At 42.2% G+C, this 125,407-nt stretch overlaps 4 protein-coding genes and 1 long non-coding RNA gene across 12 annotated transcripts; 3 read left to right on the plus strand and 2 right to left on the minus strand.

Annotated features, from left to right (window-relative positions):
• Nucleotides 1–1,495: 1,495 nt before the first annotated feature.
• Nucleotides 1,496–6,375, minus strand: LOC147303204 (DEP domain-containing mTOR-interacting protein-like). The gene is made up of 5 exons (XM_086281000.1): nucleotides 6,185–6,375; nucleotides 4,098–4,328; nucleotides 3,806–3,876; nucleotides 3,365–3,469; nucleotides 1,496–3,093 (listed from the first exon to the last, which is right to left on the minus strand). The coding sequence occupies exons 1-5, from the start codon at nucleotides 6,201–6,203 to the stop codon at nucleotides 2,965–2,967; spliced, it is 555 nt and encodes a 184-aa protein (XP_086137126.1). The 5' UTR covers nucleotides 6,204–6,375; the 3' UTR covers nucleotides 1,496–2,964.
• A 10,688-nt stretch (nucleotides 6,376–17,063) lies between these two features.
• On the plus strand, nucleotides 17,064–50,605 carry enpp2l (ectonucleotide pyrophosphatase/phosphodiesterase 2-like). The gene is made up of 25 exons (XM_086281354.1): nucleotides 17,064–17,249; nucleotides 18,877–18,982; nucleotides 19,595–19,744; nucleotides 21,481–21,606; nucleotides 21,692–21,752; nucleotides 22,185–22,282; nucleotides 22,481–22,560; nucleotides 22,759–22,878; nucleotides 23,178–23,233; nucleotides 24,248–24,313; nucleotides 24,942–25,014; nucleotides 25,104–25,212; nucleotides 26,209–26,334; nucleotides 26,424–26,455; nucleotides 26,559–26,686; nucleotides 26,976–27,054; nucleotides 27,742–27,829; nucleotides 28,163–28,329; nucleotides 28,458–28,515; nucleotides 28,768–28,907; nucleotides 30,930–31,071; nucleotides 31,712–31,789; nucleotides 34,293–34,425; nucleotides 35,270–35,423; nucleotides 48,403–50,605. Exons 1-25 carry the CDS (start codon nucleotides 17,232–17,234, stop codon nucleotides 48,571–48,573), a joined length of 2,559 nt encoding a protein of 852 aa, XP_086137480.1. The 5' UTR covers nucleotides 17,064–17,231; the 3' UTR covers nucleotides 48,574–50,605.
• An 8,432-nt stretch (nucleotides 50,606–59,037) lies between these two features.
• Nucleotides 59,038–105,140, plus strand: LOC147303206 (venom phosphodiesterase CdcPDE). Of its 2 annotated transcripts, XM_086280279.1 has the most exons (25): nucleotides 59,038–59,172; nucleotides 60,027–60,114; nucleotides 64,662–64,796; nucleotides 65,222–65,347; nucleotides 65,911–65,971; nucleotides 66,430–66,524; nucleotides 66,940–67,019; nucleotides 69,663–69,782; nucleotides 70,365–70,474; nucleotides 72,968–73,033; nucleotides 73,146–73,218; nucleotides 75,244–75,352; nucleotides 75,850–75,972; nucleotides 77,016–77,047; nucleotides 78,420–78,547; nucleotides 78,932–79,001; nucleotides 79,086–79,173; nucleotides 81,145–81,317; nucleotides 83,860–83,905; nucleotides 84,343–84,497; nucleotides 86,343–86,484; nucleotides 92,019–92,096; nucleotides 94,679–94,811; nucleotides 100,160–100,316; nucleotides 101,802–105,139. In XM_086280279.1, the coding sequence occupies exons 1-25, from the start codon at nucleotides 59,128–59,130 to the stop codon at nucleotides 101,973–101,975; spliced, it is 2,607 nt and encodes an 868-aa protein (XP_086136405.1). In that variant the 5' UTR covers nucleotides 59,038–59,127; the 3' UTR covers nucleotides 101,976–105,139. The 2 variants fall into 2 exon arrangements, with proteins under 2 accessions (XP_086136405.1, XP_086136406.1); XM_086280280.1 differs by lacking the exons at nucleotides 59,038–59,172; nucleotides 60,027–60,114; nucleotides 66,940–67,019 and having other exon boundaries at nucleotides 64,663–64,796; nucleotides 101,802–105,140.
• LOC147303207 (uncharacterized) lies at nucleotides 92,640–115,216 on the minus strand. Of its 7 annotated transcripts, none has more exons than XR_015126866.1 (6): nucleotides 114,774–115,213; nucleotides 112,938–113,072; nucleotides 112,743–112,837; nucleotides 112,149–112,249; nucleotides 101,016–101,077; nucleotides 92,640–98,644 (listed from the first exon to the last, which is right to left on the minus strand). It is a non-coding gene; the product is annotated as an uncharacterized LOC147303207 (long non-coding RNA). The 7 variants fall into 7 exon arrangements; XR_015126865.1 differs by adding an exon at nucleotides 102,810–103,234 and having other exon boundaries at nucleotides 92,640–101,077; nucleotides 114,774–115,208; XR_015126863.1 differs by adding an exon at nucleotides 101,786–103,234 and having other exon boundaries at nucleotides 92,640–101,077; nucleotides 114,774–115,198.
• A 542-nt stretch (nucleotides 115,217–115,758) lies between these two features.
• Nucleotides 115,759–119,269, plus strand: tnfrsf11b (tumor necrosis factor receptor superfamily, member 11b). The gene is made up of 5 exons (XM_086280282.1): nucleotides 115,759–115,781; nucleotides 115,966–116,053; nucleotides 116,383–116,776; nucleotides 117,529–117,705; nucleotides 118,138–119,269. Exons 1-5 carry the CDS (start codon nucleotides 115,774–115,776, stop codon nucleotides 118,473–118,475), a joined length of 1,005 nt encoding a protein of 334 aa, XP_086136408.1. The 5' UTR covers nucleotides 115,759–115,773; the 3' UTR covers nucleotides 118,476–119,269.
• Nucleotides 119,270–125,407: the final 6,138 nt, after the last annotated feature.

Here is a 125,407-nt window from a genome sequence, read left to right on the forward strand (position 1 = left end):
CGATTCTTTCATGAGATTTAAAATATTAGATATGATCTTAGCTGTAATGGTGGGGAGCAGTTTTTGAAGATATTGATAACGACTCGAGTAGCTTCTGAGCCTTCGGTGAGACTTGTGCTGGTCTGATGTCCTGTAGTGTTCAAGTGTTTTGTTTTAATATGTCAGCCTGTTTAAGATGCCATCAGTTTATAACCTTGAATGTTTCTGTCATCATCAGATGCTGTGGTTTCTGTAGAAGTCGTTAACTTTGTCCATTGGTCTCTGTGACCTGATTATAATCACTTGCAGTAGTTTATGACAAATTCTATTGCTTTGTTGTTTACTAAGGTTTATTTTCCTTTCTACTGGCTGGTAATAGTTTTTTAATCTCATCCTGATGACACATGTCACTATTTATCTGCTCTGAAGTAGCTTTGCATAATTCACGAGCCCTCGATTCATCCTCTGTATGAAATAAGCTGCTTTAGCTACTTTAAGACAAAGTTCGTCTGAATGATCTTCCTCTCACGAACAAAATCAGAATCAGAATCAGAATCAGAAAGGGGTTTATTGCCAAATGTTGAGCAGGTTTACAACATTAGGAAATTGCTGCGGTGCTTCAGTGCAAACATAGTGTCATAAATAGCACTTAAATAGACATGAAAAAATAAAAGTAGGGATAAGAATTAAAAGTGCTACGTAGAAAGATATGTGCATGAGCTATACATGAGATTTTAAGGTTTTAAAGTGGGCAGGTGCTCCTGTGCTCACAGCCAGAGCTGTGTTACATCATGTTGGCAGGCTTGTGTGTTTGTGTTGAATGTGTTTTCTGAAACTCCCTCAAACTTTTTAAGATAAGATGCCACTCTTGAGACGAGGGCAAGAACCTGAATATGACAATAAGAGATAGATCTGCCATTAGTGAGGCGTGAACACTTGAAGTAAAAGCTGTGGTAGTGATGAGCAGGGCAGCGGAGAGAATGACGCTGAAAAGGTGAAACAAAGCTCTCAAACTCGCCCCTGTCAGCAGCTGCAGGGATAAAGGGTTAAAAGTAAACAGAGGACAGTGAACTTTGCTCCTCGGGGTCGACTGTAACATCACTTCTTCTTGGAACAGCAGTGCACATTCTGCAACTCTGAGATCATTAAAGCCTGTTTTTATGAACTGGCTGTTTTTTTCTAACTTACATTTAACCAAGAAACTCTTGAGATGAACGGTTAATTATTAGTCAGCGTTAACGCGGCGTGTTTGGTGATGGTGAGAGAAACCAGAGCAAACATGCGAGCCATCAGTGGGAGGATGAGATTATCTGTGATGACTTTAAGTTACTGGAAACAGACAGTTAAGCTCAAACCGATCAATATACTTTGGTTTATTTTGCTTCGTATTAATCTGGTTGGTTATACAATTTGTCTGATGTTTTCAGAACATTCTTTGTAACATTTCTGTTACACGTCTTCCAACTAATGAGCTTTAATCACTATAAAGAATACAACAGGAGAGCCTGTCTTTGTCACTGAAGGGTTTTATTTGTATTCAGCATTAAAAAATTAAAGCTTACTTACAGTCACAACGAAACTGAAATGCAAGCAATTAAACATGCACAAATAAAAGAAAGGAACAGTAGTTTGAAGCAAATTACAAAATAATTAAGCAAAGAGGTAACATATACAGTTACACATTAAATACTGATTATTTCTTTTGTCGGAAAATGAAAAAGTGAAACACATTTTAAAAATTCAGTTTCTCAATAAAATCTCCAGCAGCTGGTATTTTAAACAACGATCCTTCAAACTGAAAACAGCGTTAACGACGCAAGAGGAGCCAAAAGAGTCACCGAGTCTCCAGGATCCTCCCGCAGAGAGCAAAGTGCTGCCCGCCGAGAGGCTTTACATATCCCACAAACTCTCTCTCACACAGGCACGTTATAAAAACAGGTATAAAAAGATAAAAGAATAAGAGACACTTTAGAGAGGCTTCAAAACTAAGCAGTGCAGTTACAGCCGCTCCGTCCGTAAGTTTAAATTGATCTACTTCACACTTCTCTACACTCGAAGCTTCTTTACTGGGAATCAGACACGAGCAGATGGAAAGGCAAACACAACGAAGGGCTAAAGAGCAGGAAGAGTTTCCAGGCGTGGGGGTTCAGGTGTGTGTAAACACTCTTGTGATGGACGTAAGTAATGTATTTGTGTGTGGACGAGGAAGTGAGGTGGCGCGTGGGGTTAAAAGTCCAACCCGTCACAGTAAGAAAAGACAACAACTGTTGTCAACATCATGTCACTTTGGGAGTCACTGTGAAAGTCGACGGCGTGCAGGCGTGTCTCAAAACGCCTGAAAATAAACGCGTTCAGCCAACGTTTTCTCCTTTCCACTGTTATTCTTGTTGGACTCATTGAGCCAGAATGCATTTAGCTGATATAATATAAGAGCTGCTACAGTACAAAGCCAGCACATTGTTGCTAGTAACTTGTTGTGATGTCTGAGCAGCACAGCTAGTATTCCACGCACTGCTGGCACCATGTGTGCCGCCTCCTACACACTGCATTCAGCAGCTTTGCCTCATTTTTATTTCCAGTAGTTTAAAGTATCAGGACTGGACTATTCCCTGCAGCATGTGTGCTACACGGGAGAAATAACTGTGGAAAATATCCTGTCCACGGTGCATGTATGAACAAATCCGTCATGGCTGAACATTCATTTCAATAGAAACCTTTCACCACTTTATCCGATCGCACATCGCTGATAAACTCTACTCTCTGGATCGCAGCCTGACTCATTCCTGATGAAGCTACTCAGATTTTGCAAAATCATCTTTCAAATATATAAAAGTGTCCCTTCTGAAAACAACCGCACCCATCATCAGCTCAGCAACAGTTTAAAAACAGAAGACTTCCCGTGTAATTCCTAACAAACGGTTGCATCTTTGCAGTCTTTGTAGGAAAAACTGGAACAGGGCACACGTAGGTCACATAACTCTAATTTCAGTTTTCAGCCTCTTCCATTACTTCCATCACCACAGTTCTGGGCCCAGTAAGGATCAGATAGCTGACTGTCCGGTAGTCCAGATCAAGAACGTTGAGGCCGTTGACTGAAACCACAAACTGGCGAACCTGCAGATCAGGACACGAGACAGGAAGTACAAACTTTTTCAAGTGTCCTCTGCTCAAATCAACATCAGTTCCTTAACAGAGTTGGATTTTGCCAGCCCATCACCGTGTTGTGGTACAAACAACAGTACAGTTCAGCTTCAGTTGGTATCTCTTCAGCACAATATCAGGATATTTGGTGCATAAATTCACAGCAGTAGCTTCTTCCTCTACTTCTAACTGCTTTGGTTGTGACTGGGCTTCCTTCAGTAGCCACGTGGCCTGTCACGCTTACCTTCATCCCTGCGAGAGCAGCTGGACCCTGAGGCTCCACGGCCTGGATGTGGCACGGCCTGTTTCCTCTGACCACAAAGCCCCAGCCCACTGCATCACCGACAATCTGCAGACACGCAGACGACAGTCACACATGTGGGTGTGTGCTATGCAAAAGTCTTTTACACAGAAAGTGAGAAAAAGACATCGTCGTTCTCATCTAGTGTTTTGTTCATGAAGCCTGTGAAGCATTTGTCTTTCCTGACACCTGTTACACTCACTCCAGCACCAACACCATCCACAATCATCTTTGAAACATGTTCACATTGAAATAATAGAACAGCATTTTTAAAGAAAGAAGGTGTCCCATTCGCTCATTTTTCTCTTGTACTGTGAAAAAAATGTTACAAGTTTTTACCTCAGCTTGATAGAAAACTCTTTGAAGTGTGTAAAATGAATTTACCGTGAAGGTTTTCTTGATGTAGGGTCCTCCTGGTTCTTGTAGCTCCTCTGTGCTCACTGGTCTCTTGAGGACTGAGACAAAAGTAAAAGACATTTTATATTTAATGCAAGCTGCTTTTGGCTGCTCCCTTATTCACAAGGAGTCGCCACAGTGGGTAACTTTCCATGTTGGATTTGGCAGATTTTTATGACTAAAAGCAGTTTGGTTTCCATATTTGGAAAAGCAAAGACGACACTGACAGTGTGGAGGTCTAAAGCTGCTCCTTCCTTCAGTTGTTCAGCATTTTTATTACCAGATTTGGGGTTGGAGAGCACCAGGGAGGAGGAGGTGCTGGGGAGACCGACTCGTCCTCGGGTGTATATGTTTCCATCACTGCAGCTTCTCACCCGGGCTTCTCCCCGACCTCCGCCATGACCTCCGCCACGACCTCCACCACGACCTCCGCCACGACCTCCGCCACGACCTCCACCATGACCTCCGCCACATCCACCTGTGACAGCTTTCTCATCCTTGGATGCTGTGACTGATGGAGACAAAGAAGTTTCTATAACCTTAATACTCTGTTGATTATATTTTACATGTCAGCGAAAACATTTGAGTTATTTACCAAATGAATATTGACATCAACATCTTGAGTTCCTGCTCTGATGTACTAGAGCAGCTCTGCATGATTCATTTTGGTTGAATCTCAAAGTTTGCTCCCTGAAACAAGTTATTTTAGTTCTTTGCCCTCTGAGCCGATTTAGGCCAGCGCTGCTCGGATCATCTGCAGGTCACACACAGGTTTGAACAGCAGCTGAGCTTTGTGAGTCAGAGCCGTGTGCCTAACGTCACCACATCAGAGATATTTCCTGATATTATACAGAGGCAAGAGGGGGATTATTCACAATAAGCCACCTTTAAATGAATGAAAATATACACATTGTAGTAATAATATGATGTGTATGCATGTATTTATGCTTCTCCCTCACTACCCCACCCATCAGGGAAAACTTGGCCCTGGACAGAAGGAAAGTGTTGAAGTGATGAGATGGAGACTCCCATGTTTTCAATAATAACGATTAAAGCTGACCCAGTTCTGTGTTTGACTTCCTGAATTTAACTTCCAACAATTCAGTTCAAACATGCTTTGATAAGAAGCTACGCTTCTTTCAATAGCAGAGATAAGCCGGGCTAACAGAGTTCATGGTGCTGACTGAGTTGTTCCTTCTGCTGTGAGACGAGGCAGTGTGACGAGCGCCTCGCCGCTGCTGCACATTCACGCCAGACGAGTTTAACGGCGATTCATTCGTTTTCTCCCTTTGTAGCACATAAACCTACGCGTGACTCTGAAGCCATGTTTGCTCTGCTGCAGTTGTCATGAGAACGGAGAAGCAGTTTGAGTGGTTACAGTTGTAACATTAACAGCAACATTAAAAAACATATAGTAGACAGAGGAACGTTTCTTGAGGTTGCTATGAGTGAAGAGGTTAAACCACTGACATGTGACGCCCGGGGGTCGTGATCATTACACGATTAGCTGAGCGTGAGAAAGTGTAGGCCGCTCTGCTCCCTCGCCCTTACAGTCTTTGATGACTTGAGGTGTAAAACTGTTAATGTGTTGAAGCAAACAGTTTTATCACATATGTAATAATTTGTGTTAAAACTGATTTTGCCCAAAACCTCTGGGTCACTTTTTAAAGTTTCGTCATGTCCATTTATTTATTTCCATAAATGTATCAGAACACAAAATGATGCTGTGTTTGTGGAGTCTCACACGATCACACAGATCCACGCTTAGGTCGTTTTATTAAGAGCGGCTGACTCGGCGAAGATTCACCCGGATAAGAAAACGACAGTCAAACAATAAAGTGCGTTTATTTGCTTCATGAAGGAAATGGTTGCCTTTGAGTCATCACAGTTCTTCCTCTGCAGGATAATAATTTACTGTCTTCCTCGTGTAGTGAAGTAAATGTGGGAAGTCAGTATCCATCAGTACATGCAGTCATAACATGACAATTCTTTTTCACGTGACAAAAATGGAAAAGAAACATTATTTTTAAAGGTTATAATAAGAATTAACCAGACAAGCTGAACTCTATTAACTCTGCATCAGTGACACATGCAGGAGAACCATCTGCCAGCCACTGATGGAAAAGCAGCTCATGTGGGATAAACTGAGAAGTTGCTGTTGTTGACTTATTACAAGCAGCTTTGAAACTAAAGAGAAATAAATAAATAAAGACTAAAGCTCTGAACTTTGACTTTCTTACAACTTTTTAAATTTCTTGTATCTTGTGTGTTGTTTGTGACGTTGCTGAGAGTCATGGCTCCTGTAGGGGTCTCTGCTCTTTTTTCTCACATGTTCAGAGTTTGGAAAGTAAAGCGAGATGTTCTTACCTCCTGTACGAGGTCCCATCTCTGTTCAAGTCCAAGAAAAGCAAAATGCAGAAAATGAATCCGGAAGACGACAAGCTTCAAAGGCGCACACCAACAGATGGACGGACCATCAGTCTCTGAGTGTTGCCCGGCTTCAAGTGAGACTCTGCACAGGCTTGATGACACCTATCAGTTTTCTCAGTTCAGTACTCAGTTACTGGACCTGTGATCTGAAGGGAGGGTAGTCAGCTGGTTAGGAATAGACGTGCGTGACCGAGTTAAATATTAAACCCTCGAACAAACAAACCAGCCGTCAGCAGGAGGCGAGAGGCGACATGTAGTAAAATGTAAAAAATGAGAAATAACACTCGTAAATGTAGAAATCTCACAGTACATTTTAATTATTAACTGTCACTTATGAACCGTTAAACAATTATTGTCACAAAAAAATCAGGTTTAATGCAAAGAGTGCATGGGAGCTCTTATATTCCATAGCAAGAGGGGATTTCATGAGTATTGCACTAATCTCCACAGACTGTTGCACATAGATGAATCTGCGGTGTGGTGCTAGAGTTTTAGTACTGTAAACCTTGTGCTTTCTGTCTGCAGACACAGTGGCGTCCTGCACACTCTGCATGCATGTTTACCTGCTGGCAGACTTTGCTTGCATGCCCTTTGTTTGGAGAGCAGAAAACAAAAGCAAGTGCTCCTGCAGCGCATCAAGCTATCAAGCTTTGTGTTGCCATCACCTCAAACAGAACTCACTGTTCCTGAGGATCAATCACCTTTCAGTTTCAGCTTTTGTCCCACTGAAAGTCACTGTGTGATAATACAGGTGGTTTCTGCATTTACAGTTTTGCACTGTGTAATTTTAGAAGATAAAAACACTCAAACATTTGGCAGCTTTTGGCAACTTTACAAGAAAGCATGCAGAGATGTGAAGGATTTAGGAAGGTTTTTGCTCGTAAATGGGACTGAGCTTCAGCCTGGTTGCCATGCAGGAGCAGCTGCAGGTGGAGAGGAAGGGGAAACACAAAGATCATTTCTGCTCTGATGGGCAGAGCAGTGGAGATTTCCATCGGTCAGCACAGAGCAGCGAGTTTTCGTCCATATTTGTCCTTTGAAGTATTTTCTCTGAGCCTCATGTAATGAGGTTTCTTGACTTCCTTGTTACACCTTAATAGTAACACACACACACACACACACACACACACACACACACACACACACACACACACTTTCAGGCATAAAAACAAATAAAAACATAAAGTTCAAGTAAAACTAAGGGACAACTCAATAAACACACATATGAATGGCCCTCACAGTTAGTCTCTAAAAGGGAAGGACAAGAACGTTTCCAATGTGAAGTTAACCACCGAAAACTCTGGTTTTGAAGTTTCCCCCAACAACACACATAGAGGACTCTGGAGGAACTGCAGAACTTCTACGTTGGCTTCCTTTTCCAGCTTGATTTTAACCTGGAGGTCTACAGAAACGTATGGGCTACAGGACACAGCTTCAAATGGCCATCAGAGGAACTGCAGCCTTTGCCGCTTCTGTTTCAGCCCCCGAGGTTGTCACTTGGTTTAAACTTGTCAATTGAGTCACACGGAAGGACATGTGGTCGTGATCATCGTTATACAACAACAACATGTGGGAGATAAATCCACATTCCTTTCTAATGTCTGGAGGTAAAATCTCGAGTTTTCAGGTTACTCATCAGTGAGTCGATCATGAGGCCAACAGAGCTCGTTAAACTGAAGATAAAACTACAAAGATACACGGACAGCTGTTGGCTTGACAAACAGATCAATAGAATCAGGAAATATCCAGTTTCACACCATTAACATTATCTTGGGCTAAACGACACTTTTTGCCAATGATACCCGTTTGAATAAAAAGTGATTTAATCCTGGAGTGACATGAAGGTGAGAGTGTAAACTGAACAAACCAGAAGACATTTGTGTTTGTTTCTGGAGGAAACAAATGTCCAAAACGAATGAATAAATAACTAATCATCAAGTAATGCATAAATAAATAAATAAAGCTTTTTAGATGCATCAAAAAGAATCCAGGAGCAAGATTTGCATTTAACTGAATATATTACCAAATAAACAAAACGACGAAGCCTGTGCGTCGTCACTTTGGAGATAAAATTTAGTCCTTTTTCAGGTGGCTCTGGTATCAGGATCAAACGATGATCATTTATTTTGTACTTTTAATTTATTTACCTTTTCTGTCAAATATTTCCTTTAATTAAGATGGATTTAATATCCACAGCACTTTATGTTATGCATTCATTTAATGGTTTTCTAAAAAAGCCCTTCATTTTTCCACCCTCACTGTCTGCTGGAGACCAATCACATGTTCAGTTTTTACTGTGACTTCCTTCTTCTACTGCATGATGGAGTTTCAGTTGTTCCACCTGCAACTTGGATTTAATTATTGGAATTTCTGGAAGGTCGTGGACAGTTTTCTTTAATATGAAGTTGTTGCTGTTGCGAGCAGATGTGACACTGTACTGGGGACGGATGATGAGGTGGGATTTCAGGAGTTCAGCCCTGCAAAACAAAACAAGCTCTTAACCTTTGACACAGTGACCCACGAGTCATGTGGGTCATGAACTCCTCTAACACAACACGTCTCATGTGTTTCTTTTATTTACCTGGAAACATTAAAATGAAGCAAGCCTCTGTAGTTGTAAAGTATACGACTTTAAAGCAGTTTAGGGCTTATGTGGGCGTGAGCTCATCCATAAAGGAGTTTTATAGTCAGTTTCCATCTTGGGCTTTTTCACTGGACACCTCTGTGACTTACACGGTTTTCTTTATGTGATGACTTTTCCAGTTATTTCCAAATGTAACCAGGAGGAACAGTGAGCCGATTGTGTTGTAGTTCCATTCATTCATTTCTTCCACTTCAGTTCTGCAGTGTGGCCCCAGCTGGAGTCTTCAGCTGTCATAGAGAGAGGTGCAGGGTGCGCCCCGGGCAGGATGGCAACCTGCCGCAGGACTAACAGAGTCAGGAGTTCATCGCCTTCAGATGTTTCCTCAAAGGCGGTATCCTTGGATTAAAGCCTGGATCTCTGCTGCAGTTTAATAACAGCTCAGACTTATTATTAAAGTGTTGAGAAGTGTTAAAGGTGTGAGCCTGAGCTGCTACTATTCAGTACCTGCGTCAGGCTGCTGGTTAACTTTTTTCTCCTCAGTGACATTTGAAGGCTGGCAAAGGTGCTTTCATCATGAAACGAACATGCAGCGTTTACGCTTCTTCATCCCACGTGGCACTTCTTGATTTCATATGAGTAGAAAATGAAACAAACACAGCATTTCAGCATGTTTTAGACCATTTGAAGTGCTCTTTGCTCATAGTTTAAAGCAGGGGTGTCCAACTCCAGGCCTCATGGCCGGTGTCCTGCAGGTTTTAGGTCTCACCCTGGGTCAGCACACCTGAATCAAATGATTAGTTCATTGCCAGGCCTCTGAAGAAAGTCAAGACATGTTGAGGAGGTCATTTAGCCATTTGAATCAGCTGTGCTGGATCAAGGACACATCTAAAACCTGCAGGACTCCGGGGTTCTCTGTATTTTCTGAGAATCTCACTGCATGTAACGTGTGAATGGCAGGCCTACAAACCTATAATGTGAAGTAAACCAGGATGGGCAGGTTACAGTTCTGAGTTTGTTGAGTAAAGCTTATTCTGAAAGATCCAAGTGTAAAAACAATCTTCTGTCTCAGTTAAATTAAGTGCTCGTGTTGCACGTTGCTCCTTTGTCTACATGTTAACACAGAGCCAGTTCTGTCAGCCACGTTATTTTCTTTCTTTAAGGAGCTACTGCAGTTTATTCTCATTTGTCTCTCGTCTTTACTGCTTATAGCAAAAATAATAAAATAAATGGTAACTCTAATTAAAGCTAACCAACCTGTTCAAAACTGAACCAGAACTCACAAATGCAGGAAGTGACTCAAGTTGCAACAAATTCTAGCAACAGGAAAGGGGGGTTGTGTCTCCCCCCTGCACCTCCCTCACACAGAGATGCATGCTGCAGTCTGGGAGGAGGATCTGAGATTCAGATAAGTAAGTCAGGCAACTTTAAAACTGGACTGATGCTGGCATATAGGCTGGTATACCAATGTGATAACGAACAGGAAGAACTGGTGCTTTTACCCAGCAGATGAGTGATTATTTGATACCAACAAGTGTCAAAATTGTGGTTCACTTTTGATCAAACTGGTCTCTGGTGTGGGTGGTGAAACCACAACACTTGGAGAAATTGGACAATTTGATGCGCATGGACACAAATCAGTAGATAATATAATATTTCAATACTCTTCCTGAGAATGTAGAAAATAGCAGCCCGTTAATAACCTTTGTATGGGAAATGCTTGTCCTAATTTAAAAGCTTATTTCACAATTGGGCTTCATTTAAAATCAATCACCCGAGACAGCGGTTACATTAAGGCACACGTGTCCCAAGAAGGAGCAGCGAGAGCCGCTAATGAGGTTCTTTGTCTTGGTGGCTTATTATAATGTCCGTTTTTAGTTCTTTAATCACAAAGTAATTAAATTCCCAGTCTGGGAAAACATAAAGGTTAAAAAGTAGAATATAAAAGACTAATCGCGTCTCTTTGTCACTGCATATTCAGTAGAAGTGCCCTTGAGCAAAGCACGAGGCCTCCGTTTGTGAGCGTCTTGCTCACGAAGAGATTCGGACATGTTTGGAGGCCGTTTAAATAACTGCCTGCTGGATGTAAATTCCAGTGATTAAGTATCACTCGCTGCGCACTTCCTCGTTAATAATCGAACACTGTCCTCAGCAGCGGTGATCTAACGCTGTCGTGTCTCATTGATTACGCGGATCAATGAGCTCCCAGACTACAGGACACAGAGCACCAGAGTCAATACACATAATGTTTTACAGAACTGTTAACGTGTTTCACTATTGATCCACTGTCTGTATTTAAATATGCGGCCCTTTCTCTGCTGTAAATTCTGACTCTTGGAAAGATCATCCATTAAAATGATGGTCATCACCAGAGTGCTGCGTGCACATACAAATATGAAGCTGCAGCTGTAAAGATCTGACTTTGATTCATAGTAATGTGTTGGCAGGGTTTATTTATGTTCATCTTTTCAGGATTATGAGTAAACTTTAATATCTGTTTCATTCCCCGCTCCTCTGTTCTCTGCAGGTACCGCCTCACCTCCTTTGTAAAAGAAGCACTGCTGCCCTCTGCTGGACACAAGCTTCACTCACACGTCGCTGCTAAATTTTCTTCTTAATTGTTAACAGTTAAATAATGTTATGCTGCTTTATTCCATTGGCTGTCTGCACACTCACCTGCTAAATAACACCAATGAAGAACTTGAGTCCTGAGTGTTAATTAATCCCAGCCCAGCACTCACCTCTGCCTTTCACATCTTTGGTGTTTCGATAGTTTTTTTCTTTCTGAAAACCGTTGAAAGCTTCTGAGTTTGATTTTTGACTCGTTCCTGTTTCCAATGACACCGTTGGCTTGTGATCCTTATAAAGTGACTTGGGCTGAATGATTTGGGACAATAGAAATAAAATGAAATTGAGTGACACAAAAAGCAGTTTATGTATCAAATATCTCATGTTACACACGAACACTGGACCAGGCTGTTTGTGTGGGTGTGTGTTTGAGCGTAGTGAGGCAAATATTAACCCCGTCCAAAGTACATTACTGCTCCAGAATTACGATGAGCAAAGAGTTCATGTATTTCAGTGCGATGCTATCTGAACTTCAAACGGCATTCAGGAGCACATGTGTCTCTAAACACGCATTTAAATGTGTAATGCTAACATTTCCACGCTTTGCTTCAGACATGTGAAGCTGTTCAACGGTGGGAACTGCAACCACGTGTTAATGTGTTACTGCAGCAATTTTATAAAGAAAGAAGATGTTGAGTGTGATTGTTTTAAAGCGGACTACTCTGCTCCTCTTTATTTTCTCTCATGTGTACTATTACAATAGGCAGCATTTCAAAGAATAAGATAAATGCATGCGAGTCAAAGGCTCAGCCTTCAAACCATACAGCTGCTTTCTATGTTCGAATCTGTAGAACGTCAGTGAGAGTGGTTGCCCCTTATACATTCACACCAGGCATACAGCTCTGACAGTGAGCCCAGTAGGCCAACAGCCAAATTTCCAGGCCAATCAGAAGTAATGTGGTTTAAAGGGAAGGTGGCCAAAAAGTTACATGGATGAACCGCAGGGCAGGACGAAGGCCAAGCAGAGGTAAAAAGGATCATTTTGCAAACATACGTTAGTCCAAGAATAAAAATATGGGACTATTAGGCCAACTTTAATGTTGTCATGAAGGCTTAAAAACAATGATTGCAGTTTTATGGTGAAACGTTGGGGAGTCTGGCCTGTCGGTTCACCGGGTTCTCCTAATACTAATGTTTTCTATAGACCTCAAAAAAAAAGTACTGTTTCCCATATACCTGACATGAATGCTAGACACATGAATTATTAAAATTTGCAGTTTTACTGGGTTAAACTAACCAAACAGAAACCCAAAGGCCCTCTTGTCAACTGGCCGGGGTCTTAAGGAAACTTAAAAAAGGAGAAAACACAAGATGCTGCAGAAAGCAAACAGAAAATCCAAGAAACACCCACAGACAGATAAACTGACCGACAACTGAGTGAAAACTGACTGAACACAAACGAAACAAAACGTTTCCTTAAACAATCACACAAGCTGGGAAAGAAGCACAGACAAAGAAAACCAGAGTGAGTGTCAGAGATGGAGAGAGTAGGGCCTAAACGCAGGACGTCCTGTGCAGAGTTCAGTGCGTTTATTTACAATGAATCAAAGGACAAAGGTGCAAATAATCCTCTCCACGGGGTTTCTTCCTGTGCTCGCTCCCTGCTCCTGTGCTGTGGTGAGTCATCGTATCCTGACGTACAACAGCGCTCCACTGCTTCTACTTGTTTCTGCAACCCTCTGCAAACAACAACAGGCTGCTGTTAGTACATGCAAAGACCTGGAACCAAGACACGGTTGCAAACTAGCTGACTGGGTTTCTCACAGCAATCCACTGCAGCTCAGCTACTCTGTTAAACAGATCAGCTGATCAGCGATAGGTGCGTGTAGTTATCCTTCCTCGGGTGTGGCTGGCCTCACGGTGGGAAACACTCTCCAGGCCTGGTGTCCCAGGGAAACCAGGACACCGCCAACAACAACAACAGCACATACATGTTAAACAGACACACAGGCAGGGCAACCAGTGAGGACTGCCAGCCCGAGAAATATAAACAAGTCCACAAACACATGAACCCTGGGTCCCCATGACAGTAAGACTATGAGCTCTTAGAATGAAGCAGGAAAAACCACCAAATAATGACCCAAACATCATAAACGTGATCGATGTAACAAAGCTGAAGTTTCACACTAAATCTGTCAGAAATGTATTTGTAGTTTTAAAATATAGATCATAAAAAGAAAAACACGCCATGTCACTGACTTCCTTTACTTCTTGCCTGACCTGCAGCTGATAATAACACAAATGCAAACAGCTGTTCTCGCTAGCTGCCTTTTTTATGTGCTAAAGTTAAATGGTGTCATTGGCACCTTAATGCAGTCACATAACTGTCATCTAGTAAGTAAGCTGCTGGCTCAGTGCAGACGTGTAAGCACTGTTTAGGAAGCATCTGCCTTTCTGGTTGCGTCACACTTCTTCCTGCCTCTCCGGTTAGGCTGAGCTGACAGCGGCGCTGTGAGCCACGAGAAAAGGAAGTTCAGATTCTGTAAGGTCAGCGCTTCTTCATGAGTCAGAGTTCAGTTCAGGCTGAGGATCATGAAGATTTGGCTGCAAACCGTCATCTCGTCTCATGTTTGAAGTTTGAAGATTTGAATAGTGTTGAAATCCTACAAAGTTTTCATGTGTATTTGTTTATATTTGCATGTCTGCAAAGTCTTTTGAATATTTTCATCGTGCACTCAAATACTGAGATAAGCAAGGTAATTAAATATCCATCCAGCCATCCTCAGCCTACGGCAGCAGGCCCCTGGTGACCCTGAAGAATGAAATAAGATGCTCGTACACAACAAGTCTGGATGTTTTTGAGCCTCATGCACCTCCACATCCACATTATCCATATTATATGGATTATATATGTGTACATATGGTATATTTATGCTGATATCCTCACTCACATTCCCCTTTATTGTATCTGTAACATGCAACTTCTGTCGGTGCTGTGCTACTGGAAACTGAATTTCCCGGAGGAACCCACCCGAGGGATTAATAAAGTTTCATCTAATCTAATCTCACTGGTCTCGCTGCTGTGGTTTGTCCAGGTGCTTTGAAATTCAAGCTGTGGCCTGACCAGCATCAGCCAGCCGAAGCATCAAAGCTTGGCTCAGAAACAACCACGAATGAGGCGCAGTTTCTTAAAATGTTTTCAAATGTTTTGGCTTTTGTCTTCTTGTCCATGGAAATCACCGTGCGCTTGCTTCTGGCATGCCGCCGTGGGCCGTGCCTCTGTATGAATGCGTGCCCATGCATATGTGACTGTTTATGTCTGTGTGTGGTCTTTGTAAGACGAGGATGTTTCCCCCTGAGGGGATGGATGTACAGATCCATTTCAAAGCCCAGAGAGCTCCCTTCCCCCCGTACGTCCCCCCCAACATCGTGTTCCCAGCAGAATCCAGACTGTCAGTGAGAGCAGAGCCTTTTAAAAGCCTGCATGTGCTGTTAAACATGGCTAAGCTGTGACTTTCTGCGGTGATCATCCAGCCTTACAGAACAGATCAACATCTTCTGAAGCCTCTCGCCCGCCGTACAAAGGGCGCCATTAGAGAGGGTGCAGAGACGAGATAGCTTTGACTAATAGCGCTCTCTTCGTAGTGTTGTGTCTTCGTCCCGCTGTTTGTACAGCAAAATGTTAGACGTTCACATGCTGCTTTGGCTGCGCTGGGTTGGGTACACTGCAGGTTTCAGGTATCTCTGAGCTTTCAGTCATTCAGTCAGAGACCGAGGCTGAGCTTCTGATGCTGGATCAGCCTTTTGTCTCCGGCTGACATGTGCACCCCCTGTGATACAAAGTCCCTTAAATGTTTACGTGTGTTTATAAGTGTTGGCCATCAATCATTTATTTGTTGATTTAATTAATATTTTATGCCATGAATTTCAAGTAGATTCACGTACACTAAATACAAAAGACTTTCATTGTTCAGTAAAAAAACAAAAACAAAAAAACAGGAGAGTACGCTGATGTTTGATGTCCTTGAACAAGTCAATAAATGTCGACCTGCAGCACATGACCTCTGACCTCTCCACTGAAATTTGAGCATGTGTGTCTAAAGGAAACTTATGAAATGTCTTCAACTCTTTAACGAAGCCCTCTGAGGTGCATCCGTGTCACCTCTGAGGTGTCTCACGAACACAAATCCCAACGTTTCTCGTCTTTATCCGAGGAGGAGGTTTACGGTGCTGAAAGGCAACGTGGTTCTGCACACACGGCTTCTGGATAGCCTTTAATGGCCTGCTGCTGTGTGGTAGCAGGCGGGAATATCAGTGCACACGCTCTGCTAATTTGCAACCATGTGTTTCTTCTGATTTCTAAATAAAACACTAAGAATCGCTCCAGCACCTCCAGTGGAACGCCACCCTCCTCGCCACCTAGGGCTGATCCAAGACACACTATGGACAGAGCTCATTTCCACATCGGGTGTGGTGGTGCCACATCCTGGATGAAACTCTACCTTCTTCTGTGAACAAAGAGGAACCCAGTCTGAGGGATGATTGTGCACTGGTGAATTATTCCTGAGGTGTGTGAATTTCATAGAAACAGTAAAAGAAACCCCCCAAAAACTCAAAGCAGAGGCAAACAGGTTTACTTTAGAAGCCCTCACTGCCCACCTCTTTACATAGATGACTGTGGAAAGCCCATCCTTATGCACTGCAGCACTTTCCTGTTGAAAGTCATGGGCATTGGCTCACTAGTCCCTCTGTTTTGGAACATTTGCAAACAGAACATAAAGTGTATTCATGCAGGGAGCACTCACTGTCGTCACTGAGTGACGTGGCAGAGCTCGGTCTAAACAGTTCTGTTTTACTGCTTTAGCCAAAATTCATTTTAAGATTGGTGAAATAACCAATGTTTAGCTCAACCTACTGTTTGTGTTAAAAGGAAATATGAACTTTTAAAGTTTGACAGGGCTTCAAAAACCCCGTCCTGTGGATTTTCCACAGTTCACTGGTATTTTCAGATGATTTTCAGTATTACAATAAAGTCTGAAAATGGGGTGAAACTGGGACTGCTTTCTGTTTTTCTGAAACATCAGCTCACAGTCACTGTGCATTGCTCACATTTCACCACCAGTCATTAGGCAACGCTAAGCATTTGATAAGACAGCATACAGTTCGTTGCAGTCAGTTTGGGACTTTGACTCAGTGCAACATGCAATATGTGTCCACGCACACTTTTCTTATTTGTTTTGAAAAAATCGCAGCAGCTACTACAGAGACCTTTAAATCTCAGCTGGCAGTGCTTATTATACAAAGTCTGATCAACCTCGCGTAAATCAATTATTAATGAAACCACCGTATTCCTTTAGACAGTAAACGGTTCAGGATCAAAGATTATACAGTTTTCTTTTCCCCGTGAGTGCCCCCCCACACACACACACACCCCTCCTCCCCCTCCCTCCCTCTGTGATCGTTCAATGCTGCTGACTGTGTCGGACTCCGGAGCGTCACCCCGACCTGACGCTCTCTTGTACCACAGCGCAGCTGTTACCATTACTTCATCTCTTATTGGATCAAGACCGAGAGAGAGAGAGAGAGGGAGAGAGAGAGAGAGGGAGAGAGAGAGAGGGAGAGAGAGAGAGAGAGAGAGAGGGGGAGAGAGAGAGAGGGAGAGAGAGAGAGAGAGGGCAAAGGCAAACAAGTGGAGAGAGAGAGAGCGGGAGAGAGTTGGAAGCCTGCGCCGTGCTTCATCGATCTGCAGAGGTGCACCGAGGACCTTCTGTCGGACATTGGTCACATCTTTCAGTTTTTTAAGTGAATGCCAGAAGTAGAGTGACTCTTTGGAAAATGCTTCTGGGAAATTTGGTACGGTAAGACTGTGACAGTTTTGTTGGTTTGATTTCAGCGTCGTGTAGTTTTAGCTTCATTTAAAGTGTTTCCCAGCTCCGCCCCGCCTGCCCTCTAAACACAGATTGCAGGGCTGCAGAACTGATGTATCGACCTGAGAGCGAGACAATCGCTCCGTGCCTGATATCAGCGCAAACGCGCAAACCTGGAAGCTTTACCTTAAGAAAGAAGGCATTACATAAGTCTGCGAAGTATCAATTATGCAGCAGCGATGACTGCTGCTGTTATTTTTGGTCTGACTCACGCCGGGACAGATGATGATGATGATGGATAGCCTGGAACAGCTCATTGTCAACAATGCCGCAGATTTGTTTACCTGTGGGAGGTAAAGGTAAGCAAAAAGCTTTAGGTTAACGGTTCCACCGTGGATCACTCCCGTCTCCCTTCAGGACGTGGGTTTGGTCACCATCATCACTTTTATTATCATTCATTTTAGAATGAATTGAAATTAGCAAACGCAGTATATTAAAAATGAATTATACCTGAATTAGTCATCAGTCACTGGATCGTCGTAGTTTAAAGAACACACCAGTCCACGCTGAGTTGACGTCAAAATACCCGGATAACATACTGATTTTGGCAACCTTGAGCACTCTGAGGGCCGGACACGAGTCATGGCGCTGTATCGACATAGATTATGACAGCTGTAGTGTGGAGGAGAAGTCACAGTACATCTAACATCTGGCCACTACATGCTGAGTGGACAGACAATATCCAGTTACATCTGGACCTAATTGGGCTACTTTGGGACTTTCTAACTCAGTTATGGCACTGACAAGTGTTGTGCGTTCCTGGTATGGCACAGATGTGTTACCACCGCTGACACATGACACGTACGAGGTTGACCTGCAGAGTTGGGGTGACCAGAGTCACCCTGCGTCCAAACTGTCTGTCAAGGCCAAATGTGATCTGTGAGAGATCCGCCGATGTGAGTCACATTTTAGATCAAACATTTGTTTCTAAACTCGGTGTTCAGGTCATGGTCTAACTCATGGTTGAACTTATGTTACTTCATGTAAGATTTCTACTAATTTGAGTGTTTTTATTGTCTAAAATATTGAATAGTAATAAATATCATAATGGAAGAGGGAAACTCTGAATATGTAAATCTGTGTGAATCTTTTTATTATTATTTGGGTAAAAGTGGAGACCGTCAGGCTTGTGAGGAGAGTCAACATCTGCAACTGTATGTGGGTGTAAAGGTGCACCTGGTGCACATGGCACAGCAACTTGCACAACTGTTTAGGCTTCATCATTAACAGATCTTCGAGCAACAAAGTTGCCATCTAGTTGATTCTTCAGGGAAAGTCTTACTTATTTAAGCAAGAAAATGTCCAACTGCATGATTGTGTAATTAAACCTATTAGAAGCGTTGGAGCTGCATGAAACAAAGCTCCTGTTACCATTCTGAGCTGCTTTCACCTTAAATCTGGGTTTAAGTTGTACTTTGGAAAACATCAGTTCTTGTAAAGATTTGCTGAGCAGGATACTAAAGCTGTACCAGCTCTAGAGATCCTCCAAGCCTGACCTTTGACCTTGAGGAGTGGAAATGTGTTAAAAAGAAATGCTCTCTGGTTTTCTGCAGGTAGTGGTTGCGTTCTGTCTGTGGGGCATTGATGTCAGCAGAGCTTATGTGTTTCAAGCCAGCCGACCTTCAGAGGGAGGGGACAACCCGCCATCTCATACTAAAAGTGAGAACACACTTGTTGTCTTAGCAACGCTTATTCTGGGCTGTTGAGTTAAGAAAGTCTTATAACTGAGCTGAAGACTGATGTGATCAAATATGGTGGAAACCTTTATTTCTGCATTTGGACCAAAATGACATTGATGTTTAAAATGTGTATTGCCAAGTTACATCAAAGCGAGAACAAACACCGAGCTAGCAGCTACAGGCTGTTGGTGTTTTGTTTCTCACTCTAATCATAGCAGGATAGATGTGAATATATATCTGTATGTACATATTTCCTCCTTAATGGTTGGGCCAATGTGAACAAAACTTCAAGCAGGAACGAGTTGCATTTACTTAACTTTAACTTCACATCAACAGGAGTGTTTTAATTATGAGTTTTGACATCGAAAATCTAGATGACAAAAACCGTTATAGGAAAATTACTTGAATTTACCTTGAATGACTGTTATGGAGGCAAACCGAGCTAGAACTTGTGTACTATGACTTCTCGATTTTGCTTAAAGACATAAAAACACATTTTATACCAGAGCTGTGCACCATTATACTTGGTAAACGTTGTATGTGGGCATGTTTGCAGCATGTGTGTCTCACCATGCCCTTCCCCTCCCTGTAGTCATTTCAGAGTGGGTCAGCTCAGCGGGCTCCTGTAAGGGGAGGTGCTTTGAGCTGGAGGTGGCCAGCCCTCCAGGATGCAGATGTGACAATCTCTGCAAAACCTACTACAGCTGCTGCTCTGACTTTGATGAGCACTGCCTGAAAACAGGTCAGGCTTCTACACACTTGCTCACGTCTCTCGTCTTTTCTTCACTTCCTGTTTTCTTACCCAGTCTGTGGCTCTTGGTCAACAACTAACTGCATCGAGCTGACAATGTAAACCCTTAAAAGCAGTTTAGAGATGTGTAACAGCCAATGAACAGCTACAGAGCTGTCTAATATTAAAAGTATAGATATTTACATATGCTTCATATAACATGCCTACAAAGCTCGGGATGAGTACTTTCTCTTGTAACACAGGGAAATTTAACAAAAGCCAAAATGTTCATTTTCATCTGATGCTAATTTAAATCTCGGTTGCATCACCTATAACTGTATGTTCATCTTGAAAACATGAAGTAAACAACTGTGGAACATTTAAAAAAATCTTCAAATGAATTCAGCAACCATGAGCTTCTTGTGGGTCTTCTTTTTAAAACGTATAATAAAACGTCAGCGTTGCCTGGGTATGGATAATCTGTAACACATTTTAGGACCCTCTGTTATGCAACAGAGATCTGAGATCTGAAAACGTTGGTTGGGAGAAGACAGTTAAACAGTGGAACAGGGCTCATTGGGGACTCGGAGGCAGATGAACTCGGCAGAATTTAGCCAAAGTTGAACAAGCTGTCGAGGCTGCTGGAGGCGAATGTGCAGCCTGAGCTCGTCTAACATGTGACTTGGAAGATGGTCGTGGAGCCACAGAGACACTGCATTACTTTCAAGGCTCAGTAACACAATGGTTTAATCAACAAGCTCTGTAGAGTTTGTACCACATGGCTAACGATCAGTGATGGAGTGAACGTGCTGTCCAGGAGTCTGATTGCTGGATGGGTTTCTACAGAACGAGGAGACTCTGTGGACTTTGTGACAAAAATCCTTTGAGATGCCAAATCAAACACAGAGCACTATGTGCTGTGAAGAAGGGAACAGCTGAAAGTCATTTTTTTAATGGACGTGGGTTCACACCTACTAACCAGGCTGTGTGAAGGATCAGCATCGTTTAGTGTCTCAGGAAACTTTTTGTGAAAACTTTGTAAGACTGCAACTTTGTACATGATAACACATTCCTTCAGAAGTTTTGTAAACGCCTGAATGAAAGGGAAAAAACACAAGAGAGTCTTGAACGGAGCCAGTAAGAGTAACGTTATGATGTAATCAGATTGAATTTGTCATGATGCAGCACGCTGATGCGTTGTGTTTCCTGCTTTCATCTGAATTAATCAGGTAGGAAGCAGCTTGGTGCTGCTAATCAAATGCATGTATATCTTATCATGATGTCACCATCTTCCCAGGAGTGGATGTCAGACCTCTGCTCAGGCTAACTGCAAATCCCCCAAAACAGAACAAGAGCTGGAGCTCAGAGGCCTAAAACTATTCATTTCATTCACATGTTAAATGTTAAAGTTCATGATATTGTGCCAGGATAGGACTCTAAATTTAAGAAGGAGCATGGCAGCACAGATTAGGTCTGCTAAGTTCTATCTGAATATACAGAAGAAGAAAAAGATCATTAAGAGATCTGTGCACAAACAAATAACCATCAACCTCAGTCAACTGGAGCAGTGTTGCAAAGACGAGTGGACCAGTGGACTAGACTTACTTAGGTTACTGCTGCTGAAGTTGCTTCTACAAGCTGAATCATTGCATGTGCTTAGATTCTCAAAGAACTGCAGAGAATCCTGTGAAAATGTTATTTTTCACACACGGAAATAATCAATGAACTGACTTCCTGTTTGTGCTCAGAGGGAGGCTTTGAATGCAAACAGGAACGGTGTAGGGAGGAGAGGAATGAAGACCATGCCTGCCACTGCTCAGAGGACTGTCTGGAAAAAGGAGACTGCTGCTCAAATTACAAGTCCATGTGCAAAGGTACATGTCATTATCATTTTTAACCAAGTGACATGGAGATTAAATTTGCTTTCAAGCATGTGATGTACTGTGGTTTCCTCTCAAGGTGAGACTTCGTGGCTGCAAGAAGAATGCGAGGACATCACGAGTCCTGAATGCCCTGCAGGGTAAGATCGATGACCATCCATCCATCCATCTGTTTATCCTTTTTCAGGGTCGAGGGGGGGCTGGGGCCTATCCCAGCTGTCCCAGGGTGAGAGGCAGGGTACACCCTGGACAGGTCGCCCGTCTAACACACAGAGACCGACAACCATTTGCACTCACATTAACCCCCGCCTTCACACCTATTTAGAGTTGCCAATTATCCCCACTAAGTGCATGTCTCTGGATTGTGGGAGGAAGCCGGAGTACCCGGGGAGAAGCCACACAAACACGGGGAGAAGATGCAAACTCCGTGGAGTCTGATGACTAACCACGTCTCTAAAAAAAGCATAATGGCTCCACGCCTTCTACAGAAACCTGAAACACCATTTTGGAGAATAACTGCAGTTTGGTGATGTTACCAGATCAGTCAGCTTTGTCATTCTTGTGCTTCTCAGCTTCGTCCGTCCTCCTCTCATCATGCTCTCGCTCGATGGGTTCAGAGCCTCCTACCTGAAGAAGGACCAGTCTGTCATCCCAAACCTTCATAAACTCAGTATGTCTTCTTTTTAACTTCATCTGTATTTAAGTGATTTTTACAGAGCCAGCAGTTTCTGTATGTCCTTTATTTACTTTTTGATGAGTCAAAAATATAGCCTGGTTGCTTGTATCATCCTGTAAAATGCAGCTTTCACAACTCTTTACTTCTTAAAATGCAAAATTTAACAAAAAGTTACCTTTTGTTTCCCCTCAGGAGGATGTGGCACGTCTACACCGTACATGCGACCAGTCTACCCATCAAAAACATTTCCAAATTTGTACACCTTAGCCACGGTAAGTGAGCCAGCATATTTAATGGATGGTTCATGTTGGAAGTTACAGTAAAGCTAGTCTGTTAATGAGTACTCTGTCTGAAGAATGAGCAAACACAAATGTTTGCCAGTGTGTTCAAAATGCCCTTACACTGTGCTCGTGTTGCTACTCAAGCGTTGGACTCATTTTTAAAACAGTAAATGTGCCATCTGTCTGCAGGGCCTGTACCCAGAGTCCCACGGGATTGTGGGGAACACCATGTATGACCCAGACTTTAATGCCACGTTCACACTGCGTTCCAGAGAGAAACTGAACCACCGCTGGTGGGGCGGACAGCCTGTGAGTCCAGTCTAGAGTCCAGCTGACCAAAAAGCAGGCGTAACTCTTAAAGCATAAAATGCAAATTTAAAAAGCGTGCTTCTTTAAAAACTGGTGTTTGTACGTGTGCCGGAGCACACATTTGTAAGTACGCAGAGTGACACAAAATCCTGAGAATATTGAACACATTTGTGACCATTTTGTCAACATTTTCTCTCCATAGATTTGAAGAGCTTACGTAAGGTGTTAAGGTCACTTATAACAGCGTTTAAGAGGACCGCTGGATTTCTGGATTTCATCTCCTTTTGTTTCTTTTTCAGATCTGGATCACCGCTGAGAAACAAGGAGTGAAACCAGGCACGTTCTTCTGGCCTTGGTACTTAAGTTAGTACTGGAATGTTTTTCAGTAGCTTTAGATATCAGACTTTACTGAGGAGTCACTTCCACTTTTCCTGCACTACTTATACATTCTTGATATATTTTGTGTTGATTTTCTTTGAATGTCCGATGGGCTCAGTCAGAGCCCTGGATCTCTCTTAATGAAATGCCCCCTCGGGGATAAGTCGGGCTGGAGCCTATGACTCGTTTCATGGGCAAACAGCTGGGTACACCCTGGATACCAGTCTGTGGCTTAGGTGTGGATGTTGCTGAGGATACTGCCAATTTAGGGAAACAGTACAGAAAGGAGACATGATGTGGATGCTGGTGAAGCTGGTGTTCATTGTGGGGAAATCTTTCTACTTGCCAAATAACACAATAATGCACTAAAATAAATAAAACTCAGTCTTTCAGGAGAAATAATGAGGGAGGTTCAGGGAAAAAACAACACAAATACACTTTAGTAGCTGAAAAACTCTTGAAGATTGAGTCCAAAGCAGTGAGGGGAAGATAAATGATAATGGGATACTGGGCAGAGTCAAAGATTTTAATTTTAAAAAGCAAATATTAAAATGTGTGACATCATCGAGCAACAGTGCTTCTCTGATGCTTCGTGTAATTAACTACAAAGTGTTATTAAGTCTGAGCAACACAGACGTAAAAGAGGAGCTTTTGATTTTGATTTGACCCGATGACCGAGCGCAGCGCGACTGACAGGCACGAAGCAGACAGGTTCATGTCAGCGAGTGTTTGCATGTCCATGACTTAATGATCACGAGGGCTACACATGAAGATGCGCACTAGTCACATCCTGAGACAGACAGACAATGGGACAATACTCCCACACAGTCACAACAAAGGCCATTGAAGAGTCCGAGGAGTCCGAACAAAACGGCGTGTTCATCTGCTGATTTACATTCAAACCATCAGCCTCAGCTATTTGGTGACAGAATAAAAATTGATCGTCAGGTTTTGTCATTAAAATTTTAATCATCATGATTCTTGTTTTCAGGGTGATTCCTCTTGAAAGGAGGATTTTGACCATCTTGCACTGGCTGCACTTGCCCGATGATGTCAGGTGTGTCCATGTCTTTTTTACTTTTTTACAATAAATTAGCATGTAGCTTTCACACACAAAATAATGTGTAAAATTACTCACGAATGACAGTGACAGTGATACTGTGGGTGTGTCTGTTTAAGAGACTGCAGAGTCTGGGGTCAGTGATCGGATCAGAAGCCGATAAGTGTCAAGTGGCTTTTATTGTCATTTCAACCATGCACAGTGTTACAGTACAGAGTGAAATGAGACAGCGTTCCTCAGAGACCCTGGTGCTACATATGACATATAACAGAGTAATGTGCAAACACTGCAATAAAACAAGACAAGACAGTGAAACACCAGACAGAACAGGACGATACAGAAACAAGACAGTGCAGTGGAAATGTGCAAAATACTGTTGCATTGTGCAAAAAGTAGCTTGAAGGTGATGCTGCAGATAAGTGCTGGGTAGTGACGTGCATGGAGTGTTTGTACAGCTCGGTGTGTCAGCAGGTGAAGTAGGTGTTTGTGTTTCTTCTCTGGTTGTGCGTTCAGGTGAGATGCTTGAACTCACACTGAAACAAAGTTTTTTTCTACCTTGTTCAGTCATCACTGTTCCATGAAAAGTGTTTCGCAGCACAACGTTTCCTTCGTCATGTCTTTTCAGGCCGTATGTTTATGCTATCCACTCAGAGCAGCCCGATGCCTACGGACATCGAATGGGTCCACTCAGCAGTGAGGTGAGCTAGGCCTGAAGATGGTCTAAGAGGTGCGATTAATGATATGCAATAATCAATCATTTTGGTTTCAATTGAAATATTGTCCACAGCTGGACAACCCTCTGAGGGAAATTGACAACATCATTGGTCAGCTAATGAATGGACTGAAGCAGATGAACCTGCACCGCTGTATCAATCTCATCATTGTAGGAGATCACGGTATGAGCTCCACAGAAACCTGCTGAATTCAGAGGATTTTGTCTAATTAACCCTTTTATTACAGTTCTTGTAAATGCAGCAATGATTAGACAGTCCTCTATGTTTGTACTTGGAGGGAAGAGCTCCTTTACAGAGTAAGAGACCTTCTTTAGAACCTTTACTCCTTCACTGGGAGGAAGGAAAAGTGCTCAGGAAGCCCCCCAGCAGCCGGATCCTGTAGCCTCATTACTAAATAATGTTTCAGGGTCACCTGATCTGCAACAACTTTGGATCAACTTTGAAGGGTTTCACTGAACTTTTTCGGACATCCTGGAAATGAGCAATCGCAATAGTCCAATCCAGAAACACCACATGCATGGACTAGTTTTTCAGCATCACTCTGAGATGGGATGTTCCCAGTTTTCGCAATGGAAGGAAGAAGTTATGCATAGACTTTTTATATGAGGGCTACAGAAGAAACGATTGGTCAAAAATGACTCAACATTTCTTCACATTAGTTTAATTCAATTCACTTTTATTTCTGCAGCACAAAATCACACGAGCAAACAGCTCACGCTGCTTTTTAGTATGAATAGAGACAATATGACAGAGAAAACACCAAATATCAGATGGCCCCCCATGAACAAGCACTTGGCGACAGTGGGAAGGAAAAACTCCCTTTTAACAGGAAGAAACCTCCAGCAGAACCAGGCTCAGGGAGGGGCGGGGCCATCTGCTGTGATTGGTTGAGGGTGACGGGAGAAAAACAGGATTAAAGAAACACTAGATCTGACCTCTTCTAGTTCTGGAGGCCACAGAGATGCCATCAAGAGCTGCATCAGGTTTGAGAGTCTCTATTAAAACTGTTGAAAGTCACATGGTTCTTTTAAAAGACACACAGGTTCCTTCACTTGGCGTGTACTCTCAGTGTCAGCACAAGCATGAAACGTTTGGTCACACAACTTGTGTACGTCTGAGGTGTGTCGAGAAGTTACAGATGTCACTGCTGTGTCTCAGGGATGGAGGAGGCCCACTGCGACAGGACAGAGTTTCTCAGCAGCTACCCACTCAACATAGACGAGATCACGCTGATCCCTGGCTCGCTGGGCAGAATACGACCCCGTGAGCCAAAACCGACCACGTGTAAGTGCGCACATTTAAATAGCACAGTGTGACACGTGCTTTCTTTAGATGCAAAACCTGCTTTATATTTCTCAAATTTCCATTTCCAGATGACCCAAAAGTTGTGGTTGCAAACCTCACTGTAAGTAACAAATGTATAAGATCACAGTACAGCCTAAAACAAACTGAGCGGTTTGCTGTGTTTGCAGGGGTCAGGTCGTTCACCTTTGTATTTACTGTTTCAGTGCAAAATGCCAGCTCAGCACTTCAAGCCATACCTGAAACGGGATTTACCCAAGAGGCTTCACTACGCCAACAACAGACGGATTGAGGATGTCCATCTGCTGATGGAGAGGAAGTGGCACATTGCCAGGTAGCCTGTGATTCTAATCTGTCAGAAACGGTGTTTTAACTACCAATAAATCGAGATCTTATCAAGTCTGAGGAAGAAATAAGACGATTACAAAGGAAACTGGCAGCCTCAGTGACCTCTACTCCCACTTTATGTTTAAATTATGTCTGGTTAAATTTGAGGACTTTAAGTTAAGTTCACTGATATTTAGAAAGTGAGGTGAAGGAAGGATTTTTGCATTTTGTCACACTGAGCTACAAAAATCACAGAATGACTCAGTGCCTGCATACTCCATGTTTGTTGTTTTCAGGAAAATGCCAGAAAAGCCGAGGACTCGGTGTGGCTTCTTTGGTGATCACGGCTTTGACAACAAGATAACCAGCATGAGGGTACTCGTGTGTCGTATCTGCTGTTTGCTCCTTCTGTGTTTATATGTTAAAGGCATCGCGCGTCAAGCTTTGATACTTTGTTTGAATACTTGGCGTTATGAGTACCGCCATCTTGGGCTTTCTGAGCCAAAGGTTACCATGTAGCATTTTTAAAATCACACAGCAAGCCATAGTATCTTAATATGTTAAACACCAGCAGCTCTACGAGCAGCTCAGCTCAGTGGCTGAACCAGGTGAGTTAAAGGCTGACATGTAGCAGTTGTAGTCAAACAGAATTTAAATAGTTGAAGACAGATGTGTTGTCAGTACAGATGTGATTGTTAAAGAACGTAAAAAAGACTTTGTACCGTTTTAAAACCATCTTTTATAAAGTGGCAGTTTATCACAGAAGGCCATGATGACTGACCCTTGATGATGACATCAAGTGGTGGCTGAAGGAACTGCAGCTTTTGGAATCTAAGGTTCATTCGGCTTCATTTTCAGCCCCAGAGGTTTCTTCTTGTTCCACGCGGAGTATTGTTTCGAGAAAAGTAGAATTTGAGAGAAGGACAAGAAACATGGCTGACTATTACCTCATTATGAGGAGTACATCTCTCTGATGTGATGTCCACACGACAGTTTTTCATAAAGTTTGTTTGAAAACTCCACGAGTTGATTTCACTGTTTGATGCTCCTTCTTTTTTGCAGACAATCTTTATTGGCCATGGGCCAAGCTTCAAATTTCAGAAGATGGTGCCGGAGTTTGAGAATATAGAGTTATACAATGTCATGTGTGGTAAGAATCATTTTTTTATCTTCTTTTGAATACCAGAAAATATGGTCTAGATCTGGGGTGTCCAACTCCAGTCCTCGAGAGCTACTGTCCTGCAGATCCATCCCTACTCCAACACAGCTGAATCAAATGGTTGGAAACCTCTTCAGCCATCAAGTTTGGCAAAGGCCTGATAACAAGCCACTCATTTGATTCAGGTGTCGGAACAAGGATGTGTCTAAAAGCTGCAGGACGGAAGCTCTAAAGGACTGGAGAAGGACACTCCTGGCCGAGATAATAATACCGATGTTATCATTACTACTATAATAGCGTGTCCTCTGATTGTTCGTGCTTTAGACTTGTTGGGCTTGAAGCCAGTTCCAAACAACGGGACACACGGCAGTCTGAACGACATGCTGAAAGATCCGCCTTTCCAACCCAGCATGCCAGAGGAAGTCACGCCACCGTCGCCGTCGTCCGACGCCGAAATCAGCCACGACCTGGGCTGCAGCTGTGACGATGAGGTCTGTGGGAGGCAGCAATGCCACAGAAATCATTTGTAACATCTAAATCCAGCTGATTTCACCGTGTTTGTCCCTTTCTTCTGTAACAAACAAAGACGAGGAAAAAAAACACATTTTATCATTTTCAGAACAAAGTGGAGATCAATGGGCTGTTCACTCGTGCATCAGATGGGGTCTACAGTTATAGTAAGTGTTACACACACACACACTGGAACAGCTGCATTCAGCTAGCAGCTGAGGAAATAGGATTATTTGACAGTAAATCTAGATTTTCTTCATCATGTATCTTAAAGCAATGCCTCCTGTTTCTGCTTTCGTTTGTATTTTTTGCCGTTTTATTGGTCAGTAGGAACTGCAGAGGACACCAACAGAATCACCTTTAATTATGAAGTATAATCAAATAATTTGGCATCGAGGTACAACATGTTGTTTTTGCAGACAGCACCCAGCTGCCGTTTGGTCGACCAGCGGTGATGTTTGACACTCAGTACAGTCTTCTTCATCATGTGGAGTTCATCAGTGGATACAGCAAAGAGCTAGCCATGCCCCTGTGGACATCATACACACTGCCACCACAGGTACACGCATGTAAAGTTCTCACTCCGTCTTGTATCAGTCAGCTTGGTTCTACAAGCCACCTAAAACTTTATTTAGTTTTTTCTCTTGTTGGAATTTCATTCACTGAGCTCTGGTTGTTGTGTTCCTGCTAGTCCAAATTATAAAAACGTCAGAGGGTAAATTCACAGATACACTTCCATGATATGAAGATAAAAGTTTGAGTTTTTTTCTGTTATATTTCAGGAGTCCTTATGTTCATATTGATTGCCAGTTGTTTGCTTAAGATTAGCTGCTGTTCATATCAAGAAACTTAACCTGAAGAGTTTGCAGGTCATCACCGCCCTGTTCCTGTGGAAAGTCTTATTCTTATATTTATACTCTTGTCTGTGAAAACTCACCTTTTGCAAACTTTTTCATTTAGGAGTATCCAGAATTGGCAGGATTATAAATGAGTACATCAGAGGCAAAGCTCAGGTCGAGTAGTTTGGAGATGGCACTAGCGAGACGAGGCTGAGAGAGTTTGGACATGTTCAGAGGAGGGAGAGTGGACATGTTGGAGGAATGAGGAAGACCTTGGACGACGTCCATGGTTGTGGTCAAGGAGGATATGCAGAGGTGCCTGCAAGACACAAGAGGGCGCTTGGGATAGAAGAAGAGGAAGAAGCCTTCCTGTGCAATGTTTCGAAGCTGCTATATCAGCATGTTTGAAGGCACTTCAGGGACATGCTGGTGTTACTAACCCTGGTGCAATCAGTGCTTTATGATGATTAGTCAAAGTCAAATGTATTTATACAGCACACTTAAAACAGCTACTGTTCAGCAAAGTGCTGAACATTTAAAATTAAAAATAATTAAAAGAGATAAAAAGAAAAATTATGAAAAAAGCATAAAATGAGAAGATTTGAATAGGAAATAAGACAAATGAAAGTAGTTCATTCATTCCTCATTCTCATTTAAAAGCCAAGGAATAAAGGTGGGTTTTCAGATGGGTTTTGAAAGTTTAGAAGCAGTTACAGGAAAGACCCGACCTCCTCTGTGCTGTAATGTGGACCTCAGCACAGCTGGGAGCGTTTGATCCGCAGACCTCAATAACCTTGCTGGAGTGAACCCGTTCAAAAGATCAGAAAGGTCTGAGGGTGCCAACCCATGCAACGCCTTAAAGACGGATAATAACATTTTAACATCCATTTGAAAAGTGACTGGCAGCCAGTGTAAGGATGCTAGAATCTGACGACAGACTGACACCTGAGTAAAGACTATTACAGAAGTCTTTACTCAGGTGATTCGTTTGAAATGTGACAGACTGTAAGAGTACAAGAGTAACTCTTGCATTTCTGCTTTTTTAACCCTGCCCTGTGTTTGCACGAACAGCATGTCCAGACGTGTCCAGCATGTAAACAGACGTCTTCTTCCTCTCTTTCCTCTCAGAACTTCGTTGATATAAATGAGGTTAAACCTCTGATGCAACCACATTAGAGGCACTCTGGTGGTGCACTCACTGGTGGTGCACTCACTGCAAACACTCGTGGTGTTTGCAGTGAGTGACTGTGTTTGTGTCGCAGCAGGATGTGACAGAGCTCTGAAAACACGCAAACATGAAATCTCAGACAGCCACTGCAGTAAACACACTCGCGTGTTTGACTCGTTGCAGGTGTTGTGTTGTGATGTTGTGCAGCTGCTCACGTATGGCACACCTGCTCCGTGCATATACATCACCATGCATGAATGCCAAAACAACACGCAGACATGAGTGGAAGTAAACATTATATTAGAGCCCAGCATTACATCTGAGTTTCACTCTCACTTTAGATGCTTTTTATCTTTGATCTTAGATTCTTTCAGCTGCACCAAAATGCAACTGGTACCATTAAATGACAAAACAAACACTTTTTTTTTTCATTTATTAAGGGAATAAAACATTAACCCTACCTGGCCCTATGCAGGATAAAAGTAATGCCCCTACTGTTAAATCATGAATTGACTGCGATTAACCACATTTTTGGTTCAGTTTCACTGTATGTTGTCACATGTCTGTCTCACAGGAGGACATGACTCCTGTACCAGATGCTTCTCCGAGTGCTCAGTGCATCCGAGTCGACGCCAGAGTGTCAGCTGATCACAGTCAGAGCTGCAGCGCCTACGGCCAGAACACCCACCTCACGTATGGCTTCCTCTTCCCCCCAGGTAGCACCACAGGGTGAACACAGGACCCTCTGTGCAGAAATATCCATGTTGCTTAATATACATTGTGCAAACATCATAAAAACCGGATCTTAGTATAAATGAGATAAAATTATGTTGAGTTATTTGTAATCGAAAGAGTCGTTTAGGTTTTGAGCTTTAATTCTTGACGATTTAACTGATGTAGTCATATAGAAAATAAAATATATCAATTATGTGAAAAAAATAAAAGTCTAACCCTTTAATAAGGATGGCAATCAGGGCCCTGAGAACCAGTTTCCTGAAGTTCACCTTTCCAAGGAAGTTAGAGAACGACAGGAAGTGGACCAGGCCACCTTGTTGCATATGATGGGGGAGTTCATTTGTCCAAACTTTGCATACATTGTTAGCACTATAGCTTATGTTATTTAACATAATATAGTTACATTTAAAATGATATTTGAGGAGGAAAACACTGAAATTCCAGCGGAGTGCCGGGAAAATAGGAAATCATTACAATAATCCGAAATTTCACTGGGTTAACTTTGACTGTCACAACTTCTGAGTGACGTTTCTGCGATGTCAACATCTTATACGAGCTTGTTTGGATATGTGCAAACAGTGGATGATAAGACAGGTGTGACTCACACGTTTGTGTTGACAGAGCTGGCAACGTCTCCCGAGTCCAGATATGACGCTTCGCTCATCACCAACACTGTCCCCATGTACCCTGCCTTCAAGAGTAAGTCACCTCCATAAAAGTCAAAAATTCGTATTTTCACTTCAGCTGTACGTAACTGTAGCAACACGCTAACAGTTGTCTCAAGATGTTGTATTTATACCAGGGACCGGGAATGTGGGGAATCTGGTCTTTACTGCATTCCACAAAATATGTTACATTCCCATACAAGATGTTTGTGCTTCAGTCTCAGTAACAGGCTCGTGAAACATTAGGACTCTTCTCACTGAGCACTGATTTGTCTGTCAAATAAAACCTACTAACCAAATATGCCACTGTCAGCTGGTAATTAGCAAATTCGTCTTTAGTTCATTACCAGGCTTCTGGAGAACTTCAGGACATGTTGAGGATGTAATTTAGCAGTTTGAATCAGCTGTGTTGGATCAAGCACACATCTAAAACCTGCAGGACACCGGCCCTCGAGGCCTGGAGTTGCCCACCCCTGCCGTAGCATCTTTTCATTAAGTTTGATCAGTTGTTCATATTAGGGCTGCCACAAACGATTATTTTGATAGTCGACTAGTCACCGATTATCTTTGCGATTAGTCGACTAATCAGATCATCATCCATTGGACGTACAGCGTACAGCTTATTGCACCAGCAGCATCTGGTCTTATATAACTATCATTAGCTTACAGCTTGAAGTGTTTGTGCTAACTAAAAATAAAGACAAGATGGTAGTTTATTAATTTTTAATGAAATTTGCAGATTGTTTCGGTGAAGTTTAATAAACTCCTTGCTTTCTAAAATATAACAGGACACCGGAGTATATTATCCAGCGTCTCAAACTTCTGATGATCAGCTGTCTGCTTGAAGTTTATTTAGCTGTGCAAAAACTATAACTTTAATCTCAGCCAAACCGATTTACTCAGGAACAAATAAAATACTAAAGAAAGCCAAACAATAACATTTTAAGTTATCTAAGTGACTCATATATCATGTTTAACCTGAGTAGCGAAAGACGGCGGTGGGTTTGAAAACGATTTGCCGGGAGTCCGGTGTTCTCACGGCTCTAGTTAGCCTTGCCCCCGCCTAGCTAACGAGCTAGTGGGTAACAGACGTCTCCGAAAACGTCGGAGCGCTTTTGAAAATATGTGGTGTCTTGATAAACTGAGCAGATATTTGAGGTTTACACAGCTACATTCTCGCCTGAAAATATGTTAAACGTTTATTTTGTGACCCAGAAAGAATAATAAGAGTAATATTAAAACTAACTAGCTGCCGCCATTGTTGACAACTGCGCTGGGCTGCGCTATGAATTCTGGGACACAGCTTCTTCTGCTTCGGGGTTTAACGGCAGCTGGCATCCTTGTACATGCAGTGCTGCCATCTTCTGTTTCAGTCCGTTATTACACCCTTAAATCCTACTACTCATTCCTGCGTCCTTTGTGATCTTACAAAGCTTCAAACGATGCGTCGACTATTAAATCAGTCGTCGACGATTTTAATAGTCGACATAATCGTGACTAGTCGACTAATCGTGGCAGCCCTAGTTCATACAGAGCTTTTATCGACACCTGAGCTTCTTTTATCTAACCCTCAAACACCTGGGGTTCAGTATGTTGTTCATGATCCACTGACAGGATTTGATCCAGCTGGTAGGCAGCTCGCTCCTCAGTCTGAGCCACAGTCGGCCCTCGGCCAACATCAAGCTTTCAAAATACAAAAGTACAGCAAATACAGTACAGCGGGAATGTCCATCTTTGATATACAGTCTCTAGCTCGAACCCAAAACAAAGACATTGTGTGAAGTGACTGCATCTCTATTTGAATAATTATGAGTTCTTATCAGCACTGAAGCCGCTGCAACAACACACTGTTTGATGACAGTCTTACTATTTTACTTTCTCACCCCCTCCCTTTGTATTTACAGTAGATTGTGACTTAAGAATAGTTTCAGAGTTAAACAATGAGTCTGACATCAGCGCATTTTTTTTAATCTGTTAGTTTAACTGTCCTTGTGGAGGTGGAAATTGAGTTGTGTTCCATGAGACGGGACAGAAATGTGGTGATGTCAGGTATGAGCCAGGGTGGCCTGATACCCATTGTTTATAAAGAGAGAGGACTTATCAGGAGAAAGCAGACACTCAGCCTCTGCATACCTGCCCCATGCATGCACCCATTATGCTGTGTGTGCGTCAGCTGTGTGTCTGTTTGTGTCTGTTCGGCTAATAGGTTCTATATTAAGGCCATAAAAGGTTGCAGGAATAAATGGGAAACAGCAAGAACAGGATAGGTTTCCTTATTTAGGACGTGACGCCTAAAGTCTTGTCATGGTCAGTAGATTTACAGATGTTCACTCCACCAGTGAAACCTCACTTCTCCTGTTTTTATTCTTTCTTTCTTTGAAATGGAAAATCTACTCGAAAAGAAAAAACAAAATGAATATATACAAAATCAAATACTGGACAGAAGCTGAGCTGCTCTTCGAGTGTTTCTTATTACTGATGTTTATAAAAAAGGTGAGAGTATAAGCAGCATGGCCTATTTTTCTGTGGGTGTGCAGGAGTGTGGAGTTACCTACAAGGCACGCTGCTGCGGCGTTATGCAGAGGCCAGCAATGGGATCAACGTTCTCTGCGGCCCTGTTTTTGATTATAACTACGACGGCCTTCGAGACACCACCGAGAAGATAAAAGAGTAAGTTCACCGCAGCGGCGAGCGATGACGGCGCTCGGTCAGCTAGCTGATAACAACTAAAGTGAGCTTGCATGTGCATATGTGTGTCAAAACACAAGGTTCAAGGTTATTTTGTTGCCATTTGTGCATAAAGCAGCGCAGAGCTCTCTCAGTCGTAGAGAAAAGAGAAGCATAAGCAAGACAATGCAAAATACAACACAAATATAAATTATTAACTATATTATAGGCAAGGCAAGTTTATTTGTATAGCACAATTCAACAACAAGGTGATTCAAAGTGCTTTACAGAGACATTAGAAACAAGAACAAATAAAAAGCATATCCTGCCACCCTCTTTACAAGAGGGTGGCAGGATATGCACATTTCTGAGGTAGCAGTGAGTCCCTGATAACTCCCTCAGCTCTTTCCTGGCAGCGCTGTGTGTATATGGAGTCCACGGATGGACGTTTTATCCCTCCGATGCTCTCCAGTCTTTATGAGCCTTTGCAGAGACTTCCTGTCTGCCTGTGTCATAAATGCACTATAAATATATGGCGAGCATTTCGTCTCCATGTGAGGAATCATTTAAGTGATTAATAACTACACAGCATGCTGTGGTTTTCACTTTGTGGAGCTTACATATTCTCAGTAGCTGTGCATGTTCCACCAGTGGTCCAAAGGTACGAGTGTTTAGTTCATTACTGATGCTGAACTGGTTGTGGAGGTTATTTAAAGATTTACTAGACTTCTGATGCAATTTAGCTCCTAACGTAAGCAGCCAGAGTAGTGTAAGTGATGCATTTGTACGGTGTGCTTTTCACTTTTTCACATTTTGCACGTGCCTCTGATCCCCCTCCTCGGTCCAGGTTCTCAGCTGATGGCTTCCCCGTTCCCACCCACTTCTACACTGTGATTACAAGCTGCCAGGAGGTGAACCAGACGGTTGATGAGTGTGACGGAGCGCTAAAGGTTTTCTCCTTCCTCCTTCCTAACAAGCCAGACAACAGTGAGGCATGCAATGTGAGTAAGAATGAATTCATGGCCTTATGGAGCTTTATTTTGAAAGGTAAAGACCCTCCAATCATTCCAGCAGGTGGCAGTACCTCCATATCTTTGTAGTGAATTCATTTGCACAGTGTGAGCAGCAACATGAAAAAAAAAAGACCTTTAACCTTTTTTTTATTAAGCTGTAGGTTTTTATTTAAAGATTAAGAAAATGAAAACGTGAAAAACAATCAAAAGATTTACAGGATGACGCTTTGAATTTTTAATTCCCAGGCATTAAAGTATCGCCGATAGATAAACATTTACTTCTCTTGATTGCCATTTATCGTTTTAAACACAGTAAATGTCAGATACTTTATGTAATGACTCAAACTGCAGAAAAATCATTTTGAAGAATTCTCCTTCAGCTGGGTTTTGTCACAAATTCGTCACTTTGACCATATTTCTTAAAAACACCAAAAGCACCGTTGTAGGTGCAGTTTGATATAGTATCATAGAAAGAGGCAGGATGAAATTCTATCTTTGTACTAATCAGAATCATTATTGACCTTGGGCACATCAGAGGATCAGAGCCCAAACCAACATTTTATGTCTCACCTCTTTGAATTTCTGCATTTTAAAATTATTATTATTGTTGTTAACATTTTGTCATTTGTCTTTGGGTAGTATTATTATTAGCTGGAGGCACTTATGACGTGTTGTCTCCCAACAGATAATCCATCTACACTGAGAGTAGGAATAAAGGAGAAAATTAAAGAAACCAGCTGCATATTCCAGTTAGTTACTACGAAATCTGATGGATTGTCTTGACTTGCCTCAAGCTATTTGGGAACCATTGCTGTTATAATAATAATACAAATACCACTGGTATTATAATCTTGTGTAATATGATGACTCACCATGGCAGTCTGTGGGTTTGTCGGTTTCCAACTTCTGGGTGAAGTGGATATTTGTAGTGATGTGAATGATTCAGCAAAGCTAAGCTGACAAAGATGAGTGTAGCTAATCCTTTTTCATTGCAGCCAAATTGAGGTGAATAGAATGGGCTCGTGTTCAGCTCCATGTCTTACATTTGAATCTACGACTCTGTGGGGCTATGTGAGCAAACAGCATCTTTACTGTCCGTGCTCGTCTCCTTCATCTTTGTTAGCTTGTTAATTAAATCAGAAATTCTTACAAAAGATTGTTCACTGAGAAAAAGGAGAATAAAATGAATATCGCGAAGCTTAACGATGCTATTCTGCAGAGCTTCGATTTTGTGTCGGCAGCACTGGACTGCGGTAAAATAAAAGCAGTCAACAGGCCTGTCTGCTTTCTCCTGCATGAGCTGAAGTCATGCATCGTGTCTTTGTATCTGCTTTTGTAGTTCAGGTGACAGTAATGAGCTACAATGCATCCTTACAAGCAACTCATTCAGCTTCATTAATCGTTTACTGAAGGTTTAAGATGATGTTTTTCAGTTAAGAGCGTTACCATAGAGATGGATAAGTCTTATCAGAAGACAGTCACGTGACTGTTATGGAAGGAATTAAATACGTGCTGTTCTGAAATACTTTGACGTTCCTTCCAAAATGTTTCTTCCCAAGCTCCTTAGACTTGTTGCAATAAGTTGCAGTCGATCATCTAATATCTGGGAGGGGATGTGTTGCAACACTGACGTTTGATTAAAGCACCATTCATGCTTTAATAAGCACGACTTACCTACTCTGTGTTAAATCATTATGAAGGCCGACTGCGTGGCTCCAAATTAAAGCAATAAAATAACAATGGGCAGCATTTCTCTTAATTCACTTTTAGTGCCAGTACATTTTCTTATTTTGCGTCCAAGCTCAATAACAATGTCACATAAACTGTGATTAATCCGCTGCCCTGTGTGCTTGTTAATGGGCAGCTTTGTAAACATCTCCAAACTTTCCTGGGACTCTTCAGCTCCAGTCGTGAGCAGAATGAATGGAGCGGCAGATTAAATGATGGAGCTTTTACAAACAGCTCTAAATATAAAACTGCAATTAGTTCATGATAAACACACTGCTCATGTTTATGCAGACCCTACAAATATATACTCAGTATAGGTTAAACTACTTCCATTCTCATGCCATGCTTTTGACTTTTTAAAAACTAAACAGCCAACAAGCCCGTGCTGCGAATGCACCACTGGGTCATTTCTAAAGAATGCGTCTTTGTTTATCGGCACAAAACTTGGTCTTTTCTTCCTCTGTTGGGTTGGACTACACCGGTGATTTTGAACACGCAGCTGTTTCGTCCACGTAAACGGCGTTTCGAATCACCGAAAATGGAGATTTTTTTTTTTAAACTCCTTTTTTGGGTTTATGTGTGGACGAGGAATCCAGAGTTCGTCACGCAATGTTAAAGGTATGTGCCTTTTTCCACGTCACGCTGTGGCCACGTTATTGTTTACAGGAGATGAATGAGTGGCAGAGAGTCAGATTAACAGTATTTTGTCTCTATCTGCAGGTTTTGCACGTTTACACAAGCAGTTACCGTCCCTCTATTTACAAAGGCAGAGGCCTAATTATTTTACATGTAGTTGTTTTTTTCCCTGTGTAATAATATTCAACATTGCTATCGATACATTTTTCAAAAAATGCCTCTGTGTGCAAAATGGGTTTAAAAACACAAATCGTGGCAGGATCAGCCTGATGTTATTTGTATCCTGCTGTAACTTTACTGTATAAAGAGCTAACATCTCCAAAATGTCAGGAGTAGTTAGTCATTACAAGAAGTGTTTGTGAACTAAAAATCAAGGATGTGGGATCCAGCGATGCTTCATCTCCTGCTTTGCGTTTTTGTGGGTGCCCCGTGCTAGCAGTGTCCAAGCGTTGTTTAGCTTTTTCCCTTTTCATACCGCGCCCCCCATGCACTGGGGGCGGGCCCCACACTTTGGGAAGGTCTGGGTTAGTGTGACTGAAAAATGTGCCTCTGAATAAACTGGCTGCTCCTTGGATTAAAATTTTAAGCCATCGGCAAACATAAACCGTGTCTTATCTAATAGCTGCAAGAAAAATAAATCAGGAAAAGTGCTAAAACATTTGAGTTTGTGTGTTTTTATGGTTAAAAATTCGCCCATTGTCACTTGTCAAACGGTACAATAGATGTTTAGCTTCACTGATCATTTGAGGAGAAAATTGAGCAGATGGCTTCCCAACAACCACCAGCACGAGCTGTTTGAAAGACATTACTGATCTAGTCTCATGTTTTTACTCCAAATGTCCTAAATGATAAAAACAATTCTTTTCAGAGAACACGGAGTACATGATCAGTGTGTCTGTGTGCAACTGGAAGAACATATCAGCCATTAAGAATCTGCACTGATAGCAGAGGCTAATGAAAATCTGTATTACAGTGAGGTTATGGTAATATGCTAACTTATAATATGCTAACAGCTAACTTACTGCACAAACATAAACCGACTCCAGTGTGTTGAGATACTTTAGTTACTGTCACAGGATTGTTGACAAGATGTTCCTCACATAGTGTTTGATTATTTGACGGCATCATTTTTGTCGTTAATTGTCAAAGTTCATGGATGTTTTCAGGGGAGGGCTGCGAACTGTGCAAACCCTTGCCTTGCAACATGATTCTGTGCTGAGACATATTTATTGCAATAAGTCCTGCAGACAGTGGAAATGGACAGACTGGGAGGGGAAGCCAACAAAAATCTCTCCATGATGAGCCAGGCTAGTCCAAAACAAGCAGGCGAGGGAAAACTGCAAAAGGAAATTACTAAAATGAGGAAATTGTAACAACAACAACAGATTGTTATATATCATATATTGCTCAGTAATAGCATGCCTATGAATCTGTGTAAGAGAAGATGGGAAATGAAGGCTCAAGAGAATGAAAAAGGAATGAAAGAGGGAGTAAAAACATAGAAAACTGTAAGGAAATATTCTTTAACAATATCCATGGAGCAAAGAAACGGGCTGTAGTTATTTGTTGGAAGTATTTATTGCTCTTGATATCGGAACAGTTAATCAATCCTGACAAATATTCCCCTGGACAAGGAAACACTGTCTGTGCTTTCCTGTCATCTTACTCTGAATATTATAATTGTTTCTGGGAAATGATTGCACTCCACTGATTACTTTGAGTCTGATAAAAGGTATAGTTGGAAGCTGGCAAAGATATTTGATGTGGAGGAAACAGCTGGCTTCCTGGCAGACTCCCTGAATGGATAAATGGGAAGATGTTTTAATGTAATGTGCTTTCCAGGGAATAACTCTTCAGAGGGTGAGTTGAGGATATCCTGACAGGCTTCAGCGCTCTATTTGTTTTGGTTGATGTCCTAAAAGAAACATAATCGCAGGGGTTGCTCTCACTCTGTGTGTAGGCATGTGCGTGACAAGCGTCGTGAGGATAAATAGTTTTGAGATATGGTAAATGGTAAATGGCCTGCATTTGTATAGCGCTTTTCTAGTCCCTAAGGACCCCAAAGCGCTTTACACTACATTCAGTCATTCACCCATTCACACACACATTCACACACTGGTGATGGCAGCTACATTGTAGCCACAGCTGCCCTGGGGCGCACTGACAGAGGCGAGGCTGCCGGACACTGGCGCCACCGGGCCCTCTGACCACCACCAGTAGGCGCCCAGTCACACACACCGCTTCAGCTCATGTGTCTTGGAATGACAAAATATTATTCTTCGTCAGCCTTTTGCTTGTGAGTCATATTGTTTTGACGTCTTATAACGATTATGTTTGAGTTTCTGTTTTCTGTAGCTCCGCCTGAAGCTGTGTTTTTAGTCTGTCAGCAGGATTATGTAAAAACAAACAATCTGACATTTTTCAAACATATATGCACATAGTTACATACAGTTGATTTTATTTAGAAAGGCCTACCTACCTACCTTTATCAATACACCATAATATAGTAATTGTAACATCCATTTTCTTGTATTGATGGGTGTTGTCTTGGTCATGGATCCCCAGACCTCCCTCCCCAGCCTATTTTCAGGGAGGTACTCGGGCATGTACAAGCCAGTTGGGCGTAATCTCTCACGTGTGTTCCAGGTATGTACTGAGCCCTTCTCCCAATTGAACATTCCAGAAACACCTCACCTAGGAGGAATCTTTAGTTCGTCACATGCATGAACCAGTATCAGTATCAGTTGTGGTTGGATGCCTTTCCCAATGACGGAGCTCATTACTATTCACAGAATGTGTTGAGAACAACCTGAAATGTTTTCAGTTTTATTAGAAATAGCGTACTTCCTGACTGAAAAGTTTCATCTTCCCAAAAAATAGAGAGTCTGTCCTTTGCTTCCTGGAATTCATGTCATCTGTGGATGACACTTTAACCAGTATACAGTAGCGTTAAAAAATGTTGGGTCCATCCGATTCACAGATGTCCTAAGAGGACAGAAACAAGAAGACGGATGAAATGCAAAATGAAACAAGGAAATTCTTGAATTATCTAATTTCAGGAAGAGCCCAAGGGGAGATACTTATCTAGTTTCAAACTTATTTTGCTATCCTGACTGTAAATGTTTAACCAACCACGAGGATGGATACAAAAGCAGACACTATGCATAGGATTTCAAAGTCTTTAACTAATTAATTGAAGAAAAGAAAGGCAGGCAAAAATGAGACACTAGGAGAGTTTCACAGGGGCCGGTATGGGCTCAAAATGTGGTCATAAATATTTTGTACTTGTAAAAAAGATTTGTGTGTGGACTTAGAAAAAAAACCCCTGCAAGTTACAAGTACGGATTTTGACCCTATTTTTCTTCCTTTCATCTGATTGGTCAATGTCATGTCAATCACAAATGTAACAATCCAATCAGAGAACAGATGGGTTTGGCTGTCGAGGGGCGCTTTTTTTGAACTGCAGGTCTTTGAAGGGAATAAATGCCCTTTTACATGCCAACCCACGAAGGAAAACAGTCTGTGGTCGTCCGAGTTTGGTGATTTTTGTGTCACAGGACTACGTGTTTAATACAGGGACTTCCACAGCCTTTTCAACAGCGCTGTGGGGGCGGGCAGTGTTTTGGAAATGACAGTCTTCATTACAAAGCTTTCTTCGTTATGAATTAGCATACATGTTTTTATTGAACATTTGAAGAACCAGCAAAAAAAACAAACTCTTGTAGAGGACATAAAGTCAGAGATAGAAAAGACAAGGAGCATCTAGTACAGGTAGAACTGCTGCAAAAACCCACAGAGCCCAGCAGCCAGCAACAAATTCTGGATCCTTTGCTTTTAGTTAGCAGTTAGCATTAGCAGCACATCCTGCGTCCGATGTGAAAGGACCTTTATGCTGCGCACTGTGACTCACAGCAATGGTCCTGGGTCAGCCCTGACTTTGTGTTAAACTAATCCTAAAGTAATAATGGTATTTCTAACCACTAACATACCTAGGGTTGCCAACTCCCTGAAAAATAAATAAGGGACACCTCGTGGCCAGGGCCGGGCGACCCAGTTGTCTTCACCCTTCCCAGTGTGGTGAATTTTGTAGCTCTTTTTTTTTGTGTGTGAAATTATTTTTTAACCATTTGACTTGAATTTGATTTAAGCAGATGCATATTCTTTGTGATATGAACACATGTGAAACAAATGATCATTTAGCCGTTTATTTTTAGCTCAAAATGACAACATTAACACAGTAAAACAGGTCTCTTTCTTAAACAGAAGCCTGTCATGCTTAACTTTTGAGAATATAAGTAAATCTTTCTTTAAAAGAACTCTGTCCTACTTAACTTAAAATTATATAAATTAATATAAAACAATAGAACAAAAATATTCTTGTAACAGTGCACATTTAGTGCATTTAGTACAATTGGCTTCAGTTGAGGTATTATTTCAGTTTTTCTAAAGCTAATCAGCTGCTCCTGTTTGTAAACCCGCTTGTTCCCATGATTACGCATCTTAACTCATCATCATTATTCATCTATGTATTACTTTTATGTATTAGTGATCTATTTGTTGTAATCATCTATTCTTGCAGTTGTTTATTACACAAAATAAATTATATTATCACACTTCTGGCCACATAGCGCTGATATTCACTGCACATGCCCATATTAACTTTTTCCAGCCAGGTGTTTTCCTTTTCCCATTCTTCCCTTTCTCTGAGGGGAACAAACATTGCTGCTCTAATGCTGGGCTCACACTGTGCGGTTTTAGGCCCATTTTGAGCCGATTTTTTGAGTGATCGGACCGATTTTGGCCTTCATCGTGCATCGTGTAGTATACGTGGGGTAACGAGAAGTGATTAACACCTCACGACCAGCTCCCGATCATCAATCGCTCGTGAGGGTCTCACCACAGCCGCTCACACTGCTCGCACGCAAACACGTAAACGTTGGTGAAAAAGATGGAGCAGCACGGCTGTGCAGCGTGTGATCTGGACACAAGCGATGGAGGCACAACTTGTAGAACTTTGGAAAGCTCATCCGAGCCTTTTCGATGTGGCATCACAAAATTATCACGACCACAAAAACCATGAAAATAGTTGGATTTACATGCTGCTCAATCACAGCTGCCTGATCAATGTTTTTCATTAGCAATTTAGCAAAGTTGATGGTGGTGTGCGTGTCTGTGTGAGTGAAAGACAGAGAGAGAGAGCGAGCGACAGATTTTCTGTTATAACCTTCATGTTATGGAGGCACAGTGTGAGCACTCAGGTCGCATCAGAGCATCGGGCCGTATAGTGTGAGACCTGCATCGTGACCTACCAACTGCGAGTCAATCGTGCAGTTTGAGCAGGAGCTGAATAACGTGACTGAAAAAAATCGCACAGTGTCTGCCCAGCTTTAGGTGTACTGTCGTCCGAGACTTGCACCGCAGTGACGGCGTTTGTTTCCCTGTTGGCCATGCTTCTTGTTGTGGTCACCTGTTGTCTTCCGGTATTTTCTCCGTAAGCGACCTTTCCTCGACCAATGAGATGAGTGGTAATCTGAATTGTCATACTCGTAAGTGTGCTGTCAGCTCATTGGTCACAAAGCAGGAGAGGGGCTGGGAATTATGTTTTCAAACAAAGCGTTAATTCCATTAAAAGTTATAGACTACTTTTGATTCTCACTGTATTACGGGACAAAGTGCGTCCCTTATTAGCTCAATACGGGACGTGTGCTTTTGTTTCGAAATACGGGACGATTCCGTATTTTAAGGGACGGTTGGCAACCCTAAACATACCACAACTTTATCCTTTCAACAGCTACTGAAAGTTAGGGGACCTAGCTGCTATCGGATATTTCTATAGCGATCCTCCAGCTTCAAACTGTATCACCCTTCAAGGACCTGCAGTTCAAAAAAGCGCCCCTCCGACAGCCAAACCCATCTGTTCTCTGATTGGAGTCCACACACAAATCTTTTTTACACATACAAATCTTTTTTACAAGTACAAAATATTTATGACCACATTTTGAGCCCATAGGCCGGTTCTTCTGTAACAGGAGAGAGAAGAGTTAGTCTTGGCACTGCTTTTATAGAGAGGTGTGTGATCGGAGATGGGGGGTTTGGCTTACTTGGTCTACAGGTGAGTGAAGCAGCTGAGCGGAGGGAATGCTCTGTAGGAGTTGGTGAGCAGACAGTCGGTGGAAGGAGTGGAGGGCAGGCAGGGGAGTTCTGTTCTCTTCTTAGAAAGAGTTGTTTGAAAATTCCAAGTGATTGAACAGGAGTGCATGGAAGTGGAGCTAGTGGCAAAGAAGGTCCAGGCAGGTACGCTACCAGTCAAAAGTTTGGACACACCTTTTCATTGGGTTTTCTTGACTTCAGGCACTCCATCATTACACGTCCTGGAGGTGTGTTTGGAGTCATTGTCCTGTTGAAAAACAAATGAATGCAAAGTGGATGGCATGTCGCTGCAGGATGCTGTGGTAGCCATGGTTCAGTGTGCCTTCAGTTTTGAATAAATCCCCAACAGTGTCACCAGCAAAGCAGCCCCACACCATCACACCTCCTCCTCTATGCTTCACGGTGGGAATCATGTATGTAGAGACCATCTGTTCACTTTTTGTCTTTTTCAGACAAATCTCTTCTGCTTGTTGCTTTTCCTTAGTCGTAGTTTCTTTGCAGCTATTTGAGCTTTTCAGCTCCTCTAAACAGCTGATGTAGAGAAGTGTCTGCTACTGGAACTCTTTGTGGGCTCTGACCTGAGGTGTGATTTCTGAGGCTAATTACTTGGATGAATTTATCCTCAGCAGCAGAGGTCTTCAAATCTTCATTTGCTGGGGCGGTCCTCATGGGAGCGAGTTTTGTCGCTTGATGGTTTTTGTGACTGCACTTGGGGAGACATACAAAGTTTTAGCAATTTTCTGGACGGACTGACCATCAGTTTTTAAAGTAATAATGGTCAGAGGATTGACGTGGGGTTGTTTCATGTTGTCAGTGAGGAGCAGAGACACTGAAGGCAGCAGTGAGCCACCAGGGGAGTGTCTGTGTCCCAGGCTGAATGAACAGTGTATTTGTGTGTGGCAAATAAAAGGGCCGCTGCCCAAATCGACCATTACGGAGCGACTGGTCCTCAAATCAAGTCTTCAAATTTCAACAATTTCGATTTTATAAACAGATTTGTATGTTCTCTATATTTAACATTATGAACCCTTCGCACCACTTTCTTCTAAGTATAAAAGTTTTATATAAGTCGCAGCACAACAACTGGAAAATTAGTGAGAAATCTAAAATACGCATTGCCTTATAATCCAGTATATCTCTGACATTACCCAAAATATAAATATTTTTAACCATCTTTTTTCTAACATGTTCAATATGAGATTTCCATGTTAATTTATCCTCCAATACTACGCCCAAAAAAAACGGAGTTCAGTAACTCTCACATCCACTCACATCCTGGGCCATCTGATCTCAGGAATTCGCATGATAAGGTGGGGCCAGGTTTCACAATGAACACACCCGAAACTCTGGCTGATTGGGACCCATGCCCAGTTTCACACCTTGGCTCAGGCGATTAGAGGATCATCAGGGGTCCTTTTGTCCCTCTGTGGGGGGTCACTCCCACTAGGTTTATATCTGGGACTCTCCACCATTTGACCTTAGAACTGAAGAAGCTTCTCGGATGGGAGGTGAAACGTCTTCAAGCAACTTAAAGAAGTCCAGACGCTTTTCTTTGCAAGCTCCTTTGACTACGATGACCTGGATGACTGAGAACCTTCACAGACATACTTAACCAGTTCAAAGTGATTCCTCTCACCCCATAATTCAGCTTAAAAATCAAAATAAAATGTTGCAGCGTATCAAAAGCTGTTTTTTGATTCAACAAATACCCCTGTTGTATATTTATTTTTGTCTGTTGCAAATGAAATGTTGTCAGTAGTAGTCATCAATGTTAATGCCATTGATCTGTTTTTCCGAAAGATCACTGATATGGCATTAGTCATACTCCCAGCATTATACAATCTAAATTTCACATTATTTCCATCAGTTGATGCATCTTGCATTTTATTGTCAATGTTATCATCAACAAAGTGTAGTGGTTAGAGGTTGCTGGTTTGATTCCATTGTTGATGTTTTGTATATTATGTTGTGAACATAAGAACGATCTTAAAATTACTTCCAGCAAGTTTTACGTACGGTTGTCCTGGGACAACATGTTTGGTACTGAAAGCTTCTGGATTGCTTTTCAACTCCATGTTAAGCAGCAGAACCACCGGTTATTGAACCAGAACAATTTTTGAAGTAGATTCATTCTCACACCAGTTTGGCGTATAAAGTACGGAGTGTCAGACCTGTCTAATGCCATAACCCAGAAAATCGGGCCGCTGAAGCCAAATGACAAGTTGTGTGTTAGATCAACTGTGTAAACACATCTGGTCTGTTCTGTGTTCACCAGCATGTCATCTGTGTCTATGAGCTGTGGGTTAATCTTGGAGGCTGTAGCCAATCAGGCTGGTACAGGCTCAGAGTACAGAGCCAATATTTCATCTGCAAAACTAAGTAAATGTGGGTTCAGAAAGGAAACGATATGAAACTTTGCAATACTGGATTTCTCCTAAATCCAATACCTACCTACCTCACAAGAGCTAATTAAGATATAAAAACAACCACAAAAACACGGAGACCTTGTATAATTTCTGGTTACTGGCATTTTGACTATAAACTTTACAGGAACCAACAACTCAGGCTGTGAGCAAATATTGATATTAAAAAAAATTCAGAGTCATGTTCAGATTAGAAGCTTAAAACGTGTCATTTCTAGACAGCTGGTGATTCAGAGGTTTAGCATTACTGGTGTCACAATCTAGCTCTGAGGAAAGTCACATTCACCAGCTGTAAATCTGTCACGCATAATAACTGCAATATTGGGATCAGTGTGCAGCTCTGTGTCATGTGTCTTATGACTAGGGATGGGTATCGTTTAGGTTTTATCCGATACCGGTGCCAAATCGGTACTTTTGAAACTGTGCCGGTGCTTAAACGGTGCTCGAACCGGTGCTTAAAGAATGGAGAACACAAACTTTGTCCAAAAACCTCTCATGTTCAGCTGGTTTTTGTAAAAAGATAACAATGTTAGCCTTTTCTGCAGCTATGGGGCATATATGGTATCACTCTTGGCTGGAAGCAGTGCTTAAACAATGGAAAAAACACAAACTTTGTCCAAAAACCTCTCATGTTTAACTGTTTCCCACTTTTTCTTTGGTCATTTTAGCCTTTTTGGCCAGGGTGAAGGGAGCATCTGCCATCAAACAAGAAGACAGCCGCATGTAGCTATGATGATGTTTGCTAGTTCACCTTACATGCTTTAATGTAATAACGTGGTTAGCCTACTCAACGTAAATTACACTCGAACAACATTAAGCTACTCACGCAGAGAATGTCTAAATGTTTAGACGTTTTTAAAGTGTACTTCTCTGCTAAAGAGGGTTTTTACTGCACCTTGGATATTCAACAATGAGTTTCATAGTTTTCCATGTTGCTTACACCAAAGCGGCCACAGAAATAGTCCAAGGACATTCTTGCTGTTTGATATGAGAAAGGTTTATGGACATGTGTAATATTTAATATACATTCTGGCTGGTAAAATTTCACAACATTAATATATACAGAGGCAGAGATACAGCGTGGTGGGATTTTTTTTTTTTTTTTTTTTTTTAGCTATGTGAAACTTCAGCAAGCCCCAACAAAAAGGCGGATCCATCCAGTTCACAGATGCCTTAACCGGAAAAACAGGAAAAGGGATGAAATGTAAACTAAATAAAGTACAGGGTCAAAGGTTGCACAAACTGAAATGTTAGTCCTGAATAAAAATAATGAGAAGCAAGGCAGTGTGCAGAGGTTACGTTTATATTATATTTCAGATCCTAGAAATAACTACGTCTCATGTTTCCCTGTGTGGCAAACACGATGAGGACCCAAACGCAGGACTCAGAACACGGAAAAGTAGACTGAAAACGGCGGCTTTATTTGCTGGAAAAATTCTACACCGGATACAAGAAAATGAAACCAGAAAGTAGAAACAGTGCTGTCAGCGTTGATCTCGTTATAATGGATGGCGTCAACGCGTTAATGAGCTAACCACACGAACGCATTGACACCGTCCAGCCCCACGCACGGGGTGATCCACGGTTAATGGAGATTTGCTGTGTTTGCTGTCATTTTAACGAGATTAATGCTGACAGCACTACTAGAAACATGAAAACTAGTGAACTAAACTGGGATTGAGAACTAGGAAAATACTACGAGTATGGAGGAAACACACACAGCACTGAGGAGGTTTGATGGTTAACAACGTGACGCCAAACAGGGCAAGACTGAGGACTAAAATACACAGGCAGGAAACAGGTGCAAACACAGCTGGGACTAATGTCCACATAGCACAGAAGACTATGAAAGTAAAACGGGAAACAAAGATGTCGTTCTTCTTTACTGTTAGTCTGTAAATCACTTGAAAAAGTCACACTGCAATTGCACAACTTGTGTGGTGAAATGTTTTCAATTACTGTGGAAAATATTAGAAAAAAATGAATGCATGATGGTATCGGCTGCTGAATCACAGCCTTTGTTTCTGCAGAGCGCCGAGGATGAATCGAAGTGGGTCGAAGACATGCTGAAGCTCCACACAGCCCGAGTACGAGATGTGGAGATCCTTACGGGCCTGGACCTCTACAGATCCACAAACCTCACATACACCAACACCCTAATTCTCAAAACCTACCTGGAGACCTTTGAGAGGGATGAGTAGGAGCCAGAGACAGAGATGATCATATAGGATGTAACCCTTTGTAAAATGTCTGCATTTTTATTGCATGCTCTTTGGAAAGACAACATAATGCTGTTCCACTGCTGAAGAACCGCCCAAGAAGTGCTTGGAAAGGGAACACATATTTGAAAATTACAAGAATGGTTTGTTATGACAGGAATATTACAGTACTCATTCTAAAGCACACATCAAGAACCACACCAGTGTTTTATGTCTGTGCCTAAAAGAGATTTCTCCTTCACATTTCTACTGCCATATGCACTGCATGCTATGAGATTTAATATGTAAAGTTACATGTGTTTAGTCATTTAGAAAAATCCATTCTTGGTGGTCTTCGATCATGGAAGATAATCATTGTGAACTGACACAGTGAGAAGTTTTCATTGCAAACTGTAAGAAAATAGATTTTAAAAAAAAGATCAAAGTGGTTAAAAAATGACGTGGAAAATGAGAACATATCAACCAGGCTTTAATTTCTTCAATCTTGTAGTTTGACCTGTTCACAGCAGCCAGTATAACAGGTGGAATCACAAACTTTTAAAATCAACATACTCCCAAATTAGTCACTGAGTCTGTAAACTCATCAAAAGGTTGATCAAGATTAAGACACTTCTATAGGTCCAGAACTCTTGGCCTTCAGCTGAAGGCACGTCTGCACTGGCTTAACTTTACTTCCTGTTTCATACTGCCTGTGCCACTAACTATAAGACTATGATTATGGGCAGAGTTTTCCCAAATGGAAAAAAAGTGAACACATATTTTTTCTTATCTTTTAATTTCTGAAAATGTAGCACTTCTTTTTTACAAAACCCAACTTTCTCCCTTTGTCCCTAAACCACTTGATGGTGATCCAGCAGATGCTAAGAGTTTAAAGGCTAAAATGTGCAAATTTGCTGGTGTTTAGTTTCTTGATTGCATGATGATTTAACCAACAGTTGTGTGACAGGTAATCCAACAGGCCTAACCGACCATAGTCCTGCACCTACAGTGAAAAACTGTCGTTGTGATTTCATAAGCACCTGCTTGTTATCTCTTTAGCTAACTCTGTCAAAAGGTGTGAATTTTTCTACAATTTATCATATTTATAATAACTTTGCCACTCGTCCATCCTGCTAGCCATCGCTTCTCCGATTCTGTTCAGTGTCCTGGGCAGCTGAAGCTGAAACCAAGCAATCATTGGGTGAAAGGTGGTGTACACCCTATATAGGTTTCCAATCCTCCACAGCTCTTACATCTGAGACATGCATTCACATTCACACCTTTGGGAGGAAACCGGAGTACCTGCAGGGAGCTCATGCCAGCACAAGGACAGCATGCCAATTCCAGTCTTTTCTTGCTTTTCCCGTTCTAACAATGTACTCACAATCACAACAAAGGAGTGTGGTTTGGAACATGTCCAGTTTAATTAAAAGTTTAAAGAACTTAATGTCACCACCTCTTTTAGAAAATTTAAAGAGAAATGAATGCATTCATCTCAGTCCAAATGATTACTATTTTGCAAACTGAATGCAGACATTAGGTGTGCAAAGAGGCTGCTGTAAAACCACGTGTCTCTGCAATACAGTGTAATATAGCCGAGATGCTGAAAACACAAATTAAAATGAATATCGTTTGACCTTCACTTTGATTTTGAACCAACTGAGTTACAACATGATAGCTTAAAATGAGACCTAACCTCGAAACCATGGAAGTGTCCTTTAGTTCTGTTTAAACGGTGGAGAGGCGACACTGATGTCATCTGTCTGACGTTATCTCTTTATCCAAATTCAACTTTGCTTCCACGCCTTTATTCCTACACCGATAAGCCAGAACCTGCATTTTTTTCACGTTTGACATTTTGTAACATTAGCCCAGTGTTACCATACCTAACTACTCGTGACTGCGTAGCCATAGTCATGGTAATAAGTAAAAGGATCAATAAAAAGTCAGTTAATAGACCTGTCAAGATGTGTATGAAGCCATGTTTATTCTTGTAGCCTTTCAAATAAAATCTGTAGAGTAGTGGAAACGTTCACTGAGTTGTTTTTTATTGTGTTGTTCTCTGCAGCCACTGGACTGGCAGATGATGATAATAATAATAACAATGGATTGGATTTATATAGCGCTTTTCAAGGCACCCAAAGCGCATGACAATGCCACTATTCATTCACTCTCACATTCACACACTGGTGGAGGCAGCTACAGTTGTAGCCACAGCTGCCCTGGGGCAGACTGACCGAAGCGAGGCTGCCATATCGCGCCATCGGCCCCTCTGGCCAACACCAGTTCAGGTTTTCATGATGACTCCTGGAAACCTGAGAAGTTTTGTTCTTAAGAAAGCATCAAGGTTTCTGTGATGGCTCAACTTCAACTTTATTTTGCAAACAGATCTCCTTGTAATTTATTGCTCATGCTTCATGTTAGCCAATCAGTGTGCCCTCATGGATTATGTTTTACATGCACCTTTGTCCCCTAAATGATTAGAGCTGGGTCACATTACCTATGAAGAGCCCAGGCGTTCTTTCACCTGGGTGACTCAGCTGGAGGTGATCGGGCCCCAGCTTGTGTCCAAGCAGTGCACTACACCACGGTTCCCTTTTCTTGATCCACAGCCATCTGGAAGCTTTCCACTCCTGCAACCCTCTGATGCCAACAACTGTAAGTGTGTGGTACGGAGACCGACCCAGGAACCTCCTGTAGCCCATCTCAAGGGTTCATAGCAGATCCTCCACCCGTCAGAATTCTACAAGCTGCTGATATTTTGCCACCTTTAGCTCATGGGTGTCCTCAAAATGGTTCTCCGAGGGGGATTGCGAGTTCAAAGGTCAACAAGCCTGTAAAGCCTGTACAGGTCTTCAGCTAGTTCAGAGGTTTAAATCAGTATCTGGTAAATCTGGCGTTTGGCCTGTTGATTCCCTGTAGAGATCGCATCAGCTACTGTGTTCAAGACCTCGGTGGTGCCATATATTTCTCCCCTCTACCAGGGCTTTAGGGGAGCAACTCAAAATATGTGCTCACTCCAAAGCCTCCAAAGCCTGCCACATCTGTTCAGTCTTCACAGCAACACCTGCAGAGGAAACTCCAATGTCTGCTGAGGCTCCAAAAAGTAGCACCTCCCTGGTTCTGATGACCTTGAACTCCTCCGTTAGGCTGGTGAAGGGAATAACTTGTAGCTCCATTAACAGTAGAATCAGTTTGAGGTTCTCAGGGTTGGTGTATAAAGTGTGTACCTCTTACAACAGAGACAAGGGTTTACATCCAGCTTCCCATCTGCGGATACACCACAGGCACTTTGATTAGAGTCAGGAATGAGTCAAGAACTTTGTGTCTCTTGTCACGGTGAGTCTGCAGTAGCTTCAGTCATATTAATATGATTGTGTTTACTTTACATTTCTTACATTTTATTGCATGACTGGATATTTGTTTTTAATATAATAGCCGGTGTGAGTGTTTGGCTCATGGTTGGCACATAATTGGCACACAGCTTCTTTCTCTCTTTGCTTAAGTGGCTCAGTGGTATGCTTTTCTTAGCAGAATGACAGTCTTGTTTTCTGCTAGAAGGAGTTTTTCACAGGTTACATAAGCTGCATAATCATGCAGCTTATGTAACATCATTTAGATCACACTAGGTGTGTTTATGCATCTGCAGTAACCCCAGCCGGCTGGCTCCCTTCTCACATCACTCGTGAACAAGACCCCGAGATACTTAAACTCCTCCACTTGGGGCAGGGTCGCGTCCCTGACCTGGAGTGGGCACTCCGGGTCGCCTTCGGGTCAGGGAACGGGTCCTGACTGTCATCTGTGCTTATGCGCCGAGCGGCAGTTCAGGGTACCCAGCCTTCTTGCAGTCCCTGAGTGGGGCACTGGAGGACGCTCCTCCTGGGGACTCTGTCGTCCTACTGGGAGACTTCACTGCTCACGTGGGCAACGACAGTGAGACGCTACATCCAGATGAACAGAATAAACTTTGGGGGATACACACGATAATGTTTCATCTCCTTAATGCACGTGTAGTGTCTCTTCATTTTTCCCAACTAGCATTCTTGGAAATTACGCATTGTTCTATGTTAGGACACAGGTCAGCTGTTTTCTACTACCATACATTTGTAGGGTGGGCATGGGCAGTGTGAGGACCCAGGAGCGGACACAGACGTGGAGACAGCGCTGAACTTGAAACAAAAAGCGAGCCTTTATTTTGGCTGGATTAAAGGTGGCAAACAAAGCAGAAAGCTATGAATAGCTGACTATGATGAGTCTGTGCTGGAAAATGAAATAACTATAAAACGAATACATGAATGAGCAACATGAACATGACCAGCACGCCTGAAACCAGACACAACATGAACCCAAACACTGGGTTGCATGACCCAGACCATGACAATATTCAAGTGGTAACATGAGTCAGTCCCAGTTAAATATGAAATATTTAGTATTTAGTATTTATTTATTTATTGTCATTGTCAAGAACAATGAAATTGCGTTTGGGGCTTCCATACAACCCAAAAAAAGAAGAAAATAATAAATACCCCTTAAAACCCAAGTGTACATATTTAACCCAGTGTGACTCCAATGCAATAAGACAATCCTTAGCAATAATGTTCGTAGAAATTCAGACAAAGACCTGAGAAACATGACAAAATACAACAATGCAACCCATTCAATATTATTGTACTGTGAGATATGATATCAGATATGATAGTTATCTATTTAAGAAAGAGGGGGGGGGGGGGGGGGGGGGGCAGGAGGGGGAAGAGAATAAAGATATGATGCACCAATGCAGACCAGTTCATTGCTATTAAGAAGTTGGATATGGTTATTGTCCGTGAGAGGGGGGCAGAGAGTTCAGGAGCCTCACAGCCTGTGGATACAGGCTGTTGGCCAGTATATGAGCTAATATGCTACTTAAAGCGAAAACGATAGCAAATCTCACAAAAGTGAGTAAGTTGAAGCTGGACTCCCTTAGGGTGGTGTCGGGAGGATGTTATCCAAGATAAGAACAATGCAGGATAACACCTCCTACCCACTCCATGACCTGCTTGCCAGTCACAGGAGAACGTTTAGTGAGAAACTGAGATTTCTCATGATGTACCACGGAACAGGACATGACGGCTGCCCCGTACTCCTCCATCGAAAGCACAGAACACACTGAAATAGTTACAACAGCCTGGCTTCTGCTCAATCAACAGCCTCCACAGGCTGATGACCTGTTACAGTTAGAGTCAAATGTGAGTCATACATATTTAATCTGTAATATTCTTGATATTTATGATTGATATTAGAGCTATTTGTAATATGTTGGAAATCTCACCTTCTTCTATGGGTGGGACCATTTTGATGCTTCAGTCTGTTTATTTCTCGCTACAGATAAGGTTATTCTACTGATCTTCATGTTTCTCTACACTGTAAACCAGAGAGATGACGCACATAAAACCCCCTCTGGACATCAGCCGAGTCCTGTTATCACACTGCATCATAGTTTCATGAGTGATTTATAATCAGGGGCACTTATGTAGAAATGCTTCTCAGTTAGGTTGACTCCTTTTCTGTAATATCCCGGCTCTCCTTGGACAGAGTTATATGAGTGTGATCAGTTTACGTTTCCCCTGTCCCGTCAGCCCAGATTCCTCCCAGCTGTGTTGCCCTCCTGTCTCTCATCCCCTGATTACTGGTGTGTGTATTTAAGCCCTGTGTGTTCTCCTGCCTGTTGCCGGTTCGTCTGTGTTCCTCCGTGTCAGTCTGTGTAACTCTGTGTCAGTCTGTTACCCTGTGTTCCACGGAGTCCTGTTCCTCGTCTGCGTCTCTCTGCTATTCATCATCCGTTGTCATATGCTCCCAGGTCTGTTATTTTAGTTCTCCCAGTTTAGGTGTCTTTAGTTGTTTGTTATGCCCCACTGTTTGTTTGCCACTACACCTCTGTAAATAAAACCACCGGTATCTCATCCACTGCCTGCATCTTGGGTCCTCCTTCTAAATCCACACGGCTCGCCTCGGCAGCCGTGACAGTACGAACCGGCCAACATGGACCCAGCAGCATTCGACCTACCCAGGAGTTTCGGGAGGAGGTAACCGACACGGTCGCAAGGTTGGTAAACTCGAGCAGGAGGAAGAAGAGTTCCACCGCGCTGTAGAAGCCAGGCTACAGCAGCTACTCTCTGCGCACTCCTGGCTGCTAGACTCGCTTCACCCGCTGGCACGGGACTTCCTCCTTCATGAGCTGCACCTTCGCCCTCCAGCCGCTACCGCTTCCCAACCCAACCCAGCCTGGCGGTGAAGATTTTGCCCGGCCCGGCGGTGAAGATTTTGCCCGGCCCGGCGGTGAAGGTTTTGCCCGGCCCGGCGGTGAAGGTTTTGCCTGGGAGGAAGCGACGATCGCGCCGTCGGCGCGTCGCCCCACAGCCGGAGAGTAGGACTTCGGAACTGCCGGCTGTGGTGAGTGGAAAAGACACTCCGTCTGTTTCGCCAGCTCGAATGACTGTTTATTCCGGGGCTGTGTTTGTTGAGCCAGCTGCCCAGCAGGTAGCTCAGTTAGCCGCCCGGCCGGAAGCTCAGTTAGCCGCCCGGCCGGAAGCTCAGTTAGCCGCCCGGCCGGAAGCCCAGTCGCCACCTCCGCCACATTCAGCCTCACAATCCATAGCTCAATTACAGTCACAGCCAGACTTATTACAAACCCTGTTACAATCCATGGCCCAGTCAGTAGCCCGGTTAGCAGAAGAATCATTAGCTTTATCCTCAGTTCAGCCTCCTGTTCAGCAGTCACCAGCCCTGCATCCTGTGTCAGTTGCTCCACCACCTGTTCAGCCATCACCTTCACCTACTCCTCCTGTACAGCAAGCCATGTCAGTCCAACCCATAACGGACAGTTCAACAACTCCGTACTCTAAGCAGAGAGACAAACCCAAGAACAATGTCAACATTCCTCAAAGGCTGGCCAGTTCTGAGACTGAGATGCACTCCAGGGCCTCCCCAGAGGCTGGGTTTCAGCCCCCATCAGACTCTGGACCCCTGGAGTTTAAGAAGCCAGCTGAGGACTGCACAGAGCTGTCGCTGTCTGAGCAGGGTCAATGCTCTGCGCAGCTGCAGGCCGCTATGTGTTTGCCAGAGGCCCGTGTGCCTGCTGGTCCTGTTCTGTCCCTGCCAGAGGCCCGTGTGCCTGCTGGTCCTGTTCTGTCCCTGCCAGAGGCCCGTGTGCCTGCTGGTCCTGTTGCGTTCCTGCCAGAGGCCCGTGTGCCTGCTGGTCCTGTTGCGTTCCTGCCAGAGGCCTCCGCACCTGCTGGTCCTGTTGCGTTCCTGCCAGAGGTCTCCGCACCTGCTGGTCCTGTTGCGTTCCTGCCAGAAGTCTCCGCACCTGCTGGTTCTGTTCTGTGTGTGCCAGGGGCTCCAGTGCCCACTGGTTCTGAGACTGTTTTTGCTGGGGGGCCCGAGGAGCCCGTCCAGCCATCTGCCTCGTCAGCTGGGGGGCCCGAGGAGCCCGTCCAGCCTCCTTTCTCGTCAGCTGGGGGGCCCGAGGAGCCCATCCAGCCACCAGCTGCTCCACCAGCAGCCTCATCCACGCTTGCAGCAGCAGTTTCATCCATGCCGCCATCTGCTGCAGCGCCTCCGTCTGCATCCTCCACGCCGTTGCCTGGCCCGGCCTCTGCTGCATCCTCCACGCCGTCGCCTGGTCCGGATTCAGCATCCTCAGCGTCGCCTGGTCCAGCGCATGCTTCGGCTTCATCCGCTTCACCTGGTCCAGCCACTGCTTCATCCTCGCCTGGTCCAGCCTCCGTGTCTTCATCCTCGCCTGGTCCAGCCTCCGCATCACCTGCAGTGGCCTCCTCTTCAGCTTCCTCATCAGCTGCTTTGCCTGGTCCAGCTTCAGCATCCTCATCAGCTGCTTTGCCTGGTCCAGCTTCAGCATCCTCATCAGCTGCTTTGCCTGGTCCGGCCTCCGCTTCTGCTTCAGCCCCGTCTGGTCCAGCCTCTGCTTCAGCCCCGTCTGGTCCAGCCTCTGCTTCAGCCCCCTCGTCTGGTCCAGCCTCTGCTTCTTCATCCTCGTCTGGTCCAGCCTCTGCTTCTTCATCCTCGTCTGGTCCAGCCTCTGTGTCTTCATCCTCGTCTGGTCCAGCCTCTGTGTCTTCATCCTCGTCTGGTCCAGCCTCTGTGTCTTCATCCTCGTCTGGTCCAGCCTCTGTGTCTTCATCCTCGTCTGGTCCAGCCTCCGCGTCTTCATCCTCGTCTGGTCCAGCCTCCGCGTCTTCATCCTCGTCTGGTCCAGCCTCCGCGTCTTCATCCTCGTCTGGTCCAGCCTCCGCGTCTTCATCCTCGTCTGGTCCAGCCTCCGCGTCTTCATCCTCGTCTGGTCCAGCCTCCGCGTCTTCATCCTCGTCTGGTCCAGCCTCCGCGTCTTCATCCTCGTCTGGTCCAGCCTCCGCGTCTTCATCCTCGTCTGGTCCAGCCTCCGCGTCTTCATCCTCGTCTGGTCCGGCTTCAGCCTCCGCGTCTTCATCCTCGTCTGGTCCGGCTTCAGCCTCCGCGTCTTCATCCTCGTCTGGTCCGGCTTCAGCCTCCGCGTCTTCATCCTCGTCTGGTCCGGCTTCAGCCTCCGCATCAGCTGCTTCGCCTGGCCCGGCTTCAGCCTCCGCATCAGCGTCCGCCTCGTCTGGTCCAGCCTCCGCATCAGCTTCCGCCTCGTCTGGTCCAGCCTCCGCTTCACCTGGGGCTGCAGGGGCCACGCAGCCTTCAGGTCCCCTACTACCACCTCCACATCGTCGGTCATCTGCCTGGCCGCCTGTTGGGCATCTCCGCCACCGTGGACGCCCTCCTGAACGCCGCCACTGCCTTCCACGTGGCCGGCCTCCGGACTTGTTTCCACGCCGCTGTTGCCGTCCGCACGGTCGGCCCCCAGAACTGTTTCCACGCCGCTGTTGCCGTCCGCACGGTCGGTCCCCAGAACTGTTTCCACGCCGCTGTTGCCGTCCGCACGGTCGGCCCCCAGAACTGTTTCCACGCTGCTGCCTACTGCGTGGCCGGCATCGGGACCGGCCCCGCTGCCATTCGCATGGTCGGCCTCCTGAACTTGACCATCTGGGCCTTTTTGGACTCTGTCCCTCCGTCCTGGGCCCCCTCCGCCCACCCTGGTCGGGTGTTTTTCTTTTTTGGTTTTGGTCCGTTTTTGTGTTTCTGCTGGGCTGTCTGGAGCCAGCCCTTGAGGGGGGGGTACTGTCATGGTCCTGGGTCGGTGACCCAGCGCTTTTAGTTATCATTTTCTAGTTTATGATGATGATGATGATTATTATTGTTTGAGTTCTGTGTTATATTTTCGATCTGCCTCTGAGTCTGCATCTGAATCTGTCTGTTTAGTTCAATGTCTCGTCTGGTTCCATGTATCTGAGTTTCCTGTTTTATTGTGAAGGTCCGCGTCGTATGTGAGTGTGATCAGTTTACGTTTCCCCTGTCCCGTCAGCCCAGATTCCTCCCAGCTGTGTTGCCCTCCTGTCTCTCATCCCCTGATTACTGGTGTGTGTATTTAAGCCCTGTGTGTTCTCCTGCCTGTTGCCGGTTCGTCTGTGTTCCTCCTTGTCAGTCTGTGTAACTCTGTGTCAGTCTGTTACCCTGTGTTCCACGGAGTCCTGTTCCTCGTCTGCGTCTCTCTGCTATTCATCATCCGTTGTCATATGCTCCCAGGTCTGTTATTTTAGTTCTCCCAGTTTAGGTGTCTTTAGTTGTTTGTTATGCCCCACTGTTTGTTTGCCACTACACCTCTGTAAATAAAACCACCGGTATCTCATCCACTGCCTGCATCTTGGGTCCTCCTTCTAAATCCACACGGCTCGCCTCGGCAGCCGTGACAGCGTCTCATTATATTTGACCTTTCTGCAGAAGCCTCGTGTGTTCTTTTGTCACTAGTTTAACTGGTTTTAGATTTCAACGAAAGAGCTTTGGTTTTATTTTAAAGGCCTTAAAAGGCAAAGGTTATGCACTGTTAGAAATGGGAAGACATCCTATATGACAATGTTCGGATCGGAAATGTTTACTTTGTGAAAATTACTTCACAAAAAATAAAAGTTTCAAGGTTTGCGTGCGCTCAGGTACGTGCTTTGATAAAACTGTCGGCGAAATGTGAGTCAGCATTTCACATCATTACAAACGTCTTTAAAAGTCCATTAACAGCTGTAGTTGTAAAAGTAGTAATTAATTTTAATTCAATAAACCAATAAATTGTTTCAAGCTGTTATCAATCATTGATAACAAGAGAAATCAAAAGGCCTGACACTGAAGGTTTGCATCTCGATTCTGATCTTTACTCCGTGGCTTTATCTTTGTACCTCGCAGGCACTCCAGTAAGTTTTAAAATGTGAGCAAAGGAGCAGCAGCTGTGGCTCCACAAAGGAAAAACGCATGAACACGAGGTTATCTTTTCATTCTGACAATCATTTGCTTGCCCAGTTCTTGTACTTGGTCCAGAGGTCACTGCAAAGATATCTTTCTTTTATCCGCATAAAGTAACGTGCGTCTCTTTGTGTACGTCTGCCGGACGTCTCTCTGTCTCCGTGCAGTAAGAGACATATTCGAGTAGCTATGGATTGGATAAGCGAAGCAAAGAGAAACAAGAAGAAGATCATAGTGAGTACAGATTTTTGTTTTAATTATGTGGTAACTGGAGAATTTAACGAGACACATTGAAGGCCTTTGTGTCATTTTTACTCAAAATGTAGATGAAAGTTTATGATAATGAATTCTTACCAATGGCTGGAATGACACCAGCGAGCAGGCCTCCGATCAGCCTGATTTTAAACGTGTGCTCTGCTCTATGTCAACATTTAAACATTTCCAAAGCTTGCATTAAACAGGCATCTACCCAAAAACCTGTCACAACTTCATACGTGACTAACTGAATAATAACAAACAGTTGTTCCTATCACACATGTTTGTCGAGAAGATTACAACAATTTCCAGACATTTGCGCACACGTATCGTCTGGGAAAGCGTTGAATGGGCGATTATGAGATCCAGCTGTTCACCTGATGATAAACACCCCTGTGTAAAGTCAGCGTGATTGATGGTAATTATTCCAACAATCAGTCCAGAAGCCATAGTCTGTAAAACTGCACGTCTCCTCAATTTAATGTTATAAACTGGTTGCTCTAAGGCACTGACTAAATGCAGTTGATAAGAGCGCCTATAAAATAAACTGCTACTTTTCCGTCATAAAGAAGAAACTGCAGTGGCATCTTGTAAGTAGAAGGTAATAAAAAAACACCACAGTGAACTGCAGCTGTATAAGTTTCTGTTGCACTCTCGTTTCTGTCATTAAGCCCTTTGCTGCTTATTTTACAACTCGTTTGGCAACAACAAACTGGAGAACGTGTTTCCACTCACCGATAGAGCCTGACCGTTCTGTGCTTTTGGTTGTGTTTGACTTCATAAGAAAGGATTTGTTGCTAGGTTCGCTTCATGTTTGCATTTGTGTCGCACAGATTGGTGTCTTGGCTGTGTCGATTGTGACTCTAATCCTTGGCCTTGGACTCGGTCTCGGACTGGATTTGCAGAGATGTCAAAACCAAGGTACATTCACAAACAGCCACACACACAAACACGCAAACGTGTCTCTGCAGGCTCAGAAACTTCAAACACTTATATACAACAAATACTTTCTTAATAAATTGCATTATTTTCCCATATGGCTTCATCGTCATGACTCGGGTGAGCGTATGCTGACGATTTAGGTTCATTTAGAACCGTCAGAGTGAGTCAGGCACCAAATCAGCATCTCATGTCAGAGAGAATTAACTTCCTCCACTCATTTTAAAAACGTCATTTAAAAAGGAGAATGTCCTCCTACAAATGTTTTCCTGTGGATGAAAAAGGGATTTCTATTCCTCACAACTCATTAAGTTGTTATTTTTTGCTTTTAGGCAAGGCAAGGCAAGGCAAGTTTATTTGTATAGCACAATTCAACAACAAGGTGATTCAAAGTGCTTTACAGAGACAGAAACAAGAACAAATAAAAAGCATGATTTAAAATTGATTAAAACAAGCAAATAAACTAACTAACTAATTAACAAACAAACAAACAAACAAAACAGTATATAAAATCAAAACAGATAAAATCAGAACAGTAGATAAAATCAGTAGTTAAATGTAAGTTTTGAAATTTAAGCTTAAAGTGTGGATTTGGTGCTTTATTCAAATGCAGCTGAGAATAGGTGAGTCTTCAACCTGGATTTAAATAAACTGAGTGTTTCAGCTGATCTGAGGCTTTCTGGGAGTTTGTTCCAGATATAAGGAGCATAAAAGCTGAATGCAGCTTCTCCGTGTCTGGTTCTGACTCTGGGAACTGATAAAAGACCGGATCCAGATGACCTGAGGGATCTGGATGGTTCATACTGGGTCAGGAGGTCATTGATGTATTTTGGTCCTAAACCATTCAGAGCTTTATAGGCCAGCATCAGAACTTTAAAGTCTATCCTCTGACGGACAGGCAGCCAGTGTAAGGACCTCAGAGCTGGACTGATGTGGTCCACTTTTTTGGTCTTAGTGAGGACTCGAGCAGCAGAGTTCTGAATGAGCTGTAGTTGTCTGACTGATTTTTTAGGTAGACCTGTAAAGATGCTGTTACAGTAATCAAGCCTACTAAAGATGAATGCATGGACTAGTTTTTCCAGGTCCTGTTGAGACATCAGATCTTTTATCCTTGATATATTCTTGAGGTGATAGTAAGCTGACTTTGTTATTGTCTTAATGTGTTTTTCTAAGTTTAGGTCTGCATCCATCACTACACCCAAATTTCTTGCCTGGTTTGTGGTTTTTAGATGTATAGATTGAAGTTCTCTGGTGACCTGTAATCGTTTTTCTTTGGCGCCAAAGACTATTACCTCAGTTTTGTTTTTGTTTAGCTGGAGAAAATTGTGGCACAACCAGTCATTGATTTCCTCAATGCATTTACCAAGAGCCTGTACAGGGCCTCGGTCTCCTGGTGACATTGTGATATATATTTGTGTGTCATCTGCATAGCTGTGATAGTTTATTTTGTTGTTGTTTATAATCTGTGCCAGTGGGAGCATGTAGATGTTAAACAGAAGGGGTCCCAAGATGGAACCTTGGGGAACTCCACATGTGATACTTGTCTGCTCAGATGTGAAGTTACCTATTGATACAAAGTAACCAGAATTAATTTTTACCAGAATTAATTCACAATTTTCCTGTTTAAAGTTCATTTTTACCACTGAAGACCTGGCGGTGACTTATTTTGTGTCTTTTCCACAAATCTCAATTACTTAAAGGTCAAGTGAACATTTATTAAAGGGTGGAGCAACTTTGACATTTATGAAGCGCCTTGAGGCGACTTTTGTTGTGATGTTGTCTAACGGTTGAATAAGCTTTAGAAACGAAGATGAAAGATGAACTGAAGTGTTCACCTGTCAACAAACATTCTGGTCTGAATGTTGAAATGCTGAAAGCTTTACAGACAGAAATGCTGAAGCCTAAAGACTAATGTCAGTCATGTTACACTCGGTTCTGTGCCTTTGTCAGAGAAGGTGCTCTCCATTAAAAGCACCAGGCTGTTTCCTCAGGGTCAGAGTTTTAGTCTGTACATTGTAACACTTCTTTTCCGAATGACTTGGCTGCCGGGAAATGTTACCGGTGGTGAATCCAGCCAATATTCTTTTTCACCCGCACAAAAAGATTTTTGGTTACATAACAGAATAAGCAGGGGAGCAGGGGCACTGCTGTTTTTAAGCCTGTAGAAACCAGAAACCTAGAAATGTCTCTAGGAGCTCAAACCATCTAGCAGCCGACCAGAAACAGCATCATAGATCCGGGCCTGGAAACACATACACAGCCTTTTATAAGCACTGGAGGATGCATTAGTGTTCCAAAAGTGATCATAATTCACAATAAACAATGCAAGAGTATCAAATGAACCACACAGGTTGATAGGACTGTGGTTGTTTTGTATTAAATGTGCATTGTTGCATACCAGCATGGCTAAAATCCAAGAACACAGCCAAAATACTCAAATAGTTTCACTGGACGCTTCCCCTACCCTGCAGAGAGCAGCACTATTTCCATTTGTCATGTGCGGGAAGTTTTTGTCTTGATGTCTAATAGAAATCACATTTAGTGTCACAAGTAAACTGTACAGCTGACAATGTGACACATGAGTATATCTCATCTCATATCTCACCTGATGTCAATTTCCAAATCCCACAGAAATGCAGAAAAAAGCAAAAGCTTCGCAAAAAAACAAAGGTCTAAAGAAAAACAGTAAGGCAAGGCAAGGCAAGGCAAGTTTATTTGTATAGCACAATTCAACAACAAGGTGATTCAAAGGCCAAATCCATGACCAATCTGGTGCATGTGACTGTTTCACTGTTTTTCAAGCTTTAATACTCATCAGCATGTGAATAAACTGACTCAAATGATCAGGAAATCAAGTTTCTCATGTGAAAATCAGCAAGACTTGCAAGAAACAAGTAGAGACAAGAACAGATGGAAAGCTTAACTTACTGAAAGGACAATCTGGAAGCTGAAGGGAAAATGGTCCAATTATGCAAAAATAAGTCCCTCTATTAAAATATGTGAGTCACATTGAGATCTCACGTCCATTGGATGACAGGGTGGGGATTATTAATGCTAACATCTCAGTGTATTGAGGTTATAATCACCTGATGTAAGGCGTCAAATTTCAAGAAAGAAGCTGTTATATTTGCAAACATTACTTATCGTAATCCTGGAGGACGTGAAGAAGTGTTGCCTGTGTATTCCCAGATTTAAAGGCCAGAACTGCGTGCAAAGAAAGAGCTGTCTAGCAGCTTATAGGCGTCACTGTGCTGTGAAAACCTAGCATCGACTTGTCTGAAATTTCACATGAAATGTTTTTTTCTTCCCATTAATCAACATGTGTGTCAGAACCAGGTGCGCTCTGATTCATGAGGCTACATCCTCCAGTCAGCAAGTAATTAAAAAAGATGCAAAACACATACTTTCAGACATCTGAGCAAACAATGAGGGGAAAACACTCTTTTGCTTTGCTGTTCAAAGTGCTGTTAATATGTTGGAAACCAGATGAGAACAGCCATCTGTAAAACATGGTGGAAGCTCTGGCAGGGTCTGGGCTGCAGCGATGTCGGGCTCAAAATTCATGAAATTACAAATGGATACCCACCCTTGATCCACCATGCAGTACAATCTGGGAAGAGTCTGATTGCGATCATTTTTATTTTTCACCATGATCTCAAACAGTAAAAGCATGCTTCAGTAGAATAGAGACACAGTGCAACACTAAGGGTCGTGAGTCCCGATCATCCTGACACAACACAACCAAAGGCAGCCAGCATCCAAAGCTCTGCTTTGGATGTTTCTCATGAAGCCTGGAGAACGATTCCTGAAGATACTTGAGGAAATTACAAGAAAACGTACCTACAAGAGTTCAGGCTATGTTGACTTTCAGGCTCGGTAGAAATGCACAACATTTCCAACGATGTCTGTGAAATGAAGCCGTGACAATATAACAATATTACGTAAATAAAACAGATTCCATTTCATGATCGGCTAGTTCATTTCACATATTTTGTGTAAACTGTAACTAATCCGAGAAGAGACCACGTTTCATTTGCTTTGGTGGAATTTGTCTGGCTCCTGTCTCATCCATTTTCACTGTGGTTATGCAGCCTCAGCTGCTAATTTAAGGTGGGACTCAGTTATTTCATGACTGCATAGATGAGCACTGCTGAGGCACTTCACAGTGCTTATTAGATCCAGAGTGTCATTGCTGTCAGGACAGATTACAGATTACTTACATGTAGACAGATGTTCTTCCCGTACTGTGGTGGAAAATCTTCAGTACATTGAGCTCATTATATGTCTGAGTACAAGAAAGCCATGATGGGAAATCCTTCCCTTGGTTGTTTTTGTAATGATGAGTCACCAGTTTAAGATCTGAAAATGTTCCGTTTGTTTTGAATGAAGAAGAAGAAAATAACGTCTTCTCCTTTATAAAGTTCAGCTTATCAGTTTTTTTGTTTTGCAGCTCTCTTTGTTTCCTTAAATGTCTCTTTTCATCTTCATTAATCGACTAACTCTCCGCTCCTGTTTTGTCTCTGTTGCAGTCACGCCCCTCACATCCTGCAGGAATAGATGTTATGAGCCTTTTGACAACGAGAAACCTGGCTGCAGATGTGATGAAAACTGCGTCGCCGCCAACAGCTGCTGCTTTGACCACTATGACATCTGCACTGCTCCTAGTGAGACTTTGTTTGTGACTTGGCTGTAGCTCAGGTGGCAGAGCAGGTCAGCCACTAATCAGAAGGTCGGTGGTTCGATCCCAGGCTGCCTCCTGGCTGCCAAATATCCTTGGGCAAGATACTAACCCCATGTTTGCCTACTGGTGGTGGTCAGAGGGCCCGATGACGCCAGTGTCCGGCAGCCTCGCCTCTGTCAGTGCGCCCCAGGGCAGCTGTGGCTACAATGTAGCTGCCATCACCAGTGTGTGTGTGAATGGGTGAATGACTGAATGTAGTGTGAAGCGCTTTGGGGTCCTTAGGGACTAGTAAAGCGCTATGCAAATGCAGGCCATTTACCATTTTTACCATTTACTTACACGTCCTTCACTGCTCACCAGCTGAACTGAGTGTACTTCTGTACTTAACTCCATGACCGTTTCCTTCAGCTGAGCAGTGGGAATGCACAAACGTGCGCTGTGGCGAGAAGAGGCTGACGCAGAGCAGGTGCCACTGTTCAGATGACTGTCTTTCTGCTGGAGACTGCTGCACCAACTACAAACACGTCTGCCACGGTGAGGCTGCAGGGACATCGCACAGGGTGCAGACACAAAAGAAATCTGTAAAAGCCAGTAACGTTTCAGGAGACCTGTTTAGCCATGCGAAACACTTGTAGATCTTACTGTGAATAAACAGAGAAGCTTGATGAGAGAAGGCGATTTCTAAAACTGGTTTATTGTTAGAATTTCCTCTTAGGGTATGAGTGGCTCCCTCAGTGTAAACCCCTCTGTATACGTGGTTCATCTTAAGGACCTCTTAACTGGAGTGGTGTAAGAGTTTGAAAGCAGGGGTATATACAGCACATTAAAGCTGACCCAGTTCTGTAGCTTTTCTTGTAAACAATTGCTTTCTAGTTTAAACCCTAACCCACAGATATTTATCTAAGGAAAACATTTAGCAGCATTTAGAGGGAATTTTCTCTCATTACATCTCTAGAACCCTACGTGCACTTATTCTGCCAGCTTATACATACAGCTTGCAGCAAAAAAGGCAAAAACAACAGACGTTAGGAAGTGTATTCAAAAGTCCCGTACCATCAGATGTCACTGGAGACATAAACATTATGGTCTCGCCGCAGGAGAGAAGCAGTGGGTTGAAGATACGTGCGATGACCTGTCAACCCCCACGTGTCCCGCAGGGTAAGAATTTATACCAAATATATTATAATCCCTTTGGAAATGCAATAAACTGAAGATTGATTGAAAACTGATTGAAATGATCTTTGATGAGCAACTCCATGCATGCTTTCCAAACAGCTGTATTTGTAACATAGCCTTTCAACGATTATAATTATTCTTATTATTTTAAATGAGGCCTTGCTATTTCTTATAATCGCAGATTGCATTTAGAAAAGTAAAAGTAACTACAATCTTTGGATGATAGGGAGTATCAAGCTAACCAACACAAGCTAGCGTAGCTATAAAGGTGTGTAGACACTTTGGCTGTGAGCAGAGTGAAATGATCTGATCTGTGGTGGACACACAAAAGTATTCCTACTCATAAATCAGCCAATTTTTATCCAGCTTGGTATGTTTATGTCAGTATTTAATGTTTCAGAGTTTCTGCTACGTTTGATGGTTGTTTTCTCTCCTCACAGCTTTAAGCAGCCGCTGCTCCTTGTGTCTTTGGATGGCCTCAGGGCAGAGTATCTGCAGACATGGAGTGCACTCATCCCTGTCTTGGATAAACTCAGTCAGTGTCAACCTTCTGTTTTTAAAGAAACATGCTTACCCTCATACATGAACAAAACCTCTTACATGTCTGTTTATTGTAAGAAACGTGTGTCTATAAATCGCCTGCCTTTAGGCTGCCTTTGGGCTGTTTGATGACAAATTGAAAGCTAACATCATCATTCATAAGAAATCAAAGCTTTAAGATGAAACATGCCCAGTTATCTTATCAAAACAGATACATATTTAAATGCTTTCACACAAAGGCAGCTTCCACTGAATTTCCTGCTTATCAAATATAAATTAGTGTGTTCAGGGTTGCATCTTATGCTTAATGAAGTTATTCAGCCTGCAGGCAGGGCAATGACTCACATGGTCATATTAAAAGGAAATCACATGGAGGAATTAATTTGGCACCATTCCTTATTTATTCACAGGAAGGTGTGGAACGTCAGCTCCATTCATGCAGTCCGCATTTCCCACAAAGACTTTTCCCAATCACTACTCCATTGTTACGGTACAGACGCACAGCACTCACACTGCTGCATACATTAATACGTCTTTTTTACAGTAAACAAACTTGATCTTTGTGTTTGTTAGACGTAGATAACGTGCATGAACACAAAATGCAGATTTTAAATAAAGATGTTTATTATTAAAGGCCCTGAGTGGAAAAGAGTTTGTCCCCTAAACCTAATAACTGGTTGGGCCACGCTTAGCAGCAACAACTGCAATCAAGCGTTTACGATACCTGGCAGCGACTCTTTCACAGCTGTGGAGGAAGGTTGGCTGAATTGTTGTAATTCAATTCAGCTGTGTCCCTGGTCATGTGCCCGTTTGTCTGTTCTCTGTCTTCTGTCTTCACGTCTGCCCCCAGAGTCTAAGTGTTTTCTAGCGTTTCCTGGTCTCTGTGATATTTAGTTTCAGTTCATGCCTAAGTTTTGTATTCCCTGAGCTCTGGAGTTTCAGCAATCAAAGCTGTGGTCAAAGGAGCTTGTAAAGAAAAGCATCTGGACTTCTTTAAGTAGTTTAAACCCACTGGGTTTAAATCTGGGACTCCCCACCATTTGACCGTAGAACTGAAGAAGCTTCTCGGATGAGAGGTGAAACGTCTTCAGGCAACTTAAAGAAGTCCAGACGCTTTTCTTTACAAGCTCCTTTGACTACGATGACCTGGATGACTGAGAACCTTCACAGAAATAAAAGCTGTGTTTGAGTTTGAGTCATCTCCAATTCCTGCATTTGGGTCCTTGCCACCACCGCATTTTACTGTTGGTATTCAATTCAATTCAATTTTATTTATATAGCGCCAAATCACAACATAAGTCGCCTCAAGACGCTTCATAGATACAGAGAAAAACCCAACAATCATATGACCCCCTATGAGCAGCACTTTGGCGACAGTGGGAAGGAAAAACTCCCTTTTAACAGGAAGAAACCTCCAGCAGAACCAGGCTCAGGGAGGGGCGGGGCCATCTGCTGTGACCGGTTGGGGTGAGAGAAGGAAGACAGGATAAAGACATGCTGTGGAAGAGAGACAGAGGTTAATAACAGATATGATTCAATGCAGAGAGGTCTGTTATTACATAGTGAGAGAGGAAGGTGACTGGAAAGGAAAAACTCAATGCATCATGGGAATCCCCGGCAGCCTACGTCTATTGCAGCATAACTAAGGGAGGATTCAGGGTCAGGGTCTGATGTTCCTTTTCTAAATTGAAGGGTTCCAAAAGTTATACCTCTATCTTGTCCATCCAGAGAGCATTTTTACAAAAATCTTGGGGCAAAACTGAGACGAGCCTTTGTTCCTTTGGCTCAGCAGTGGTTTTTGTCTTAGAAGTCTGCCATGCTGCCTATTTTTGCTCAGTCTCTTTCTTATGGTGAGGTCCTCACTGACCTTAACAGAGACATTGACGGCTGTATCTCAGGTGGTAGAGCAGGCCGCTAACCAGAAGGTCAGTGGTTCGATCCCAGTCTGCATGCCAAAGCAAGATACTAACCCCATGTTGCTCTCTGATGCACCCATCGGAGTACGACTGTTAGATAGTGGTGTGGTGTGATTGGTGAATGAATTACAAGTATAAAGCACAAGAACCAGTCCATTTGCTATTTTAGTTCTTTGGATGTTGTTCTGGGGTCTTAAATGATCTGAAACATTTAAGTGTGACGAACAAACACCACCGTGTATGGCTCCTTTTTACACACCCTGCACATTTACGTCTGCCTGAGCATGTCCACACACACCCTCCCCAGCGTTGTACTACACTGTGTTATTCCTCAATATTTCTTGTTCTGGTGTCATTTTTATGCAATATTACTCAAAAACTTTACTGGGTCAATTTCTGTGAAAGCTCGGGGGCATCAACAAAGGAAGAACCACAAAGTTCTGGATCAAATCTGGGTCATTCTTCTCGGTCAGTTGCAGATTTTGGTGACTTGGCGCTGGGAAAATAAAAACAACTTTGTGACACCTTCAACCTAATAAATGAATAAAACAGCCACAGTGATCTGTTGTGGTAATAAAGCATTCTGTACTGACTCAGAATAGTGTGTAGTTTAAGAAACATGTTCAGGTTCAAGTTGGAGTTTCTTAAGTGCCAGTTCATCACTAGAATATAGTAATAAAACTATATTCTCTCTGAAATATAGAAGCATTTATTACGATTATACTTGACATTAAGGAGAGGAAAGTTACAAGAAATAGCCTGGAGTTTTCATCTCTCAGATTCCAGATAAAGGTCACTGGGATTTCTGCACCAGCCTGCTGCTGAGGCCCTCGCGATGCAGCAAACAACTCGGGACAGTAGACAACAGAACACAGATAGTTCCTCGTGCCTGATCCATATCTCACATGATAAAACACACCCAGTTCTTGCTGAAACTCTTACAAGGAGTTCCCTTTCAAAACAAGCTCGTTCATCTTCTTAGAAATCACGTGAGGGAATCCCGACTCCCACGCACTAGAAGTTTCCTTTCAAGGTCCATACAAAGCACATACTTGTGGTATGAAGGCACATGACCCAGACTTAAGGATTACTCCTCTCTGTTACGAAACAAAGAATGCTCAAGTGTCCCGCAGGATGCTTTCATACAAGATTGATATATTCAGTTAAACTGAATTATTAATTATCTCCTCACTTCCTTCCTTTTCCTCCTCCCTCAGGGTCTCTACCCAGAGTCAAATGGTCTGATTGACAATACCATGTATGACCCGGTGTTCGATGCCACCTTCTCCCTGTCCAGTCCAGAGAAAAATAACCCCGACTGGTACCTTGGACAACCTGTGAGTCTTGATTTACACACACAAACTGAGCGACCTTTGGTCAAATTACATTTAAATTACATTTAAAAATTAAATGTTAAGGGGAAGGTGACCTTTTAAAGCAAATAAGATGAGAGTGAAGATCTTACAGGTTGAGATCATTTCTGTCAGTGTAATCGAATGCAAAAATGCCAAATAAAGTTTTTGGTTTTGGATTGTTTTGTTTTGTTTTGGGCTTTTTTGCTTCTGACAGTTTCACCTAAGGAAAAGTCCCCGGGCACTTGCACATTCCTGCTCTGCATTGCTGCATGCAGCAGTTGTATAATATGGAAGAAGCTTGTATGGCTCTGTTGGTTTAAGATGGTTAACATTGTTTTGATAATAAAGATTCCACTTTGACATGCTGCTTCTGAAAATGGACACAGAGCACATTCATTTAATGTCAGTGCAGCAGCGTAGAAACATTGCATCTTGTAGAAAGAGACACTGCAAGTAACTTTAATAACAATAATATCAACTCTTATAAACGTTGTTAAAAAGAAACTTCAGAATCAGCGTTGAGCATGTTTCAGTCAAGCTCATACGTCTTCTTTGTTTTTGGAGATTTGGCACACAGCAAAGTCCCACGGACTGAAGTCTGGGACTTTCTTCTGGCCTGGATCGGATGTGAAAATCGCCGACAGTTTTCCTGACATCTACGTACCTTATGACGGGTGAGACCATCGTTTCTAGTTTAAAAAAATCACTTTAGAACTGAATGATGCATGAGAGCCTCGCATCCCCCTGGAGAGTAGTTAACAAAATCCCTGAGACACAGATATTCAAAGTTTGCTGTGTAAAAAATTCCCCGTCTACTTTTCATCCGCTACTCCAGAAACAGCAGCTGAATGTCAAACACTTTGCTGTTCCGCCTCCTCTTTAACCTCCCTCAGTGGCCTATTGTGACTCCCAATGGATCATTTCATGGACAATCGGTGTGCCACCCCATTTGACCGTGCAGTAACTTAAGTATATGAAGCCAATGCAAAATGATACCTTAGTAGGTTAATGAATATAAGACTTAGGCAACTGAAAAAATACATTTAAACTGTGTAGAAATATAGTAGCAGTAACTCGTCTTACACTGTGATCCCAGCTCTCTTGCTCGCACCACATCAGAGCTAAATCATATTGCATCAGGTCCCACTGTTTGATTTAAAAGCCATGGAAAATCTGCCAATCAAAACAGCAGCACCATGCTGGTTGCACTCGGTATTTTACAGTAACTTAACAGTGAATTCATAATTAGGCTTTTATGTAATCTGATTATTTAACCCTGGGAGTTGATCTTTGAGCCAAATCACATACTGGAGTCCATGAAGCAACATCAGTAAATGTGCAGTGTGTTGGAAATATTCCGATATGTTGCACGAGCTCTTATCAAGCAGGACGATGTACTTTATCACTGCGTGGGATGGTTGGCTGGGAGAATTTGGCTCCAGAGAACAGATGGCGTCAGAGCTGATTGGCCCATGCTCTAAGTTAAACATCACATGTGAAATGTTTTCCCGCTATTTTCAACACTCTGGATGACGATTGTCGCCACATTGAAGCCTTTTTTGTCACGGTGTGGGAAATGATGGTTCACACAGCAACCACCATTCCCCCATTCTCTCACATCAATCCATGATTAGAATAGAATAGAATGTCTTTTATTGTCACTATACACCTGTACAATGAGATTCAGAGCATCTTCTACTCAGTGCAGACACGTGGGAGAAGAAAAGGGGCGGGCTGCACAGTTCTGCAGTACTTTATACATATGAACAGTCCCAATCCAATATCAACGATACAAATATCAGGGGAAAAACAGTATTATTGTCACGGTTCTGGGTCATGTTGACCCAGCTTTCTGTTTTTCATGCTTTGGTGTTTTTCTAGATTATGATTTGATTTATCAGTGATACTGTTTTGATTATGATTATTATTTAGTAGGCTTTGGTCAGTGTCTAGTCTGTCTCTCTCCGTCTAGTCCGTGTCTTAGTAAAGTGTGTTTTGTTTCCTGTTTTACTTTGAAGGTTCTTGTTCCTGTCTGATGTCAGTGTTCCGGCTTTGCCCTCCCTGTCTCATTAGGTCTTATTTCTCCCAGCTGTGTCCCCCTTCTGTCTCTAATTCCTTGATGACTCAGCGTATTTAAGCCCAGTGTGTCTTTGTGTCAGCGTCACGTCGTTAACGTCTGTTCACCCTCACTTTCTGTGTGTTCATGATTTCAAGTCCTCCTGCATCTCAGTTTAGAGTTTTGTTTGCTTTTGTGAGTTTTATTTTATGTTGAAGTTTTGTTCCAGCAATAAAGCTGCATTTTCAGTTGAAAGCTTGTTTCCTAAGAGTCCTGCATTTTGGGTCCACCACTCCTGCCTGCCTGCCACACAGCCGACCATGACAATTATATGTTTACAGTGTGGGTTTTGGCAGGTAAATTAAATATTGCAGAGTGGTGATGGTAGTTTGTATAGTCTGTGTATAGAGGGAAGTCCTTGGATTAGGGGGTGAAACTGTGTCATCAGTGCATGTGTGGGTTCAGGGTGGTTATGGCTTTTGGAAAGAAACTGTTCTTGAGTATTTGAGTCTCTGTGCTGATGCACCTGTAGCGCAAGTTTAACAGGTCAAAACCAGTGTGGGAGCTGTCCTTGATGATGTGTGCTACTCTGCTGAGGCCAATAAATAATTTTTCAGTTACTATTGCAAACAGGTGTATTTTAACCAAGACCTCACTAAGCACATACTAAACCAAAACAGTGAGTAAAAACAAGACTTAATAAAACCAACAGACCGATGGGAGGCGAACTGCAGTATCTGACTAATGAAACCTCTTACGTGTTACTGCCACCAGCGTCAGTGCAGTCAACGCACTGATGATGCAGACGTACACGACTAGTTTCAAAACTGCTAAAGCTCACTGGTAATGTTGTAAGCACGTTCGTGAAATTAAAATATTTGGAAACTTGGATAGTCAACTTCACAGTGATACGGGCATGTTTTTCAAAATTGTGCATCAGCCAGGGTGGCTGTTCGTTAATGGTGTTCAGCAGGAGGGACTGTTCTGTGTTTACAGTGGTGGAATATACACAGCCGTGATGATCACTACTGTTAGCTCTCTCTGTAGAAAAACATCAATATCACTATTTTTACACTGACCTTCTACTTTCTATTTGTTTTTATTCTTTTAGTACCGTGCCGTTTGAAGAAAGAGTATTCACTGTGCTGAAGTGGCTGCAGCTGCCGGCTAATAAAAGGTTGTTTGTTTTTTTTCAAAACAAAGACTTCACAAAAGGAAGATGAAAAAATATAAATGTGAACTATGTTTGCTTTGACTCGATTCCAAGTAAAACAACTCTTTCCCGCCAGGCCGGATTTCTTTACGCTGTATCTGGAGGAGCCGGATAAATCTGGACACAGCTACGGTCCTGTGAGTGGAGGGGTAAGGTCACTCGACTCATTTAGATAAGAAAGAGATGAAGGGAGAGCTGCTCTGCTCTTTTGGTTCAAGAAACAAAACAAAAGCTCGTTATATTCGTGACTGACGTTTGTCGTTGCTAAATATTGCGGAAGTTCTGATAAAGCCCATGGGACAATGATTAAATGAATAATTGTAACATGTTTAAGTAGCACAGAGAAAGCTGACCTATGCCGCCTTTCTGGCACTGGCTGGAAATGCGAGAGCGATGTGCAGATGTTATTCTGTTGTAGCCCCTCTGGCCCAGTGCTGAAACAAGATCCTCATGTTGAAACTACTCGTGCATTATCCACACCAGTAAAACACCCTGCAGTGAATGATCACAGATAAGTGAGCATAATAACAAAACTCTAAAGTCCACTGACGAGGCTCATAAATCTCCATAAATATTTATGACACTTCTAATTAAACAATTAAAATTGCATCTGTCAAGTCAGGCTTTTGGGAGACCTTAATGGATCGCGTATACATCCATGTGGTGACTTTTGGGAACGGGCTAGACAACTGATGACAATAGCATCAAAAGTATGGATTTAGTGGATCAGTCATAGGATTTGGCCATGCAGACAAATTATGAAAGAAAAAGCATATTTTTTAGGGACTGTGTGTTGGGTCTGGAGATAACGCTCAGCAGAGTTCTCCTGAATTTCATTTCAAATAGTTGTAATCATTAGATGTGGACGTGGTTGGTTTCAATGACAAAATAAAATCAACATGCAGATTTTAAAAGGGAATCAACCAGCTTTACTGGCTGAGTGAGTGATGGGGAAATGCCTGAAAAGCACGAGACTCACATGTGAAGAAGTGATTCATGCTTTCACTCATTAACGATGAGTGAAAAAGGAACGACACAGTAGACAATTTATAGTCAAATCAAAATCAAATCAAATCACTTTTATTGTCACATCACATGTGCAGGCACACTGGCACAGCACATGCGAGTGAAATTCTTGTGTGCGAGCCCCACAAGCAACAGAGATGTGCAAACACAACAACACAAACGAGCAAAATACAAGAATGGCCAACCTGAAACTAATAAATATATGTACAATATATAATAGAGTATGCATTTCTGGATGTGTATACTAAATATTTTCCTACGTGTGTGTGTGTGTGTGTGTGTGTGTGTGTGTGTATACACATTTTTACAAATTAAATAGTAAAAAAAAAAAAAAAAAAAAAAAAAAAATAATATTAATAATAAAATATATAAAATATACAGAGTTGAATATGTGCAAAACAAGTGGCATTTATATACAGTGTGGAGTGCATAATGTTGAAGTTCCAGTAGTGAAGCTGAGGTGTCTATGACGTGTTCAGCAGTCTGATGGCCTGATGGAAAAAGCTGTCTCTCAGTCTGCTGGTACGGGACCAGATGCTGCAGAACCTCCTTCCTGATGGAAGCAGTCTGAACAGTTTATGGCTGGGGTGACTGGAGTCCTTGATGATCCTCCCCGCTTTCCTCAGGCAGCACCTGTGTTCCTCTTGGAAGGACGGCTTGAAATAGAAACAAGGAAAACACATCAATGGCCAAGATTTGAATTACGTTTTTCTAACGAAGTTCGTCATTGCTCGGTCATGGATACTTCTCTTCCACTCTCGTATTACTTTGTTTTCAGTAATTTAACCTTTTCAGGCATAGTGGTCACTACAGTTACAGCTATTCAAAGGCTGTTTCCTGTGTCAGTGTTGATGGCACACATGCACATAAACCACTACATTGGACACTGATGAGTCACTCCATACCATGCCACCCACTGGCCGGTTAATGTTACTATAGGTGTATGATGTGCTTCATTGTTATTTAACCCTGTCATGCAGGAATTATGACAACCTCAATCAGGATTTTCTCGTTTTTATTCCTATTTTCATTCCTAAAGATGAATAAAAATTCTCAGACAGGTTGTCATAATTCCTGCATGACAGGTTTAAAGTACAACAACATCATTTGCGTCATATTTATTTGAACATTTAATTTGCTTTCTCCAGATTATTACATCACTCCAGGGTGTGGATAAGATCATTGGTCAGCTCATGAATGGACTGAAGCAAATTAATCTACACCGCTGTCTCAACATCATTATTGTGGCTGACCATGGTAACAAAGCACTCAGAGTGATGTGGCTCTGAAAACACGTCTGTCACATGTGTTCAAAGAAATCAGTGTCAATAGAAATGTTTACATGTGCTCTCTTTTTACCATGCATGTAGCTTTACAACAATCCTTGGCTTGCCTCATAAATTTTATAATGATTTAAGCAAATTTTATTTTTGGGAAAGTCCAACATGGCTACAAAGACCAGAGCATTTAAAACAGTACTGGGAAGTAAGAAGGCATCGTCTTCACCTGCCTTTATCCACTTTGATCTTACTTTATCTTTGTGGAATCTCTTCACTGGAATCTTACCACTACATAGGAAATAAAAGCAAACACACGTTCCAGCAATTGGACATTGATAATGCAGTAACACTACCACCATCTAGAACGGGATCATAATGCTTCATGAGTATTCCACATAAGGAATAAAGCATTCCAAAGTTTTTGTTCCACTGAAGAAATTAAGGCTGTAATGTAACAGCTGAATGTTGCTGCAGGTATGGAGGAAACAAGCTGTGAAAGAAAGGAAACAATGAAGGAACTCGTGGGCGATACCAGCATGTATGTGGTAACTGAGGGTCCCATTGGACGCATCAGAGCCAAGAGCAAAGACGCACTGTGTAAGTAAATGCAACAACAAAGTGCTCTGCTGCTTGTCTTTGATCACACAAAGAATGAGGAGGTGGGGTGAGTCGTTGATGATAGGTTTCACCAGCTTTTTGACGTTGTGAGCAACTATATGGTTCCTAAAGCATGTGAAATCTGTGAGATTACCTAGGTCTCTTTTGTGTTTGAACCTGGTCATACTTGAATGTTCTTGGGTTGCAGCCATATCAGTACAACATCAGGGCATGGCTGTTTCAGAGACAGTAAGGCTGTAAAAAGGCTTGATGCTTGATGCATCAAGCACAAAAGGCTTGGATGTCTATCAGTTAGTTTCACCTGTCCATGGCTGACCCAACATATCTGATTTACTCTTGATAAAATGCTTGTTTTTAGTTCTTAAATTTGGAAGATTATGATGACTTGATTTTTAGTTTCTATTGAAAATGCATCACACAACATTGTAGATGTAGATGTGGGGTGGCTGTAGCTCAGGTGGCAGAGCAGGTCATCCACTAATCAGAAGGTCGGTGGTTCGATCCCAGGCTGCATCCTGGCTGCATGCCAAATATCCTTGGGCAAGATACTAACCCCGTGTTTGCCTACTGGTGGTGGTCAGAGGGCCCGGTGGCGCCAGTGTCCGGCAGCCTCGCCTCTGTCAGTGTGCCCCAGGGCAGCTGTGGCTACAATGTAGCTTGCCATCGCCAGTGTGTGAATGTGTGTGTGAATGGGTGAATGACTGAATGTAGTGTGAAGCCCTGTGGGGTCCTTACGGACTAGAAAAGCGCTATACAAATGCAGGCCATTTACCATTTAGATGCTCTCAGAGCTTTGCTAAAAGACAGACATTGAAAAAGAGGCAACGATGCCAAAAGGATAAAGAATCATACAATATGTTTCCACTCCTGCACAGACGAGTTGTGTCTCTCTAAGACTCTGTAGTTGTGTTGGGACACAATGCTGACTGAAAAAGAACAAATCTGTCGATTACAAAGCTATTTAATTGCCGTGCCTTGGCTTTGAACTTTCAGCAATGACATAAATGTTTCCCTTTCAACAGGGGACTCTGCTGGACTTGTTGCTAATATGACTGTGAGTATTTTTTTTTAAATTTCTTACCAAAATGTACCGTGAGGAAAATAATTATTGATCCCTGCTGAAATGGACTGCCTTTTTATGGTAGTTTTTTCTTGACCCACTTCTTTGTTACCTTGGTGGTATTTTTGGGTCACTGTCGTGCTGGAACACCCATCTACGATTCATCTTCGTGGTTAAGGTTTTACAGTATATGACACCATCCGTTGATAGTCATTTTATATTGCTTCCATTTCTTAAAACTTAACACCAAGTGTTGTTACCCTCTCACAAAACCTTTTCTTAATGGTCTTAGAGCCCATTCATTACATTTTTGTGCAGGCTTACAATCTCGTCCCTCACATCCTTTGACATATCTTTGGTCAAAGGATGTGAGAAACATGATGTTGGAAAGGAAGAAACTGATTCCCTGGAGAAATGTGTTGCATATAACAAGTCGAGAGTTATATGTAGTTATTTGTAGTCAAGTTGAGAGTTGAAGTAGCTGTAAGTGATTGACACAGTTAATTAATGGAAGCCAGAATTCTGGCTGGGTTATAGGCAAGCCAATACTTATTTCACTCAATGGTGAACAAATCATGTTATAATTTTTATGTCATTTCTTTCTTGTTTTTTTTGTGGGGGGAGGGCGGGGTTTTTTGCAAAGGCACATCAGCTCCATGTTCACAGACGGAAAATGAAGCATATCAAGAAAAGAACACTGTCCCAACTGTGAAACACGGGGGAGGCTCGGTTGTGTTCTGGGGCTGCTTTGCTGCATCTGGCACAGGGTGTCTTGGATCTGTGCAGGTACAATGAAGTCTCAAGACTATCAAGGGATTTTGGAGAGAAATGTGCTGGCCAGTGTCAGAAAGCTTGGTCTCAGTCGCAGGAAATTGACCCAAAACACAACTTAAAACACCCAAGAATGGCTGAGAGGGAAACACTGGACCATTTAAAAGTGGCCTTCTCTGAGCCCTCACCTCAATCCTATTGAGCATCTTTGGAAGGAGCTGAAACATGCAGTCTGGGAAAGGTGCCCTTTAAACCAGAAACAGCTGGAGCAGTTTGCACATGACTGGTCCAAAATACCTGCTGAGAGGTGCAGAAGTCTCATGTTGTGTGTACCATCATTTTTGTCCAGGCCTGTTTCATGCATTTTTTAAAAATAATTCATTTGAAGCTTGGTTGAAAAGCAATGTCTGACTTTCATTGGTTAGGATTTATAGAATTCTCATTTATTATTACTTTTGTCAGATTAAAGTTATTTCTGTGACCATTGTTAGTTTTTCTTTCATTGACCGAAGGGTACCAACAAGTTTGTCCACGTCTGTATGCAACAAAAATGTTCCAGGATTGGATCACGAATGAGTGTCTTTCATGATTTCAGTGTAAGAAGCCAGACCAAAAAATCAAGCCGTACCTGAAGGCGAACCTACCAAAGCGCCTTCACTTTGCCAACAGTCGTCGCATTGAAGATGTCAGCATCCTGGTTGACACTAAATGGCTGTTTGAGAGGTATTTATGGTGCTACAGTCTTAGACATTCTCTGTAACGGTTGTAGCCATGTGCTTTAGAGTACAGGGATTCATAATGTTAGCCAGAAACAAAGTGCTTGTTCTATGGGTTTCAGACTTTTATAGTGTGTCAAACACAGTTTCCCTCAGTTTAATTTCTTCCAGAAGGGTATAAATGCTTTTCCCCATTTAATGGGCATGAAGTCATACTCTCTAAAGGTTTCTGGTACACTCTTGTAAGGCATAATATCCTGGCACTTGAGCTAAACTCTAGTGGGGTGTAATTTTGCCCCTTTATCGCTTCATGGGACTCAGTAATCATTTAGGTCTATATTCAGAAACTTATATGATTGATTACAACTGGCAAACTCTTCTTTCCTCATAGGGATCCAGGCTCTCTCACATTCTGCTCTGGTGGTAACCACGGCTATGACAATGACTTTGAGAGCATGCATGTAAGCTATTACTCTGTTCTGTGTTTCTAAATTGGAAAAACATTTTCCCAGTAACAACACTCACTTTCTTAATCTCTATTGTAGGCCATGTTTATCAGTTACGGCCCCAAGTTTCAGAAGGAAAAAGAGATTGAGCCTTTCTCCAATACTGAACTTTACAATCTAATGTGTGGTGAGTATTTTCCCCTCCGCAAATCATCACCACTGTACACCACTCGACCGTATCCACTCAAAATCTGCTGAACATAAGACACTCATAACAACTGCATATAAATAATAATAAAAAGAAATAAATTAGAGCAATCTGGGCTCCAGCAAAACCCTGAATAGTTGAAAAGAGTTTCAGCTGATTTCACAAAGAGTAAAATCAGCTGAAATTTGTAGACAAACCATTTTTGTACACAGAACGTTTAGTGCTGTTGCAGTGCCACAAAATGTTATAGGACTCTCTATATAATAATATGAGATATAATGATCTATATAATAGTGGCTGGTCTACTGTTCTGTCACTGGGACAAAAACCGCATCGTTCTTCCTGAAGTTCAGCTAATGGATGACTTTCCTTTCCAGCACCCTGGGATAGACTTTCTCGGGGAGGCAAAGGAGTGTGATCCCCCTGTAGTTGGAGCACACTCTGCCACTTGAAAGGTACCGCTGCTGATCTCCATGCAACATTGTAGACAGCCCAACAACATCCAGAGCCTTCAGGAACTCAGGGTTAACCTCATCCACCCCAGGGGCTCTGCCACCATCGAGTTGTTTACCTGCCTCAGTGACCTCATGAGTTGTCTTGCTCGTTTCCAGACTCTGGTTCCACCATGGAGTATTCCTTCTACCGCCCGACGATGTTTAAGTCAACAACTTTTAATCACCATACTTTTAGGTGTGCCAGATCTGTCGAGCATCATCCCCCACCACCTGATCCAACACGCCACCAGGTGGTAATCAGTTGACAGCTCAGCCCCTCTCTTCACCTGAGCATCATCAGTGGCCACAGATGTGTTGATACAATTACAAACTCGATCATCGACCTGCAGCCTAGGGTGTCCTGGTGCCACGTGCGCTTATGGACGCCCTTATGTTTGAACATGGTTTGTTGTGGACAAACTGTGGTTTGCACAGAAGTCCAGTAACAGGACACTGCTCAGGTTCACATCTAGCAGGCTCCCAATCACATCCCTGCAGGTCTCACTATCAGAGCCTACATGAGCATTGAGTCTCCCAGGAGGAGGACAGGGTCCCCCAGGTGGGGCGCCATCAAGCTCACCACCCAGGGACTCCAAGAATGCGGGGTACTCTAAATTGTCATTCAGCTCATAAGCATAGACGACAGTCATCCCCCCTCCTGAATGTGCAGGGAACAAAAGATCATGCAGACTGGGACCTTGTTCAGCTTGCTGTTATTCATTCCTGCATTTTGAACTACAGTACATCTTATAAGAATGTGAAGTTTATGCTTCCAAAATCCAGGGCTATGAATTCTTAAATTTAGCTGATTTAGCACAGTTAACACACAGTATTATGGTTTTTGCGTATTAGTTTCTTTGGTGATTTTTTTTTTTTGTTACTGTAAGAAAATCGTATCTTTAATCCTATAATTAAAGATATAAGTAAAGATAATGATTATGGTAATTCAACAGGAATTTGAATGACAACACGTCTGCTGCTCTGGTAATATTCAAAGTCTCCCGTATGGAATCTTTAAAAGCATCAATCAAGTGAAGAGTTATTAATTAGTGCCAGTTAACATCCAGTAGCACAACAGCCAATTGTTGATGCTTGTAATTTAACGGTTACACAGCAGACACTGATCCTTTGGCCGCAGGCATATTGGCTTCTGAGAGACAGGATAATAAGTCTGTTTGGATGTTAGGTTAGGTTTAACCCTTTAAAACTATTAGGGTTAGGAAAAGATTGTGGTTTGGGTTAAACCACAGCGCCTCACAACACCATTGATTAAGCAATGCATGTGGGAATAAAACATGTGGCCTTGTCTGTAAATATGACGTGAGAGCAGCTTTGTTGAGATTTGAATATTTGTTGCCCTGACAAGGGGAACAGACTGACTAATTGCACACATCTGGTACTCAACAAACAGCCGTCATCAGGGGCACAAAAATAAATTCATGTTTGTTTAATGCAGATGTCCTCGAGGTTTCTCCTTCCAGCAATAATGGAACTCACGGCAGCATGAATCACGTATTGCAGCAGCCCTACTACACACCAGTGCACCCCGCTGAACAAAGTGAGCCCGCTCAGTGTCCACTGGTCAGCCTAAACCCTGAAGACAACCTGGGATGCTCCTGTGGTGAGGTGGTGGGTACATCACTGTCACTCAAAAGCATATATATAAAATGATATGATCATTATTATTCTGTGGGAATTAAGTCTGTGGAAAGCATCCTAACATTTTCAAAAATATGACAAGAAATACAGACTGCAGCTCAAGACTGGATGAAAGCAAACTTCCATGGTAACAGTCAAAGCAATAATAGTTCACAGAGCAGCTGTCTGCTTTTTTAGCAATGCACTTTCATGCAGTTGGGGAACACAAGAAAAAGCATCCAGACTTCTGGAGAAACGTTCTGAATGGGTTCTCACCTTTGGTGGATATAAAGGCATTATCCTGTTGTAGAAGCCACCAGCCTTTTTAGGGCTACTGTGATGCATCTACAATTTCCTTGTATTTCAAATCTGTTATTCACAAATTATTAGAGTCAAACTTGCTGCACCACAGCCCCTAAAGCATGATATATGGCCAACTTTTAGAAATACTTTTATCTGAATGGAAATCTGTTTTTCTATTTTGCCTACCACTGAATCCTGTCCGAGGTCTAGATTACTGCCAGCAGTCTACAAGTCTTGTTTCTGAGATGCTATGAAGTTACCATGAATTCAATCTTTGATGTGTTATTGTGGTTTTGGTGGAAGTGATTTATTCTTTTAAAAAACCTCAATCTGTTTTCTATGACCAATATCCAACTAGTCACCAGTGTACTTGATTTGGTCTGCATGGTTTGTTGAAAATAGAAAGCTCCCACAACCAAACCTTGAATCACTGAAAGTAAAATTCTTTTTCTGTCATGAATCGCTGTGCGGCAGGCAGGAGAAGGACCCAGGATGCAGACTCACAGACACGGGGATAAACTTAAAGAACACAGCTTTAATGCTGGCACGGCAGAATACAGGAAATACAGAACTAACTGGGAAAAAGTAAACTAACATTCGCAGGAAGGCACAGGAAGATCCACACAACATGAGGGACGACGTCACGCTGAACAGAGGGAGACGCAGACAGAAATACACAGAGGGTTAACGAGGAAAGTGGGAACACACGGGGAACACAGGTGAAACTGATAATCATAACGAGACAGGGCGGGGTGAACTGAACATGACATGTACGGGCGTGAGAGTCACAAAGTAAACAGGAAGTGCACAGAGGTTCAGACAGGAGGAGAGAGAGCACGGGGAAAACACAGACATAACGGGCTGGGGAAACATGAAACAACCACAAAGGGAAACGAGGGCTCATAAATACATAGAGGGCACACAGGGGGAAGAGAGAGCACGGGGAGAACTTAGACATAATGGGCAGGGGAAACATGGAATAAAACATAAGGAGAGACGAGGGCTCACAGATACACAGAGGGGCACACAGGGGGTAAAAGCCATGAAGGGAAAACACTTAGGGAACAACACAACAGGGCAACTCAGAAAACATGGCCTAAATAAGGAACGAAATACAAAAATACAAGGAACTAAGAATACTGGGCCAACATGGCCCAGGACCATGACAGTTTCACTTCCTCTGAGGTGCAAATGCCAAATCATCCACCAAGTTAGTTGGTGAGATTCAAATAACCGTCTGCTGTGACTAAAGGGAGGATTTCTGGATCAGCGCTCAAACTAGAAGTCTTGCTGGACTCTCTCACCAGCTGAAACCTCAATGCTGCTGACTAAACATCTGCAACGCATATTTAAAAATAATAGCTTACCACAACTAAAAGCTGCTACTGTTTTGAAAGAGGTATGACAAATGTTTGGAAAAAGTAAGAAATGGAAGCTCAGCAGTCATATGGTGGAAAAATCTTCGGGTTTTACAAGAAACCAGCAATAACAACATAGTCGTGCTCTTCAAGTTTGGGTGGCAAGGCAGCTCTAGTCACAGAGTAAAGATGTGTTTTCAGACAGGATTTAAAAATGTCAAGTGTTGGAGAGATCCTGCTTTGAAGAGGCAGACTGCTCCAAAGTTTAGCAAAAGGTCTGTTCTCCTCTGTTTCAGTCTGCTTCTCGGAACAACCACAAGCAATTAATCAGCTGACCTGGGCGTTGTACTTGGAGTATTTTTTGTTAAAAGATCAGAGAAGTACGAAGGAGCTGATCCATTTAAAGACTTATGTGGCTGTCACGAGTCGGGCTGCAGCATTCTGAACAAGCTGAAGACGAAAGATCGGAGCCTGGCTTATCAACAGATCGACACGTCCATCACAAAGATATTAACCATGTCTAAGGGCTGCGATTTGTAACTGCCAGCGGCTCAGTGTACTGATATTCGCGGTAGCTGTAGCTCAGATGGTAGAGCAGGTCACCAACTGGAAGGCTGGTGCTCTGAGCCCAGTCTGCAAATATCCTTAGATATTAGAAACACTTAGAAACAGGGTAGAAAAAAAGTGCTCGTGCGAATGTACAAATTGTGTAAAGTGCTTTGAGTGGTCAGCGCAGGAACACATTATATAAGAACCAATCCCTTTACCACTACTATCTTTGAATCTTTGTTTCACCTTCCAATCATGTCAAAGTAGAAAAAAGTGTAGCAGCATTACAGGTTAGACTAAAGGAAAATGTTGTCTTCCCTCAGGATGAAACTGATATCAACAAACGACTGAATCTGAGTGCAGAGGAGGGTGAGACATTTCTACTCGCTCCCGACTCCACGATTCTCTTCTCTACTAAGATCTTTTTTTTCTGGATTTTTGATTTACATGACAATTTTCTTCAAAGGGAGATCTGATCAAACTAATCACATTGGCATGTTTTACTTGCATGCCTCCACATTTTCTGCCTTGTTAAATTCCCCTGCATCTCAATGCTGCCTGTGAAGGTTCTCGGTCACCCGGGTCATCATAGTCTAAGGAGCTTGGTAAGAAAAGCTCCTGGACTGGGTGTTTCTTGAAAATGTAAAGGGCTTAAAGAAGTCCAGGAGCTTTTCTTACCAAGCTCTTTAATTTAAATTCTGATTTGACCCCTAACTGACTGGAAAAGCATAAAAACACAGTCTTAATGAAAATGCTCTTACTGGTGCGGACATCATGAAGACAATTATTCTTCATTTCTTTTTCAGCATCCGCTGCAGAAAAGAAGCACGCGCTTTTTGGTCGACCCCGGATGCTGCAACCTGACCAAAGTTATTGCATCCTCTACCAGGAGGGATTCATCAGCGCCTATAGCCACAAAGCCCTGATGCCCCTGTGGAGCTCTTTCACCATTGACAAGCCTGTAAGTCCATTGACTGGTGATAAGATGTAATGTTTTGGGTTGTTTTTGGGGAGGAGGTGTCACGGCTGCCGAGGCGAGCCGTGTGGATTTAGAAGGAGGACCCAAGATGCAGGCAGTGGATGAGATACCGGTGGTTTTATTTACAGAGGTGTAGTGGCAAACAAACAGTGGGGCATAACAAACAACTAAAGACACCTAAACTGGGAGAACTAAAATAACAGACCTGGGAGCATATGACAACGGATGATGAATAGCAGAGAGACGCAGACGAGGAACAGGACACCGTGGAACACAGGGTAACAGACTGACACGGAGGACCACAGACTGACACGGAGGAACACAGACGAACCGGCAACAGGCAGGAGAACACACAGGGCTTAAATACACACACCAGTAATCAGGGGATGAGAGACAGGAGGGCAACACAGCTGGGAGGAATCTGGGCTGACGGGACAGGGGAAACGTAAACTGAACACTCACATACGACACGGACCTTCACAATAAAACAGGAAACTCAGATACATGGAACCAGACAAGACATTGAACTAAACAGACAGATTCAGATGCAGACTCAGAGGCAGATCGAAAATATAACACACAGAACTCAAACAATAATAATCATCATCATCATAAACTAGAAAATGATAACTAAAAGCGCTGGGTCACCGACCCAGGACCATGACAGACGCATTACCATTGAAATTATCTCTAATCAAAGGAAAAGGAAATTCTTTCATACAGTCTTGCTTTAACAATATTCTTCTTTTGTGGTGCCAAACGTCTCAGGTCATTATAGTTCTCGGGGCAGGAATTTCATTTAGATTTTTTATGTTTCATTTTCAGTGTGAAACAAAAGTGTTGGTGCCAACTTCTGACATGCATTAGAGCGGATGATCTGTTGTTCCAGGATCAACACCAACGCGACGATATCAGATCGTGCCATTAGAGAGGTGTTTCTTACCTTAAACCAAAAAGGGCAAAGACACGTGTATAAAGATTTAAAATATGAAGTCAACTAATGCAATATTCAAGAAACATGATATCACTGCAGTTACATAATTGTAACCAATAACAGATGCAGAGGTGCCTCTTTGGCATCTCTTAGAAATACAGACAGCTACAACATTATACACTATATAAACGATACATGATGTATGATGCAAACAGAAAATTAAAAAGTGATCTAATAACAGAGAGAAATGTTTCATTATTTTAATGATAATGATGCACAGATTTTGTCACCTTAAAAGTGATGATTTAAACAACAGTAGAAATGCAGCGTGGATGAAGTTTGGCTAATGATCTTCCACTCGGACTGTTCAAACATGAAGCGTTGGAGCTCTTCCTACCACAGTCCAGTTTGACACATACACACACACACTGTGTTTTCGTATCTTTGTGGAGACATCTAATTGACATAATGCTTTCCCTAGTTCAGGGGTGGGGAACTCCAGGCCTCGAGAGCCGGTGTCCTGCAGGTTTTAGATGTGTCCTTGAGCCAACACAGCTGAGTTTAATGGCTAAATTAGCTCCTCAACATGTCTTGAAGAGGCGCTGCTCCTTCTGTGTGAACCCTAGCATGCACAAGTTGAAAAACTGGCAAAGTAAAACCCTCACAATTTACATACATTTAAAATACATGTTCCTGAAATAGAACTGTGGGTCACTTTGTGGTTGTACTCCCTGTGCTTGGTTTGCTATAAAAGACTGAAGCAGCAAAGTGTTTGTGATAACCAGTTTTTAGACATGATTTCTATTTTTCCTTTGGCAGAAATATTTGAAAATAACTGTTAATGAAATGAAATTGTAATTGAAATGACTAAAGCATGTTTCATATTCTTGTAGAATAACCTGGACCCGTTGCCTTCAGTCACACCAGATTGTTTTCGGGCTGATGTGAGAATTTCAGCATCTCAGAGTCCCAGATGTGATCAGTACCGGTATACTGCTGCTGGAAACCTGCATTCAGCCTTTTTGTACCCACCCAGTACGTACCCATCCTCACATAAATCCTAACTGACACAACAAGCACGCTAACTGACCTCCAGTCAACCTGGAGTCAGCGTTGAGGGACCACATGAGTACTCACAGAGTCACTACCCCAGTAATGTTCTGTCTAAACATTTTCTTATAGATTATAATAAGATGGGCATTTCCATCGCAGTTACACTCTTTCCAGACTCCCCCACACATCATTCCCCACAAATGTGTCTATAAACCATTTTCCAAACTCGTCTAAACTTGGACACAACGATCAAGCACACACTGACTCACTCTTGATGTCTTGATCATTGTGTGCTGGATCCTGTTCTACAAACCAGGTTCAACAAAGTCTGAGTCTAACCATAAACCTTGATTAACTCAACTCAAGGTTTAAGAATTCGGGGGGGGGGGGGGGGGGTTACTGGAAAGGCTGACACAGTGCTCACCATGAGTGATGACTGAAACCAACAACAATGAGGTCTACAAACCATTTTAGCGCTATTATCACTCTGGACTGAGAAATGTGTCACCGTGCTGCGACTGTGGAATATACAAGTTAAGCATTTATAGGACACTCATTAATATACATGCAAATTCTAAATTATTATGGGAGCAGCACTTTACCCGTGTGACTTTTTCTAAATGTTTCATTTTATTTAGGCACCATATTTGGTTCTTCGCCCATTTAGGGTTTATGTTTTTATAAGTGCGTACATATTAGAAGTATATTTAAAAAAATAGGAAAAACACAAACTTAAAAAAAACATTTATGAATTGTTACTGACACTGTTACATTTCTGACACTGGCACAAATATAATACATTGTGTGTAACATTGTGATGATGTCCAATAAGACCAAACCTGCAGAAATCTCGAGACGAGGAGTAAAACTCAAAAACGACTTCGCTTGAACTCACAAACAAATAATCCAAAACTACAACTCACAAGGAAAGACACAGCCAACACGACAAAGAACACAGAGACTCGGACAATATGTACACACCAGGCGATTGCAGAGACAGGAAACGCCAGGGAGCACAGCTGAATCTGACAAACAAGACTACAGGAAGCAAAAACTGAACATAGGCCTGTTCCAGGGGTCGGCAACCTGCGGCTCTTTAGTCCGTATAGTGCGGCTCCGCGTGGTTTGGGAGAATAAATTAGAAGTATTTAGCTGAAGTGTATTTTATTTATGTTAGTTCTTTTTAACTTGTAGTTCTAAATTGGAAGATTACTGTGATTTTGAAATATAAAAATAAAATTATATTTTATTATTTTTCATCGCTCAAAATAAGAGTCACACTCGCTGAAGCCGGTGTACCCGCCGAAACGCCGTGCATTTATCGAGACTTTCAACCCCAGGTAGGCCAGTTATGGATCTTCGGATCCACATTATGTCAGCAGCTGTTTTCCAGCGTTAACTATGTTACAAACAAACACCGCTCACGCCTCACAGACGACAGCGTACAGTCCTGCGTAAAGATGAAAGTGACAGCCCCGACCTGCAGACGCTGTGCGCAGAGCCCCAGTGTCCCAGGCTCCTCCCTGAAAAGAGTGTCAGTTGCACGAAGGGACCAGTTGATCAAATCCATAATTCCTCTTTAGGCTTTAGAGAGCAAGAATGAGACAGAGGCTTTCTGAGGCTTAGAGATTTACAATAGTAAAACTGCTTTATGGTCATAAAACAAACAAATCTACATATTTACCATTTCTAGTCTGAAAATGTCTAAAAATGCTTTAAACTGAATTACTATAAAGTGATATAGAAAACTGTGGCAATATCCAATATATTGTTGCTATGTTTGTGCTACATTTATGATGATGTATATTTTTTAAGAAATAACACAAGTAGATCTCACTAGATGCATTTGCTGTCTAAAAATTTACTTACTTTTAGTTCCTCTATAGCTTTTAGGTGAACTGGGTATGTCACCATTTTTATACAACCAATTTCACTCATTTCAGAAACCCAACAAAAACAATATTCATCTCAGCATTTAGAACAAATCCTGAACTACACAAACCATCAACGTGTCTTTTAGACCCCATTCCTACAAAACTGCTCAAAGAAGTCCTGCCATTAATTAATGCTTCGATCTTAAATATGATCAACCTATCTCTAATAATCAGCTATGTACCACAGGCCTTCAAGCTGGCAGTAGTTAAACCTTTACTCAAAAAGCATCTCTAGACCCAGCAGTCTTAGCTAATTATAGGCCAATCTCCAACCTTCCTTTATATCAAACATCCTTGAAAGAGTAGTTGTCAAACAGCTAACAGATCATCTGCAGAGGTTTATTTGAAGAGTTTCAGTCAGGTTTCAGAGCTCAGCACAGAAACAGCTTTAGTGAAGGTTACAAATGATCTTCTTATGGCCTCTGACAGTGGACTCATCTCTGTGCTTGTCCTGCTAGACCTCAGTGCAGCGTTCCATACTGTCGACCATAATATCCTATTAGAGCGATTAGAACATGCTGTAGGTGTTAAAAGGGAGTTTTTCCTCCCCACTGTCTCCAAAGTGCTGCTCATAGGGGGTCATATGATTGTTGGGTTTTCTCTGTATGTATTATTGTAGGTTCTACCTTACAATATAAAGCACCTTGAGGCGACTGTTGTTGTGATTCGGTGCTGTATAAACAATATTGAATTGAATATAATTCAGGGTTTCATCAACTTACCACAGTTTTGATGTAATGACCACAAGTATGGGAGTAGATGGGAGTGAAAAACACAATTTTCCAAGTGCAGTGGAAGTGCAGTGTCCAATGATAGTTTACTCTGCTGTTACATCAGTAACATTGATCATACAAGTGGTCAATTTAAATGTAAAAAATTAAGAGAAAGACACAAAATTCTTCAAATTAGTGTGATCGCACATGTGCTATCATGCTGCAAAGATCATACGAATGAGGAAATGAAAGAAAGATGGAATCAGTTTGTGGGTGGACAGAGAGGAACTCAACATATATTAAGAAAACCTGTTTAACAAACTCTCTTACCAAAGTAACCGACGTATACTTTATAATAGTTCTCGATACAATGTAGCTATGGCTCAGGAGGCAGAGCCCTAACAAGCTAAATACGAATGAGATGGTTGGTGGTTCCAGTGTCCATATCAAGTAATTTTTTGAGGTTATTTAATAGAAAAAAAGGACACTGTACTCATAAATGTAGACTGAATATTGTAGTCACATCTTCCAACAACTTGATGCACCTTCATTCTCAAGGAGGAGGCATCAGACCTGTTTTATCATCGGGGAAGGAAAACCCAGAGGATAGAGACGGCACTCACCTGCTAACACATGAAAACGTGTATAAACATGCTTGTTTATTCACAATATTGTCAGAATTACTTATTGTCACGAGGTTAGACATGTGACCCTCCCATTTCCAGACGGTTGAAATAAGCTGGTTTGACAACAACAGGTGGTTAAAAGCCAACATTATGCCAGCTAATGCTATGTTCTAAAACCCACACGTTCGCTCTGATAAACAGTCTGATTACATTCTCACATCCTGTGAGAGTCTGTTCAAAGAAGGTTGAAGTGGCTCTAATGTAGGGTAACAGTTAAACTGAATGGTTGTTTGATTCTCTCTGTTGGCCCTGCAACAGACTCAGGGTCACTTGTGTGCTGCCTCTCACCAGATCCTCCTGAGAATCAAGGAAAAAAGAATCTTTCCATTGAACTTTTTTGTGATTTCCTTCCTCTTTGGAGATTAAAGAGGCCACCCAAACACATGAGATATCAATGGAGATCCCAGGATATCCTCTATTTAGTACTTGGTAGGGTGGCCCAAATAAGTCAAAAGACGTAGACCAAAAACAAATGTCCATTACACAGGACATAAATGAATAGGCTGCTTCTCAGGAGGATATGACAGCTAGGATAGGCTCCAAAACAGGAAGCCGGTAAAGCATGCAAACCCAGCACGAACTGGAGGAAAACAGGCTGATGAAGCAAGAGGGAGACATTTAGAGAAATCATTTTTTGTCTGGTCTTACTTCCACATACCAACCAGATGTACTTCTCTGTCCAGCTGAGTGTAGCAGGAAGAGGTCATTGTTTATCTGTAACAGTATCTGATACAATGTGTGAGAACTCGGTACAGCTGCAGTGAATTAATAATTGCTTAACTGCTCCGACAATGGCAGAGACTGTCACTCGGCCATCCTTATCATCATTCTCTGCAGGCCGGGGGATTAGCTCAAAGTGTTTTAGTCGAGTGATGATCTGAATCAGGTGTTTTGTTCTTAATGTTTGCATTCTTAATGCATCACTGGCATCAGAAACATATTTAGTGAAATGTGAAACTTTACATTTAGAGTTTCCAATATGTTTAGACTCATTTTCCTCTCCTTTGCCCAGAGTTTGGTTGCATGCAAGGAGTCAAAGTGAATGCAGAGCTGTCAGGAGACTGAACTATTTACAGTACAGCAAAAACTCCAAATGCCAACAAACTTTATTAGAAATGATAACAAAAAGAGCTGAAACAATGAAATGGAACTATTGAAGTGCTTTAGCTTTCTTGTTTTGCTCTAATTGGCCCAAGAACACAGTCCACAAACATTAGTTAGGTCATTATGTGGCCTTCACAAATAGACAGAACAACAACCAGGCACTGGCTTCAGTGGAAACTACATGAGTCATCCATTTCCTGAGCCAGATGCATTGACTTCTGTAAAACAGTGGTTCTCAAACTTTTCACAATAAATACCACCTCATAAAATATATGGCTCTCGAAGTACCACCCCTATGACGGACAATAAAGTACAGTAGTATAGGCCTATTTAACACCATATACAGTTTACACAAGACAATTTTCTTATATAAATGTTATTTATTTTAACTGTCATAAACAGGTTGTGACATGTGATGATAATAACACCTGTACTGCATTAAAACATTCACAGCAGGTGGGATATCCGGTCTTTTAGTGATGACCTGATGAACCCTGCTTCTGGGTCCAAACTACTCTGCATTTATCGAGGCTGTTGTCTTTTTAACATGTTTTAATACTTTGTATCTTGCTCTATTTAATCTGAACAAGTACCTAAAACAGTCAGTGATCCCTGATCCCTGTTGCAGCCTGGTTCCAGCTGTAAGCATCCTTTATTCTACTGAGCTGTGAGTGAGGGTGGCTAGCGGCTGCATGTGTAGGCTTGCCACTCAAATCTGTTAAAATCACTTTAAAAATATTGTTTTCTCCCCAAAATGTCATATTCTACTTCTACTGTACACAGGAAAGCTTAAGATGATCACGATTTCACTGTCTGGTAAACATGATAATTCATGTTATTACAGAAAGGCAATTAAATATTAAGAACACTTAGCTACATCTTCTGAAATTTGGTAGTTGTGTGAAACTACTGAACCTCACGTTGTTTTACATGCAGGAGTAGGGCAACCATCATCATTACTGCAACAGAATTTCTCCAGGGATTCCTATTGAAGACTGTCTGAATTATGTCTGATGTGGTACTGCCTCTCACCTTCTGTTACCCTCTAAAAGTCCTTATTTCCTTTTGTGTTTTTGCAGATCTTAATACAACGACGGACCAGCAGTATGATGCTTTACTGATGAGTAATGTGGTACCAATGTACCCCGAGTTTAAGAGTAAGTGCAACATTAAATGTTACTGAAAAAGCTGTAATGCACAATATTATTGGAGGTTGTAAAGAAAACATGTGGCTGTGAAAAAACACCAACAAAACAACTTCATTGCTGAACATAAAATTATTGCAAAATAATACAGATCAAAAAGACATGGAAGGGAAGTTCACCTGAGTCAGAGGGTCCTAAGAACATTTTGTTAAGGTGACAGCGTGGAAGGCAGAGTGCAGCTGTTCTGACTCAGGACTCCCCAGGGGGCCACAGCTGCAGTCAGAAACCACGTTATCACGGGCCATCTCTAAAACACCGGACAATGTTTGATTTGTGGTCTGCGAGACAAAGCACTCTGTTACTTTTATTATTGTTCAGCTCATTCTCCAAAAACTCTGTTGTCTCAGGAACAAAAACACAGTCTTTAAAGTCTTTGGAGTTGGAAACCAAAGTCTCTGCTTTAATCTCTTCTGCCTCGTAGAGAGCACCAGAGAAACAATTCTTTTCATTCAGCCTTTAACAAGATCTTGTGTAGCTGCACATGAAGTCCTGGAAATCAATAAAAATCTTCTAAGAGGACAGACAAACAGAGTGTAGACTGCATGGGTTCACAGCTGGGGATCATTACAGATGATAAGACAAAGGAACAGAACTACGCACAAGTTACAAGGAAGAAAGAGAACACAACACAAAGACATGAAGATAGCACGCAGCGACAACAGACAGACAGAATACATGTGCCGGTGTTACATAATTAAAATACAAAATATGAGTAACTGAAACCGTTGCATTTACCATGGTAATATTCATATGTTCGGCTATGCCCTCTCTATTTTTGGTAATTCCACGCTGGTGGAAACCCAAACAAAACACGAAAAATCTAGTTGGTATTGGTAGTAGTAATAAATCACACAGCAATAGTACATTCATGTGCTCGTAAAAAGCATGTTAATATGTTAAGTAATACGTTACAAAATACATTTTGGGCATATATTCTGTAATCTGTAGTGGAATACATTTTAAAGTAACCTTCCCAACACTGCAGACACGGACATACGGCTGAGGTAACAAATACACATTACATAAAAGCAAGACCCTTGGATGCATCTAGAATATAAACAGAGTAAATTAACTTAGAATACGAGCCGACTGCTGGAGGAAGTGATAATGACAAAGGTGTCATGGTCCAGGGTCGGTGACCAAGCGTTTTGACTTTATCGTTGTTCTAGTTTCTTCTGCTTTTGTATTTGTTGTTGGGTTTGGTTCTGGTGTTCAGTGTTTTAATTATCCCACCTGTGTTCTTCCCCCTCGTGGACTTTGCGTCCCTGAGTTTGTGTTTGTAAAACAGTTTGAGTTTCCTGTTTTACTTTGAAGGTCTGTGTCCCGTCGTGTTTAATTAGATTCAGCTGTGTTCCCCTCTGGTGTGTCGTTCCCTCCTTACCTTCTGTGTATTTATAGGCTGTCTCCCAATTTAGGGTCTGCAGCCTTAAAGTACGCAGCCTCAACGATCCTCAAGGGCCGCGTACTCAAAGACCGCTAAGGCCGGAAGTGCGAGGCTTGTGAAATGGGACGGTCTAGCCTCCGTTGCTGCCCAGGTTGCCTAGCAACCATGAGACTAACAGCTGGAAACGTGTCATACAGCTTTGTTTGACAGAAATGAAGGAGAAAATCTTTGGTTCATTTGTTTGTTTCTACATGAGCTTTGATCATTCTGTGATTAAGCTCAGCTATTGAACGGCGTATATTTTAAAGTAAAGGCTTTAAAACCAAGTTAGTACAAACGTCACTAATGTCACATGACTTTGCCGACATGTGGCCAACAGGAATGTTTAATGTTCTTCGTTATTAAACATTTGCACATAAATAAGTGACATAATATTCAGTACTTACTTAAAGTTTACTCTTCAGCCGCCCCTCATCCGCCGTTTTTTTCAGGCAAAATTATCCACACCCACCGCCGCGCTATGCATTCTGGGATATGTTGGGCCACGAAGTCTACACTGCCACAGCCTTAAAATTCAGGGAAATGAAGGACGCATTTGAGGGCCGCATTTCGAGCAGCCTTTGAATTGGGACAGCGTTCGGCGCGCCGCTGTGACGTAATCGGCCTTGAAATGCGGCCTTTAAGGCTGCAGACCCTGAGTTGGGATACAGCCATAGTGTGTGCCTGCCTGTGTTCCTTGTCGCGTCGTCTGTGTAACCTGGTGTAATTTCTGCGTCTCTCTGCCATATTCGCTCCTCATGCCGTGTGTGTGGTTTCAGGTTCTTTAGTTTTCCCCAGTTTAGGTTTTGTTGCCCTTTCTGCTTTTGTACTCTGCTTTCACTACAAATAAACGCTCGCTCGCACCCCAGCCAATACCTGCATTTTGGATCCTTTTCTCACCACGCCACACGACTGCTGCAGCCGTGACAAAAGGAAAATAGCAATCTTAAAATATTTCCAAAGAAACCCCCAAACAAAGACATAAGTCATTCAAAAACAAATCAATAAACAAAGAAACAAAAACAAAAGAATCTCACAACGACCACGACTAAGAAAAAACGACATTTCCTCCTTTTGTGCCTTCACTTCTCTATCTTCTCTTCTTTTTCAGGGATCTGGGACTATTTCCACAACACACTGCTTAAGAAATATGCCTCCATTTACAATGGCATGAATGTGGTATTGGGTCCAGTGTTTGATTACAACTATGACGGACAATTTGACACTCCAGAGCAGATCCAGCAGTAAGTTTTATTTCTAGTCCAATGATAATATTTTCTTTTGAAAATTCCATCAATATAGACTGAGTTGTGATATTGTGCAAATATCTTAATGCTTTTTAACAAAAAGACCAAAACCAACTGGCCTGGTGCTAACCCACACTATCCATCCCAAATAAGTAAAGAAATTAAATGGGAACTCTGTCTTTTTTACCCTTTTCCACAAAATTAGAAATGAGAGCGAATCTGAGGGAGGACAGTAAAAACGGTGTGTGTTTCTGAACAAAGATGCTGAAAGGTTTTAACCCTCGTGTTGTGTTCGCTTCTCAGGAACACCAATTTGACCCGGGGCATGTTTACTTATCTAAAAGTGTCAGAAACCAAAAGAATCCCATTAAACACGGTTTATCTCGTCATTAACTCCATTACTCACCATTCCAATCAACATTTGGTGTAATGGTGTTCTTCACACAGATCATGGTTCAATCAGGATAATTCCCTTGTTTTTCATTTAAAAAAAATGCATTTTAAAACTTTTTGATGTACGTTGTAATTATATTATTAGGTTATTGTTTTTGGTAGTTTTGGTTTTCTTTAGTTCTTCCTGATTGTAGTCCTTCCTCCCTTAGTAGTTATCTTAGCCTGTGTTTAGTCTCTGTTCCCTGTATCCCACCTTTCATGTCTAGTCACCCATGTCGCTGTGTTCCCTATGTCTCCCCAGTTACTGTGTTAAGCTTGTGTGTCCTGAGTCTGTGTGTTTCCTGTTTTATTTTGATAGTCCACGTCCTGTGCGCAGTGTGTCTGGTTTTGCTTCCCCGTGTCTCGTTAGGTCTGATTTGGCCCAGCTGTGTTACCACCTGTTCCCCATCCTCTCGTTGTCCTGCTTGTGTATGTAGGTCCTGTGTTGTACCCACTCTTTGCTGTGTGTCTCAGGATTATATTGGAACTTGTTAAAGTCTTGTGCTCTGGCTTCTTTGTTACTAGTTCTGTTTCCAAGTTTAGTTTCCAGTTGTTACGCTCTGTTTCCTGTATTTTGGCACCCGAGTTTTCACAGCTCAATAAAAGCTGCCTCTTTTAGTTCATCCCTCTGCGTTCCAAGTCGTGTGTTTGTGTCCTACATTCTGCCTGCCACAGCACAAACATGACAGTTTGTATTGAAACGAAACTTTATTGAAGCGCTGTTTTTGATCTAGAAATGAACAAAATAAGAGATTAGCAATATGATCGCAGTATGTGTCCGTGTGTCTCCACCAGTGTTGGTCAAGTTACTTGAAAAAAGTAATCAGTTACTAATTACTGATTACTTCCCCCAAAAAGTAATCCCATTACTTTACTGATTTTCAAAAGTAATTAATTACTTAGTTACTTAGTTACTTTTTAAAAGCACGATTTACAACCTGAAGAGGTGATAAAGCGATAGATCTTTCAGCCCAATTCTACTTTTTCTGCATAATCATCATACAAAATGTAATCAAATGGAAAAGTCTCGTTTTAAAACTTGTTTTATTAGTTTTAATCTTTTAACTTTATGCATCAAGCAAACATTTAATTATCTGCAACATTCTCTGACTGGAAGAAATTAGTTTAACATTTAAACCCATTTTCTGCACATTCCAGCACATAAAATAAAATATTTTTTGTGTTTACACTCAGTCTTTCAAATAGATGCAAGTAAAACACAGCAGAAAATAAATAAAGTCAAAGACTCAGCAGTCCTGTTGCTCTATTTTCATCTGTAAAGCAGGAGTGGGGTAGGCGGAGGTTTACCCTGGTGCAGGTGTGCCGCGGTCAGTGGAAGAATCCGCGAGTTTCTCTGTGAGTTTCCCATTACGTCGTAGCTACTCGGTGCTTGTTGGAAGTTTAGGGGTTTTTTCGCTGTAAAAAGAAGTTTTCTTCCCACGCACAGCGGACACTAATGTTTTTGTCACTCTTTATGGAATCAAACTCAAAGTAAGGTCAGTACTTCCACGCTTTAAACGCTGCACGCTCATACTCTCTCCTGCACTGATATATGATCCATTGTTGATCTGCACACAGCTGTTGTCACCAAAAGCGCACTCGCTTACGTCACTGTTATGAGACATTCTTGCAAAAAAATCACGGTTTTAGTAACGCAGTAACGCAGCGTTCCTACGGGAAAGTAACAGAAATCTAATTACCGTTTTTGCAATAGTAATCCCTTACTTTACTTGTTACTTTAAAAAAAGTAATCGGATTACAGTAACGCGTTACAAGTAACGCATTGTGGTCCAGGATCATAGTTGGCGTTTGGTCCTCTCGTGTGCTGATTTCAGCTTTTTTGTGCAAAGTGCTCATGAGCACAACATTTTTCCCCTTTCTGGGGCAATAGGACACCAGCGCTGTAGTGTCTCTGAAGGCAAATATGGAAGACTGAGGGACCCTGTTCCTGGTTACCAGCAGCTCAGCAGGGAGTTCAGCCTGTTCTTTCGGACTGTTCCAACCATCGTGAGTTTTCTCTTTGGAAGCTCCTGACCTAAGCTGTAGCTTGTGAAAAAACACAGGTTATGTTGTGAGACCTTGTACCATATCTAGCACAACCCTTGAGCCCTGATTCTTCTCTGGGGCTCCTCCAACCAGCTTTCCAGTGTAAACTTGCATTTCCAGTGCATAGCTGGTGTCTGCATCACATGCTGCCCAGATTTTTATGCCATATTTGGCTGGTTTGGAAGCCATATTGCCTAAATGGGCACCGACCTCTGAATCCCACTGTGACATTGGGGCCTGGGTTATAGAGTAGGGGAAGTTGCTCTATCCACTGGTCCCACACTGTCCTAACAGCCGCCAGCTTGTCTCGCTCCCGTCTGACAGCTTTCGTCTCTCGATTATCAAATCGGATTACTCTGGAGAGAATGTGAAAAGTCTCCAGAGACATTGTGGCACAAAATATAGCCCTGCCTGTCTCTGCATCCCACAGACTGGCTGTTGATTCATCCTTTGATTTATAGACCCCGGCCAGGACGAGGACTCCCAAATATGCATGTAAATGCATTTTATCTAACTCTTTCCACTTCTCCCCCAAATGATGTCTGACTTGATGTCTGTCACGCGGGTCACTGCCACCCTGGTCGGCCCTGGCACTGTTCTTATTATGTTTTCTGCAGAAAGTTTTGCCACTTTTTTTTTTAGATTTTTCACATTTAAAATGGGTCAATTGAACCTGCAGCATAACAGAAGGGTTAAGGCAAATATACAGTTATATCAATAGGGGATGAAACATAGGACTTAAACAAAAAAACAAGAACAAAAAAAATGAGCATCTAAAAAATTATCAAAATGTTTCAAATGCAGTAAAACTAAAGTCACATAACGATGAAATCAAGGCTCAATGTTAGCAGTTTGGCTGCTGCCATGTTCGCTTTTCTTCTTTGTGGCCAAATAGCTGAACAGCTGGAATCAAAGATGCTTGAATAAAATATTTTAAATGTTCCTGAAATGCTCTCGGTGTGGGTCTTACCTGATAAACCTTGGTTCATTGAAAGGCAGGCAAAAGCAAATAGTAACTGAAAGGGATGAGTGGTTTCAGTAGAGGGAGACACATCAGCTCTGCCTGTGAAGATCGATACTGTTAACTGAGGTCCAGGTGAGAAGAATCCGTGATTGTTGTTCTTGACTGCAACAGTCTCATTTGTTGGAGGCACACAGAAAAACTTTGGTGGAATGTGAATTTCCAAATGGGAATCCAGACGGAGAATCTGCAAATAAGAATAGAACAAATAAGTCCTTTCCTTTCAAGGAAGACACACCGGAGCTGGTAAGAGCAGCCAGATGATCCCACGGTCCTCAGGTTAGATGAGTTCCACACAAGCAGGGTTCCAAGATGAAAGCCACACTCATACCTGGAGAGATCAGAGACAATATCAGTTAAAGACTGAAGAACACTAATACGAGCATGTAACAAAGGAGGTCTGACAATCACCATGTGGTGATGTGATCTTGTTGGGGAGTGTGACACCACAAAATACAGACTTGACTCAGACACCGTATGGGATGGATATAACAAAGACGGCTTGATAAGGAAACCACAGAGCAGAGCCTCTGTTCTGTCGGTTAACTGATCCTGGGCATTGATAACGTGCTGGTGGTAATTCAGCAGCTGGGAAAATGTTTCTTCAAACAATGTTTCTTTCCTTGCTTATGGGTAATAGGTTAAATGAGATAAGACCCACCCTGATAGATCATAACAGTAAAGTATTTGTTTTTCCAGCCATCATCCGTCCATCGTTCTGGTGTTCAGGCACTCTACACTGACTTGCTGCAAAGGAAAAAACAGTGCTGCTATGTTCAACTTATGTATTTATTTATTTTAATTTGTGTATTTTTTAAGCTTGAGCACCTGCCCCCCATATGTGTATGGCTGTGCCTACTGGAGTTTATTAAAGACGTGCTTTTGGTGTAGCTGGCTTTCAGAGCATTTTCAGGCATCTAAGAAATGGTAATAAGTTGATAGCTTAGCATTCCAAACTGACATGACAGCACCCTAAATGCTAACGAGGCTTCAAAATGACTTCACAAACTAATGGGTGTTGTCATGGCAACTAAAGCTACAACCACGTTTAGTTATAGTTTAGGTGTAAATAAATAAATCAATTCAATTTTATTTAAACAGCGCCAAATCACAACAACAGTCACCTCAAGGTGCTTTATATTGCAAGGTAGACGCTACAATAATACATGCAGAGAAAAACCCAACAATCCTATGACCCCCTATGAGCAGCACTTTGGCGACAGTGGGAAGGAAAAACTCCCTTTTAACAGGAAGAAACCTCCAGCAGAACCAGGCTCAGGGAGGGGCGGGGCCATAAAAAAATAATAGACTTAATTAAACAGTCACAACAAATGAAAATGACAGTAAAAGTAACACAGCTTCTTGTTTGATCTCTTTTATTTTTTCCTTATGACTTATCATTCTTCATCTTTTGATCTATAATATACATGTCAATATTTTCAGTGACTCGGATATTAATTTCCAACAGCATCAGTAACTTAGAAATAGCATAACCATGAGTTACATATAATGTAACTTAAAGTTACATTATATGTAACTTAGGATAAAACTGCAAACATAGCGTATATTGCAGTGGACTACATACAGTAAGCGCCTGACGGCCTAATAGGTTTTCTTGCAGTAACACCATCTACTCGTTCTGCAGTAGGATTTTGTGTTTGTTGTTCATAGATCAGGCTTGTATCTGAGACCAGGAGTTCAACTGTAATTTAAATGGAATTCAGTAATCCTGTGTGACCACCACATCTGCACCAACAGAGCTCCTCTGTGTCACACTGCTAAGGTCAACAGTGACTGTTAGAAAATCAGCTTGCTAATGACTGTGTGCATTTCTGTGGGACTCTAGGTTTCTTCCTGGTACAAACATCTCCATCCCCACACACTACTTTATTGTGTTGACCAGCTGCAGGGACTCTGCTCAAAGCGTGACTTCCTGTGACAGCGAGCTGCAGACTGTATCCTTCCTCCTGCCTCACAGAGCTAACAACCTGGAAAGTTGCAAAGTAAGTGTCCTGATGTCATAGTTTTTCAAAGAAAAAACAGTACTCACTTTGAGTGACCACAGCCTGAAAAATGACTGAAACACTTTGTATTGCTCAATGTGAAACTGACTCCGAATGATAGTCTACTATTCCTCACTCAACCCATTCACAAGGCTCCATTGTCTTCTGTTCCCATATAGCGATAACACTTTGCTATGGCAATACAATTCATGTCTATTTGTAGACTGAGAGCATGGTTGCAGCAGGTTGAAACTTTTTTGGGGTTTTTTAGTTCCCTTTTCTTCCTTGTTTTTTTTTCTTCTTCAATCGTTTCCATTTATAAACATTTACCAGTCTTGGCCAAGATACCAGGAAACTGTTGTTCGCTCCCACATTTCCTGCTGCAGGACAAAATATCACATTGTTTGCCATGAAATAACCCTTATATAACACTCAATGTGTGTTTCTGTGATAAACTAAAGTATAGTCACATATAAGTATATTTTTAATGTTTTGTACATGGATTTGTTATATAATGTAAGACATATACAGTGTTTCAAATAACGTACCCTGGTGCAGGAAAGGTAGAAGAATAAGAGGGTAAACTGGATTACATAAGTCAGACATACTGTAATGTAGTGGTTTACATATTTGCCTGACGGGCAAAAGATCTAAAATGCCTCGACTTAAAAATCTGCCTAGTGAAATATGCAGCTCTACCTTTTGAGGCGATCCCTTGATGAGAAAGAGAAGCAGGAAGTAGCTCACGTTAATCAGATGTTCTGAAAAAAGAAACAAGAACACACATCAGACAGATGTTTGATTCCAGCTGTTCAGAGTCCAAAATTAGCTAAATATCAAGAACTGGCTTAAATATTCCTTTATGCTAGTTAGCTGGCTAACATGAGTTCAAGCAGGTCTTGCGCCTCGGAGGAGTGAGGGACTTTGTGATGGAATAACATAATGTGTTACAAGCTTTTATCTCCCAAAGATAATAGAAACTATTTGTTTGTTGTATTGGCAGAAATGCTCCCAAGTTGTGTGGATGTACTTTTTACTGACAAGTCATATTCATTCGATTTATGTTGAATTATTTTGAAAACCCACTTGCTATGGACCATGAACACAGAAACCTACTCTAAGATTGTTGTAAAAAAAAATGACTGAATGATGACTGAATGAACCCAGAAGTGTCCAAAATACTCAACCCTCTAAATAGCTTGAAAGTACTAAGTACTTTCTTTTAATTCAATACAGTAAAATAGTGCTGATCAATTACCATAATAAATTAATGAAGATATAAGACATTGTTGCCAAAGATGTCCATCGTCATCATGGCTCACTAAGCTTTAATCAACTTGTATAGCTGCAAAAACGCTCTGTTGAGACAGCTGGTATACAGCTACCGCAAACAACATTCAAAACAGTTCCACTGTTCATAAAAATGGTGAATGGCATCCATACAAAGTTATGATTTTTAATTGTTTTGCCTTTTTCCTTCCACAGAGTACAGAAGCAGAATCTCAGTGGGTTGAAGATCACATGTGGTTCCACCAGGCACGAGTCAGGGATGTTGAGTGGCTCACAGGGCTGGACTTTTACCAGGGTAGCAACCGACCAGTCCCAGAGCTGCTGAGGGTGAAGACCCGCCCCACAGCAGCCATTTACAGAAAACAATAAAATAACCCATAAGCACTCCTTTAGTTATGTCATGACACTGGTAGCACTGGTCATCAGTTCATCAATGAATAAAGTAGAAGTTGAAGGAATTAACATTGTCATTGGGTCTTCTCAAAACAGAAAAAAAACATCCATACTGATCCTAAAAGAAGTTATTTATAATATACAGTATTATATTCTCTCCTATCGCAGAGATTTTGGGTTTGTTATTGGATAAACTGACTGCCTGCTCAGTCATTCAGGCAGGGGGACCAAGAAGGTGGTTCTGTTGATCTGGAAGTTTTCAAGTGACTTGTTCTGTCTCCACTGAAAAAGGAGACTAAAAAACTCAGACTTTTTACTCATAATTCTGGGATGGAAAAAATTAAATTAAGTCTGTCTTTAATTAAAATTAAAGACGTTCAATTTAAAGTTTCACACAGGACACCTGTGTTTCCACACTCTGGGATAGAAGTAGAGATATTTTTGCAAATATGTAAGTATATGTGAGTAAAAATCCAACGAGGGTGCAAGTCACAAGTCCTCTCAGTAACGTTTCATGGGTGGGTCACAGTCTGCCTCAACCGTTTGGAAGAGAATAACCGAAATGTAGAAGATGACACATTATCTACTAGCACAAACAGCATTTTTGATTCAGAGACAAAACCCTTACTGTGACACACCTCGAATACCACACATGTCCAACTTGCACCAAATTCTACAGGAAACACAACCACAGCATGAACATTTTGCTGCTGATGCTCACAACATTTTTAAATGTTTGGCTCAGGGCAAGCATGTGATTAGTGGTCTAACAAGAGGAAAAATCACACAAGTAAAAACAAAGTTACTCACTGTATTTGTGGCTGCAGAATGGATAAAAATGGCGTTCAGGATAAAAACTCTGGAGCCCGGTCCCTTGCTGATGACACATTACAGTTCTCTTGGTTTGGATGTTTATTCACCTGCTACATCAAAATGAAGGGGTATTCCTGCCTGAAGGGGTCATCCAAATTCCACTCTTCATTGGTACTGACACAGGGTAATTTCCTGCTCACAGACTTATAAGCTGTTCTCAAAAGTACAAGGACAGTCTTCTAGTGAAGGGCAGTAATGTGTGGAGGAGTGACTTGAAATAACCTTTACTGGTATAGCATACATCAACAGTCACCTGTGTGGTGGTCATTATTATTATTGCCGTTGAAGCAGTGCTGCTGTCATCACAGTGGATTTCTCTGGAAGATGGATTACTCTACAGCTCTGTGAATGTGTGAATAAGACTGCAAGTAAAAATGAAAGTAGTTACTGAATGACTCATGCAGTAAAATAACAATTTACAAAAGCCCAAGCACCTTTGAAAGAAAATTACAGTGGACAAGGTAAAATGATGCCGCGGTGACACTTCCCTGAGGACTCATCTTATGAGTCCCGAGAGCCTTTTGCCAGTAAAAAAGCCATATTGTTATGCAAGCATGCTTCGAGAACAGTAAAATGTTGTGTAACATTTTAAATTAATGTATTCATTTACAATCCCAGAGTGATCGAATACTGTACACATAATATTTATGGATTATTCTTGTAATGTTGTTTATATTTAAAATTTGTGATTTTTGCGAGATTAAACAAAGTTTGTCTAAAAAGTAAGACGAGAGGAAAGATTTTGGAGCAAAACTATACCGTCTCCATAGGTGGATCTAAAAACCACGGGATCAATAACCTCAGATCCTAACTTGCACCTCTTCTTTCATCACCTCTGATTCTATGATTTAGATGTTTAGCTAGGATTCGAAGAGAGCTCAAATGACCTGATTTATTTTTGGTTAAATAAGTTCAACAAGATGAAAAAGGAGGTTAAATACACAGTGGGCCAAAATTCAAAACTGGAACAAAGTCGCAGCCTAACATTAATATTTATTGAAAAAAAAATCTTCCTCCAGATATAAGAATGAATCTTCTCTTATGGACTCAAACAGGTTTTGCTGAAAGACTGAATATGGAACAAGCAAAGCTTAATACTAAACGATATATATATTAGCTGTTTAATACCAGTAGGCCAGCTCTAGTAATTTGGTATGGCTTCGCGGGCCAAATGTAATTAGGCTGGCCAGAGTTTGACACTTATGTGCTAAGGTTTAACAGATCCACTGAGGCTCAAAATTGATTGTCTTTAATATTTGGATGGAATTTTTTTGTATTAATCGCTGCCCGATTTCTAGAAGCCAAGCCTGTGTCGCTAGCTATCACATAGCACATCATTAAATACCAGCTAGCCCAACTTCAGTAACCCTACAAACGTCACTGCTGTTTAGTTTTCTGTCTTCATTTGTGTTGGAAGTGATAGCAGAGCTGTACGTTTGAATTTTTCTAGAAATCTCAGTCAGAACATGCTACATCATGTTTAGCTGGAAACTGAAGAAGGCTTTCCACTCTGTAAACCATCAGATATTGTTGTCCAGATTGACTCAGTTTAATATCTCCAGTCAGGCTCTTCAGTGGTTTGCCTCATATCTCTCACACAGGAAACAGTGTGTGGTGTTGGATGGGGTTAAATCTCCATATTTAGACTGTGATACAGGGGTTCCTCAAGAATCTGTTCTAGGGCCCTTATTGTTCTCTCTTTTTATCAATAACTTACCTGAGGTCTGTCCAAATATATTTACTCAAATGTATGCGGATGATGCAGTTATATATACGCAAGCAAATAGTGTCCAGCAGGTGGCAAAAGATCTTACAGCTGCTTTAGCATTAATGCATAGCTGGCTGGAGGACTCATGCCTAATGTTGAACACCTCAAAAACTGTCGGTATGTATTTTTCAAGACGCTCCTTAAACTTGAAGCAGTCAAACATATTCCTGGATGGAGCAGAGCTTGAATTAGCTCCAGAATTTAATTATCTTGGGGTCATTCTAGACCCAACATTATCCTTCAAGAGTCACATAAATAAAGTGTCCCAGGTACTTAAATTTAATAATCGAAATTTTATTTTATTTTATTTCCTTTTTTTTTGCCTGTCCCGTTTGGCTCTTTTGCATCAGAATTGTTGTCTAAAGGCAAAGAAAGATGCCCAACGGATTTACTTTACCAAATTGACCATCCCAGCCTTGCCGTAATGGTCCATTTGATTCACCTTTTATTGTTTATTTTATTTTCACTTACTGAATACGGGACAGACTTGACTGGGGGAAAGAAGGGGAGAAAGAAAGAGGGAAAGAGAAACAGCTGAGAAGAGGGACGGGGGAGAAGGGCAAAAGACAAAAACCAACAGAACGGGCAGAGAAAAAAAAATGCATATATCAATCACCTGGATCACCTGCTGAGAAAGAAAAAAGAAAGCAAGCAGAAGAGAACAAGAGTAATAGAATAAACAACATCACAATGATATATGGGAATATGACAGTAAATACTAAATATTACACATTATTGTGCAGCACATAAGATCAACAGAACACAGTGTGCTTTGAGGTAGGAGCCAAAAAGGGTGTAGTTTGTGGGTGTGATCACCCGTGTGTACACCTGTGAGCATGGACGCGCTTGTTTTTTTAAAAGGTTCCTTCATGCAATGATCTGCTAGAGGGTGTGGGGGGGCCACAGCCCCGTCCTCCAGGGTGTGAAGCAGGTATGGAGGAGATCAAAACTCCAGACATCCAGAGGCCCCCAGAACACAAGAGACCAAGGAAGACCAACAGAGGGGCAGCCGCGCCACTGTCCCGGAAAGAGCTGAGGAGAGTCCCAGATGAGGGCTCACTCAGCAGCCGCGGGGCAGAAGCCAGGGGGAGTTGCAGTGACGCGCCCGTGAGCTCCGCCGGCAGCCAGCCGTGCCTGAGTGACCGAGCCCCAGGCCAAGAGGCCGGGGGCACCCCACCTCTGAAGTGGCCCGAGCGAGCCCCAGGCTCCAGGCCCCGATAAGCGGCCGCCAAGGAGTGAGCCGGTGTGTACCTGGACGCCCATCCCCGGACACAAAGAACCACCAACGCACCGACACCTGAGGGCGTCTGCCACCGGCAGGGGGAGTGGTGGTAGGGGGAGATAGGCCTCCAAACCTTGGAGGGCCTGAGGTGTCCCCAGAGAGGTGGCGCCTGACACCCAACCTGACATATAGACACAGACATACAGGCACACACAGATACAAACATCCATTCCCACCCTCATGCTCTCATATGCACTTACTCCACACTCAACCAACATGGAGACAGACATAAAGAGACGCTGTACACACGATCACACTCCCCCAAGTGTACTCTACAAACCGGGTCTAGGTACCCTTGCCCCTGGAGGGGGGAACTGCACCCAGACCCAGGTGGTGTTACCCTTTTCCCTGCGGTGGGGGGAGGCAGACCGCCCCGACTCCGCAGCAGCAGGGAGGCCCCACACTCCAGACCGCAGTCGGACGGCCAACTCCTAGCCCTCCCGCTCCAGCAGGTCGCAGAGAATGGGGGTGAGAGAAGACTCCAAACCTCCCTCCACCCGCTCATTGTAGTGTTGATGCATGTGTGTTCTAAGGTGCAATTAAAACCCAGGAGGGCATGGAGCTACCTGCCAGAGAGCAGCAGGTAAGCGCATGGTCCCTCCTGCTAGCCCTCAATGTCTACGTGTATTTAACCTTGAGAGGTGGGCAACGATGCCAGGGGTGGGGTGTACACCCTGATGGTACTTTGGATTCCGTGTAGCGTGCCCACCCCCAAGATCCTATATGTATGTGTAATGAGAGTGTGAGTAATGTGAATGTCTAAGTTGTGGGATAAAATTGAGGCAGAGGCAGCCAGAAGGGGACAGAGGGGGGGGGTGGCCTCCTCTGCACCCTGGTGACATACCCCTACTCCAAGGTCCTGCATGTGTGGGTGGTTGTGGTGGAGCGGGAAGAGGGAGGCAGCTGGAGATGGGGAGGGAAGGAAGGGAGGGGCAAGTGACACCTCCCTGGGGCCAGCTCCCCCGCTGACCCCAGTAGGCACCCCCATACTCCACGACCCGCCAGGGAAAGGGGGCCCAGGCCCATCCAGACCGGGGCCCAGTGCAGCAGCGCCTCCCGGCCCCACAGAGCCCGGGACAGTCCACCCAACCCCACCACAGAGAAAACTGCACCCACCCCACCATCCACTCATCTTCCAGACTACATAAGACAATAAACACCCAGGCTGAGATCTTCCTAATCTAAATTTTAATCATATACGTAATAATTTAAATATGAATGTTGCAAAAACTTATTTTTACTCAATGATCATCTCTCATATGGACTATTGTTTGACGTCCTGGTCACTTGCTTGTCCAACAACACTTAAAACTATTGAAAACATTTATAAAAGAAGTTTAAAACTACTTGACAAAAAACCGACTTCCCACCACCACTGTCATGTGTTAAAAAAACATAAATTACTGAACTTCAATAACTTAGTGAAACTTAAAAGAGTGTGTTTAATATATAAGGTCTTACACTCCCTTGCTCCACCACCACTAAAGCAGTTCATTAAAGCAGTTCATTAGGCATAAAGAAAGCTCAGACAGGACCACTCGAGCTACAATCCGAGGAGACGTGTTTATACCCCACAGACGGACAGCATTTGGGCAGAACGTCCTTTCTGTCCAGGGTGGCCATCTATGGAACAGTCTTCCTCAACCCATTAGAGAATGCTCGACATTCAATTAGTTTAAGGCAAAGGTTAAAAACTGGTTATGGACAAATCAAGTGTGTGATCATGTATGAGTTGTATAGTTTTAATGTTTTATTTGGGAACAGAATGGTGTGTATGTGTAAGTTTGGTGATGGAGTTTTTATTATGAATGAATGATGAATTTTTATGAATTATTATGTCTATTTTTTATGTTTAAGGACAATAGATGGAAATTAGCCTTTGGCTATAATCTGGCATGTTTACATTCATGTAATTTTTTTTTTTTACATTTATGTTCATTGACATGCACTGTCCTAAATAAATAAATAAAATAAATAAAAAACTAGCGAGCTAACTTCCTGCTAACTGCTCTCAGTGATGCCGCAGTGTTCGTTTGACTTTGGGATCTGGGGTGGACGGACTTTAGGACCCAGATTACTCCACAAGGCTCCTGACTACGGCAGCCGTAATGCTCCCACAATCCCTCAAGCGGTGCGGCTCCATAGCTCACCAAAGTCGTACTAAAACATTTTTTTGACAGATTTTTGAGTGCTGTGTACCACATAAAATCGGTTCGAGGTCAGTAAGCACAACCAGAATGAATACATAAGGCGCACCGGATTATAAAGTGCACTGTCAATTTTTGAGAAAATTAAAAGATTTTAAATGCGCCTTATAGTGCAGAAAATATGGTTTTATATACTGTCAAATCACAACAGCAGTTATGTCAAGGCGCTCTATATTGTAAGGTAAACTATGAGCAAGCACTATGAGCAAGGCGACAGCGGGAAGGAAAAACCCCTTCGTGTTAAAACTTCCTTTGAAGACATGCTGTGGAAGAGAGCCAGAGATTAATAATAACTAATAATTAAAGCCAGAGTGGTGTATAAACATGGATGATCTGATATTGTCATGTTGGTGTTGTTCCTGGAACAACATTGCAAGTAACCAATCACATTGTTGTGATGTTATTCTTTGGCGCACCAAGCCATTCGTGCATTTATGAAATTCCAATGTTGCAAGGACAATATCAATTCTGCTTAGCGTTTATTAAAGGGTTAGGGTCAGGGTCGGCAGACAGAGGCGGTTTCTCGCAGCTTAAGTACAGTTTTTTGTTTTACGGCTTTTTTTCCTGAAGTCGCAAAAGTATGACATCACAACATTCTGATTGGTCACCTGCAATGTTGATCCTGGAACAACATTTACTATGTTGTTCTAGGATCAACAACAACACGACGATATCAGATCGTGCTATAAACACATGGTGGGTGAAAGGTGGTGAGAGAAGGACAAACGCTCAAGCATTAGCAGCCTAAGTGTATTGCAGCATTAGGGAGACTTCAGGGTCACTCGATCCATCTCTAAATATTAGCTTTGTTAAAAAAGAACATTTTAAGCCCAATCTTGTAAGTAGATTGGGTGTCTGTCTCACAAGTTTAAACTGGGAGCTGGTTCCAGAGAAGACGGGCCTGTAAGCTGAGCACTGCCTCCTATACTTCTTTTGAATAAAATAGCATCCACCAGCCAGCAGTAGGAGAGCGCTCTTTTTGGGTGATATGCTAGTATAAGGTCATAAGATGGGACCTGACTATTTAAGACCTTGTGTGCAAGGAGCAGGATTTAAATTTTAATTCTGGATTTAATATAGGAGAAAAATGCTTATCACATTGTCTTCTACTCTATTCTAATTCTTGAGGCATTAGTTTTTACCGAATGCTGAAACTGAATCCTTTTGACTCAGTGGCCTATAAACAACGTCTCACATTTGCAATCATTTTTCCTAAGTAGTGTTTCTTAGGTTTCTTTCTAGGAAGGACTGTTTTCTATCTCATTACCTTTAAGCCACTCATACAGTTTAGACTTTAAGTGTACTGTTTAGCTAAATACACCATGACAACATGCAAGTGTCCTTACGAAGAGTCTATACAAAGTCAAAATACAACATCACACCCCCAGTAATTACAGGGATATTCAGAAACAGGTCCAAAGCTCCTTTTTTGGCGTTGTCACAGCAACAGTCACATCAGTTTGCCTTAGGTTATAGAGTAAGGATCCTATAATGATAGAGAAAAACTGCAGCAATCACTCATCCTCCCATGAGTTGCCTCATTGCTCATGGGACAGCGGAAAGGAGAAACTCCTTTTCAACAGGAAGAAACCTCCAGCAGAATCATTTAGATAACCTCTTGTCTTCTGTGTTCTACTTTATTTCCTTTGTCACCAGCTTAATTAGCTGTTTCAGCTGCTTCTTGTCTTCCAGGTGTTTCCTTTCTCTCAGATTACTCCATTTTTGCTCTCTTCAGTCTTTGTTAGCATTTTCCCTTCCTGTATGTCACCTTCCTACTTAGGATTTGTTTTACACTTGTGTATCTCACTACATGTTTTCAATGTCTGTTATCTAATATATCTACTATTTTCAAATATTCTCGTCTTTTTTGTTTGTAATACTGTAGACTTTGGAGGTGGGGTGCCCCCGGCCTCTCGGCCTGGGGCTCGGTCACTCAGGCACAGCTGGGGGCCGGCGGAGCTCACGGGCGCGTCACTGCAACTCCCCCTGACTTCTGCTCCGCGGCTGCTGGGCGAGCCCTCATCTGGGACTCTCCTCAGCTCTTACTGGAATAGTGGCGCGGCTGCCCCTCTGTTGGTCTTCCATGGTCTCTTGTGTTCTGGGGGCCTCTGGATGTCTGGAGTTTTGATCTCCTCCATACCCGCTTCATACCCTGGAGGACGGGGCTGTGGCCCCCCCACACTCCCTAGCAGATCATTACATGGAGAAACCTTTGGAATGCAAGCATGCTGATCCACACAGGTATGCACACATGGGTATTCACAGACGCGGACTAAAGCTTTCTTGGCTGCTGCCTCAAAGCACACTGTGCGCTGTCTATCTTGCGTGCTGCACAATATCGTTTATTACTTAGTAAATATTGATATCTATGACTAGCTAGTTTATTGTGATGGTGCTTTGTTTTCTCTATTATTATGTTGCTCTTTGTTGTTTGCTGTCTCCTCTGTTTGTTTTTTTTGTTTGTTTTTTTTTTTTTCTCCATACAGGTGACCCAGGAGTTCTTTTTTTTCTCTCTCTCTTCCCCCCCCTTCTCACCGTCTCTTCTCCCCTTTGGTTTTCTTTCTTTCTCTCCCCCTCTTTCTCTCATTCATTCCCCCTGTCCTATTTATTAAAAAAAAAAAAAAGACAAAGGATGAACTGAAGCTCTGCCATCACGTAATGTCGCATACTGCTGTTTCTGATGTCATTTAGAAAAAAAAAAATAGGATTTGTTTTACACTTGTGTATCTCACTACATGTTTTCAATGTCTGTTATCTAATATATCTACTATTTTCAAATATTCTCATCTTTTTTGTTTGTAATACTGTAGACTTTGGCTTCCTGCTTTAATTTAGGTTAGTTTTAAGTTTATTTCTGCATCTGAGTCCTCTGAAAATGTATTTCTCCTGCAAAATAACACAACTCACCTTTAGCAGGTTTAAATACCACATGTTATTAAGTCATCTCTGTCTCATCTCTTTGTTTTCACCTGCTACAGCCTGCATTGACCCTGTCAGGTTACAGGCGAACAGTTTGGTTTGGAGCTCAAATGTAAATGAATTCATTCATTAAATTATGGATTACTAAATAGAAGATGACCAAAAACAACCACTCTTCATTATTTATCCATTGCCATCATGACTCCTAGGATGAAACTACCACTGGTTGTTTTTTCAACAGGGTGAGTTGATTGAAATGATTCAATTCTAACATGGGAAACTCAGGGAAGTCAGAGTTTACAGCTCCTTTCTGTCACAGAGCCCAGGATCCCTGGTGTAGTTAGAAATAGCTGCAACTATGGTAACGCATGAAATCATCTTCAGTGAGTGAACGCAAAACAGTGATTATGATGGAAATCCTTCCCTTAGGAACAAGCCGTAGTCAAAAACACAGAGAATAAATTCATTTGTTTATTTTTCCGAAGACGGTGACAGAGAGAAGAGGGCATGCAGCTGTACGAAGTGGATTGCTAAACCGTGGAGGAGACAAACAGATTTGTTTCTAAATCAACATTCAGTGGGGAAGTATCTGTTTTCTCAGGATTATTAGTTGTTGGTGAGGAGGCTAAGAAAAACAAGACTCATGGGGGGTTTGTGGTTCATTTAGGCAGGTCTGGCACTTACAAAGATGAATGGAGCTCCTGTGACATCATCCACTGGTTTCTGAAGTCTTGTTACAGAGACTAGTGATTAATGCTTTCACTGTCACCAACTGGGAGATTTGAAGCCACATACCATAAGAACTGTCGGGACTGACTGGAATACCGGGAACGTCTTGATGTTCACCCGGATTAGCTGGAGGACAAGTTTTTTTTTGTTTCTTTTAAATGGAGAAAGAATATCAACCAAAAAATAAATAAAACTCTTTTCATTGTTGTGACTGAGGGAATGAGGGTCTCATCCAATTCAATTTTATTTATATAGCGCCAAATCACAACAAAAGTCGCCTCAAGACGCTTCATAGATACAGAGAAAAACCCAACAATCATATGACCCCCTATGAGCAAGCACTTTGGCAACAGTGGGAAGGAAAAACTCACTTTTAACAGGAAGAAACCTCCGGCAGAACCAGGCTCAGGGAGGGGCAGCCATCTGCTGCGACCGGTTGGGGTGAGAGAAGGAAGACAGGATAAAAGACATGCTGTGGAAGAGAGACAGAGGTTAATAACAGATATGATTCAATGCAGAGAGGTCTGTTAATACATAGTGAGTGAGAAAGGTGACTGGAAAGGAAAAACTCAATGCATCATGGGAATCCCCGGCAGCCTACGTCTATTGCAGCATAACTAAGGGAGGATTCAGGGTCACCTGGTCCAGCCCTAACTATATGCTTTAGCAAAAAGGAAAGTTTGAAGCCTGATCTTGAAAGTAGAGATCGTGTCTGTCTCCTGAATCCAAACTGGAAGCTGGTTCCACAGAAGAGGGGCCTGAAAACTGAAGGCTCTGCCTCCCATTCTACTTTTAAATACTCTAGGAACAACAAGTAGGCCTGCAGTGTGAGAGCGAAGTGCTCTAATAGGGTGATATGGTACTACAAGGTCATTAAGATAAGGTGGGGCCTGATTATTTAAGACCTTGTATGTGAGGAGCAGGATTTTGAATGAAGGGAAGCCAAAACAGGAGAAATCTGCTACCTGTCAGGACTCTTGCTGCAGCATTTTGGATCAGCTGAAGGATTTTCAGGGAGTTTTTAGGACTTCCTGATAATAATGAATTACAGTCGTCCAGCCTGGAAGTAATAAATGCATGAACTAGTTTTTCAGCGTCACTCTGAGACAGGATATTTCTAACTTTAGAGATGTTGCACAAATGGAAGAAAGCAGTCTTACATATTTGTTTAATATGTGCGTTGAAGGACATGTCCTGGTCAAAACTGACTCCAAGGTGCCTCACAGCGTTACTGTGGGTTTTACAGTACATGGCCCCATCCACCGGCCGCTCAGTGTGAAAAACAGCCCCAAATTCTTTATTTCAGAGAAAAAAAACACATTACATGAAAATTATAAACTGATTTGCATGTCAGTGATTGAACGATTTATTTGATCCCCTCCAGAATGGCTGTGTGTCCATGTGGCTCACATACTGCAGTCCATCAGTTACATCAGGGACAACATTATACAGCTGCACACAGCTGGAAGGGCCAACAAGACCATCTGCACGAAGCTTGGTGAGAAGGTGACAACTGTTGGTGCGATTATTCAGAAATGACTGTCAGTCTCTCTAAGTGTGGCACATGCAAGATTATTTAAACATAGAATTCATATTATTGCATTCATTTTGATTTCATGTTTTTCCTTATTAAGAGATTTATTGTCATAATGTGTTTAATTTATTATTGACCTACGTACGACTATATTTACCCTCCTGTTGTGTTCACCCTCACCTGCCTTACTTTAGTGTTCTGGTCACAATTAAACAGTTAGTTTTAACAGCTCTTAAATGATCACAAGAAACATTCTTCACCACCAAATTCAGCTCAGTGGGTCATTCAGTAGGCCTCCAGGGGGCCAGAGGCCAAAGGGCGGGACTCCCGTTCATTCACGTTTGACCGGGAACACCACAGATGTAACAAAGTTGACTAAAACACTCAAAATTCAATGAAAGACACGCTCATCACTTTTATATGTTCAAGCACATAGTGTGGAGGATGTCCCAAGGCCTCGGATGTAAAACTCAATATTTATGAGGTTTTTTTATTTGTAAATCGCTGAGATTTGACTTTTACTTTTACTTTTACAAATCTAGACAGGTGTGCAGCTTAACTAAACCCGCCAGCCTCTCTTAGTCGTCAAGACTCCAGTTCGACCACATTCTCTGTTAGTTAATAAACAAATAAAAACCGGTCTGTGCTATCTCTAGTTTCATTAAGTCACTTTTATATACACACACTGGAATGTATGTAAGTATCAGCATGATCTCAGGTCTCTCACATTCCAGTGAATCGAGACATCTGAAAAAGTCTCTACTTATTCGTGGTTTTAATTAAAGATCAAACGATTCATATCTTTAGGAGCAAGATGTAAAACAGAGCATCTTTAGTCCACAAGGTGTCATCACTCACAAAAAAAAAAAAACAAACAGCAACAGGATCAGTGTTATGATGATTTCTGATATGAGGTTCAGTTCTACGGTGGTGATCGCAGGGTGTGCACAGGTCAAGTGCCACTATGACCCTCCAGGAATTAACGAGGACAGGGGATGATCGTTCAGCTCTTTAATGGCAGATTTAGCGTGGGTGTGGGTATGTGTGTGTGTGTGTGGTTCTACAAACAGAATGGAAAATAGAACACAAATTACAATCAAATTATAGACAACAATAATCACCATATAACATATTACAGCCACATACTTGTCTTATAGGCCCTAATACTAAGCTGGCGGCTTTTACTTATAGTCTGAACCATATTTGACAACAAAGAAAATAAACATCTTCCCATCACTTAACTCTTGTGCCCCACTCACTTATGATGCCAACTAAAGAAGGCAAATACACATAACAAATCCCCAACTCAAACCGAACTCAGTTTGGCCTAGGCGAACTTAGCTTAGCTTAGCCCGCTTAGCTTAGCGATAACTTAGCTTATAGAAAATGTACAAACAGAGGACGTCCAGAGCAAGAAACAAACAGGCTATCCTTCTTACACAAGAAATATCCTGTAACTCACCAGTCTTATGGACGCACACTCTCATTGAACCCACATAAACTGCTCCCGAGCATAACTTGTGATTCACACTGCCTTCATGAACACCATTTTCCATCCCAGTCAAACATTACTCACAAAACGGCCGCGCCCTCTAGTGGCGAGGCAGAAAACTGCATCACAGTCCTGCCTTCAGAACAATCAGTGTTCTGTGGTGAAAGTCAGTCTTACTGCAGGAGATGAGATCAAAGTAAAGAGCGATGTGAAGGTGTAAAATCTGCCTCTTGTTTCCCCGAGCAGTCTGATAACTAGTCTCAGCAGCAACCGCACTCTTGGATTAGATTTTAAAGACACTTTGAACATTTTCAAGGAAAGAATTTGTGGCCTTGTTAATGACTGCTGTGAGTTGGAATATTTTCAAATACTGAGGGAGAACAGTTTTTTTTTTTTTTTTTGGAGGAAGGGTGTTTGCATGTATTCCCTGTGTCTGCGTGGGTTTTCAGTCCAAGACAAGCAATTAGTGGGGTTAGCTTAATTGGTAATTCTGAATTATCCATAGGTGTTCATGTGGGTTTGGATAGTTATTTGTCTTTCTGTGTTAGCGTATCCAAGGTGCTCCCCGCCCTACAGCAGCTGGGACAGGGTTCAGCCCCTCCACAGACACCACAGTGAGTGTTCCCACCACCCAGCTTGTAATTTTTATTTAAACCCACTTTTATACCCGGCAGCTTGGACTGCTTCCCTAGTATCGTTTCAACGCATGATGTATCATCATTACTTAGCAAAGCCAAAACATCATGTGGGGTTAACTCATCGCACCACAGTTTCAGGATCTACCACATCAAAGCACCTGTCAAACCGCACCGTGGGCTCAGTGTTACCCAACACCAACCGGAAAGAGAGAGAAAAACAACTGAACAGTAAAAAAGAAGAAGAAGAAATAAAGAAAATCCGAGGAGCAGCTTTATTTTATTTAAAGGTTCTTCATTCTGGTGGGAGTCCAGTCAATGCAGCATCCCGCAGGATGGATAGGTAGTGTTTATACAGACATCCCAAACCTGTATGATGATATAAAAAAATTTAAATGTAGGCTGTAAGAAGTAATTAAACTGGGGATAAATACAAGCCTTTTTTAAAATACAAATTAGCTGGAGTCATGCGGTGATGATGACGCATCCTAAAGTTGTGTATTGATTTTTTTACGGGGGCGTCATAGCTTAAATAGCGAGGAGAGGAAGCCGAAGCCAATCCTCCTGACAGAGACGAATCCTGCTGCAGCGCACACACCCCAGCTGTTTGCAATGGTAGGTGACGTCGTCAGCGTCTGAGGGATTCCCTCCTCACGCTAGTCATTGTAGAACAAGCTCGCGTGGACGCATTTATTCGTTTAGTAAAGATTTTTGTTTGAGTTTGGTAAAAATGTGAGGTAGACGTTTTTAGCATGGAGACCTACAGTTTTCATTTATTTTGACTACTTCTAAGAGTAGCCAATAAGAGAGAGATTCATCTGTTCCACGTGTCTGTCGGACGCTTCTGTTTTCCTTGAAGTTATTTTCTTATTTCCTTCTTGGATTTTGCCGGACTTTGATGTTTCCTTGCACTCACCGTTGGTACTTTTCTCGTTTCTTTCCAGATGACGTTATCGGTGCTCCCGGTGGTGCTGCTCTCACTGCACGTCGTTCGAGTCGACAGCGTGGCCATGACCTTTGAAAGCAGAGACCCCATCACCGGGTCGCCGGTGAGCTGTGACCGCTGTCCCCCTGGGACATACCTGCGATCTCAGTGCTCGTCCGAGAGGAAGAGCGACTGCGCAAATTGTCCGCACGGCTCCTTCACTGAGGTGTGGAACCACATCGGGAGGTGCCTGCGCTGCGGAGTCTGCAGTCACAATCAGGTGGTGAAGACCCCGTGCACAGCGGACAGTGACTGCCAGTGCCAGTGCAAACCGGGGTACTACTACAAGACGCAGTACGACATGTGCCTCCCACACAGCGCGTGTCCACCCGGACAAGGAGTGCGGGCCAAAGGTAGAGTGCGCAGAGCTGCTGCATGAGCTCAGAGCTTTTCATCATAGGGAAATGTGTTTTCTGCAGCACGTATTTTGAGGTGTCATAGCAGTGCTGTTAGGTTTCCTCCTATGACGCATCGAAATTGCTGCCGCTCTGCTGTGTAAAAGGGCAACAACAACTCAAAATAGCCTGCTTCCTGAATTATGTGCCTATTTATATATTACAACAATGACGCTGTTTCTTTGGCACAGATGACATCTTCAGAACACTAAGCAAATACAAACTGACAGTCTTTATGACACTGTCATTCTTCCCACACTGCAAACATTCTGTGCAATTTAAATTTTGCCTGCAACAGTTGTCTTGGCCATCTTACAGCTTTTGGTTTTTCTACTGAAAAGCCAACACAGCAACAAAGAGCAGGATTGCTTTAGGAAGCTGTAGGTGTTGCTTTTTTGTCAGCATTGGACTGAAGCAAGTGCACAGTCTCAGTTTGAGTTTCAAGACTGTAGTTTGCTACCACACAGGGGAAAAGACTGCAACTACATGTATTCATTCAGGGTACAGCGACACAGAGTCTTAGCAGGACCACTGTTACACCTACTGCATTTTTAGCACATTGAGCCGAGGGCGATTTCACTTAGTTCAAAGGGGTTTGGTTTTATTCCTTTCGATTAGTATGTTAATTGTTAACCTATCCCAAATAATATTCCATTTGTTACACGACTGATCTCAGGTGTCTTCATCAAAGTACTCATTACCTTTTCCAGGTACACCTGATGAGGACACCGTGTGCCAGACTTGCTCTGACGGCACCTTCTCCGAGGTTTCCTCTGCTCATCACAACTGCACAGAGCATAAGAGCTGCAGTGGTGCAGGACTGCAGTTGGCACTGAGGGGCTCCTCCTGGCACAATAATGTATGTGCAAACTGCGCAGATCTCAAAGGTGAGATGAGCAGTTTAAAAAGGCAAAAGGATGCATACGAATTTATTAAATCTGAAAAGAAACAGAAAGGAAGAAAATCTGAAAATGACGATGATTTTACGGGTGTTTATGTCAGCTCTTAGCGAGTGATCACAGACTTGGCTTTTGGTTATCAGAGGGAGTAAAACAACTGTTCAAACAGCTTCTTCCTTCCACCTGGAACAGTTCCAGTAAATACAATAAACAGTTTCATTTTCATATCTCAAGGTGTGGAAATCACCTATAACCATAACTTTGCATTAGTCTAAGAATATCTGATGGCTTATTATCAGTTTCTATAATAATAATGGCTCTTCCACGCAAAATGTTTTATCTGAATGCCTTGTTACCATCTTGCTGTCAGAGCATTGCTCCATTTCTTTATCAGCTACTGATTGTCTGTACTTTTTGCAGATGGTGCCGACTACCTCAGAGAAATCCTCCCAGCTTTTTTTGTGCACCATAACATAAATATCAAGCGGCTGCGTCGAATTGTGCACAAGCTCCCATCTCAGGATGGGAAGAGACAGGGAAGAAACACAGAGCTGAACTCCTCAGAGCTTCACCAACAGCTCAACGCCTGGATAGCATCTGCGACAGCAGAGGAGATTCGGAAGCTTCCATCAGTACTGACGAACGCTGGAGCAAGCGGCGCTGGTGAGAGGTTAGACCAAAAGCTGAAAAGAGTTGACAGTCAGCTGAAAACTGAGTGTAGAGGGAATGAGGTGGAGATGGTTAATGTGCCAAAGTAGGTTGAGATTAAGAGAAAAAAATAAATATATATATATATATCATGCACAGGCACCAAAGAATTTTCCTTGTGTATTGTTCGTTTTAAAATCTTTTTGTATTAGAAAGTTGCTTCGTTAGTTTAAATGCACTGAAGACAGGCTTTGGCACTTTTTTTGTTACCATAAACATTGGTTTCATTTGAACATTAAGATTGTTTTGTCATTCTTTTTTTTGGGCCAATTTAAAAAAAAAAAAAAAAAAAAAGTAACCTCACTTTAGTTACAAAATGTTACATTTTTTAAATCCTTTGTCAATGATGTGCTGCTAATAGTACATTGATGACTTATCTGCTACTTCTAGGATCTACTTGTGTCAGTTATCACTTTATAGGTTCCCAGCAAAGTGACAATGTTTCACCTGTGTTTCTAAACTAACAAGCACTGAATTTAAAAACACCCATTTTTATTTCTGGAAGTGAAAACAGAAATATGCTCCAGACTTAATAAAGAAATGCTGGTATTAACCTTTACAGGAGAAAAAATTGACCTACCTCTTTCTTTGTTGCAACGGTTCTGCTCATTTCAAGGCTTTTAAAGCTTTAACAATGTGTAACAGCTCGATGTGTGAACTTTGTAATTTATTTTGCTATTTATAAGCCCGAGACGAGTAGAAAGAGAAGATGGTGTAGCCTGTTAGCCATCTTTATTTTTATATGTAAACAATGAGTTCAGTTTATTTTGAGCTCTTTTGGCTATGCTAGTCTACCTGAAGCTTTGTGTAATGCAAAATAAAATTAATATATCAAACATAAAAAGTGGCAATTTATTTGTTTAGTTAGTTTTCAAGGTCTCTCTAGTACCGAGAGTCATTTTTGTTGCAAGCCTGGCTTCAGAGACTGTAAGAAGAAAAACTGACCCCCACCCCTTCAAAGTTTACAGATCCATCTACAGTGCCAGTTATGCCAAAAAAAAGTGAAAGTGTCACTTAACCAGTGTGTGAATGTGAGAGTGAATGAATAGTGGTATTGTAAAGCGCTTTGGGTGCCTTGAAAAGCGCTATATAAATCCAATCCATTATTATTATTATTATTATTATTATTATTATTATTATTAAAAATGTAACCGAGTTGGGTGCCGGTTTAGCTCAGGCGACCACATGTCATACAACTCACAGCGGTCGGCCCGGGGTTGAGTCTGCCCCACGGCCCTTTGTCACGTCTCTCTCTGCCCCCACTTTCCTGTCCGCTCCACACTTTGTTTATCTAAAGTTGGGAGAAGACTGGAGAACTGGAGCCCTCACTCGTCTCAGTTTAGGTTAGAATTCATGATTCAAACAAAAGGAAGAGGACGGGAAAAGTTCAATTCTTCCAGAAAATTCTGAAGCAGACTGTCCGTCCATCAGTTTGTGGCCTGAAGCTCAAACACAGTTGTGTTATGTGACAGGACAGTGAGGCAAAACACACCAGCAAGCCTGCCTGTGAAAGCTTTCAAAAGCAAAAGAGGTTTTAGATGTTAATCCGATCGGGCTCCTTTGGAATAACCTTGAATGGGATATTCAGTCTGCAAAAAAGAGTTTGCCAAAATCCCCCCAAATAGAATAAAGACTCCCTGACAGTTATTACAGACACTTGATTGCAACTCTTGCTGCCCAGTGTCCCATATGGAAAAGATATATATAAATCTTATAAAGTTTGTATCTGTCTTGTGTGAAACTTGTATGAAAAGCATATAAGTGTGAAAACAGATATAAGATCCGTTGAAAAATTATATAATGAAACTTGTATGTTTCTGATACTTACTAAAACAATGTATGAAAGTAATGAGAAAGTGGCTACTTTCATGAGTAATCACATAAGTTCTTACTATTTCTTTTCCGTATGGGGTGGCACAACCAGTTATTAGGGTTTAGGGGGAAATTACATTTTCACAGAGGGCCGCGGAGCGTTGCTGCACACTACCTCATTACAATTAAGATAAGTGACTGGAAAAGCCCTCCAAGTCTCCAAACCACAGCAAAGACGGGGATGTCATCAGATGGTCTGAGCTTCATTACAGAGTATTGCAACCCACAGGAGGATACACATGCATTATTGGTCAGCCAGTGTCACATGTTTGTCAGCCAGTAACATTCTCTTGTGACCTTTAAATGTACTTCCCATTTCTGCTTCCAGCTTCCTTTTTTCTGACAGGTTTACAGCAGTTAAACACTAAAAACTGCCACCCAGGGGCCCAGCACAAGTGTGTCACAGCATGTCCATCATAAGAGTCCACTCATGCTCACTGGAGGTTTTTTAGTCATGGATCACAACAGAAGCTTGAATTCCACTGAGGAGATTTCTCCACTAATCCAAACACACACACTGTGGTTAAATAACATGCATGCTTACGTTTGGTCAGCCACAGTGACTGCGTGTACTGCTGTTCAGATTATTTTGGGTCACTGCAGAATGGGTTCTCCGTTAGCAAGTGATATGGTAAAGCATGAAAGCCGGTGAGCGCCATAGCCTGTGTCTGTGCATGTCTGTGTTTGCTGAGATAAAAGCTCCAGTGGCTAAAAGGTTCAGATTATGACAGAGCCCTGTGTGAAGGAGCAAAGGAGTGCAAGTAGTGCCAAAGGAGGTGGTTGGTGTAGAGCAGGGGTGTCGAACTCCAGGCCTCGAGGGCCGGTGTCCTGCAGGCTTCTGGAGAACTTCAAGACATGTTGAAGAGGTAATTTAGTCATTTAAATCAGCTGTGTTGGATCAAGGACACGTCTAAAACCTGCAGGATACTGGCCCTCGAGGCCTGGAGTTCGACACCTGTGGTGTAGAGAGATCAATCTCTGACTGGAGAACTGCAACTATAAAACTGGTTGAACCAACATGCTTTATTCTTCCAGTAACTCTGAAGTGTGATTTGTAGTTATTTCTTTTCTCCTTACTGTTGTTAGCTTATATTGCACCGCGAGCTGGAGCCAAAACTCCTCGGTTGAATTCCCCCGTCAAAGAAACATAATGAAGGAAGTCCTTTTGGGTGAATAATAATTGTGCCAGTAAAAAAATTCAAATATGTTCCTGGCAGGAAGACCAATATTGTAATTTATCTTCACATAATTGTCCATGTGTTTCGAGACTTATCTGAGATTAAATTTATTATCTACAATACTACTGGAGAGGCTTTAATAGCACTCTTGTTTGTCTTTGATGTCCTCAGTTACTTTGTGTTGTGACCTTGCAAATACCAGGAAAGCACGTTTGCAATTCTGTTGCAGGTGCATCACGTTCACTAACCTTGACTCTGTGTTGCATGACCAAAACAGCAGAATGCGGTGCTCAACCCTATGAGTAATCGGGACAAGAAGATTCCCATAAATGTTTTTTTTCCTCGTCCCATTGAAAGGTTATTGGTTACAGTAATGAGCCTCGAGGGAAATTCTTCTGGCCCACAATGCCACAGTAAGATGGAACGGACACTTGACTGACAGACACAAAGTGAGTGTTGAATCGGTGTTGGCGTAACTTTGGAGAAGGAGATATATAAAGCCAAGAATGTTTTTACCTTCGCCAAGGAGGGTCCATTTTTGCGCACATTCTGTCTGTAAGCATGTAGCTCGAAAAGTTTCGAGGGGATGCTGATAAAATCTTTGTAGGGGTGCAGAGTGGGGTCATGGTAACAATCCATTCGAGTGTGGCTGACAGGCCCCAAAGTCTTCAGGGTCAACTTAATGACTTATCCACTGAAAAAAATGAGAAAAAGCATGGTGGGTATTGTCAGCGTATAGAAAGCACCTCTCCTTCAAGGCCAATAGAAGAGCTATTGTTTGCATTGATGTAAGCATATTAGGAATGATATATAGGGATTTTAAATATAACGTTACTTTAGGATTCTGACGTCTTCTTCCAGGTCAAATGATGTGGAACAATGCTCTGAGTAAAGTTGGTGCTCTCAGAGGCCTCCTGGTTTCCTACATGTCACGACACGTTTCCAAAGCAAACATGTACTTCCGACTTTTAAAGATCAAAGTGTACAGCTCATGTGAGCTTCTAGGAAACATTTACTACTGTGTTATTCCTTCTTATCACTTCCTGGAGACCTTTCACTGTGTAATGACATAATAAATGTCATTTTTATTCCACTGAAGAGTAAAAACTGACACTTGAGTTCCTCATATGCTCAAGTCATTAAAAAACAAAACAGACGCGCACACGTCTGATAAAATCTCACATCAATTGTGAAACAACAAGCAACAAAATGGGAACATTTTTCACTGAATCCAGACACAATGCTCAGCTCTTCTTTTGTCTTTGCTTTATCTTGTTTTTAATATATTTTTCTTTTACCAAAACAAATACAGTCCAGCTTAAGTTTGGCATAGTTGTTGAAATAAAAACTTTTAAATACTTTTTTTTAAAAGACTTAAAAACTCCTTTGTCCCACACGCCATCAGACTGTTTAACTCCTCTCTGGAGGGGAGAGGGAGGGGAGACAGGAGGACAAAGGAGGGGGAACAACTGAGCTGTAGTGCCTCTTCACCTCACTGTGCAATACTTTTGTTAATAGTCAACGGTGCAATAGACTCCATACTCGAAAGGTGCAATTTCACTTGTATTTTTATTTTTATTTTTTATTCCTATTTATCCCCTTTGTATATTTTATTTATATATGTCTCTGTATTTATATATGTGTATATATATATATAATATTCTGTAACTTCTGTCGGTGCTGTGCTTTTTTGGAAACCGAATTTCCCAGAGGAACCCACCCGAGGGATTAATAAAGTTTAATCTTATTTTATCTTAATCTCTAGAATCTCACCTTTTACCACTGTGGCCACATCTGTTTCGCTTTGTGTTTCCTTTGGTAACAACACTGGAGAAACAAATTAGTGGACATGCTTTCAGTGAAATTAACCACTTTAAAAGGTATTTGATGGTGCAAGATGGCTAATAAAAGTAAACTTGGAACTAGCTGACAGAAATTTCCACATCCTTATTCCATTTCTAATTTTCAGTCAGCGCACACAGCATACAAATACAAGGTTTTCATTTTTTATATAAAGAAAATGGTTCCACCCACTCCACCCATTTTCTTATTCATGCATCCAGTTCAGGGCCTATCCCAGCCACCTAACCGCTGTGTCACTAATTCCTGTAGTGCTGAATAACAAACACAGTATGAAGAAAGAACGTTCTGGACAGTCACGATATACAATGCAAATAAAGAAAGTGTGGACAACTCTTAAAAACGCCTGTTTTCGTAGACACTGTGTGGTAATTGGAAAAGTTTTGCATTTCACAAGGTCTGTTAAAAACAAACAGACAGGACTGCTTCTTTCATGGGAAAGGGTCTGCCTGCTTGTATAAGGAAATCCACGGGGGAAACCAGGGACAGCTTCACTGCTGTAATGTGTTGCTTCCTGATGAGAACTGTCTCTACACTGTCACAACAAGGAAGCTCAGTCATTGGCTGGTTTCATAGTGACAAAGCACTTTCTGCTGTTTTAATAATCAGTTTATCTTATGCTTCCAGTCAGGAACTTCAGGCTGAAGCCTTACAATAATCAACGGACCCGAACAAACTGAATCACCCGAATTCCATCAGTTCATCCCTCCTTTAATAATAAGCTGTGAACACAAAATCTAACCATGAAACCAGCAAAACACCTAATGAATATCACTAACCACGACTTTACTGTAAAGCCTGAGGAAACACTGACGTATGGTTGCAAATTTATGCCAGGATCTTTGAATTTATTCATGGATTTTATTTGGTCTTTATTTACATATTGATTAAAAAAAAAACCCTGAATTGAGTAACTTGTCATTTAGACAAGAGCTGAAGCTGTCGATGGGGCACAAGAAATCACAAGAATTTCTCCTGGATGTCAGCTGACTATTTTTTAAACACTGTTGTTAGTTGTGTGCTTTCTGACGTTGTCTTGTAGCCTCAGCTGACTCTTAGTTAGTTGACTCTTCTTGGCCCCTGACCTGAAATTCTCCTGTAAAGCCTGCTGTGTCCAGGCCCTGGGAGCAAAGCCAGAGAATGGGCTCACACAACTCGAGGCACGCAGCAGTATGACTTCCTTTATGGCGTTCTCCCCGTTAAAACTTTAGTTCCTGTGAATGCTGCTGTTATCAGCGTTCACGGCGACCAGTCTTTCTTCAGAAAAACAGCCTCACGTCCTTAACTGGAACGATGGACTCGGGCCAGCTTGTAGAAACATTTTAGCTACAGAAGCTTACAGAAGCTTACAGAGTGTTTCCACTCTCGACTGTGTGCGATTTATCATCACATGAGAGCAAGGCTCCAAAAGCTGTTATTAACGGGTCATTAGTGTCGTCTGATTATTTTTGTCTGAAACTGCAAAAGTGGCTCTGTCTTATTATTTTATTTATTTAGCAAAAATGCAGAGCAACACCTCTATTTGGATTTTTTCTACACATCGAGAGCGTCTCTGCCTTGGTTTCTAACTGCTGCTCAGTTCAGTGCTGAAGAGGCAGCGTGCTGTCGCTCTGTAGCAGATGATGCTACGATGCTAAGCATTCAGCAGCATGGCTGAGATAAACTCTCCAGTCTGTTGTGTTTGTTCTTAAGAATATGCCCATAAGCCTGATTAACTATGTGGTGTATATGTACAGATGTATAAATCAACGTTTAGCACTGGATAACCATTAAGAGTAGTTTTTTACTTCCAAATTGTAAATTACATTTCTGATGTTGCCTTGTGAACAAAGTGCTGCTGCAGGTTATTCTTGTAAATCTACACATCAGCTGCCTTTTGGTATGAAGGAAAATGTTACTGTTACTGGAATTGTTTTAAATGAGCTGCTTTACCAGCTATTCTTGACATTAGCTTAAGAGCTCCACCTATGTGGGGAAACCGGATGAACATTCCAACCTTAGTTTGAAGTGTGGGTGGAGATCTTTTACTGAACCTCTCTTAGCTGGGTGAGAGGTTACATGATACGTCTCCA

Source organism: Aulonocara sp. 'chitande type north' Nkhata Bay, linkage group LG22 (genome assembly GCF_057382095.1).
Source record: "Aulonocara sp. 'chitande type north' Nkhata Bay isolate Kocher_YH1m ecotype deep benthic linkage group LG22, A_spYH_male_GT1.1, whole genome shotgun sequence".
In the NCBI taxonomy this organism is placed as follows: domain Eukaryota; kingdom Metazoa; phylum Chordata; class Actinopteri; order Cichliformes; family Cichlidae; genus Aulonocara; species Aulonocara sp. 'chitande type north' Nkhata Bay.

What these genes read in the sequence shown, in the direction of transcription:
- LOC147303204 (XM_086281000.1), bottom strand. An exon ending in ACATCAAGAAAACCTTCACG is followed by an intron (nt 3,470 to 3,805) that starts GTAAATTCATTT and finishes GCGTGTCTGCAG; the next exon opens with ATTGTCGGTGATGCAGTGGG. An exon ending in CTGCTCTCGCAGGGATGAAG is followed by an intron (nt 3,094 to 3,364) that starts GTAAGCGTGACA and finishes CCTGATCTGCAG; the next exon opens with GTTCGCCAGTTTGTGGTTTC.
- enpp2l (XM_086281354.1), top strand. An exon ending in GTTATACAATGTCATGTGTG is followed by an intron (nt 27,830 to 28,162) that starts GTAAGAATCATT and finishes TTCGTGCTTTAG; the next exon opens with ACTTGTTGGGCTTGAAGCCA. An exon ending in CATGTACCCTGCCTTCAAGA is followed by an intron (nt 31,790 to 34,292) that starts GTAAGTCACCTC and finishes GTGGGTGTGCAG; the next exon opens with GAGTGTGGAGTTACCTACAA.
- LOC147303206 (XM_086280279.1), top strand. Translation starts at nt 59,128, where the DNA reads ATGGATTGGATAAGCGAAGCAAAGAGAAACAAGAAGAAGATCATA. An exon ending in GCAGAGATGTCAAAACCAAG is followed by an intron (nt 60,115 to 64,661) that starts GTACATTCACAA and finishes TCTCTGTTGCAG; the next exon opens with TCACGCCCCTCACATCCTGC. An exon ending in ACTAAATGGCTGTTTGAGAG is followed by an intron (nt 78,548 to 78,931) that starts GTATTTATGGTG and finishes CTTTCCTCATAG; the next exon opens with GGATCCAGGCTCTCTCACAT.
- tnfrsf11b (XM_086280282.1), top strand. An exon ending in CACCCCAGCTGTTTGCAATG is followed by an intron (nt 116,054 to 116,382) that starts GTAGGTGACGTC and finishes GTTTCTTTCCAG; the next exon opens with ATGACGTTATCGGTGCTCCC. An exon ending in ACAAGGAGTGCGGGCCAAAG is followed by an intron (nt 116,777 to 117,528) that starts GTAGAGTGCGCA and finishes TACCTTTTCCAG; the next exon opens with GTACACCTGATGAGGACACC.